The sequence below is a fragment of the Musa acuminata genome, chromosome BXJ1-11 (assembly GCF_036884655.1).
Source record: "Musa acuminata AAA Group cultivar baxijiao chromosome BXJ1-11, Cavendish_Baxijiao_AAA, whole genome shotgun sequence".
In the NCBI taxonomy this organism is placed as follows: Eukaryota; Viridiplantae; Streptophyta; class Magnoliopsida; order Zingiberales; family Musaceae; genus Musa; species Musa acuminata.
The window spans coordinates 4,076,062-4,215,735 of record NC_088337.1 but is presented as its reverse complement, the minus strand read 5'-3'; the positions used below and the strand labels follow the sequence as shown (position 1 = coordinate 4,215,735).

The 139,674-nt window shown below is 40.3% G+C and overlaps 18 protein-coding genes and 1 long non-coding RNA gene across 35 annotated transcripts in view; 10 read left to right on the top strand and 9 right to left on the bottom strand.

Moving 5' to 3' along the window:
- LOC135596947 (uncharacterized) overlaps positions 1 to 6,720 on the top strand; it is a 6,928-nt gene extending 208 nt beyond the window's left edge. The window contains exons 2-5 of one of the 3 annotated variants that reach the window (XM_065089255.1): positions 280 to 1,604; positions 2,985 to 3,774; positions 5,821 to 5,895; positions 6,030 to 6,720. In XM_065089255.1, the coding sequence (XP_064945327.1) occupies positions 285 to 1,604; positions 2,985 to 3,774; positions 5,821 to 5,894 (2,184 nt within the window). In that variant the 5' untranslated portion in view covers positions 280 to 284 and the 3' untranslated portion in view covers position 5,895; positions 6,030 to 6,720. Of the gene's footprint in view, positions 1 to 279; positions 1,605 to 2,984; positions 3,775 to 4,787; positions 5,530 to 5,820; positions 5,896 to 6,012 lie in introns of those variants that run through there. The other 2 variants (XM_065089254.1, XM_065089253.1) reach the window with 2 other exon arrangements.
- Positions 6,721 to 8,570: 1,850 nt separating this feature from the next.
- On the top strand, positions 8,571 to 13,014 carry LOC135596946 (uncharacterized). 3 transcript variants are annotated; one of them, XM_065089249.1, is made up of 2 exons: positions 8,571 to 9,222; positions 12,892 to 13,014. In XM_065089249.1, exon 1 carries the CDS (start codon positions 8,731 to 8,733, stop codon positions 9,169 to 9,171), a length of 441 nt encoding a protein of 146 aa, XP_064945321.1. In that variant the 5' UTR covers positions 8,571 to 8,730; the 3' UTR covers positions 9,172 to 9,222; positions 12,892 to 13,014. The 3 variants fall into 3 exon arrangements, with proteins under 3 accessions (XP_064945321.1, XP_064945322.1, XP_064945324.1); XM_065089250.1 differs by lacking the exon at positions 12,892 to 13,014 and adding an exon at positions 12,303 to 12,706; XM_065089252.1 differs by lacking the exon at positions 12,892 to 13,014 and adding an exon at positions 12,285 to 12,706.
- A 5,340-nt stretch (positions 13,015 to 18,354) lies between these two features.
- Positions 18,355 to 19,599, top strand: LOC135596561 (uncharacterized). Its single transcript, XM_065088611.1, has one exon. The coding sequence runs from the start codon at positions 18,471 to 18,473 to the stop codon at positions 19,572 to 19,574; it is 1,104 nt and encodes a 367-aa protein (XP_064944683.1). The 5' UTR covers positions 18,355 to 18,470; the 3' UTR covers positions 19,575 to 19,599.
- Positions 19,600 to 22,165: 2,566 nt separating this feature from the next.
- Positions 22,166 to 28,945, top strand: LOC103970453 (phospholipase A1 PLIP2, chloroplastic). Of its 6 annotated transcripts, none has more exons than XR_001976108.2 (6): positions 22,166 to 23,979; positions 24,594 to 25,067; positions 25,188 to 25,247; positions 25,746 to 26,162; positions 26,257 to 27,331; positions 28,216 to 28,945. XR_001976108.2 is itself a non-coding variant. In XM_065089247.1 (6 exons), the coding sequence occupies exons 2-6, from the start codon at positions 23,341 to 23,343 to the stop codon at positions 26,827 to 26,829; spliced, it is 2,163 nt and encodes a 720-aa protein (XP_064945319.1). In that variant the 5' UTR covers positions 22,166 to 22,541; positions 22,796 to 23,340; the 3' UTR covers positions 26,830 to 28,945. The 6 variants fall into 6 exon arrangements, 3 of the variants coding, with proteins under 3 accessions (XP_064945319.1, XP_064945320.1, XP_009382508.2); XR_010481072.1 differs by having other exon boundaries at positions 26,257 to 28,421; positions 28,546 to 28,945; XR_010481073.1 differs by having other exon boundaries at positions 26,257 to 28,454; positions 28,546 to 28,945.
- A 1,997-nt stretch (positions 28,946 to 30,942) lies between these two features.
- On the bottom strand, positions 30,943 to 33,977 carry LOC103970452 (uncharacterized). Its single transcript, XM_009384232.3, has 3 exons — positions 33,663 to 33,977; positions 32,899 to 33,335; positions 30,943 to 32,380 (listed from the first exon to the last, which is right to left on the bottom strand). Exons 1-3 carry the CDS (start codon positions 33,723 to 33,725, stop codon positions 31,201 to 31,203), a joined length of 1,680 nt encoding a protein of 559 aa, XP_009382507.2. The 5' UTR covers positions 33,726 to 33,977; the 3' UTR covers positions 30,943 to 31,200.
- A 2,400-nt stretch (positions 33,978 to 36,377) lies between these two features.
- Positions 36,378 to 38,248, top strand: LOC135596943 (putative pentatricopeptide repeat-containing protein At1g12700, mitochondrial). The gene has a single exon (XM_065089245.1). It carries the CDS (start codon positions 36,431 to 36,433, stop codon positions 38,132 to 38,134), a length of 1,704 nt encoding a protein of 567 aa, XP_064945317.1. The 5' UTR covers positions 36,378 to 36,430; the 3' UTR covers positions 38,135 to 38,248.
- Positions 38,249 to 46,786: 8,538 nt separating this feature from the next.
- On the bottom strand, positions 46,787 to 47,760 carry LOC135596944 (uncharacterized). The gene has a single exon (XM_065089246.1). The coding sequence runs from the start codon at positions 47,583 to 47,585 to the stop codon at positions 47,094 to 47,096; it is 492 nt and encodes a 163-aa protein (XP_064945318.1). The 5' UTR covers positions 47,586 to 47,760; the 3' UTR covers positions 46,787 to 47,093.
- Positions 47,761 to 57,087: 9,327 nt separating this feature from the next.
- On the bottom strand, positions 57,088 to 58,910 carry LOC135596560 (flavonoid 3',5'-hydroxylase 1-like). The gene is made up of 2 exons (XM_065088610.1): positions 57,863 to 58,910; positions 57,088 to 57,788 (listed from the first exon to the last, which is right to left on the bottom strand). The coding sequence occupies exons 1-2, from the start codon at positions 58,754 to 58,756 to the stop codon at positions 57,162 to 57,164; spliced, it is 1,521 nt and encodes a 506-aa protein (XP_064944682.1). The 5' UTR covers positions 58,757 to 58,910; the 3' UTR covers positions 57,088 to 57,161.
- Positions 58,911 to 63,098: 4,188 nt separating this feature from the next.
- LOC135596942 (uncharacterized) lies at positions 63,099 to 66,792 on the top strand. The gene is made up of 2 exons (XR_010481071.1): positions 63,099 to 64,558; positions 66,511 to 66,792. It is a non-coding gene; the product is annotated as an uncharacterized LOC135596942 (long non-coding RNA).
- Positions 66,793 to 69,058: 2,266 nt separating this feature from the next.
- Positions 69,059 to 72,564, bottom strand: LOC103970449 (GTP-binding protein SAR1A). The gene is made up of 3 exons (XM_009384229.3): positions 72,206 to 72,564; positions 71,919 to 72,050; positions 69,059 to 69,595 (listed from the first exon to the last, which is right to left on the bottom strand). The coding sequence occupies exons 1-3, from the start codon at positions 72,332 to 72,334 to the stop codon at positions 69,275 to 69,277; spliced, it is 582 nt and encodes a 193-aa protein (XP_009382504.1). The 5' UTR covers positions 72,335 to 72,564; the 3' UTR covers positions 69,059 to 69,274.
- A 3,678-nt stretch (positions 72,565 to 76,242) lies between these two features.
- Positions 76,243 to 86,645, top strand: LOC135596940 (argininosuccinate lyase, chloroplastic-like). Its single transcript, XM_065089238.1, has 7 exons — positions 76,243 to 76,906; positions 77,917 to 78,180; positions 79,138 to 79,254; positions 81,418 to 81,566; positions 84,984 to 85,275; positions 85,383 to 85,547; positions 86,071 to 86,645. Exons 1-7 carry the CDS (start codon positions 76,475 to 76,477, stop codon positions 86,341 to 86,343), a joined length of 1,692 nt encoding a protein of 563 aa, XP_064945310.1. The 5' UTR covers positions 76,243 to 76,474; the 3' UTR covers positions 86,344 to 86,645.
- Positions 86,646 to 86,891: 246 nt separating this feature from the next.
- On the bottom strand, positions 86,892 to 91,402 carry LOC135596941 (uncharacterized). 6 transcript variants are annotated; one of them, XM_065089241.1, is made up of 8 exons: positions 91,171 to 91,402; positions 90,098 to 90,163; positions 89,754 to 89,984; positions 89,487 to 89,660; positions 89,199 to 89,305; positions 87,516 to 87,973; positions 87,345 to 87,413; positions 86,892 to 87,225 (listed from the first exon to the last, which is right to left on the bottom strand). In XM_065089241.1, exons 2-8 carry the CDS (start codon positions 90,110 to 90,112, stop codon positions 87,197 to 87,199), a joined length of 1,083 nt encoding a protein of 360 aa, XP_064945313.1. In that variant the 5' UTR covers positions 90,113 to 90,163; positions 91,171 to 91,402; the 3' UTR covers positions 86,892 to 87,196. The 6 variants fall into 6 exon arrangements, with proteins under 6 accessions (XP_064945313.1, XP_064945311.1, XP_064945315.1 ...); XM_065089239.1 differs by having other exon boundaries at positions 87,345 to 87,431; positions 91,171 to 91,401; XM_065089243.1 differs by having other exon boundaries at positions 87,292 to 87,413; positions 91,171 to 91,401.
- A 514-nt stretch (positions 91,403 to 91,916) lies between these two features.
- On the top strand, positions 91,917 to 92,669 carry LOC103970447 (calvin cycle protein CP12-1, chloroplastic). The gene has a single exon (XM_009384227.3). It carries the CDS (start codon positions 92,045 to 92,047, stop codon positions 92,444 to 92,446), a length of 402 nt encoding a protein of 133 aa, XP_009382502.2. The 5' UTR covers positions 91,917 to 92,044; the 3' UTR covers positions 92,447 to 92,669.
- Positions 92,670 to 95,766: 3,097 nt separating this feature from the next.
- LOC135596388 (bZIP transcription factor 53-like) lies at positions 95,767 to 96,201 on the bottom strand. Its single transcript, XM_065088446.1, has one exon. The coding sequence runs from the start codon at positions 96,199 to 96,201 to the stop codon at positions 95,767 to 95,769; it is 435 nt and encodes a 144-aa protein (XP_064944518.1).
- A 3,442-nt stretch (positions 96,202 to 99,643) lies between these two features.
- On the bottom strand, positions 99,644 to 102,984 carry LOC135596939 (probable bifunctional TENA-E protein). The gene is made up of 3 exons (XM_065089237.1): positions 102,819 to 102,984; positions 100,654 to 100,871; positions 99,644 to 100,186 (listed from the first exon to the last, which is right to left on the bottom strand). Exons 1-3 carry the CDS (start codon positions 102,966 to 102,968, stop codon positions 99,874 to 99,876), a joined length of 681 nt encoding a protein of 226 aa, XP_064945309.1. The 5' UTR covers positions 102,969 to 102,984; the 3' UTR covers positions 99,644 to 99,873.
- An 854-nt stretch (positions 102,985 to 103,838) lies between these two features.
- Positions 103,839 to 110,535, top strand: LOC135581856 (uncharacterized). 3 transcript variants are annotated; one of them, XR_010481070.1, is made up of 4 exons: positions 103,839 to 104,067; positions 109,280 to 109,952; positions 110,191 to 110,321; positions 110,425 to 110,535. XR_010481070.1 is itself a non-coding variant. In XM_065089236.1 (3 exons), exons 1-2 carry the CDS (start codon positions 103,995 to 103,997, stop codon positions 109,942 to 109,944), a joined length of 738 nt encoding a protein of 245 aa, XP_064945308.1. In that variant the 5' UTR covers positions 103,839 to 103,994; the 3' UTR covers positions 109,945 to 109,952; positions 110,191 to 110,535. The 3 variants fall into 3 exon arrangements, 2 of the variants coding, with proteins under 2 accessions (XP_064945308.1, XP_064945307.1); XM_065089236.1 differs by having other exon boundaries at positions 110,191 to 110,535; XM_065089235.1 differs by lacking the exons at positions 110,191 to 110,321; positions 110,425 to 110,535 and having other exon boundaries at positions 103,840 to 104,067; positions 109,280 to 110,180.
- Positions 110,536 to 111,307: 772 nt separating this feature from the next.
- Positions 111,308 to 117,280, bottom strand: LOC103970443 (homeobox protein knotted-1-like 1). The gene is made up of 5 exons (XM_009384221.3): positions 117,065 to 117,280; positions 116,848 to 116,958; positions 116,558 to 116,741; positions 111,946 to 112,190; positions 111,308 to 111,814 (listed from the first exon to the last, which is right to left on the bottom strand). Exons 1-5 carry the CDS (start codon positions 117,278 to 117,280, stop codon positions 111,626 to 111,628), a joined length of 945 nt encoding a protein of 314 aa, XP_009382496.2. The 3' UTR covers positions 111,308 to 111,625.
- Positions 117,281 to 127,459: 10,179 nt separating this feature from the next.
- Positions 127,460 to 132,515, bottom strand: LOC103970441 (probable cytochrome c oxidase subunit 5C-1). The gene is made up of 2 exons (XM_009384219.3): positions 132,371 to 132,515; positions 127,460 to 127,879 (listed from the first exon to the last, which is right to left on the bottom strand). Exon 2 carries the CDS (start codon positions 127,835 to 127,837, stop codon positions 127,643 to 127,645), a length of 195 nt encoding a protein of 64 aa, XP_009382494.2. The 5' UTR covers positions 127,838 to 127,879; positions 132,371 to 132,515; the 3' UTR covers positions 127,460 to 127,642.
- A 188-nt stretch (positions 132,516 to 132,703) lies between these two features.
- Positions 132,704 to 135,786, top strand: LOC135596938 (ubiquitin-conjugating enzyme E2 32-like). The gene is made up of 5 exons (XM_065089234.1): positions 132,704 to 132,931; positions 133,502 to 133,633; positions 133,748 to 133,832; positions 134,951 to 135,114; positions 135,200 to 135,786. Exons 1-5 carry the CDS (start codon positions 132,821 to 132,823, stop codon positions 135,614 to 135,616), a joined length of 909 nt encoding a protein of 302 aa, XP_064945306.1. The 5' UTR covers positions 132,704 to 132,820; the 3' UTR covers positions 135,617 to 135,786.
- Positions 135,787 to 139,674: the final 3,888 nt, after the last annotated feature.

The following is a 139,674-nucleotide window of genomic DNA, read 5'->3' as shown; positions in this document are numbered from 1 at the left end:
TCCCTCTCTCCCGCTTTTTCTTTTTCTTTTTTGTCTTCTTCATCTTCTACAAATGAGGGAAATTCTTCGTCATGGTTTTCTATTTCGAATCTTTATTTATTTCAAGAACAACGAGAAAAGAAAGAAAAGATCAACAGTAATGTTTCGAATTCTTTTCCCGTTGCAGGGAAAAACATTGGTTTTGATGGTTTTTAACGATTAATCCCTACTTTTTGTTTTTTCTCTCTTCTGGTTGTTGGGGGGCGGGGGGGGGGGGGGCGGCGGTGATACTCTTAATAGGTGATATGGGAAGAGGAGGGAGGGTCGTCTACAAGCGGGCGACCGCCGGACGGAGGCGTAGGCGCCGATCCAAGGCCTCCGACGACGACGACGACGATGACGAGGAGTACGTTTTGGGAGAGGAGGAGGAGGAGGAGAGCTCTGACGAACCCCTCGCTTCCGACGGCGAGGAAGACGAATACGAGTTCGGCGAGTCCACCGGTGGCTCCGATGATGATGATGAGCTGGAGTTCTTGGCGCCGAGATCGAAGCCCCGAAAGGCCCCTTCCAAACCCAAGAGGAGGGTGAAGAAATCTAGGGTTTGGGATGACGATGACGACGATGATTACGAGGAGGAGGAGGAGGAGGAGGAGGAAGAAGACGACGAGGAGGAGGATCGAGTGGATTTTTCGATTCGGAAGAAGGGGGAGAGGAGGAAGAAGGCTGGGGTTAGATCTCGCCGTCAGAAGCCTAGGGCTTGGGATTCTGAGGAAGAGGTAAGGGAGGAAGAAGACGATGATGGGGATGAGGATTTCTCGCCCGATGAGCAAGATTTTGAGGATGAAGAGGCATCTGTGATTTCGGAATTTAAAAGGAAAGGAGGAAATCCGAAGCAAGGTGGGAAGAAGCGGAAGCCGAGGGCTTTGAAACGAAAGAAAGGGAAAAGGAGCAGGCCACACAGATCTGGCGAAGATGATGATTTCATAGTGAAAGATCGTGTTGCGGTTGATAGAAAGTCGAAAAAACCTAAGGAAACAGGGAGGAGGAAAGTCTCAACATCGTGGGCTATCAAGAATAAGTCGCCAGTGGAATCAGATACATCCGATTTTGATTTTGTAACTTCAGATGATGATTTCATGGAGGACACGGTTTTGTTAAATAGACCGGAGATTAACAACAAACATTTCAGGAAGACAAACACAAAAAGAAAACGGGGAAAGGTTATGGTCTCGTCTGATAAATCAGAGTCTTCTTTAGATGGTGATTATATGATTTCTGAGGAAGAATTAAGGGATCTGGGAGTTGGTGGGGTTTTGGATCAGCCTCAGCTGAAGAGGATATCTGCTGGAATGAAGGGCGACAAGAAGGGCAAGGAGAAAGAAAACGATGAGCTGGGGAAGCCGCTCTGCGGGATCTGTTTATCAGAGGAGCAGAGGATGACAGTTCGAGGAGTGTTGAATTGCTGCACACATTATTTCTGCTTTGCATGCATAATGGAATGGTCAAAGGTTGAGTCACGATGTCCTGTTTGCAAGCGGAGGTTTGGGACCATTACCAAGTCATCAAGGTCAGATCCAGGGTTTGGGTTGCGGAAAGCAGTTATAAAAGTTGAAAAGCGTGATCAGGTATTCACTTTATTTTTGCACTCTTCGGTCATTCATTTTTTAAGCTCAAGGAATTTTACCCTCTCATAGCACTAGTTAAATGCATGATGTGTACATGCAAATATATAACCTTAATATGTTACATTTGTCACTAGTCCAATAAAATTTGGCAACAAAAAGGATGTCAAACGTTTGGAACTTGGGATCTCATTTATCCTGGTATTATGCTTGCAATTATAGTGCACAAATATCTATCCTAGTTTCTTATGCTATTCTTCAGGCATGCGAAGTAGGTATAGTAGGTGTGATAAACTGACTTCCATGTACATAGTTGATTACGGATCTTACTTTTAGTTGCATAATAAATTTGATAGGACAAGCAAAAACAATAACAACCAACCTACAGAGTGTGGTTGAGTAAGATTATTGCAATTGTACTTCTTGCTTCACCATTTTGGTTTCCACCTGGGGTCTAAACTTTATGTTTGAATAAGGTTTAAATTATCAAGTGATTCATCATAAGGTTTCCCACTAAATGTTTTGCAATCACGGATATGGCTTGAAGAAATATCAAGATTTTCTCTACTGCATGTTGATGCAAGAGCATGTCCGTAATTTTGAATAGAGATCATAACATTTATTCACATTTTATGTGTCAGAAGTGCATGACTGGATTTTGTTTATTGAAGCTCTTTTTTTTGTAGAAGCGCCGACAAAAGTAGTTCCTGTTTGTTAGCTGGATTTCTAGATGAAAACCACTTGTTAAGTAGGCCTGGGACATGTTTTCTATAATAACCTTGTATACCATTTTTGGCACTTGTTTTTTTATACTATCATTTGTTGATTCTTCTGTCTCAGCAAATGGAATTGTGAAGGAAATTGAGCTTAACTGTTCATGACTTGCATGTTACTTGAGTAAAATTTCAATTTCCACAAAGAGTACTGATTGCCATTTTTGGATATCCATGCTTGTTTACAAAATTGTCATTGTGGATTTTCTCATTCGAGAAGGTTAATAATTTTCAAGAAAGAGTATATTAATGTGCTTTACAAAAATCTCTTAGAAATCAAGTGGGAACTGCCGATTCTTAATTCAGAAAGTTTACAAGATAAACGATGTTTTGAAGAATATATGTTTCACAAGGAAATTAATACAGACAGTATGGTAACTGTAAGAAAATCTTTTAGGTGCTTCTTTATTTTAGTTTACTGGATTTTTTTGTTTTTCCTGATGTACTGCGATGCACCGATGATTGCAGTATAATAACTTGCAGTTTCTGGCTGAAGCTAGCTATTCATGAAATATAATATATTCCTTTAGATCATTAACTTATCATTCATATTTGTTTATTTCTTGTATCATGTAATTGTGCCTATAAGCCTTGCCCTTTGTTTGTAAAGGTCTATCAACCTTCTGAAGAAGAAATAAGACGAATGATGGATCCTTATGAGAATGTAGTATGTATAGAGTGTCATCAAGGTGGAGATGATAGTCTCATGTTACTCTGTGATATCTGCGATTCACCTGCACACACATATTGTGTTGGTCTTGGAAGGGAAGTACCAGAAGGCAATTGGTACTGTGAATGCTGTAGGTCTGCTGGTGATGGTTCATCATATTTGCAAAATGAGCGTATTGTGACTGATCAAGCAGCAAACGGTAGTGATTTTTTGGTCACTCCTGTTAGAATGGAGGATGTTGCAGTTCGTGATAATACGAATTTGCAGAGATCAAGTCAACCTTCCTTGCAAGAAATTGATCTGAATGTCTCTCCTAGGTCGGTGGAAGATTATGGATCTACATCTCAGTTTTTTGGAGCTGGGGCAGCGACTCTTTCTGGAAGACGTGCAATACATCAACGTATACGCATTTTGTTGTCCAACAGTAGACCAAGGCAGATCTCTGCAGAAACTGATGTGCTTCGTGAGAACATGGCAAGTGGTGTTATGACATCAGAAGTAAGAGAAAGTGGGGAAAGCCTACATAGTTCTCAGGGGTTCAGTTCTTGGAACAGGGGGTCAGCTGCTGAACAGTGCCATCACAACAATAGGCCTTCTGTTCAGTCTAATGCTAATTTGGTTCAATGTGCAACTGAAAGCAGTAGTTTCCAACATGTGAATGGTGCCAAGGAACAAGTCCACTCCATGGTAAAAAGCCATTTAAAAGAACTATCCAGCGGTTCTCCACTTGGTATGTCAAACATATATAATTGTTATCTACCTATATTGTTGAAAAGCAAAAAGAAAAATGCAGAATGAAATTAGAAGAGAATTTAGGTGTATCCTTCTTATTTAGATGCAGAATTCTTTTTATAGAAAAAACATAAGAAGCCAAGGCCCTGTTTGATGCAAATGATGGCATGAGTTATTTTACTATTAAGTTCCTTGACAATCACGCTTTTCCTCATATATAGTATATCTTGTTAGGTCAACAACAAGATCAAGTGAATTGCCTGTTCAGTTGAAAGGGCAGTATAAGTAAATTCTTTAAGGAAAAATTACATATATATATATATTATATATATATCACATCAAAGTTAGTTATTCTTCTTTATCCCTGTAAATTTAAGTTCAGCATATATATTCAGAAGAATTTAAAAGATCATATGTATGCCATTTTAGTTAATTTTCATTAGTTGACTGTTAGCATAATGAATTTTTGAAACCTGTCAGCTCTATAGTCAGCTGTTTCTTCCAATATTTTTAAAATATTTTATTTCTCCTCTGTGGTCGAGTTGAGATATGAAAGGGGAAAAAAAGGAACAGAATTTATTTGCCACCTTTTATTCCTTTTGAAGTGATTAATCCAAACATGGTGCAAGTCTTATTTGCTTTTATCTTTGGAAATGACATTACATATGTTAAGTTAAGCTGCATGTTTCCTGAAGCTAATTTGCTTAGGAAAAGTAAGATTGATTATTGCAGTTTTTCTTGCATATATTCATATAAGAGATTTTTAGAACATCTTTTGACCTGACAGTGTCTTCCTTGCTTATGTTATTCCCCTATTTTTTCTTGTGTTTAATTGTTTCAAGCCTCTTTCTGTTTTGTATCGTAGAGTTGATATGAATGATAGGTTGAGCTAAGTCTAGTAGATAATATATTCTTTTCATCATTTGTTTAACTTGCGCCTCTAAATTGATCATAACTAGTAGATATTATAGTTCTTTCTAGGAACTAATTTTTAAATGTTTCATTCACAAGATCGTATCACTTTCAAGGAGTTTGCTAGGCGTTCTACCCACACTGTTTTAGCTGCATGTGGAATTAAACATCATAGGAGAATGGTTTCTGTCCCTGTCCATCCTCCTGGCTGTTGTTCACATGTTTCAGATCAAGAACAAGTAGTTGTGACTCAAGGTTGCTGCTTGTCTTGCTTTAGCTCTTATGTCAAGGATGTGGTTCAGAAGATTTTGCATGCTACTTGAATCTAGGCTGGCAAATGATCCTTGGGTAAGACTGCACCGACTGTCTTGATCATGTCCTGCAGCTATGTTCATATTGGCAACTCCTATTCTTGCCTGAAGAAATCAGGATGGCTTCATAAGGTCATTATTTTTTTGCAGTACTCTTATAGGACTGCAAATTTGTACTCCAAAAAATTAGTATCTCTTGAAGATTGAGATTGAATCTTATTGGTAAGTAGAGAAGAACTTGTGGTTTCGCCTGGTTAGTTCAATTGAATTATTTTTTAAGCTGATGGAACGCTCGCCCTCTGCATTTGTCCTCGGCGCAGATCAGAAGTCTTTTTATGGTCCCGCTGACTTGAAAAACTATGAACATTTCACTCTTTTTTTACATGTCAAGCATCATCATAGCCTAAACGATTATGTAAAGCAGAACGCAAAACACGTGTACTCATATTTCTTCAATTTTGATTCCAGTGTATTTAGTTTCAACTGATTAAAGAGTTCAATGAAAATGTAGAGGACTTGAAATTTGATCATGTGGTTGTTTCTTTTATAGGCAATCTTTGGTTGTTTGGGAGTTTGGGGAAGTGTTTGCCTTGCGGATTGGTGTGTTGTTCTTTGATGTTTCTTCAATCCATCCCTCCAATCCCCTCCCCTCTTAATAACAACCTCTACCTGCATATTTATGCCTGTTTTTTGCTGTGTGTGTGGATGTACAATTGGGCAATTTTTGTTTGTAGAATGGCTACTTGGATTCTCTACTTCCAAATTTGTCGTGGATCATTGCACAGTACATTGATTGCTTCTCTCCTCTTTTCTCACGCAAGTGGCTATGCTGATGTGCTTTTGGGAATCTTACCAAGTTTTGCGTGCAGCAGCACATAACTTGGCATGCACGTGAGGTAATCTCCTCGTCTTTTCTGATACGGTAATCTTATTATGTCTGCTTTTACCTAAAGAAGTCTCTACTATTAGACTTTTACCTAATGTTGACCTCCTAATTGGATTTTTTCTGGAAGCGATTCTTTTTCATCAGGCTGAATGGCGCTGTCGTCACCTTTGCCCACTGTGGTTGCCTCCTCCGCGACCTTCGGCTGCCCCCTTCGCCTCCCAGCGTTGCCACCGCTTCTCACCGACAGCAGGGAGCTCTTCCTCCTCGCCATCGTTGTCCTCCAGGTTGCTAGTGGCACCCTCGGGCCTCGCTCATGGGGCCACCCCATTTCAACCCCAATCGTAGCCTTGCCTTTCGTCGCTCCCCCTTCCTTATCCCTTTTCGGTGTCGCTCTCCTCCGCTCCCTCTTTCTTTCTCGCGATCCAAGAGCTCCATCCGCAAGGATTGCACCGTTAACACCATCACCATGAGGAGGAAGAGCTCCCTACCGCTAGCAAGAAGGAGCAGGGCGGGGTGACGACAGTGCTGGAAGGCGAAAGGGGGCCAACTGGTGTAGGACGGGGCGGTGGCCGTGGCGTTGGAACGCGGAGGGTGGAGCCGAAGGTCGTAGAGGAGGAGGTGGCGGCGTCGAGGAGGGGCGGGGCGAAGTCGGAGGGGGCGACGCCACTCGCTGTGGTAACAAGGGTCGAGGCGACAGGCGACGCCGCTTGTGATGGGCGAAGGCGACAACCATAACGATCATGGTTGCCGACTGACGGTCTCCCTTCGTTTTCTTTCTCTTATTATTATATTTCTTTTGTTCTTGTCTTATGTGAATAATATAAGAATATATAAATATGTCTTACTTAGCTTTTTAAACTTATAGATTTAATAATAATATTAATGAAAAAATAAAGATAATAACAGAAGATTTTGGCATTTATACAAACAATAATCCTTTAACTAATTTCATATGTCTTGAGTTATTATGCAGTGATTTCTACCCATTTCTTTTCTTCTTTTTTTTTCTGAAATGAAGTGGCAGAGTAGATTTATTTCATGATTTTGAATCGAGGAATACAAACCTCTTGCAAAATCGATGCACAATTTGGATTCAACTCTATTAGCAAAATGGATGAGTTATAGATTTCATTGAGAGCATAAACTTCCTTATGAAATTTAAAATTAAACAAATAAACTATGAAATTAAAATTGCAGCCTTTTTTCTTTTAAGTGAGTCATGATATTTTGGAGAGACTTTGTGATACCAACACTCTTTAGGAAGTGATGCCAACATTTGCGACTTTGTGATCCCACTTGATGAAGTTGCTTGGGAACTTTCCTCTTGTCCATAAGTCTTAATCCATCACTTTGATGAAGCATAATGAATTTGCCTTTCACATGAATTGTTGTGGTACTCAAATTTGGATTCCAATCATCTCTTATCCATGTACATGTACTTAAGAACATCAAGAACTTACCATTTAAGATTTTGTGCAATGCATCCAACGAGTATAGGATTCGGCAATCGCATATAATTGGCCTTCCAATATTAACAATTTTATGGCAACAAAACTCTAAAAAAGTTGGGTCCTCAATCATCACATATCAAGCTAAATAAATTTTGAATTGTCGTTATATTTTAGTTCACTCATTAGCTAATTAAATATAAAATATTGGTAAACAAATGTGTTATGACTGATGAGTCAGCACGATCTGGTCCACGGGTCGATGTCCGGAGTCTTCTATCGGTTGAGTTGGATGCCGAGGTCGATCGAGCCCTCATGACGGGGTGTTGATCAGCGTTTCTCGATCCGGGTGTTGGTTGATGGCTCGTTGTGAGGATGTCGATCGGCGACTTCCAAGGTTGGGATGCTTGCGGGTCGAGGGTGGTCGTTTTCCTCCAAAAATGACATTCGTCAGGTGATTCCCGACTTTGGCCCCTTCGACGAGCAAGTCAGTGGTGGGTTGAATTGTTTTTTTTTCCCCTGAGCCGGATGCCGGTCATAGGTTTTTATACTACTATACCGGGGTCGATGGTACGCGGGTTGACGTGATGGATGTACCAAACAGTGTCAGACACTGACTTGGTGTGTGGAGATACTCCCCTTGTTGATTCTCGGGTTGGCGTGTCGGGATGCTCCTCCTGCTGATTCTTGGGTTAGTATGGTGGACATATCGAACAACGTTTTGATATGGATTCTGTCTTGACGTGTATCCAAAAATATACCTTATCAGTAAACATACTGTTCTGTACATAACTCGATCTCGAAGTGTTAGGATTCCAGAGGGATGCTGGAGACATTGTTCGAATAAAACACAGGTTATGAACTGTCACGATCTTGGATTAACACAATAAATTCATCACCATCATCATCATCCATTTCATTGTTTTCTTATGTGTAATGAGGCTTGGAAGGCACTCCATGTATGTGGAACAAAGACGACTGAGTTGGCTGCGTGCTGTACACTCACTCCACCGTCAATTCTTGCTGGAAGGGGATAAATAATGAATAATTATAAATAAAGGATTAATTACAAACAAAATTGTCATTTTTTTCTTTGAAAAGTATCATAAAGTGTGTATATATATATATATATATATATATCATGAACTAACAAACATTATGGAGAATCCAATATTAGGGAGTTTACCAACAAAAAGAAAGTACAATAAATTAAAATAAAAGGCAAGCCAACTCCTTCCTTCACCGTTCGAAAAATGCAGTTATAATTAGTCGTCCTCACCCTAAATTTGAAGTCTCTCATCGCCCAAAACTATTTGCAATGTTAAGCCAAATCTCCGCCGATCTCTTTCTCTCTCTCTAAAGCCTTTCTTCCCTCTTTGCCTTCTCTCCCACTGGAGATGGATGACTTCGAACGGAGGAACCGGGACGAGCACCGGTACTCGGCCGCCGACCACGATCGTGGCCATCGACCGTACGACGGCGGCTACCGCAACGAGTTCCGAGCCTACGGCGCAGGCGCCGGAGACCGTAGGCTGGAGATCGTGAAGGGGAACGTCTTCAGCGCCAACCAGACCTCCTACCACGCCGCCGACCGGGACCGGCATCACTCGCCGCCGCCGCGGCGCCGGTCTCGGGATCCGCCGTTCCCGCCGCCCCAACGCAGCGGCTTGTCGTCTGCGGGGTCTAGCGCCTGGTGCTTCACCGACCCGGAGGCGAAGCGGCGGCGGCGGGTAGCCAGCTACAAGGCGTACGCGGTGGAGGGCAAGGTGAAGGCGTCGTTCCGGAAGGGGTTCCGGTGGATCAAGGTCAAGTGCTCCAAGCTCGTCCACGGTTGGTGAGCGAGGCGGAAGGGAAGGGGATGGCGCCGCTTTGTGGTGACTTTTATGGAGGTATTATTGGTTGGCATATTTCTTTGGATGCAAACAATATGTTTGTGTTTATTACATATGATTCTCTTTGTTTTCTCCTTGGAAACTCTTTATCTAATGTGAGACTGTAGGAGTGAACTTTTAGATTAAATGTCTTTATATTGAGTAATTGAAGATCAATGTAAAGGAGCTTTTTATATTCTTAGAAGATGCTGCTTAAAATTTCAGTTTTGTTGGGGTAATTGAAGATCATTGCGAATCGATAATTGCATCTCATATGATTGCCATTTGCCTCTTAGTTTCTGATCTTGAATGGAGAGAGATATGATCATGTACAAATGTTGTACTTGTTGCCTCCTCATCTTTGAACTTTAGGGAGATGATGACCAAGTTATGGTGGATTAAGTAGGGTTCTCCAAGCATTGTGTTTAGTTAGTTGAATCTGTAGGCAAAAACTGGCACATTGGATGTTATTAGATTGGTTCATAAATTTGGATTTATAAGCTACAAGAGTATTATAACTTTAAGCTAATTAAGACAAAATTGCCATATTTCCTTGGAGAATATTATGCATTCTATGTTGCTTCTTGAAGGATATATATATATTGACATGTACAAGTAGGAAACATATTTTTTTGATGAATATACATTGAGTAACTTTCTGATTTCCTTGCTGAGAGTGAGAATTGCATTATATAAGCTGAAACACTTTTGAGATGTCTCAGGCAAGTGATCCAAATCTGATATTGACCATTTTGAGACAATTCACTAATTCTGAGCAAACCTGTTTCTTCCTTGGGGATGAGGTTGAGGTTGTTTTGCTTGTAAGTAGTTCTCCTTCTCTCTTATTTCTCTTGTAGATATAAATGCTCTCTGTAACCTTCATCATGTGTTTGAGTTAGGTTGCTTTTGAACTGATCAAAATGGCAAATCAATCTTCCAATCTACTTTGTGCCATTTATGACATTGTATGTAAGCATTGTAGTAAACCTTTATATATATCATCGGGCAAAAAAGATTTAGTAGATAAATCTCAAGATTTTTAGAAGAAAATAAATTTTAAGAGAGTAGGACTGGTGTTTCCAGGAAACTATCTTAAGATAATGGTTATCCCACACACATTGCAGATGACGAGAAATTCTACCCAGCATAGTTACCTATTGTGTCACTGACCTAAACCAACTCCTAGATTGTCTGAGAAAAGCCAAAAAGGACGACTAAAGATTGTCAGGAGAAGATTTCTTTTTTAACACCTGATAATTGATCGTGAATTGAATGTCTGTTTATATAATAATCGATGATTTATTCTTAACATAAATTAATTATTATAAATAATATATTATTTTATTTAAATTATTAATTTTCTTGTTTGTGTACTATGGTTAAGAAAATGATTAAAATTGATTTTCTTAATCACATGCACAAGTTAGAAATTTTACTAATCAATTAAATTATAAATTGATTTATTTCCTAATAAGTAACGTGATTTTTAGGAAGTAAATAGTTTATGTTCTTTTTTTGTGTGTAAATCATAAGAAATAAATATTATATTTTTATCTTTATATGTGAAAGAAAAATAAAAATTAAATTATTACTTACCTTTCGAGGAGATATCATATTCTTTTATGTAAAGGTAAATTACTACTTACCTTTTAGGGATATATCATATTCTCTTATATAAAGAGGCTCCTCATTCCTTATTCTCCATCGAGCCTTACAATGGGAGGTTTGAGTAAAAGATTTTCTAAGAAGATGATCCTAAAGAGACGATAATCGAAAAGAAGTAGGATCGTCTATTCTTTTTTAATCAATTATTATATCTTTATGATGTATAATAATATTTTAATTTTAAAATTTTATGATGATAATGCTAGAATGATCATTTGACTTATAATGAATTTCAAGATTGATTTACTTCTTTAAATTTTTTTAGATTAATATAATAATCTAAAATTTCTTTAAATTTCTTTAAATTTCTATTATTTAATTAGTCTTAAATTTAAGATTACGAATTTAAAAATTTTAATATATGGATTTGAGTTATTATTTAATAATTTAAAAATATTAAAATATAATATGATAAGAAGAGTCTAATTGGTTTTTGACTTGACTAAGGTTGATTTGCTAGGCTAGGTCGACCCAACCCATATGGCTAGGTACAACTCAACCTATGTGATCAAGTACGATCTAACTCATGTGGTATGACCTAACTCATGTGGTAAGGTACGACCAAACCCATGTGGCTAGGCATGACCTAACCCATGTAGTCACGAATAATTCAGCTCATGTGACTAGGTATAACCCAACTCATGTAGCCAGACATGATTCAGCCCTTGTGGCTAGGTACAATTCAACTTATGTGACCTGACATATCTTAGCCCATGTGGTCAAGTAGGAGCTAACCCATGTGGCAAGGTACGACTCAGTCCATATAGTCAAACATGACCCCAACTCACGTGTCGAGGCACGACCCAACTCACGAGCCAAGTGTGACCTAGTTTAGTGGTAAGGCTCAACTCAACTTGTGAGTAAGGTTTAACTTGGTCCACAAAGTTAGGTTCACCAAACTATGCGATTGATACTAGACACATGATCACTCCTCTATCTAGCCCATTGTATCTCAGCCCAACCTATTACTTGGGACAAGCATGTCCGACTCAGATGTGTTAGTTTACTTTAGGCTAACATTATATTATATAGTCCAATTTTCTCTTCCTTTATTAGTTTGAGCTCGTTAATTGTCTAAATCAAATATGTTTGATTGCTTAAAGTTGCTTTAGGATGATTCCAAACCTACTTGATTTAATTGAAATCAATTAAATCTAAATTAGACGTGATTCCATATAAGTTCTATAAGGATTTAAGGTTAGCTTCATTAGGTCCTAATCAAATTGAGTTTGGTTCAAGTTAATTAGGTTATTCTAATTAGGGTTTTGGTTGATCGATGACTATTGAGAGATTGATGTCTCACGTCTTTATGATTTCATGAACTTAAAGTTCTATCTGAATGTGTCATTTGAAAATAATTATTGGTTTTATACTTTTTTTAAGTTTATGATATTGATATGATTGTTGTCATATAGTATTTGTGACTATGCTAGTGATCCACGTTGGAAGTACAACCTACGAAAGGAACTACAAGCCCATCACAGTGTGGAGCCACCAATGGACATAGTCTAACAAATCATACATCAAATCATGTTATTTCTTGGATGCATGTATGAATGAATGGATGAATGTAACTGAATGATCATGGATATTTATGTATCCCTATCGAGGGTAGGTAGGGTGATTCCATTCAGGGATTAGTTGGCTATTAGACGTGATGGTTAGTGGTTTCCTTCATTCGTTGTTAGGAGAAATGTATCCTCATTTGGGCTGGTGAGGGATATCACTCCATCTGCTATTGATAGTGCGATATGGGTTCTCTCCATTCGCTGTTGGAACAATGCATCATCGCGGGTGATGTATGTCTTTATTATCTAACTATTAAATTTGTGTTGCATGTGATTGATATATGATTTTGTTTATTACATAAGAATTATCATTTTTTTTATAATGAATCAATATGTTATTGACATTTGTATATGTTTTATAAATATTGAAGATTATTTTTTTATAATTTTTCAGAGGTTCCTACCTGTCTGTCTATGTGTTTACTGATTTTTTTTATCTTATATTTATTTTCAGAATAATCAACTACTTTGCAATAGATCCGAGACTTGGGTGAAGGAGATTTTTTTTTTGTTACTTGTGGCCTTATCAAGAAGATGTGATTATTTGACTAGTTAATAAAATATTTATTATCGTAAAGATAGGTATTTGAATTTAAGGATAAAAAAAGTGTCTTATGTAAATTATAAATAATAAAATAATAATTTTTTTTATATAAATATGGATTGTGATAATGTATCTTAAATTTAAATGGATTGAGGCTTGTGAAATAAATTTTAAGAACTAAAAAAAGATTCATTTCAGTTCTAATTTTTTAAGTATCATGTGGTTTATAGTGATGTATTCAAAAATGATTTAAGATGTATTTTGATGTAGAATAATAAAATTATAACTTATGTTTTACGACAATTAAAATATTACGAGAAGAACTATTCAATCCATGATTTAAAATTAATATAAGTAGTGTTTACTTTAAAATTTTGATGATATTATTTTTATGGAAAGAAAATATAAAATATATATTAATAAAAAAAGTTTGAATCAGAATAACCGAATATGAGACAGAGCAAATGATTGAAATAATTTGAGACATACGAAGAAAAGGATACTTTCTTACTCCACTGTGGAGTCCTTTCACAAGCGTCCTATAAGAATTTTTTATAAATATCAATAAGAAATAAGTTTACAAAAACAATAGAAAGAATTATTATTAGATATAATACTTTATATTTACACATAAATATGCAGCAGTTATTGGCTTCAGTCTATATCATCTTTCCAATTTTGTAGTAGATGTAAGTTGTCTTTCTCAGGAAGCACAATGAAGGCCTCTGGTTGCTTTACTGATGATATGAAATGCACAAAATGAATTCCATGTCGATGTTTGCCTGTAGCCATGCATGATGAAGAGAGTTGAGGATTGCAATTGAAATCCTTAGATTTAATGCAAATCTTTCTTAGAAAATTTCATCAAATAAATACAGAGTGGTGTTTGATATGGTCCAAAGAGAGTTCGGAAGCTGCACGATAGGAGACGGACCAACCGATTACAAGCACGATAGTTATATATTTACCTTATTACCCCATGCCAATGTACTATGGTTTCAATATGTATCGGAAATATACATCCATTATATTTATATTATAGATATACGGGGATCCGACACTAAACGATGTGGTCCGCTACCAGCCATCCGATCCAGATCCAACGCTCCACACGCACTAAGTGGAAGTTGAATCCCTAGCCATTACCCACGACAGCGATTTGAAATTTCAAACGCCAGCGAGCGAGAGAAAGGAGAGGTTTTGGGCGGCAAGGAGCACCAGAATGGCTTCCTTCAGCTTCTCGTGGGCCGATGAAGTGGAGCGAGAGGAGCAGGAAGAACTGGAGAAGGCGAAGGGGAAGGACGCGGGAGAGGAAGACGAGAAGCAGCAGCCTGAGAGAAAGGCTGATGACCCTTTCGGGTCCGCGAGGCCCAGGGAGGTGGTCCTTGAGGAGAAAGGAGTGGCTGGCGCAAGCTAGATCAGGAATTGGACGCCCATTCCAATCTCAGGTGATCCCTTCTCTGTTTGATCTCCGATCTGGTGTTGGGTGCTTCTTTAAGGTTTTATCGGATTCTTCATTTTAGGATTGGATTTTGTGGATGGATCTCCTCATTTGGAGATTGATCTCTTTAATTTGGCACGACAAGATCTTGACGACATGGGATAGAGATTTGAGAAATAGGAATAAACTTTGTTAGCATCTCAGTATAGACCATGTATTATATGCAAATGACAGAAAAATGTCACCTCAAACAAGGTGTTCGACTCAATCATCCTTCTGCCTTATGAATGGTGATCTAAATACCAAAACTTCACTTGGTTTGTAGGTAGTGCTTCTTTGAAGTTTTGGTTATGAGCAGATATTGTTGTATTGCAAAGGGAGTGCTGGTTAGTTGGACAAAATGCCATCACTTTCCAGCATCTCACAGCTCGATTTTCTATATTTTTGTAGCTGTGTGATTTCCTAGAGCAATTGGGCCTGCAGGTATCAACCATTTACCATGTACTTCCTAGTAGCTCCTGATGTCTGATGATCACCTCCAAATAGGCCGATCAGTCCAATGTGGCTCTGACTCGGCTCCCTCTCGGGGTCTATGATACCATTGTAGATCCTCCATGACTCCCGAAGTGGCCCGACTCCTGATCCGTCAAGTCCTACAAAATGACCTATGTCAAGAGGTAATCACTTCCCATCTGTATCCTTCCCTGTAAAGGTCATCAGGGAAGTCAAATCCTTGCACTAAATCTAGTAGACCATAAAATTTGAAGCATTCAGTAAAAAGTTGGGTGTCTAATATGCAATCTCAACCTTTTTCCAAGCACATACATTCCAATATCAATGTAAGCAACTTTCTCTCAAGATATAGAATTTTTCATGTGCATCAGATGTAAGAAACAGTTTCATCATGATAGAATCATAGGAGGCATGTTGACATGAAACCAAATTGCAGTCAAGAGTGAGCCTAGTAATTACTCCACATTTCCTGAATATTGTCATTTTAATTTTTCAGCATAAAATTTACTTTACCTTTGACTGTGAAACTTAAATACTCAATCATAGGTAAGATCAGTCATTACTCCATCATAAAGCCTATATTATGTATTTTTGCAGTTTCTGGCTTTTCCATAAGTTTCTTCTAATTATCAGATAACTAGTTGTCTGAACACTCTTTTAATGGAAGTTTGCTATTTCCAAATCTCTTATTAATTACTTGACTTATAGCCACTTGTGCAGAGTGTTGATCTTTTTGTTATGTTTTGTAACCATTGTTCCATGATAATATTTGTGTTTGTGGATGATTTTACTCTTACAGTTCATGCTGAATTCTATTTATTTTACAATATTACTTATAAATCAAGACAGACCACCCAGATGTTGGCATATACTATGATCCATAGTAAGACTCTGGAACTTCAAATTATTGTTGTGATTACCATCTAATACCATAACAAAATATTCTACTTCAAATTTCTGTACCTAAGTTGATTGTTTGATTCAAAAAAACCTCAGTTCTTGTTTTTGTAACCTTAGATCCTGGTGATGCTTTTGGTTCTCAATGTTCTTGGAGTGCCAAATCTCTAAGCCTGAATTTAGGGAAAACTACTGACCATTATGAAAGAGGACAGCTTTGATAAAACTATTTTTGAAGGGGATAACATATTGTAAAACAATAACAAATTATTGCCTAGAACTGGTACCAACTATATTTGTGGAGATGGCATAATCTTCTTTACTCATTGTCCTTTTTATTTATGCTTGGGTCATGATATAGGTACAAAGTCATGAAAACCATATTTTGTACTATTTTTATACCAAATTTCTTGACTGATTATGTTTGTCTTTCCCTTGAATGATTGCTCTTCATCCTATATGCTAATTGTAATCCAAGACTACCTATCAATAGCTGAATCTTCACATTACAGGCAAAAAAAGTCACTTTATAGTTTACCAAGAAAATGATGAGCCTATTTGATGCAGTTATGTTTCTATTCTATGTTTTGCATTCCTTTTTGTACTATTTCCTACTTGCAAATCATTGGCGTGTACAGGAACGACAAGAAGCTAACAGGAAACGTTTCTCTGGCATCATCTTCCATTAGCAAAAAGGAACATCCTCTTGTTGGACTTGGTAATCACACAGATCAAACGAAGCCAGGACATGATCCAAGGAGCATTCCCCCATTAAGGCTCCTTCCAAAAAATATAGCCCCTTCGCTGGGACACACTCATAGGGGACAATCTTACCCACAAAATGCTGCTTTGGACAGTGGTCTTCTGAGTCGACATCCATGCAACTCAAACACAAACACTGTGCACCATTTTGCAGTCGATCCTGCTCTTGGTTTGTTAAGAGTACCACAATACAGTTTGAGCATGGTGGGGAGAAGCCAGTTGAGGATGCAACCAAACACTGGAACCTTAAAAAACAGCCAACAAATGGGATCTAACTGCAAAATGGGTGTTGCTAGAAACAAAGAGATGAATTTGAGGAACAACCACGAGGATGATGGAATTAGAAGATGTGACCATGGAAAAGAGACTTATTTCCTTGTTGCCGGAGAAGAGCTACAAGGTGACGGTAGGAGAATTCTGACTGATCTGAACATGGGAAGAACCAATATGAAGAAGACTCACAGAGTTGGTGAATCACAAGCTGCAAAGAGGAAGTCTTGCATTCAAGAGTTGACAGATAAAGCTATGGAACCGCGAATGTGGATTATGAAGACAAACCAGAACAATGATTGCCTGAGATCAGATTCTCCAGGAACTGAAAACAAAGTGGATGATGAAGGTGTAGAATTGGTTGGTCCTTCAACAAGTAAAAATGCATCTTCTGGCAAGAACAATCACAACAGAAAGAGAGGACTGCACTCAGCACCTCAGTCTGGTCGTCATAGAAGGAAGCAAAGGAATCAAGCTGGATTGTGCAAGTAACAAAAGAAAATTAGTTGTATCATTAGCACCAGTTAAGATTAAGAGACCCAATTGAACTTGTTTTCCATACATTACATCGACATGTAGCATCTTATACTGCTATAGCCATTAATCTGGCAAATATTTCATTCTCTGTTTTAAGGTTTACTTACCCTTCGTAGTAGGAAAGCAAACTACATTAAAAGAACAACTCCAGACAATAAAAATATCCCATCCATTACTTAGAATCCATGGTTGTTTATATATACATATACATATATATTTGCATTTGCATTTGCATTTGCATGCTTCTATTATGTGCACGAAGGATGAGAAGCATACACGTGTAAGTATTTTATATACTGAGATCGCAGGGCATAGTTCAGATTCTGAACGTAAATAGGGAAGGAGAGCACGTTGATACTGACAGCAAGCAGACGTGCATGCCACCCTCGTCTTCTCCATCTCTCAAGATCCGAGGAGACTCTGCACGTGAGAGGTGGGGCCTTGCGGACCTACGAGGTGGACCCACCCATATTTCATGAATCATGCACCTCACGTCGAGCAAAGATTGACTTTTTCTTACAGGTTTTTATAGTACCCAAGTTTGACTTTTTTTTCTTTTTCTATACGTTTAGAGATTACAACCCAAAAGGTCTTCGGGTGTGGCATCCTCCTAACGTCACACTTCAAACTCTCGAAAGCAGTCATCATAATCGTATTAATTTCTCTATATTCAAGTTTAGTATTATTATGTGTCCCTTTAAAATCTAAAAGCTTATACGTACATATAATAATCTGTCAAAATCTTTATCAGCATATAATATACTTTTTTTATTACCTATTAAATATTTAACTGATACTTTTGTGGCATTTTAGTCAAACTACTAATGGGTGGCAATCTCGATATTACAGTTAAAATCAGGGCTACCACTATTCGTAAACAGTAACAACCTTCTGCGTGTCTCCTATTTATCTGACAGTATCCCGCGCGCGCTGCCATCGCCGCCGCCCTTTCTACCTTCGTCTCTCATTCTCTCCCCTCCGCCTTCTTTATCTCTCTGTCTTCGTTGGTTCTCTCTACGAGCGACGTCGGAAGAAGGAAGAGAAGGGGGAATAAAGCACGAGAGAGTAAATGGAGCTCGAAAACCCTGGCCATGGCGAAACGCTAAAGAGCCGCCCGCAATACCCTCCCTTCCCCGTCGGCACCATCGATGATGGCTCCTCATTCACCTCCAACCCCTTCGTCAGCGCCCCCTCCAGCCCTGGCCGTGAGGGTGGTGCCGCCACGGCCGCAGCCGGAAGCTACTTCTTCAGCTGTCCCGCCAGCCCCGTCCACTACGTCCTCTCCTCCCCTCCTTACTCCTTTTCCCCAGCCGCTGCCTCCGTGGCGATCGACGAAGCGTCCGGCTCTGGTTCGTTTGAGTTCGACGGCGCGGCTCGCGAGGGAACGATGATCTCCGCGGACGAGCTCTTTCTCAACGGCCAGATCCGCCCGATGAAGCCCTCCTCCCACCACCTGCGACCGCAGTCCCTCGCGCCGCTGAGGGATCTCGACGACGACGACTGTGACGATGTTGAGGAAGCGAAGGAAATGGCGGCGCTCGGAGCCCCGGAGGAGGGCGGAAGGGGGCGGCGCCTCAGGATCCGGGGCAGATTCATCCATCGGAGGACCAGATCCATGTCGCCCCTTCGAAGCCCTCGATTCCGATGTCAAAGGAACGAGGAGGAGGAGCAGGAAGAAGCGAAGGAGCTCGAGTTCAACCCAGATCCCAAGGAGGCTGCGATGGCGCCGGACTCGGCCTCCTCCTCGGGCAACAGGAACTCCAAACCATGGATCTTCCTCAAAGATCTCCTCCTCTACCGAAGCAAAAGCGAAGGCAGCGGGCGAGGGAACGGCAGGGAGAAGGAAAAGTTCTGGCACTCCATCTCCTTCTCCCCCTCCTCCAAATCGAAGCCCCCATTGCCGCCTCCGGCCGCATCATCGTCGGTTCTGCCCCCGGCACCGGAGCAGAACAAAACAAAGCAGTCGAAACGGCCGGCAAACGGGTCGGGAAGGCGGCGCCCCACGGCGCACGAGCGCCACTACACGGCGAACCGCGCGCAAGCGGAGGAGATGAGGCGGCGGACCTTCCTGCCGTACCGTCAGGGTCTCCTAGGCTGCTTGGGCTTCTCCTCCCGAAGCTACGGCGTCTTCAATGGTCTCGCCAAAGCCCTCAATCCCGTCACCTCCAGGTAAAACATGATCCCATCACCCAAAAGAAGATAAGAACGATCTCATACGCTCCCTTTACGTTCTGTATACTCGTTTTCTTGTTTTCCTTCACCAAAATAACTTCCTATCTTTATGTTCTGTTCCTCATAACTCTGCCTCGCATAGATATAATAGTTCGTTCTATGGGTAGCCGATATAGTAGTGATGTGATGCATGCCATGTTTGCTTAGTATAGGCATAGTTGCGTTTACTCTATACTGAGGTGCAATAATGACGCCTGTACTATTGTTGCATACATTACAAGTAAGGCTGTGAGAGCGGCCTCCCAGGCACGTGATGTGCCGGGACCCCACCAGTCACTTGAACCTGGCATTTGGAGACGAGGGACGGGAATCAGGCATTGTGGGCCGTACAACTGGGCATGTTGTCATCATCTCTCATGCACCGTCTCGTCTTGGTATAACCGTGGGACCTTCCACACCTGTGTACTGTGGGCACTCAGTGCCGCTTCGTAGGTTCCACCATTCTTCTGTATGCCATTGTCGTGAAGTGGGCACTTAACGAGGAGGCTTTGGATCCTCTCTCTTGTCCCCCATTCGACACGGATCAGTGACTTGGTTTCTACTGTCAATGTTCTTAGAAATTGATCGAAGTTATATTTGAAATCGAAATAAATTTTAATCATCTTAAAATTATGTTCTAAAAAGTTTGAGTTAGGCTTAGTAGAAGTTGATATTAGTTACATTCGATCACTTCAAAAAAAAAAATCATAAAATTTAATAATTAATTATCATATTTTTTTTAAAAAAGTAAAAAAATAGTAATCATCTAAAAATTATGTTCTAATTAATTATTATGTGAAAGTTTGGATTGGTTTCGTAGAAGGAGACCTAATTATACTCTAATATATGGAGCATTCTTCGGTAAAAAGCGATAGTATTTCGAGATAAAATACCCAAGAAACATCATCTTATGATATTATAATGATAAATTAAATTATATATTTAGATAAATATTTTGTTTTAAGAGTTTTTATGCAATTAGATAGACATGGTACATATATGGTCTCAGACTAAACACATGCTAAATTAAATTATGTGCGTGTGAAAATAGAAGGTATGAGGTAAAGGACAAGATGAGGATGGACATCACTAGACCTTTTTCCATGTGCGGCATGGTGGTTGATGATGATCACCTTCTCTTCCTTTGTGATGTTACGTCTCTTTATGTCAGATCTGAGGTAGTTCATCCACCTGAGTCTGCAGCCCTTCCGATCCCTACAGAGACAAGAAAAAGGAAAAGAAAGAACAGCTTCGGCAGATCAGAGGTAAAGCTGAGAGTGTCACAGCAGTGGAGCTTGCTTTTACCTGCAATCTTAGGCAATGACCTCCGATTTCCAATGCCATTAGCGGCGATGCACTTAACAACCAGGATCTCATCCTCTTCCGCCGGCCACTTCCCCTTCTCTAACCCCGCCATCTCCCTAACCGTGTCTCCCTAACCAGTTGTGAAGAAGCAAAGAGTCTGACCTTTATATGTCGCTATTGCGAAGGTGGTCACAATATCAAACCAAGTTCTCAGTCTTGCATGCCAACTCCTCGTGGTGCAGGTACAATTTAATTGATCCTTTATTTAAATTAAATATGATTAATTTAGGAATTAAGTTACCATATACATAATATTTAGAGGAGAAAAAGTAAATAAATGCTAGAAAATAGAGAAAATAATAAATCTTGACTGAAGATCTCAGAGATTCGAGAATGAAAATCTATTAATCAAGAATATTCAAATTAAAGATATTTTTCTAATTTTTTATATTATATTATTTTTTATTTTTTGTACTTGGGCCTGCCTATAAAAGGAGGGTTCATTCCCACCTTTAGTGTAAGTGTTATGAGATCACATTTATTATTTGTTTTCTCACGGAATAATTTCATACGATAAATTCTTTTTCCTCTCTCTATGATCTCTCCCCATTTCTCTATTTTCGATAAAAGATTCAACCTACATGACCTGAGTTGCCTAATTAAAGATATTGGTTGTGTCCATGGGAGAAACATGTGGAGTCGATGATCGCTATCCTTCCCCAAGGACGAATTGATGATGGGAGAATGACCAGTGTTTCTTACCACTGATATAGAATGCTTGTAGTCGTCGTAGGATATTATGATGAATGATTGATTCGGTGCTGAGATGGATGGTGATAGGCATATTCTGGTATTACCCTCACGTCAATGGTTAGTAGCCACATCAACGCCAACATGAAGCTTCAAGATTGACATGTCACATCACGTCAACATGATATCTTGGACTTAGATGAGACAGACGCTCGTTTTTGCATTGTTCGAGACTTATAATCGTTTCGGAAAGCTCAGAACGGCTTTGCGTAACGCGGATTCTTGCTAATCAGTAGGAGCCCATACGGAGGGTTTGAGTCACTCCGGAAAACTCAGGACGGTGCCCCATGAAGTCAATAGCCATTAACAGCCCGTCTACGGCCAACCTTCGTTCATCAGTATAAAAGTCGACCTCTTGATCAACGTCGAAGGTTGAACTTCGAACACGAAAACTCTTCTTAGCACCCATCATCCAACTCTAACTTAAGCTTTCGAGGGGTCAAATCGGGAAATCTCCATCCATATTTGGATCTGTGCGAAGTAATTCAACGAGGAAGGATTATCCGACGAATGCTCCCCGTTTCTCCTTGGAATCTTTGTATGCACCCAACAGTGCTGAAATAGATAGACTAAAGACACTTGGATTACATACACCCAACACACGATCAAATAGTCTTTGGAGCTAAAGTTCGCTTCAATAAGTTTGGCACCGAAGTGGGGTTTCTTTCTTTCCCGTAGGAGAGTGGCGTTGTCAGATCAATCCTCATCTCCTTGAAGTTGTTCTGCAATCAAACATTGCTGCGCTCGTTAACAATCTCAAGCAATTCGATCTGCCAAGCAGCATGGAGGGTGTTCTCCAGCAATGATCTCAAAGGTAGCAGCGTGATCATAGATTTTATGCTTACATCGGATTCCTCGATCCAATAATTGGATTTAGTTTGAAGGCACCTGTTTAGATCTTTCATGTTCATAGCTGAGTGAGGATTCTGCAGACTTTGTTTTTTTTACGTATTTGTTTACTTGGGGAGGAAGAAAGAAGAAAAAGAAATGAGTTTCTGAAGAAGAAAACTCCATGAGAAAAACGAACACTTTCAATTTGATACAAAGCTCTATTTCTTTTGATAATAGAGATATTAGAAGAAGAAAAAGAAGGAAGAAGGAAGACGGAAGAAGGAAGAAGACGCGTACACAAGAATTAATCTTGATCTTGATCTCTGCTGTCTTTGGCTCTGCCCTGCTGAGTCACAAGCCTCCATCTCGTGACGTGTTCGCCTATCCATCCGTTTGCGGGACTAATTTGGAAGCCATTCTCTCTCGCGCTCTCCTCGGAGTAGTTTTGAGAACACGATCAGACAATAGCAAATAGTAGAATAAGATCGAACAAGATTTTTTATTTCCATAATCTAAATCATCCGCGTTCATCAAGCGCTTCGTTTGCGGTGCCACCTGGCTGCTTCTTCCTGCGGCCGACACAGCGTGAAGGACGTGTTTCCGCCTGTTTCGGAGATCTTTTGTCGTTTGAGGCTTCGAGCTTTCCTTCTCTCTCATTTTCTTCGGTTCTCGACCTCCGACAAAGGCTCAAGACGCGGGAGGGGAGCCAAAGGCGCTTCTTTTGCGCAAAAGCTGGCGGCTTGCTGCGGTTTCAGGGGGTGCAGCGATTGGACGAGGGAGAAATGGACGGTGTGATGCTTATGAAGGGGGCCCCGTCTCCAGGGCTCGCCGTAGGCCGCGATGTCGGTGCCCGACAACACCACCCGGCGACGAAAGTTAGCACCTTGGGGCCGCGTGCCGCCGCGGGAGCCGGCGGTGGGAGCGCGGCGGAGGCGTCGGGGCCCGCGGCGGCTGCTAGGCATTCCTACATGTTCCCATTGCGGCTGGATCGGCTGTGGCCCGGCCGGAGAGGGGCGGTGGCGGGGAAGCGGAAGGGGAGCGAGGAGGCTGCAGTCGCGGAAAGGGCAGAAGACTCACAGGTGCTTAAGGAGCTGCCGGCGGAGCAGCGGAGCGACAACTGGGTGTTGAAGATACTGAGAGTGAGGTCGGTGTGGGCGGAGAGGGAGGCGTCTGCGGCGGGCGGCGGCGATCGAGAGGCGGCAGCTGTTGAGGACGGCGACCGGTGCGTTGGTTGCGGCAGCGGCGGCCACGAAGATGGCTCGGAAGGGTGCGTCATCGACGGCGTGGGGAAGGAGGAGAAGTTGGTGTTCGATCGTGAGTCCTTCTCGCGGTTGCTCCGAAGGGTGTCTTTGGTGGAGACGGAGCTCTACGCCAAGATGGCCTACCTCGGTAGCCTGGCATACATCGTTTCCAAGATCAAGGTACGGAATTCCCACGCATTTCTTGAATTCGGTCGTTCTTTTTGCTTTAAATCGATGGAAAAAGAATTCGATTATGGCATATTCTGATTGAAATATTTGGTATTTCAGTAGTTTCTTTTAGGATCAATTTAGGAGGACAATTTTCTGAAGTTGAGATGTTTACTGATTGGTTAAACTTTGTGATTCAAGAAAGACTGGAAATTTTGTAGTTTGGAAGGAGATCATATGTTCAGAGTTTCAAGAAAGCATCACATGGATATGTTTGGTCTGATGTATTGGTTGAATGTTTAGTTCTTATTCCTCATAGAGAATGCCTTGTTCAACATGGTTCTGAGTTTTTCGAAGTGAAGCAGAGGTTGGTAGACATGAGAAAAATTGGGTTTTCATGATTTCCCTTTCCAATTTGGAGGTTGAAAGTTTTGGTTGTTTTCGTCCATTCCGGTAGTTGGGCAATCCAATCCGATGAGACCTTTACTTTTATGGAGTGTTAAAAGTCTCCTCCAATTCAATGTGTTGCCACCTAACTTCACCAGACATCTTAGATTCTATTAGTTGAATGTTCTATTTTTCTAGGAGGAAAATATTTGAGACATGTTTTATTTTTGTTCCTTCAGCCAAAAAACCTCCTGAAATGCTATGGACTACGATTTGTTGCTTCGTCATTGGAGAATAACGGAATGTCCCTAAATTCTGATGAGGCTAAGAAACAATCCCAAGATCAAGAACTGAAAGAGGAAAACAGCGATTCAGAAGAGATTGACACAACGAAGGGAAATAGTACCAGTGTAAGTACATCTGCTGCTTCAAATCTGCAGTATCAGACTACTGGTGTTCTGCCCTATGGTGCTGCTCAGACAAAGGACGGCGAGAAACTGGTGGAAGGTAGCAGCGGTGACAAACAAGACAGAAGTGTGAGTCCAGAAGAGGTGTCTCGCATGGCCACTACAAAATTAGTCACTCAAGCAGTAGCCGGTAAGGAGGAAATGAAACAAGCCATTGCTGAGGACTTGAATTCAAGCCAGTCCTTACCATGTGAATGGTACATATGTGATGATGATAAAAGTGCTACAAGATATTTTGTCATTCAGGTGAAATTTCCTTCTTCAAAACTCTTGTTGAGTATTTCTATTCTTTTCTTCTTCTTTTTTTTCTTTTCTTGTAGTCAAGTAAGTTATAGTTCTGGTTTTGATTCATTTTATGATTTGCAGGGTTCTGAGACACTGGCTTCTTGGCAAACAAATCTTCTTTTTGAACCTATTCAATTTGAGGTAATATTTGTCTTTAAAATTTATCTATAAACCTTTTTTTCGTGCTATTTTTAGTTTTTTTGGCTGGACTTGCTCGTTCCGTCTACATGGATTGTTAATTGTTAAATGAAAATGTGGGGCCTGTTTTGGCAAAGTCTTCGGCTTTTGCATGTTTTGGGGGAAGCTCGAGTCAAATATGTTCTGTTCTGTTCTGTTCTTTGGATATACCCAGGCGCATGAGGACAAAACTCTTATCTTTTATTTTCATTTTTCATATTCTAAAACTAATCTAAACTATCTTAGATTGGATGTGCAAGATCAGTTTGTATCAATGTCTATGGACATAATATCTTAATCCTTTTCTGGACATCACTTCTGCATGTTGATTGGCCAATACAATTCATATTCTGGCGCTTCCTAGACTGTTCTCATTTTATTTGGTGCGCTAATCAATTTGTTTTAAACAAAATAATATTGCATCTCACCTTGTGCTCATCAAGATCTCGGCTCATGCTCTAGGGACTAGATGTACCTGTCCACAGGGGTATATATGAGGCTGCTAAGGGAATGTACCAACAGATGCTACCAGAAGTCAGAACTCACTTGAAGTCTCATGGTAAATCTGCAACTTTTCGCTTCACTGGTCATTCTCTTGGGGGAAGTCTTGCACTTCTTGTGAATCTCATGTTACTGATACGAGGAGAAGTGCCTGCTACATCCTTGCTTCCTGTTATAACATTTGGTGCGCCATCCATAATGTGTGGTGGTGATTACTTGCTTCGCAAATTGGGATTGCCAAAATATCATGTCCAAGCCATAACTATGCATAGGGACATTGTTCCTCGAGCCTTCTCCTGCAACTATCCAGATCATGTAGCTAAGATTCTCAATGTAGTTAATGGCAACTTTCGTAATCATCCATGTCTCAAGAACCAGGTAAAGTTTGCTCCATTCTGAAGCTTCTTGGAATGTCATAATACATATTGAATGTTTAACGAATGCTCTTTGCTTTTGTGCCACTGCTTGACAGAAACTGTTGTATGCTCCTATGGGGAAGCTTTTGATACTACAACCTGAAGAGAAGTTCTCTCCGCATCACCACCTTCTTCCCCCGGGCAGTGGCCTCTACATCTTGGACAATTCATCAGTGGATTCAGATGATTCAGAAAGACTACTGCAGGCTGCAAGTTTAGCTTTCCTAAACTCTCCCCACCCTCTTCAGATACTTAGTGACCCATCCGCATATGGTTCTGAAGGAACAGTATATAGGGATCATGATACAAATTCCTACCTGAGATCAATCCGTGGTGTGGTCCGTCAAGAGCTTAAACTCATTAGAAAAGCCAGGAGGGAGCACCGTCGCAGAATGTGGTGGCCTCTTGTGGCCACACAGGACGTGCATCCCACTGTTGTCACCACCAGATCTGTTGGATCAACCAACTCCAACCAAAACCATTTCAGCTTTGTCAGTGTTCTCCATGGAGGAAGTAGAACACTCGAGCGGTTTGCAAGGCTGGTCGCATCTCAGCGTGTGCATATGTTTGTCGTGCTCTTTTTTCCAGCACGTTTATTGCTCTTGGGAGCATTATCTGTTGTCAGTTAGTTGCTGTAGTTTGATGCAGTTGCATTCTTTATTCATCATACAGATTCTTCCAAAGGATATTGGAATTGAAAGGAAAAAATTGTCATTTTTCACAATAAATAGAAATTAATGCATTTTTTTTAATAAAAAATTTAACTCATTTTTCACTTATTAACTTCTGTTTTTGCTATAACATATCTTTGCCTGTTCAAACTTAATATCAAATTTAAGAATATACATCATGAGCATATAGATTGTATTTAAGAATGAACCTCTTTCATCCCGAAGCCTTTTTATAATTTTCAGTTCTCTAATTTAAGGTACAATTTGACTCATTATAGTAATTTGTCTCACATGCATCGAGTGTCATATTTACATTGTATATATTCTAGTATCCTCGTTGAAGGAATTTGCAGACCAATTTGTGGAAGAAATAGGAGATACAGTATGACGAGATGTGATCAACACTCTTAAGCGCTGAGATCAATTTACCATCACAAGTCATCTGGCTTTTTTCTTTCTGGTAAGCTTAATCCTGAACTTGCTTTTTGGTCCTTTTTTACTGCTATGACTGATATGTCATGATTGGTTCTATCAGTTGGCCAATCAGACCATATAGCTCTTCTGAATTATGAGGTTTATTTTGTTATTTTTTGTTTACTTAATTGGATCAGTTAATGCTTGCTTTACTTGCCATTTACTGGAAAATTCTATTAATACTTGTCGGTTTAGATAGTATTGGGACAAATATGGCCATCTCTTCTTTGCTAAAAGTTTTGCTGTCTGCCAACTCATGAGATATATGCATTGCAGATATTTTTTGGCAAGAAGAGTTGCATGACAATAATTATCATTATACAAATGCGAGCTCTACATCCAAAACGTGATCAATGTACATTTCTCTTATGCTTCGTTAAGGAATAGTTTCAGGCTTCTCATTACAAACCATGACAGTAAAACTCAAAATTTAGCTTCTTTAATGAATAGTTTCAAGTGATTGAAGAGAAGCCACATATTTGCATTTGTGATCTGTCATTTTCACCACAATAGTATCGCATTCTTTTAAACCTAACTTGCCCAAATATCTGCATCTTGCTCTTCGGCAAGCATCCTTCTGTTTTCCTTCCAACATATATTATGCCGTGCTATTTGTTAGAACTTAGATTTGTGTCGGAATTCCAAAAAACTAGTAAGATATGTCAAAATCATGTTTCCGTTCACTTCCTGTCCGGGCCTTCAATATCCTGTCACCCAAAAGGGTAGGGCGTATTGGCGGCATGCTTCGAGAGGCAGGCTGAAAACTTCTTGTCACTTGGATAAAATTTTCCCAGGACTGGATGTTCCCTTTTTAGTTCTATAACTTGACTGATTCCAATGGTTCTAAAGCATCACTTTATTTTTCTCCAGCATTTCTGCAGATTATATTGGAGACTAAAGGCTCAATTATTTTTCTTTCTTGTGCCATGGAAATATACACATCCAAGTGCTGACAGGTAGTCATCAGCTCAACCTTTGTCTTGTTCAAACAAACCTTTCTGTGAAGGAGAACAGCAACAAAACTGAGGTCCCAGCTTTTGCCTGGTTGATGTTTTGAAGCTTATCTCTTCAGTCAGGTAAGTATGCGTGGGACTATGACGGCTACTCAAGTAAGGATTACACGTCGGACGCTGATCGTTCCACTCGCAACATGTTGAAATGTTAGCAGATAATAATGCAGAGTATTGTATGTATTGACAGGTTGCAGTCATCTCATGACAATCTACAGTCAATTGGCCTTTTCTGGATCTGTATTGGACAAAGTCATGCAAGTGTTAGAGAGGCCTACTTCTTCACGTTTTCTGCCCGGTTTTTCTTCGGAATTATCTAGTGAAGAATCCATTGATGTGTCCAACTTGACAAGGTTACAAATTTCTCATTCCTTGCTCGAGTTTCCTGAGGAAATCGTGTCTTCAGCATGGCCAAGGTTACAAATAATCTTTGCTGTTCCATGAACTTTGATGCTGAACACATTAACTTTGCAGCTTATATCATGTTCTTAAGATATTATCATGCCCTGTGACTAACAAAAAAAGAAAGGTACTGTTTTACCTACAGATTGATGCAATCAATTAGCATATCAAAAGATTGTGTTTGTTCATCTTTACAATCCACTTGTTTGGTTTCAATTTAATCTTGGGCTTCATATGCTATATCAAAACAAAGAAACATAGAAATCAACCATAGATAAGACTTCAAGAGAGAAATGACTACAAGTAGCAATGATGAGTGTTGAGATGCAATAGTTTAAGCTGACACCTAAAAAAAGACCAATCAATATTTATATATGACGAAAAAATAATATTAAATGGATTCTACAACCACATTCATCCCCATCATCACTCCTCACGTCACTCCTCTTAGCTGTTCTTGTCCCCTCTCATTCCAACACCATGAGCATTAGATCTCAAGCCATCTCAACCCAACTCGATTGGCTCCTTCGACACCTTCTTCCTTATCCACTACTCAAACACATCTGAAAAGATAACTCCAACTCACGTTTTAAGTGAAGACAAGGCTTCATCACTGACCTGTGGAAGCTTAATTTAGAGGTTATGAGTGCTACTTTTTCTTTGGCCAAAAGAACAAGCCAACCCCCACAACTGTTCACAGTAATCTATTCATGACAGTCGAATAAAAAGAGAGAGTGGGGTACTCATGAGGAGATGCACCTCGTTCTCATCATTACATCTCGGTCAGAGAGCTTTGTATAAGAATGTCATGCTGTAAAACAAATCATCCTCTCTTATTTTGAGGTGTATCACTTTGTTGTTTATTCCACAAGCCAAAGATTCCCAACAACTGTTACCTGTAAAGCAGTATTCGAAGCTTGACCATGATGCTTGTATATTGAATCGATAGAATGAGTAGCCTAATCCTACGATCCGTCTCGCTGCGGTTGTGTGTGATGATCGTAAACTTTGAGGAAACCAGTGTTTGATGTTGTTTCTTAGCATGCATAGACATTAACAGATCATGTAGTTGCATTGGATTCCTTCTTCCTGGAGCAACATTGAAGACTTGTCACGGGAGTAATTGCAGAACTATTGCTGTCGTAAACTTCATGCATGTAGTCTTTTCAATTGAAAGCTATCCACTGCTGCCTGTGTACCATGAATGCCAGTTATCTGTCACTGCAATAGAGATGCAGTGTTCTCTTAAACCAAACTCCAAGAACATGATCTAAAGTTAGCTGGCTGATCTATGCATCGACTGTTTAAGACCACCAAATACTCTTTATTATTTTAGTGTTTGATTGACCTTGAATCTCTTTTTTTCCCAGCTTCTTACTGTCAGGATAAGAGAGTATTTTATGTGTCTTTGGTTACCTTACTGTGATGAGACGCATGTGGACATCAGCTTTGTGCTGTCCAAGTTATCATCATCACGTCCTCTCGCAAGTGTCTTTAAATTAGCACCATTATTGCCTGCCTCACTGACTCGCGCTCAGGTTTGCGGACAACAAAGGAGCTCCTCCCAAGACCTCTCATGTACGAGAGCTCCAGGAGGGGGTGTGGAACACCTGGACAACAGTGAACACCATGACAGGGACGCATGTGGAGAGCACGTCTCCCGTCTAGGGTTGTGTGCCCGAAACACGATGGGGAGCACGTCACGGACACAGCTTTACGCGAAACGAGGACGATCCATCACATCTGCTGCATGCGTTTGGAACCCTAACAGCCATGAAGGCTTGCATCTCCACCTAAATTAACCTGCAGATTAGTGGTGCCTCAGCGCTGCAGCGAGTTCTCCTTACGGTTTGCTTGGGCTTGCAAGAATCAGGTTCTCCTCCAATCATGTGCTGTGTTTGCCGAGGGGAGGGGAGGGGACGGGGGTGAGAGAATGGATGGGGACTTGTGTTGTCACGTTGGTGGTGACTACTTATGGATGAATGCACGAAGCCACTGTGGTGCAGAAAAATAAGGATGGGATGGGGTTGGCAGTGCAGTGTTCTGGGGAATGGCGCTTCCTGCTGATGCAAGATGAGTACGTCAAGCAGGCATTAGCAAAAGCTCTGCTGCTGCTGCTGTGGATACGTCTGCATCAGTAGTCTTTTTAGCTGGTTTGAAATCAGGCAAGAGTTTAACAAGCAGCTACAGTCAGAAGGGAGTAGACATTGATGGAAGCCCAATATTAAGCTGTACAAACATCTGATATAACATACTGACCATTACTAAGATGAAGACGACGATCGAAAGACGAAAGACAGGTAAACAAGAAGAGTATAAGAACAATAGAGTAGAACAAAATTTCCCTTCCATAAGATATTTTTCCCCCAGCTGTACAGTGATGCTACCAGACAACGAATTCATATCCGCATGCCCTCGGATCCCTTCCCGCCATCCTCTTTCTTCAGCAGCTCAATGCCTCGTACTTCACCGGCATTGCCCTGTGCGACAGCATGCTCCCCACCACCGCCATGTCGCGGCAAAATACACTCTGTAACATTGCGGCCGCTGCTGCGGATGCTGCCACTGCTGCCTTATCTGATCCTAAAACAGATTCCTTCCTCGCTGCATTCACCTTCTCAGCCGTCTTCACTGTTGAGGCTTGAATCGCTGCATTGGCGGCTGCCACTTTTGCCCTCTGTTTCTCTGTCGCCTCCGCCTCCATGACCGCCGCCATGATACTGGCATATCCCTTCTGCATCATCCTGTAAAGGATTGAGGCAGACATCCTCGCCTGATCCCGGATCGCGTCCAAATCTCGGTGGTCGTCCGCGAACTCCAACCGGTCCACGAACCCCACTGCCTTCTCCGGCTTATGCTTCAGCGTCAACAACAAGTGCGCCCGCTCCAACTCCGGCCGCCTGCACCCTTTAGGAACGCCGATCAGCGAGTAATAATCCACGTTGTTCCCCTCGCCGGCCGCGATGCGGCCCCGGAGCTTCTGAATCCGCGCAGCGAGCGTGTGAAGGTTGGCGGGAATGTCGCCGTACCGGATGTCGCGGTGGGGACGCCACGGTGGCCCTGGAAGCTTGCGGTCGCGGAGGATGGCGTCGTAGAGGAGCTTCAAGTGCTCGAGGTCGTGGAGGCAATCCGGGAGGGCGCCGACGGCCTCGAGGAGGTCGGCGCGGGCCCGGAGGGCGGGGATGGAGGGGTCGACGGCGAGGGCGCGGTTGCAGTCGGCGATGGCGTCCGCAAGGCGGCCCGTCGCGCGATAAGCGGCGGCGCGGCCCACGAGGCAGCCGGCCGCGAAGCTGCCAGGGAGTCCGCGCCGGGTGTCGAGGACCTTGGTGAAGTGGCGAACGGCCTCAGCAGGGAGGCTGGCATCCAGCGCCGCCACCGCGGCGGCGCGCCGCCGTAGGATGAGCTTCACGTGAGCAAGAAGCTGGGAGGCCGACTCCGAGTCGGAAAACGGCGGGGCAGCAGAGCAGCCGTCCTCCCCCGCGGAGGGACCGAAGCTGTCGTCGGACCAGCAGACGGACTCGCGGCGGGAGGCGGCGGAGGCGAGGCGGCGGCTGGTCTGGAGCAGGACCATGGCGTCCTCCATCATGCCGAGGTGGCAGCAAGCGTGGCCGAGCACCAAATACCTGCGACACAGGTGGCAGAGTGCACAGGCGGTGAGCTTACCGAGATGCGACATCTCCCCGAATTGAAAACGAAGGAAAAAAAGATGACTACAAACCAAAACGGTCCGGTTTAACTAGACCGGACCGTTCATTATGTAATAAAAAGTCCAGCTGATGTTTGTGGGAGAAAAGACAAGACATGTGAAAAGTACTGATTAGCACTCACAGCAATGTTTTGGAGGATTTAGAAGATTGGTTTAGCTGCTGGTTTTGTTTGTATTGGAGAAGAGAAAGGGGGGCAGCAAATCCAGGGTGGGACTTGAAAGTTGGATCCTCCACCCAATGGCTGACCTATGCAACTACAAGTTCTTCGAGTTTGCTCAGAGTTCCAAAGATTTTGCAGGGTAAAAACAAAGTTCATTACTTGGTTATGGAAAGCTTCATCAAATTATTAAGGCCAAAATGGGACTCCTAAAGCACTGTGTTAGTTATCTCAAAGGACTTGAGAATGGGGAATGTGGTGACCGCTATGAACGTACCTCCACTCGCCCTCCCTGTAGGAGCTCCTGGAGAGGCCGGCCAAGAGCCGGCGCTTGAGGTCGGAGACGGAGAAGCAGCGGAAGGAGTGGTCGCCGTCGGACCTCTCGCGGCCGGGGGAGAGGAGGTTGGCGCGCTCCCGGGGGAGCGGCGCGGAGGAGGCCGTCAAGGAGTGGTCGCCGGCGCCGAGGGAGGAAGTGGAGCCGTCGTCGCCCCCGCCGCCGCCTCCCTTGTAGCTCGGGATATAGTCCTGGAGCATGTCGGCGACCTCGCGGAAGCGGCGGAGGAAGAGGAGGGAGCGGGCTTTGAGCTCGAGGGCGGCCTCCAGGCGCGGGGAGAGAGCGAGGGCGGCGTCGAGGAGGCCCACCGCCGTCGACACATTGGTCTGCTCTTGCGTCGTTATGAGAGCTCGGGCTTCTCGGAGGTTCTTGTCGACTACCTGAGGATTCGCACAAAGAAGGTGACAAAGATCAGGTTTTGATGCAGTAATGGCCATCAACAAAGAGGAAAACACGAACTTCAGGGCATCTTTAATGCATCAAAAACAGAGGATGTCTTGAACAGTGAAAAGAATGGCTGCTTCTTTCATGATGATGGCCTGAACAAAAAAGCATGTCTAAAAAGTTTGCTCTTCCGAGCATCAAACAAACAACCAAAACCAAAAGCTCACTGAAACAGAACACCAGCGACCAAAGAAGCGAAAAGGCACGAAAGAAACAGAACGCCAAGACCAGGAGATGCACCACGGCGGTGCTGCAACACCCACCTTCCTGTTGATCAGCCACCAGTGCTTCCTCTCCGTGGCCAGGCAAGGTGAGCTCGCCGCCATTGTCCCCAAAGCATCACCTTTCCCCACTCTCCCACCCGAAGGACCCGAAAGATCTCAGCTTTCTCCGGTGTGAGCCGAGAGGACTTATTAAGGGCGAGCTCAGAGGGATCAGATGCCCATTTAAACCCGAGCAAGGGCGTGGAAGAGAGAAAATTGCCAGCTTTGACTGCCTCTCGCCCTCTCCCACTCCCTTCCCTTTCGGAGAAAGCCTCGATCCATCAACATCCTCGCTGGCATCGCTGGCAAAGATGCCTCCCCTCTCTCGCGCACCCGGCCTTATACTATACATTAAGAGAGATATGGAGAGAGGGAGACGAGTTATTCTCACCGGCCGTAAACACAACCGTCACGGGCTTCATTCAACCCTCGAGAAAAAGAAAGCGAAGCACGAAGCGGTAACCAGATCGCGTTCGGATCCAGAACCACCACGGCGATCGCTGATCTTGGCCGTTCGTTTCCTCTGATGATTCTACCGAGACGGGTCGCCCGTCATACCTTAAGGTGGGACCCACCATCCACTCGACAAGTGGGGTCAATGAACCCTCCAATCTCAGGGCAGGTAGTCTCTTTTTCCTCGATACATTTAATGCCGTCGGAGGATCGTATTTATGGGGGTGATGGCTTACCCCACAAGAATCCTGCCACCTCTTTTTCCTCTTTTACTTTGTTCTCCCTTTTCTTTTTTCGCCCACTCCAAAGTTCCCACTTTATAGCGGGGCCCGCTGCCTTTCGCTATGATCAAGGGCTGTGATTGGACGGAGGAAGGGTCCTTGCTGTTGGTAAGCGAACAGGGAGGAATTCCAAGCGCCGCATTTATTGAACTTGTGTCCAACACCCAACCCCTAAAGGAGGAGGACCCACACCACCGACGTGTCCTGTCACGTGGATGACAGCTGTCAAGTCCGGTTCTGGGAAGAGAGTTGACACACTCGTTTCAGCGTCAGTCTTTTACTGAGGCTTCAGAGGCATATACTTGAATTGGACGACTCCTTTGGTGTGAGCATTTGAGAGCCTTAAATGCACTTTCTATTGTGCCAAAAACTTTGTAGGTTCTATCGGAAAAGCGGTCTAATGAATGGAAACCTTTCTAAACCTGTACAAATAATGAGCTACAGCGGCCTTGGAGCAGCCAGAGATGGTCATCGTCACTGTAGGTTGTCCACAAACATGCAAGAACAGCTGTTGCTGAACATTGAAGTGTGATCACAGGTATAAACTGCCCTCCCACATTCTATCATTAAACTACTACTGCTATCCTTAGATTCAAACTGGAGTTGGTGGGAGGGCGAGGGAAAGCAATGGCTGGTAGAAGAATATACAAACTACACAAACTGCAGCAGTAGTAGAAGTCTTCATTCATATGTTGAGTTATTGTTCTACTCCACCTGCTTCATGGAGCAGGAAGACAACCTTGGTTGCATCCCTTCATTTGAGTAGGTAGTAAGAAGAACCTGCACCTCATCAAGGTGCATGGTCATGGCATGATATATCGCAATGGCCAGGCTCGTTCAACTCCTTAGATATGTATGGACTGAAAGATGATATATATACATAGAAAGTGTAGATTGCAATAACATCAAAGAGTGAGCTCGGGCTCATCAAACAATGCCCTCGAGTTGGTACTTGTATCATCTGCAATAATGTTGGATGCAAGAAGGAGATGATGGTGGTGAAAGCAAAGCCCAGTTGTCCGAAGTGACTTGTGCAGAAGCTATGGGTAGAGCCAAAAGTGAAATACCAGGATCCACATCATTTGTATAACCATAGAATAAGACTCGTCTTTCCATCTCAATTCACATCCCCACCGAAGTGGTGGGTCTCTCTCACTCTCTCACATATTTATGCTTCATATGATGCATGGCAAGTGCTGGATGATGCTGAAGGATGATGACAAGGGGAAAGCATCAAAAAAGAAACACACAAGTGAAGGGATGCGAGGGATGGCTTTACTAGCAGCAAGGACGCCACCATTATTGATGCCCTTCGGTGGAGTGTACCTCGCAAACAGTGAGGAGAGCCCAGCTGAAGGAGAAAGGTGCCTTAATACGAGGGCCCCCCTCCCCCTTTCTCTCTCTGCCATGAGACCACCCCACATGACACATTGAGGTCCTCTCCATTGATATGTGATATGGCAGCTCAGCTTGTCTGCTAGCTGAGAAGAAGAAGGGAGTGTGATGAGTGTGGATACGTCAATCACAATCACATTACAAGCTGGGTCTGCTAAGTCCATGCCCCATTCTTTCTCTTTCTTAGGCAAATGGATTGAGTGGCATTTATGTCAGATGCCAGGCAGGAAGAATCTCTTGTTACAGTTAAATAAGCAAGTTGCAAGTCTTAAGATTGATTTGAATGCAATTGGACTTAAAAGACCCATGCGAATGACACTAACTGTGAGTTTATTTCAGTTATTTGGTTGTTCTTTCGACTTCATCCCCTTTTCTCTCTCTAATACAAATTTCGAGTCGTCCCACTTGCCCAAGATTGTGTCCGTAGCTCATGTTCCCTCAGCCCGACCCGTTAACAAAACGGAGTAGCCCAATTCAAGATTGTCTCTGCATCTCATATTACATCGGCCCGACCCGTTAAGGAAACGGAGTGGCCCCCTACATAATAGTATGCAATAAGCAATCAAATACGACCTTCAATTTTGCAGTTTGTATTCATCTCGACTCTTCAGCCGTCTCCGTGCCGCCCCCGTCCCTGTAATGCTCAGGAGGCCAAAACCACTCTCTCGTCTCGCTCTTCATCTCCTCCGATCCACCCTTCGCTTCTCCTGCATCCCCACATCACTCCAAGCCCTAGCCATCCCTTCCCCCGCCGACCGCCCCGCCCCCCTTCCTGTTGCCGTTCCCCGGATCGGCCCCGACTCCTTACCCCTCGTCTCGACCCCCGACGCGGAATCCATCTGCTCCTTGCTGTCGGATCCGCCCTCTGACCGCCCCCGTGTCGTCGATGGCCTCCTTGTTCGGTTCGAACACAAGCTCACCTCCGACCTCGTGCTGGAAGTTCTCAAGTGCCACCGCCGGCTGGGGAGATCCGCCACCCTCGGATTCTTCTCCTGGGCAGGGTTCCGGCTGGGGTTCCGGTTTGATGACCCCGTGGTGGAGTACATGGCCGACTTCCTCGGCCGGAGGAAGCTATTTGATGACCTCAAGTGGTTGCTGAGGACGGTCGCGCGCAGCAATGGTCGCGTGTCGACTCGGTCCGTGGCCATTTGCATCCGGTTCCTCGGAAGGCAGGGGAGGGTCGGGGAGGCGCTTTCCCTGTTTGAGGTGATGGAATTGGAGCTCAATTGCCCTCCGGACAACCTGGTGATCAACAATGTGCTATATGTGCTTTGCAAAAAGGATCTTTCCGGTGGCTTGATCGATGTGGCTGTTAGAATCTTTCATAGGATTGTGCAGCCGGACATGTATTCGTACAGTAATATTATTATCGGACTTTGTAGGTTTGGACGATTGGAGAATGCATTTGAAGTGTTCCGGGAGATGACCCGGGCTACTTTGGTTCCAACAAGGACAGCATTGAATATTCTTGTCAGAGAGCTTTGTGAGTTTGGTGGCAAGGACGAGACGGTAGGGAGAGTTAGCATTAGGAAACACAGCAGGCCATTTGATATTTTGGTTCCCAATCTCATGGCTGATGGAGTCTTACGACCTGCAGTTGAGGTCTTCCACATGATTGCAAGGTTGGGTATGTTGCCAAGCACTTATATTGTGGATGCACTTGTTTTGAGGCTTTGTCAAGCAGGAAAGATTGAGGAAGCAATGGGGATTCTGGGAGTGGTGGAAGGTAGGAAGCCTAATTGTGTTGCTGAGAGTTATACTGTCATAATAAAGGCACTGTGCGAGGCTTGTAGAATGGATGAAGCTTGTAGGGTGTTAGGAAGAATGATGAACCTAGGGCTGAAGCCAAAGCTCGTTGTTTATAATTCAATCATTCGGGCCTTTTGTATGTTAGGAAATGTTGTTGAAGCACAAAAATATTTTGATATTATGAACAAGAGGAGGTGTGAGCCAGATTGTGCAACATACACTATGTTAGTCCATGCAAACTGCATGATTCAGAATTGGCAGATAGCATACAAATTGTTAATGGAGATGATAGGATTGGGTATGCGCCCTCATTTCAACACTTATAGCTTAGTTGAAGGTTTTCTAAAGAAAAATGGAGAGCTTGATATGTCAAAGAAGTTGAAAAGAAAAATGGAGGTCCAGGACCTATATGCTCATTGCAAAGCTGGTAGGTTGGAGGCTGCTTATGACAAATTAAGCTCGATGCTAGCTACGGGGTTTCATCCTCCAATTTACGCAAGAGATGCATTTGAATGTGCATTTCAAAGGTCTGCCAAGTGGGAGATGGCACAGGAGTTGTTAAAAAAAATGGAAGTGGATCATTCTCCTGTATAATGCTCAAGCTAGAATACAAGTGTATGTCCTTGATAAACAATTACTAACATTTCTTAATGTAACTTCCTTCATAAATTCACTCTAATTTCACTGAAAGTTTTTTTCTTTGGAGAATATGCAAATGCAGTTATCTATAACCAACACACATATAGGTTGCAATTTAGAATTTAGAAAAACTAGTCCAATAGTGTCTCGGTTTCGTTCGATCATGTTGCCCCATTTGGCATGTGCAAAAGCATAGAGGCACATCATCAAATCTGCAGAATATTACGTTACAAATACCAGGCTATACCTTAATTCCTGGTTCACAAGGGTTATTTGCTTCAACTCTTGCATGACTTTTGGGTTAAACTTGATTTTTTGTTGATGGTATTGCAAGTTTTTTTGTGGCTCTTCATTTTTGCTTCGTTTTGGTAATTCCTTATCAAAAATGCTTGACGTTCTTTTATGATAGCTATAATAGAGATGTTGAGCTTCATGTGTGCTTGCATTCTGCAGTTAATTGGAGTCCTTGTTGGTTTACAATGTGAAGATGAATGCTTGAGGCAAATGCCATGTTGTAGTTGCAACACAAAGTGTCATCCTCTAGATTTACATGGAACTATAGGAAAATTTGCTGTTCTTTTCATCCATATAATTTTCTGGTATACTGCTTGTACAGATAAATTGGATAATTTAGTTCATCACATAGTTCTTATGGTTGTTACTGTAGAAGTCCATGCTTAGTATTTATAATGTTAATGCTTTTGACCTTTTGTTTTGATTTAATTTCCAACAGGACAATTTTTATCAAAGTTACTTTGATTTTCTAGTTTAGTGAAAAAATCTGATATTAATGTATTTGTCTTTGTATTTCAGAAATGGTAACAACACTAAGGATAGAAAAAGATCTCTTACCCTTTCTTGCCAGAGAGTGGACCCGTAAAAGATGGTTATGTCGACATTGGCATTTAGCAATTGGGGTGAATATATGATTACCCACTTTAGAAATGATTTAGAAACTTACTGAAAGAAAAGAATTAAGAAAGCAAAGAAGTCCACCTTTTTTTTCTTGACCAGAATCATTTTCTTAGGTTTTTTTTTCTGATTTCTTTTGCCTACTACTTATGAATCAGAGATCAGGTGTATTTATACTCTACATATTCATACAATTTTGTTGTATTAAATTTTACGGACAGTAAGGATTTGCAGAGCTTGCTGATGATATTTAATGAATTCGTTAGGTGATTGGCAGCATTCCTTCCCAATCTTCCTGACTGCTTGTCTCCCATATTGTCACTATTAACTGTTGCCATTACTGGTCCTACAAACAACAAAGGATCTTCTCACTGCCAGTAACAGATAAATCACACCAAACTCTTGTACAAAGAATTGCTTGTTTTACATCTGCCCATCTCAGTACTGATCCTTTGGTCATATTGAAATTTACCACCACCCACCACCTCCATGCATCAACAAAGAATTTATCCTCTTTAAAGATTGGAACATTCCATCAATCACATGCAAGCCATTGCTCACTGCATTCACTCTGTATTGGTTCCAACCTCACCTGGAGGTTATGATCTCCTCAATACCTATCCAAAGGCAACCAATGCTGGCAACACTCATGGGTCTTAGACTCCTATGTATGGATAGTGGTTGACTACAAGGTATGCAATACCATACTATACCGGTGTTTCGAGGTTGGCTCGGTATAGTACGGTACCATGTACCGAGCGGGCGTATCGAGCGGTACACCTAATTTAGGTGTAAAACCCTCCGAAAATACCTGAAAAAAAAAAATTAGGATAGGGTTTTTAAGTTAGAAATAAATATAGTAACAGCATAAGTTTAGCAAAATCAATGTAAATTAGGTAAGAATAGTATCACATATCTTTTTCGGGCTTTGAAGAATATCTTGTGCAAGGTTTGTATTTCAGTCTATTACGGATTGTCCTTATGTAAATATTGAAATATCTATAGAAAAATCATTTGAATTGTTAGACTATTTTGTTACACACTAATTATAATATTAAAGATCTTAATTACTCTCTAATTAAAGAAAGAGAATACATAGATCTTGATTAGAAAGTTCTTCCTCTTAATCTTCTCAAATTTGCCTCAATTGAATTCACAAATCGTTGTTTTGTAGAGTTTAAGAGAGCACAAATGTGAGAAAAAAAGAGTTTGAGATAGTTTAAGAAAGTATAAGAATGTAATGGAATGAAATAGGGGAGAAGAAGGGTTTAAATACTATGAGAAAGGGTTCCAACGGTCAATTTGATCGTTGGAGCACTGTAGCACTGTTACAGTGCGGTAACAGTCGAAATTCGATTTCGACCGTTACCGCCCGATATTACCCCGTATCGTCCGATACGGGGCGTCTTTAAACGTTCCGCCCGGTAACGGGCAGTCCGCGTATCGGTATGCCGTCGGACCGGTACATATCGCCCGTATTGGGCGGTACCATTCAAAATTGCATACCTTGGTTAACTACACCATCGAACATTGACATGTCTCACTGTAATGCGATCTTCTATTTGCAAATTAGTAGAAGCATGACTGTGTTTTATTTCAATATTCAGAAGGTCAGTTTAATCAGCTAACTGGTGCAACAGGATTTCTATGTACAACATATAGAAACTGATCAAATCATTAAAAAAATAAGTTATGTTTGCTACTCGAGTCTATGATGATGCTATGATTTGGGGAGAATTGAATTATTTAGATTGGGTCTGAGCGTCAAGCCATCACTCTTCAAAAGAATGGCCGTGTCAAATAAATAACTTAATTTACGAGATTCTGTTTTCTTAGTTATGGCTGCTGTATCACCTAATATGCTAAGAGTGACAACTATAGCTATTTCAAGGGGAGCCACATATGTACCCAAAGCAGGCTTGATTTGGAGTAATACCACTGTTTGTGTGGTTTATGGTGGGGTGCTCGACATAGGAGATGACGATGTTGGACCATATGTTGAGAAAAAACAACTCCCCAATGTTTTGTCATGGAAAGTGCCCAACGAATTTTTCATTATTAGAAAAACTGAGATTTTCTGTAAGTAGTCTTCTAGTGATATGCTAACTAGAATTTCCTTTATAATTGTTCAGGATAGTAAGTAGGATGGAACGTGCTACAGTGCTACAGTGTTATACTGTAATAGTGCTACAGTAAGAAAGAAAAATATATAAAACCACTCGGTACGCCCTGGCGTACCGCTCGGTACACCGGTACCATACTGTACTGAGCCAACCTCGAAACACCGGTACGGTACGGTATTGCATACATTGGTTTTATCTTCATTGTACAAATCATGGTTTGGTGATTTTCTAATGAATCATATATGAACATCAGCCTGGGAGGTTAATTAACCTGGGATGATTCTGAATTCTGTTATTGCAGCTGTATTTATTTATTGCTTCAACTGATGATCAGATAGACTGGCAATTTATATCCTAATCACTGAACTAGATGGACTTATAGTTTTTCTTGTTTTAATCATCTAAAAGGAAAGACTTAGTATAAAGCTACTCTTTTTGATAAGTTAGGACAGATCCAGTCAGTTATTGCTGATTCATGTTCTTTTGTTATTCTTTTGAGATCAGCCTAGATAAACATTCAAGAACCTGCTGTGTGATTGTGGTGAATCCTAATGTTTTTAGTCATTTACTCATCATCAACCTGTGGTCGATCAAATTTGCAACGCATCATTTATACCCAATAATTTGTTGAGCTAAACTACAGACAGAAGGATGCTCAAATGAAGAGTTCTTAAGGAATCCAAAGCTTGAAACTACACCAAACATGACATTATGTTTCCATGTTCTAGAAAACTTTCTTTGTGTAATGCTTATTCACAATTTCTGATAATAAAAAGTGTTTGCTAGATTAGTTCTTACACATTTGTGAGCTAAGTTTTTTACTGTTAATCACTTGTAAGAGGCATTTAGGTTCTTCAAATTATCATATTTTTTTTGGAACAACAGAAGGACATGTTAGACTTTGTAAAGTTGAGAACATTACAGAATTAACTTATTCTATGACCCTAGTATGTTCTTGTGTTCTATAAACATCTCTAAAGAAAATAGAAGGCAGTTTTCTATCATACATTTAATCCTTTTGCAACTTATCTTCCAAGCGTTATCTGAAAACTATCTGAAAAAGCATAGGGAACTATGAGTACAGTAGATATTTATTTTATGAAACCTTACTGGGAGACAAGACAACCAAGAAACAAAACCTTAATGTTGGTTGATTCCTTTTTTAATCTCGACAAACTTGATCATTGTGTCTTTTTATTATCAACAACAGAGCTTTAATGACTGTTAAAGACATGTAAACGACACGCAGACCAGAAAACATGAAAAAGACATTTAGCATCATCTCCGTTCCTCCTCACATAGACCACATCATGCACACCCAATTTGTTCTTTAGCTGTTAATCCTGTATGATTACATCAAGTTAGTAAATGCTTCAGAATCCAATTATCAGATTAAGATTGCTTGAGCAAAGCAAAACAATGTAATCAAATGGAAGATTGTCGTACTCTCGTTCTGATGTGCATGTCGGCTTCCTTGGTGGAAGCTGGTGATGAGGTGTTGGCTGCAGCAATTGGCCATCAAATTGAAACCATATTAAGAAAGATCATAGTACAACAACAATAATAAGAACTTGTGATGTTCCAACCATGTGTAGTTGGTTATATGGATCTGTTCTCATCACCGAGTATGTCTCAAGTTCAATCAATAGTGTTTACATATATTTTTGTTGTTTTAGGTAAAGATAGCATCAAGTATTTTGACTGATTTTGAGTGAAATTTGTTGTCCATAGCTTGGGCAAAAAACTTTTAAGATGGTTTTAATTGTATGCTTGTTTCAGAAAACAAGTGCTTTATGAGGCTTTTTTGCTTGTGATACTGCAGCTATCTAAATCACCTACTGGAGAATGCATGCCATGATCTATTGTCCATATGATTGACGTTTGATGAACTTGGTAGCAATGCATATAATCAACATACCTTCAGCTTGGGTTTTAAATTTTCAGTTGCAGTTTTTGTATTTGAACTTGTTCCTCCTACCTGTAGAATAAAGGAAATGATCAAAAACTGGGTTAGAATCTAACATTAGAATATCAGATATTTTCTTTAAATTATGGCATATCAAACCTTCTTAGAGAAGCACAATGGGCATACCTTGCTGAGGACCCAGTCTGCAGAATCAAAGTAGGCTCTTTCATGGTCCTGCAACCAGCAAAAGAGAATGATGGACATAAATTTTCTGACCCAACATGTTTATGCGAAAAAGCCTCTTCAACAAATAGAGGTTTGCTGATTTTGAAGATCAGTCTCTTCAGCAAACAAATTTTCTGCTTCAATGACATCCAACCTCATAAGCGATGGCCTGATAGCTGATAAAGTTATGTCATTGCAGTTGCTTTGTTTGCATCAGTGAGAATTTTCGAGTTGTATGGTTATTATATTGCACCATCATGAATGTGGGACCATTTCAACTGGATAGGTAAGCTAGAAGGTATGAATAAATGGTGATATACTGATTAAAATTCATCATGTGATCACAAAGGAAGTTGATATTGGGTTTGAACTTTTAATGGCCAGGTGTTGAAGATTGCAGAACCCTGCAGTGGTGGAACCTTAGTGGCTAATTGTACTCAGAAGTTGGCTTGCTTACTTTACCAAGGTATCAACTAACCTTTGATATTAATTGTTTCTTAGGCACAATGCCTCCATACTTCTCCAATTTTACCTGGAATTGAGCAAGTAACTTAATTCTTTGGAGAATGTTGTGTACAATCTGAAAATAAAGACATATCTATTCTATAACCGAAAGATTTTCTTGAAATACAAAAGTTTCACCTAAGAGTTACAGTAAGAAGATTATGAGCATAAAAATAAGAAGCCCTGAAGAAAACATTATATGATTTTTCGACATTCTGACAAAAAATGTAAAGTATTTGAATTGAATGGTCATCACTATATGATAAAGGTAGAAAAATCTTGGTGGCCCTTGAGTTCCTTTTAACCCAATAATTTGTCCTTGATTTGATCAGGATGTATCACCTACCAAAGGAAACAGGGAAATCTGAACATTGCTCAATGTGTTGCTTTTATTTCTCAGAAGCTTAAAGAATCACTTAGAAATCTGTAAATTATTCTAACATTGTTTAATCTTAAAGTGTCTTTCAAACCTTAATAATTTTACAACGAAGTGTAGTCTGCATGTGTTTTTCAGAGTCTCGGTCCTTCATGGGCAGTAAGAATGTAAACGAAAGATTTTTTAATGCATTTTATTACTAGAGTTCATTTATGCAAAGCTTTTGCCCCTTCTTAGTTCGTTCTTCTTAAAGCATCCTTTTATCTCATTACCTCTTCATTTTCTCTTTTCATTGTGTTTTAAATAAATTGGCCTCCTAATTTATGTATGTGTTCGAAGACTGACATTATAAACCATGTCTAATACCCTTGGTTTTAGAGCTAATATTTCCTTCCCAATCTGCTTAAAACTTTGACCATGTTCTTAATGAATGAACTCAAAAACCTACAAATAAGTCACGAAGTAAATGGAAATGCTTCTTAAGAATCAGTTAAAAGATATCTTTCCTATTCTTTCCAGAGTTGAATCTACCTAATTGTACTTCTTCATGCATGGACATTGTTTGTTTGAATTGTTAAGTCCAACCAGTGCAAACTATTTGTTTATGTAATTAATTTTCTGCAAATTATTAGTGAAAAACTTCTCAGTCCAATTCATGCAACTCACTGGACAAACCTTCGTAGCAAATGCGATGATAGTGCCTAAATTTTCACAAAGCAGAAAATTTAGATTCTCTTAGTGAGATAAATTTACCTGCCTATCCAAGCAGAGTGACTATGATTACAAATTGAATAAGTTGTTAATACAGCTGTTCTTTTTAAGTGCTCTTTTTTATAATTAAGTTGAACAAGGCTTACCTCTTCACCTTGGGATGCCACATTCTCATTACAGCCAGCCATGTCCTGTGTTTGTCTCTATGCACAAAAGAAAAAAGAGAAACAGTTTAATGCATTTAGTCTTGAGAGAATGAGACAAATGGTAATTGTTTGAAGTCTTGACTAGATGGAAGGAAGGGTCATGTGGAAGAACCTTGAGACTCGAGAAAGACTTAGAAAGAGGAGAAGAGCGGTGAAAGAATGAAACCTTACTAAGAAGGTGGATGTAAAAGAAGAGGTATTTGTTAGCTGAAGTTTCTGGTGTTAGAGTTGGCTCGTGCCACTTCTGCTCACATCATCCAAGTAATATGGGATAATGGGCAACAGACACACTGTTCCATTCTCCCAATCTTTTGGATATATTGCCTTTGGATTTGCCTACTTTTGTTTGATCCCTTTCTCTTTCTATGTACCTATGTTGCATTATCATCACATATTTCTTTCTCTATAGGAGCTTCCTCGGTATCAATTCATGCATGTACTACTTTTATCCTAGCCTTTCCTCTATTTGTGGCCATGCTTGTTGGTTCGAATTTCTGATCTGGTGCTGTCTGAATAAAATAGAAGAATTACACTTTAAATAGAGCCAGTTCAAGATGAATGGTTGCGAGTTCAACAATAAAAGAAAACACTGTTGAACCAACCTTGGCTTGCCTTTGGTTAGTAGTTGAGGGTTAAGGTAACATAAGAAGATCATGGGGTATACAACATAAAGTACATGCTCCTTTGTTAAAGCATACAGTTATTTTGGATATGGAGATGGCACATCTCAAGTAAATGACTTCCATGCTTTGTAGTTATAATATATCATTTCCATTTCCATCCAACTGTAGTGGTAATGATACAACAGATCTTGTGGTTTGTAGAATCAAGTTCTTCCATATGTCATATTAGGTTAGGTCAGGTTATATATCTTGTGTGAGACCATGGAGAAGCTGTGCCAACCAAAACCAATAATGAATCTTCTATATGGAGCTGAAATGTCAGGCTAACTTCTGGTGTCAAAGACTGCCTAAAACAAATATTCATCATTACAAAAGCCATCCAAACAATAGAACTACCATTAGAATAAAGAGTTTGTTTGCAAAAGATTGATGGTTGACTTGAATTAGCCAGACAAAGAATTTAAAGAGCAATGGCCCCAACAGCTTACAATCTGCTTTGCTCTTCCTCACAGGACCCATGTCCTTGCGTCTGTCAGCTTATACTCCAGAGACTTTGACAAAGGCACAGCTTTTGTACCCAAAAATGAAGATGGCACAATGAACAGGCAAAGGTAATTTTCCCACAAAAGCATATGCCTTGGCTGCTTCAATACACATGAAATATAGCTAAAACACATGAGGATGCCAGTACTGATGCCATATTTTCTGGGTGTTACTTTCTTGCCTAACTTAGCTGATGTTCGAACAAACTGATGTGTGCCTAACTCCAGATGTACCAAACCGCAGGCCTCTTATTCCATGGTCTCAACATGGCCTGAGCCAGACATGTCAATCAGCAGGGTGTCTGACATCTCAAACAGTTGGTGTATTGAGCGTACTGTAGGTTGAGAATTAGACTTTAATGTGCGAGACTTTATAATCCAGTGTTAGCATAACACCCATGCTCTTCTGCATTACCAAGTGGCTAAAATGTTAAGCATTCTTAAAATTGTTTTTACTCTGTGTAGGTTGAGAGGGAATATGAATTGAATTGCATGAAGCTTGATAGTCCAATGTCAACACAACGTCCGAACAGATGTGGTTCGAGAGCCAACTATCTCGTCGAAACCAGCATGACATTTTTGCACCGAGACATGGGTCATTATGGGTTTTCAAGGGTCCTCATTGAAGAGAGAAGGCGTTGACTCCCGCCGCTTCGTCTCGTCCTAGTTTGGTCTGATTCGAGTCTAATCTGGAAGGTGTTTCTTTCTACACTCCTCTGCAACTTAATTCTCGTACAGCCATAGGCACATAACCATAATAACTACTGTTACATGCAATTGCAGCTCTTAAAACAACCAATGAGGCACCTTCCTCTCCAAACTCTCCTCTTCTATCGTACCAAGGCTCGGCTTCCACCGTTTGCTCGAATGCTGCCGCCTGAAGAACTCCGTTCCCTCCTCAAACTCCTCTGCCGGCCATTCCGCTCGCTCGCTCTCCGTCACCCCCACCGCGCGCGTGCACGGCGGTTGCTGCATCTTCGTCATCGATCGGGTTGCCGCCGCCAGGACCCGACGGGCCTCGCCCGCCGACAAGCCGGTGGCTCTCCCATGGGCCATCGGAAGCATCACGTAGGCCTTACCGGCCTCCAGCATGTGATCCGCGGGGAGCGGTGCAGCGTTGGAGTTGCCGGCGGACAGGGACCGTAGGTCGAGCACGTACTGGCGCGGGTGCTCGAGCATGAGCTCCGCCACGGACGTCGGGCGGTCGAGCTCAAGGACAGTGCCGTCGGGGAGCACGACCTTGCCGTCGGGCGCTTGGCCCGAGAGCAGATTCCCCATAGGCGAGAGAATAGAAGATACGAAGAAGAAGCTGAAGCTGAGGCCGAGGCAATGGAGAGGAGAACGGTGGGTATATTATAGATAGGAGCGGTTCGGAGGTGGGAACGTGAATGCGGCGTTCAAATGGCGCGTGTTCAAGAGTGTTGAAGGAGTCAGCGGACACCAACACTGTCGATCACGAACCATCCGTTACTCCTCAGGAGGCTCTGATTGGTAGACATCGCGTCTCCTGTTTCGTTGGATGCAGCTGCTGCTCCTCCTCTCCCATTAACAATTCCAATAGTTTGACGCCGTGGACTCGAATCGGGCGACCAACCTCGCGACTCCACCAGTCACCATACACCGCGTTGCGGTGGGGCCCAAATTGCGCAAGTAAGTTGTCCCAATGGGTTCGTCGAAGTTCCTCCGCTCCTGTGTCGTATATTTCGCCACAAAAGCCAAATTGGGCGTGACGTGTGAAACGTGATTTCGTCGAGTCATCGGCCCATTTGTTGTTTCACGTGGTTTTTAGGGTGGAGAGAGAGGGACATGATTGGCTTAAGACTACTGTGAGTGACACTCGGTCCAAATCAATATCGGAAAATTTGAAATGACCAGTTAGCCTCAAGTTTAGATTAATCTTTTGTTTGGAGGGAAACATAATCTTGCAATTGTTGACTAATCAAATTGGAATTGGTTCAAATCGACGACTTCCTCCACATTCATCCAATCAAATCAATAAGCATTGAAAGCAATAAGGATTGTAATAATCTGGCGACCTTATTATTGACCACATACAACGCAAAACAGAGAGAAAGGTCTTGATCTGTTTACTAGTAACTTCTCCACGGCTGTAACTGCTATGAAGTCATGCAAAAGAATTTCACGTGCTTTTCACGTGTCAATAAAAGGCGAATATGACAGTTTTAATCGGATTCGGATTCGTGAACGGTGTCGAGAACTGGTCTCCACTGCCCACATCCGCCAACCCGTTTACCACGATACCCGGTCACGTACCCCTCCAACCCCGCAACCTTCCCCTCCCCCCCGACGGCTACTTCCGGGAACACCTGCGTTCCGCCACCACAATCCGCCTCCTCCCTCCCCCTCTGCGGTCGGTGGCCAGCGTCGAGCAAGACCTCCATCTGCCGGTCGGAAAGCCGGGACCCGACTCGGCCCACGGGCAGCAGCAGGTAGACCGCCCCAGGCCGCAGCTCCTCGTCCGCCCTCATTGCGTCGGCGCGCCGGGTCCGTTCCACCACGTCTGCGCTCGCCACCACGCGGCCGAGAAACTCCATCATGACCTCGGCGGCGGTGGCCGGTGCCTCCACGAGTCGGACGACGCCGTCGATGCCCACGAGCTTGGCCGTCGCCCCCGCCTTCGGCCTCAGCTGCACGCACGATGCCCAATTACCCATAGCTTTATGTATTCCTATGCTGTTGGGCTTACTCTTCTCTCTCTGCATACATATAAATATAATATATAGCCGTCAGTAGCAGCAGGAATTCTTCTTTAGCCTGTGCGAGGTTTCATGTTCTGTGAAGTTGATATATAGGGAGAGGGGAGAGAGAGAACGCGTGGCGAGATCGTTCGGTAAAGGCAAAGGACGCGAGATGGCAAAGAAAAGCATGCTTTTCTCTCCACATACTGAGATTTCACACGAGCAAGACGACGAGTCAAGGGAAAAGCATGCTTCACGCTCACCCAGCGTCGACATCAGACTCGCCAACCCTCTCGTTGAAGCGTGCATGAATTAACAGTCTAATCCGCGTGACATATTTGTGCCAACAAGTCATGCAAAATTATTGTTATTAAGGTTATGGGTCATTTTATTTTAACCTATATTAATTTGATCATGGATCTCTTAAACACTTATGATTTACTCATATCTAAATTAATTTTTATATTTTTAAAAACATAATATATAAGCTTATTCCATCATATCTTACATGATATACTGTCTCATAATGAATTATTAATATAGTGATATGCGTAATTATGTTTTAAAAACAATTGAGACCTCCAGCGAAAGGAGACGTCGTCGTAGAAGTGACCACTAGCAACAGTCCCGAGCCACTATTACATAGCATAGCATCATACGCACGCAACCTCTCCCGTGCCTGATAACGTGCTTAGGAGTTTTTGGTTTTGCCTCAGGTGGATGTGTGTCGACGCTAGGCATGTAGTGGCCTTCTAATCCTTTTTCTGATTTCAGTTTTTTATTCTTTAAACATGAAACCGTTATTATTAAATTAAATATTTAATATCATTAAAGTTCTTCATTATGGTCCAAACGTTACAAATCTGAATTAATTCTTGAACGTTATGATTTGGTGATAATAAATGTTCTTGATGGGAGAACATCTATATTTATATGAGGATTTTGGTCCCTGGGCTCAATCATCTCTTTGAAGCGAAAGTGTTTCCTACACCATCTAAAGCGAGAGTTTTGAGCTGAGAAGTGCCAAAGTTCAAGAAGAAATCTCTGCAGAAATTCTTGGCGACAATGGCTGGAGATACGCTATTTTGTTTCCGCATCAGTTTTTATTGTGTTTCTATTATAACGATTTGGAAACACAAGTTGGTTTAAGTCATTTTTAACATTTGGTATCAGAGCTTTTGACCTCTACCTCGATACGAAAGAGTTTTCATTTTTTTATGCCATGAAAATGATTTGATTTTGGTTTCTTCTTGGAAACTTCTTGATATATTTTATTGAAAATCATAAGGAAATATCATTTTCAACATTTTAGTTGATAAAATGCTCATATTATGTATGCATATTTAGTTATATTAAATTATGCTTATGAGCAAATTTTTTATGTTTAAAATGTCTAGTGATCCATATAATATTAATTAATTAAGAATTAGCCACAACATCCTTAATTAATTAAAATTATATATAAAGTTAAAATAAGGATCACATAAGTAATTAGACATCATATTGCGATTGATTATATTTCGTATAATAATTGTTATCCCATAGGATCTTTTATTATATTTAATATAATTAATCAGGATAAAATATCAGATTATTTTCATAATTTACCCACAGGGATTATGAATTGGAATATAATTTGATAGTTTTATCATAAACACCATATGAATCTATTTGAATTAAGAATTTAGCCCACAGGCAATTTTTATGTCATGAGATTCATATTTTTGGCATGTTTCATATTGGTAAAACATGTAATTTAGTCTATTAAGCTTCAAATTTTGACATAAGTATGTTTGATTTTATGCAGTTTCTCAAACTGTTAATTTCTCTGATATTCGATGTGATATTCCTGAACTTAATGGTGATAACTATAAGATATGGAAGGAGAGGGTTCTCCTCCATTTAGGGTGGATGGATATCGATTATGCTATCAGGAAAGACGAACCATCTATAGTCACTAATACCAGCACTCCAACTGAGATCACGTTATATGAGCGATGGGAGCGATCCAATCAGCTCAGCGTGATGTTTATCAAAACTAAGATGACTGCTGGTATACGTGGTTCTGTTGACCAGCATGAAAATATCCGAGACTTGCTAAAAGCTATTGATGAACAATTCGTCACTTCGGATAAGGCACTAGCAAGTACCCTTATTATGAAATTTTCATCTCTTAGACTCACCAACATAAAGGGTGTGCGTGAGCACATAATACAAATGCGAGATATTACGGCTAAACTTAAGAAACTTGAGGTTAATATGTCAGAATCCTTCCTAGTGCACTATATTCTGAACACCCTTCCACCTCAATATAGCCCTTTTAAAATTTCATACAATACACATAAGGACAAATGGTCAATCAATGAATTTATGACCATGTGTGTTCAAGAAGAAGAGAGGCTAGTGATGGAATTGGGTGAGAGTGCATTGGTAGTAACCACTCGAGGGAAAAACAAAACTGACAAACATCAAGCCAATCAGAAAGCTCATCAGAAGGGAAAAGGTAAAATACCACCCCAAGCTAATATCAAGAAAGAAGCAAGGTGTTTCTTTTGTAAAAGAAAGGGACACATGAAGAAGGAATGCACGAAATTCCAACAATGGCTTGAAAAGAAAGGTAAACCAACCTCATATGTATGTTATGAATCTAATATGGTCAATGTTAATATTAACACCTGGTGGATTGACTCTGAATCAACAATCCATATTGCAAACTCTTTGCAGGGTACACAAAACCTAAGGAAGCCAGTGGGAAGTGAGCAAAGCATCTTATCAGGAAATAAGATGGGCTCACTTGTGGAAGCAATTGGAACATGCAATTTAACTTTAAGTAGTGGTTTTGTTTTAAAATTGGAAAGAACCTTTTATGTACCAAGTTTCTCACGAAACTTAATTTCTGTTTCCAGACTCGTACCATTTGGGTATTCCTTTAATTTTAAAGACACATCATTTCGTTTATTACATAAATCTGATTGTGTTGGGAATAGTATTTTGTCTGATGGTCTTTACCGTATTTTATTACAAAATGATAATACTCAAAGTTCAATGCATGTTCACGCTGGCATTAAGAGGTGTAATATTAATGAGGACTCCTCTATATTATGGCATCGGAGATTATGACATATCTCCATAGAGAGAATTAAAAGATTAATTAAAGATGGGGTACTTAGTACTCTTGATTTTACTAATTTTAAGACTTATGTGGACTGTATTAATGGAAAGCAGACAAATAAGTCCAAAAAGGGTGCTAATAGGAGTTCAGACTTATTAGAGATAATTCATAGTGATATATGTTGTCCAAACATGGACATACATGGTCAGAAATATTTCATCTCCTTTATAGATGATTACTCACGATATATGTATATATATTTACTTCATAACAAAAATGAAGCATTGGATGCCTTCAAAGTCTTTAAGATTGAAGTTGAGAACCAATGTGGTAAGCAAATTAAAATTGTGAGAGTGGAGAATATTATGGTAGATATACTGAAAATGGACAAGCACCTAGTCCTTTTGCTAAGTTTCTTCAAGAACATGGGATTATTGCTCAATACACTATGCCTGGTTCTCCAGACCAGAATGGTGTTGCAGAAAGAAGAAACCGAACATTATTAGACATGGTGCGGAGTATGCTTAGCAACTTTAGTTTTCCTAAGTTCTTGTGGACCGAAGCACTAAAGGCGGTTGTGTATATATTAAACCGAGTTCCAACCAAGGCTGTCCAAAAGACACCATTTGAATTATGGAAAGGTTGGAAACCGAGTTTGCGACATATGCGCATTTGGGGATGTCCGTCCGAAGTCGGGATATATAATCCACAAGAGAATAAACTGGACCCGAGGACTATTAGTGGGTATTTCATTGGATATGCCGAAAAGTCCAAAGGTTACAGGTTCTATTGTCCATCTCACACAACTAGGATTGTGGAATCAAGAAACGCTAAATTTCTTGAGGATGATGTGATTAGTGGGAGCGATCATTTCAGGAACATAGTTTCCGCACATGATCATATAAAATCTCAACCTTCCACATCAAATGATAGATTGGTTATAGTTCATAGCACCCCTCAAGTACAAACTAGTGCTGAATAACCAATCATTGAAATTCCACAAGTTATTGATAGTATTCTAATAGATCAAGCAGTTCAGGAATTACAACAAGCTCCTGAACAACTAGTTGAATCACAAGTTCCTCAAGGAACCATTGGTACAACATTAAGAAGATCTACTAGAAATAAAAGATCAGCAATTCCTAGTGATTATGTTGTATATCTACAAGAATCTGATTATAATATTGGAGCAAAAAATGATCCTGAAACATTTTCACAAGCCATGAGTTGCAAAGAATCAAATTTATGGTATGATGCCATGAAAGAAGAGATGAATTCCATGATGAGCAATGAAGTCTGGGATCTTGTAGAGTTGCATAATGAAGCAAAGGCCATTGGTTGCAAATGAGTCTTTAAAACTAAGAAAGATTCGTTAGGCAACATTGAGAGATACAAGGCAAGACTTGTTGCGAAGGGATTTACTCAAAAAGAGGGAATCGATTATACGGAGACGTTTTCTCCTATATCTAAGAAAGATTCTCTACGTATAATTTTGGCATTAGTTGCTCATTTTGACCTTGAATTGCAACAAATGGATGTGAAAACGGTATTTCTAAATGGAGATCTAGAGGAAGAGGTTTATATGAAATAACCTGAAGGTTTCTCCTCTAGTGTTGGTGAGCACTTGGTTTGCAAGCTTAGGAAGTCTATATACGGCTTAAAACAAGCCTCCCGCTAATAGTATTTTAAATTTTATGAAGTGATTTCTTCATTCAGATTTGTTGAAAATCTCATGGATCAATGCATATACCAGAAGGTTAGTGGGAGTAAAATATGTTTCCTTGTTTTATACGTAGATGATATTTTGCTTGCAACCAACGATAAGGGTTTGCCGCATGAGGTGAAACAATTTCTTTCTAAAAATTTTGACATGAAGGATATGAGTGAAGCATCTTATGTCATTGGCATTAAGATCCATAAAGATAGACCTCGAGACATTTTAGATCTATCACAAGAAACCTATATCGATAAACTTTTAGAAAGATTTCGGATGAAGGATTGTTCACCAAGTGTTGCTCCCATTGTGAAAGGTGATAGGTTCAATTTGAACCAATGCCCAAAGAACAACTTTGAAAGGGAATCAATGAAAAACATCCCATATGCTTCTATCGTAGGAAACCTTATTTATGCTCAGGTCTGTACTAGACCTGATATTGCATTTATTGTGGGGATGCTAGGTCGATATCAGAGTAATCCAGGTATGGACCACTGGAGAGCTGCAAAGAAAGTATTGAAGTATCTACAAGGAACCAAAGATTACATGCTTATGTATAGACATACAGACAATCTGGATGTGATTGGTTACTTAGATTCAGACTTCGCCGGTTGTGTTGATTCTCGTAAATCAACATAAGGATATATTTTTATGATGGCCGGTGGAGCTATTTCTTGGAGAAGCGCTAAGCAGACCTTGACTGCTACTTCTACCATGGAAGCTGAGTTTGTCTCCTGTTTTGAGGCTGCTTCACATGGTGTATGGATTAAGAGTTTCATTTCTGGGCTTAGAATCATATATTCTATTTCTAAGCCATTAAGAATTTTCTGTGACAATTCAGCTGCTGTCTTTATGGCTAAAAACAATAAAAGTGGAAGTCAAAGTAAACACATCGACATTAAGTATTTAGCCATAAGAGAACGTGTAAAGGAAAAGAAAGTGGTCATTGAGCATATTAGCACTGAATTGATGATTGCTGATCCTTTGACTAAAGGCATGCCACCTCTGAAATTCAAGGATCATGTAGAGAAAATGGGACTTGGTTCCACTTTGTAATGATATTGAAACTCTTATATATTGTAAAATTTTCTCATTCATGTGCACATTATTTTGAGAAAATATATTGTTACTGGACCAAGAATAAACATAAGGTTTATTCATTAAGTAATATTGTCATATTAAGATTAAGAAACTAAATACATCGTGATACATGGATGATAATACTCGCTTTTAGAGGACTTATCGCTATGATTCGTGTATTTATTTCTTAAGAAAGTTGTTCAAGAAAAATTAATTCAAATTATTAAGATAAACGTATGGACCAAGTGGGAGAATGTAACTGTTATTATTAAATATCTAATTTAATAATAATATAACTGTTATCATTAAGATTCATAATTCATTATCATGAATTTCTTCATTAATTATGGTTTAAATGATTTCAGTTTTTTATTCTTTAAACATGAAACCGTTATTATTAAATTAAATATTTAATATCATTAAAGTTCTTCATTATGGTCCAAATGTTACAAATCTGAATTAATTCTTGAACGTTATGATTTGGTGATAATAAATGTTCTTGATGGGAGAACATCTATATTTATATGAGGATTTTGGTCCCTGGGCTCAATCATCTCTTTGAAGCGAAAGGGTTTCCTACACCATCTAAAGTGAGAGTTTTGAGCCGAGAAGTGCCAAAGTTCAAGAAGAAATCTCTGTAGAAATTCTTGGCGACAATGGCTGGAGGTACGCTATTTTGTTTCCGCATCAGTTTTTATTGTGTTTCTATTATAACGATTTGGAAACACAAGTTGGTTTAAGTCATTTCTAACATTTTCTTCCTCTTGGGCGTCTTCGTCCCCATTACCTCCTACTTCGTCCTCTCTTGCGCCCCCACTCGTCGCGCCTAAGACTTGGTGATCCAACTTTTCCTCACCTCTGCCTCCAGCCTCTTCTACCTCTACCTCTCCGCCTTTGTTTGCCGCTACAACCTCCGTCGCTTTCTCTTCCTTTACAAGTTAGTCAAGGAGAACATTTGACATCCAATAGATCCATCTTGTCACTTGCTCTCCTCGACCAACTTGTCGAGGAAGAGGAAGTGGCAAACAAAGATGGAGAGGCAAAGATAGGAGAGGCCAGAGGTGAAAGTGAGGGAGAGTTGGACCACCACATCGTATACGCGATAGGTGGGGGCGTAGGAGAGGACAAATTAAGAGGCGATGGGGACGAAGACTCCCAAGAGAAGGAAAAGAGACCAAGAGACCACTATGTACCTAGCTATCACAAATTTAGCTAGTTTTGTCTAAGTCGTACAACACCCTTACATGTATGTTCACAAAGATCAGCCTCCCCGAAACTTCCTATAGTCCCTTAGGATCTACAAAAGAGAAAATGGGTTAGAGAAAGTGTTTCACTCGGGATCCACAAATAATTATTTTATCAAATACTTGATGGCCAATGTAAGTTACAAACATAGACTTCACAAGCTTTAAACGATCGCACAACAAATGATCCAAATGGTCTATAGATCAAAATCCCTACAATTATTCATATGACACAAAATTTATTTATAAGCCTAAAATAGCCATTAAACTCAACTAAAATGGGGTTGCCAAGCCTATGGCCAACCCTCTTCATGTTGTGTAAAGTATGAATAAAATCGAAAGATACGAATATACATGAACATTACATTAAACATCTCGTTTATAACTTTGTCCATGACATAGCGTCAGACTGGTCAACGCATATCCACCTAAGGCAAGACCGAAAGCTCTTGAGCTCATCATTTGCACGAGAGAGATTGCATGCGTACGATACCTTGCTAGGCAATAGTGGCTCGACACTGTTATTGTTGGTCATTTTCATGACAATACCTCCTCCGACCATTGATAGATGTCTTAATTTTTTAATCTTAAATTATATGTTATTATATTAATGATTTAGTATGAGTTAACATGCTAAATAAGCGGACTCTAACGTATGTTAACTCAGGTTTGATGGGAAGAGCTTATATTTTACGTTTTTAAAAATGTAAGAATTATTTTAGATATTAGTAAATCATAAGGGTTTAAGATGCATGACTAAAATCACAAGCTAAAATAGATATTAATCCTAAATTATATATATCGTTATATTAATAATTGTTTTGAGTCAGCATTAATAGTGAGACGTAGCATTCCGTGGCATTAATAGTGAGACGAGCAAGTCAAAATAGAAAAACCCTTGTTATCATGGCATTAATAGTGAGACGTAGCATTCCGTGGAGATGTCTCGTACCAGACTGACTCACTACCGTCTTCCAAGTTGAGGCAACATGCATGGGGTTTCAACTAGTCGTAGACGCTGGGAGCACATCGAGGGCTCACCATGGCCGCCACCGGCACAGTCTTTTGCAGTGCGATCCCAAACGTCTCGCCCATGTCGGGCTTTGACCCTTCGGGTAGACTCCAGTCGAACGAGTGGATCAGCGAACCCAACATGTACTGCACGAGCACAACCCCCGCGCGCACACCGGCGCAGATCCTCCGCCCGGCGCCGAACGGTATGAGCTCGAAGTCATTGCCACGAGGGTCTATCTTGGCGCCCTTCGCCGTCATGAAGCGGTCGGGGTCGAACTCTAGTGGGTGCTCCCACACGTCCGGGTCCCTCCCGATGGCCCATACGTTGACGAAGAGCTTCGTGTTCTTCGGGATGTAATAGCCGTTGACCTCGCACGCCTGGGTTGAGATCCGTGGGAGGTTGAGAGGCGTGGATGGGTGCTTCCGGAATGATTCCTTGCATATGGCTTGAAGGTACGGGAGGTTTGGTATGTCGGATTCCTCCAGACGCCGGTTTCGGCCGATGACTCCGTCCATCTCGGCCTGGGCTCGCCTGAGGATGCTTGGGTTCAGTTGCATTTCGGCCATTGCCCATTCTATGGTGCCCTTCGAGGTGTCGGTGCCTGCGGTGAACAGATTCTGACATGGCCAGAAGCCAGAAATTAGACTGTGCATGCGTCGTGGTTTGCATGAGCGGGAAAGGTGGTCTTTACCAAAAGAAGAGCCTTGACGTTATCGTTGGTCAGCTTCTCCTCCTCTGGCCCGTCCCGGATCGCCATCACTGCGTCTAGCAAGTCCGGTCTCCCCTCACGTTCACCCTTTGACGCCTCGTGCTCCGCCACCATCCTGCTGAGAACCCGATCGAACTTCTTGTGCAGCTTCTTCATCCGCGCCTCCAGCCCCTGGAGGTCCATCCAAGCCACCGCCGGCAAGAAGTCACTGATGTTGACTTGCGCCGCTAATGTCATGAGTTCCACCACCATGTCCTTGAACTCGTTCGCCTCCGAGCCCTTCGTCTCGAACACCCGCCGGCTCAGTATCACCCGCCCGATCATGTTGGCTATGGTATAGATTAGCATCCCCCCTAGCATGACCGGCTCTCCCTTCCGCCCCGATGCATGCATGGATCGCAACATGCGGCCGACCTCGTCGCGCCGCACCGCCGCCCATGACTCGAGCGCCTTGTTGCCGAGCATCTCCAATTTGCAGAGTCTGCGCAGCAACTTCCACTTGGGGCCGTACTCGGCGAAAACAAGGTCCTGACCACCGTAGGCGAGGCGGACGGAGGCGGCGTCGACGGGGCGGTTCGAGAAGTAAGGATCGAGAGTCTTGAGGAAGACTCGGGCGGCGTCCGGAGTAGACGCCACCACCATCCCGAACTGCCCCATTTTGAGGTGCATGACGGGGCCGTAGCGCTTGGCCATGCCGGCCAGTGTGACGTGCGGCGCGCTTCCCAGCAGCGGGAGGGCACCCACCACCGGGAAGCCTCGCGGTCCCGGAGGGAGAGGAGAAAAACACGACAGTAGGCGGGAGACGACGTGGCGAAGGATGTAGTAGAGCGCAACGCATAGGAAAAGCTCACGTAGGAAGGTTGTTGCCATATCCATGGCGGTAATGGTGGACTTATGGAGCGACCTCCATGAATGTGAGTGACGGAACAAAGGGTGGTGGGTTGCAGGTTTATATATAGCCTCGGAGAAGTGTGACAGGTGTAGAATAGTAGATGTGGGCCGGCGGCGGTGAGAGACTATCACGCGGAAGGAGTGGTGGGTGGACGAAGTTTAGTATTCACAGACGCGTGCATGCTGAAACAGCTGCTCAAATATTGAACCCGTCAGTCCGGCTTGATGTTGACTTATTGATGTTTATATGATGCGGCCTTCTGTTTTGACCTCTCGATGGCACCGCAAAAAGGTAATCATAAAAAGTCAATACTTCATAAACAGACGAAGCGTCTATTCACAAATAAGCAAAAAGGTGACCATAAAAGTGAATAGTTCATAAACAACTATCAACGGATAAATTCAAGGCAAAAAGGATAACTATTATTAGGATAATATTTATTAAGATCAATAAAATTGATTTTCCATTGGCCTTCTTCACCGTTAGGACATCAACCAACCAACTCGAATAAGTAATTATGATAAGATTCGATTGACATCAGCCAACGCCTCACGCCTCGATCGACGTGATAATACCCGTCAAACGGACCGGAACACAGCCCGAGGGGTATTAACGCTCACTCAGACTCGGCTCTTCATACCATGCCAAAACAATGTCAGACGCCACCACCTGCCCCTGCAAGCGGGCACATCAAACAATAGCAAACTTTCCTATAAATACCCTCGCACTCTGAACGAGCAAAGGGGGACAGAAGAGAAAAAAAATACACCAAGGAGACACCTCAAACTCTTCTTCTTTCTACCCTCTCCACCATCTTGACACGGCCTTAGCTGGTTTTGCCTAAGTCGTGCGGCACCCTTGCGCGTCCGTCCGCAAAGGTCAGCCTCCCCGAAGCCTCCCATTGTCACTTAGGACCAACAAAAGAGAGAACGGGTTAAAGAGAACGCCTCAATCGGGATCCACAAGCAAACATGTCCGAAAAACACTTCATAGACAATGCAAATTACAAACAGACTTTACAAGCTCTGAACAGTGGCACAACAAAGGGTAAAATGGTCCATTACAGACCGAAAAGCTCTCGCACGTGTCCACATGACACAACCTTTATTTACAAGCCTAAAGAGGCCACCAACCCAACTAAAATGGGACTATTAAGCCTTCGGCCGCCCCTTTACATTCTGTACAAGGCATGAACATGCCAAAAGACACGGACATACATAAGCATTACATCAAACACCCTGTTTCAAAGTTTGTCCGTGACATTCTCCCCCACTTATCCCTTCGACGTCCTTGTCGAAGCCTTTGTGAACACTGCAACTCTTCGCCTTTGCTGAGTCTTCAATCTTCTGCTCCAGCTGCAATGCGCCTCCTGGCTCCCAGCTGCTCTCCGCTGCTGTTTCTGAGTAGTCGAACCTTTGATCCGCCATGCTGCTTCAACTCGCCAATGACTCTGACTCTGGTGTGGGGTTGGCTGAGTTGTATTGATCCTCGTTGATTCCTGCGGATCCACCAAATGAAGGAAAAGACCATTCTTACTGCGCCAGTTTCTCAAAATTTCCACATGCTACTTGAACTGAGTGGATGCTTGTTGGAGCTTTAACGAGCATCGCCTCGCAAACTTCTGAAGTTTTGGGTCCTTCCTCCACAAAATCTGCTCATTGACTCTTCTTTCAGTTAGTTGTCACATCCAAGTAGGTTCGCATCACTTCCGCTTTCGATTGGCATTTCGTTGGGAAATGAAGCGAACAATCTACTCTTAGTAGCACTGATCACCGTTGGTGAGGATTTGACAACTGTTGTCTTCCATTCTCTTCGAAGGGTCTTTGAACTTGTGCAGAGCTCCTCTACTGGATAGATAAGAGAATTGGGGTACTCGATTTCGCCCATTCTCTTAAGGATTGAGAAGGCAAAGGTTACTTGACTTCACCCGCCTCCTCGAGGTTGTACTTCACGCATCGAGCTGGTTACTGGCCTTCGCCTGCTCTTTGCTCACACTTCTGAAGCACTTGAAGTGTTTGCACTCCTTGCGTTGAGTTAGCTACTGTGATTCACCTTCTCAATGCCATTGAACTTCTGGAATGCAGGAAGTTTTCACCCCAACTTGGAGTAATTCTCTGATAGATGAGGTCGCCTCTGGGATTGTACCGTCTTCTCCATCAACCTTGCCGCCTACTCCACTGAGTAGCAAAGGTACAGCACCGCGTATTGCTTGCTTCGTTCCTTGGTCGTGCACTCTTGCATGACCCGAAGTCCTTCACTTACGGCTATCTTGATGAGAAACTTGTTGACACCGATCTTACGAAGTTCCTCGGCCTCTGCCCTTCAGCCTTGTCTCGGTACTTGGAGATTGCCTCTGCATGCTCCACCTCCTCGGCCCCTTTCACGACCAAGTGCTCTCCCTCCATGAGAGCAAGGGATCAATGACTTTCACGGAAGTCCCGCCTCTGCGGTACCATGGCGCTGCCATGCCCATGGCCCTACTATCCGTTGCCTCGCATCTGCATCCCTTTTCTTCACGATCAGTAGATATGTCTCCGTGGCACTCCTCTGAGTCCACCTCCATTCTAACTGATCCTTGATTTTGGGTAGCTAAGTCCCTCTGGACTCGTCGTCGCTTCCTCGCCCCTTTCGACCCCCTGCTTCAACACCTCTGTGTTCTCCAAGCAGTCCATTTGGTCGATGGAAAGACAGACTGCAACTCCCATGCATGGCCTCTGCCATCACATTGTAGGGTTTGCACCGATTCTGTTCTCCTTAGCTTCCTTGGTAGCAACATTCGCTTACTCGGCCTTGTCCTCTGACTTGCCGGGCTCCCTTAAGCGAATATGAGCTCTGGAGCAGTCCAACTCTCCAGCTACTTCGATCATACCTCTGCATGATCAAGTTCCTCCCATGGAACTCACTGGTACTTGCATTCGAACTTTTCCCTTGGTGGAACCCAGCCCCCATATGCTGATGACCAAGGCTTTCATCCGAAGCAAAATTCGATGCACGCACGGAAGACCCGCCTCTGCGGTACCATGGCCTTCACTCCTTGAATCCATAGCCCTTCTTGCCGTCGTGTTGTTCACCGAAGTGGAGCTCCCAGTAGCTCCCGATCATACCTCCATATGATCTAGTCCCTCCCGGGACTATGTCGTGTGTGTCGCATTGCCACGAACTGTTCCACCACGATCCGCTGCACCATGTCGCCTCCTGGTGACATCTCCATTGCATTCTGATCCTTGTGGAATAAACTCGAATTGTGAACCCTCCATGTGTGGCCTCTGCCAATACATCGCAGGGTCTCCTCCACCTTCGATTTTGTTCGCTCCTTTGGCAATCGACCTTCATCCACCCACTCTTGGGTCACACCTAGATGAAGCACCGCTCTAGGACAGTCCGTCGCCTAGTAGCTCCCGAAGTCCACCGACTTCACTATAATTTGTGCACCATTGTCTGGATCCTGGGCCTCTGCCCCTACCAGCACAATCTCCGCTGCGCACCGCTTCCTTCATGGCAACTTTGAATGGCAACACTGTGGCATATTCTTCAAGAGTACTCGCCTCTGCGTCCTCTTGCCCCGTGCTAAGGCCTTCTGAACCCAACTTCGCCTCTGCAAATTGAGTCGCCTTAGTTCCTCCATCAAATGCTTCTCTGAGATAAGGTGCATGTGCCCCGAAGCTCCCTTCGTCTTTGGCACCATGCAAGATGAGTCCGCTCCGTCAGAATGAAGGACCCATGGAACAACATGATCCTACTATTGCCTCTGCAAGAGTTCATGTCCTTGACCTCTGTCTAAGGAAAGCACTGTGCCTCTGCTCCACGTTCCAACTTATATGCTGGCTCCCTTCATGCGGCTTGGGTACTTCGCCAAGTTACACCCAAATTGCTCCGCTCCTCGTTTTTGCATTGAGTCGATGGTGGCCCTCGTGCCTACCATTCCACGGGTCAGCCCTCCCTTGAGTCCGATCTTCATAACGACTCTAAGTGTGCCTTCATTTAAGTTGCTTTAAGTCGCTCCCCCACTTGATCTCGCAATGCATCCACCAATGCATTCTCTCGAGCGAGATCATGCGACAACTCCTCGCTGCTTGCTCGGTCCATTGAGCTTCGTGGAGTTGTTGTTTGTGAGGTACTCCTCCTCAACATGTGAAGTCCGTCTCACATGATTCTTGTAATATCCCTCGCTTTTCAAAATTATTAATAAAGATTTATTTATAAATCGGGGGACCTATATGTAAATATGAAAATTTCAAGGACTAAACTGTTAAGTTGTAAAAAGAAGAAAATAAAGAAAACCGAAAATTTCGGTTTTATCCCACCGCCTCCCACGCTCTCTTTGTTTCTTCGAGAAACAGAGAGAAGCGGTGGGGCGTGGGGAGAAGAAGAAGAGAAGTAGAGGGAGAAGAGAAGAAGAGGGAAAAGAAGAGAGGAAGAAGAGGAAGAAGAGGGAGAAGAGAAGAAAAGAAGAAGTAGAAGAGAGGGAAGATGGAGAGGAGAAAGAGAGGCAGCTGCAGCAGCTAGGGCTGCAGCACCTCTGTTTCCCGCAGGTGGAAACAGAGGAGAGGATGTGTGGGGCGTTGAGGATGAAAAGGGAAGAAGAAGAAGAAGAAGAAGAAGAAGAAGATAGCTGCGGCAAGGCTGCAGCGAGGAGGTGTGTGGCGTTGGGGAGGAAAAGGGAAGAGGAGAAGAAGAGAAGGAGAAGAAGAGGGAAAAGAGAGGGACGGGGGAGAGGAGCGAGAGGTGGCAGCAGCTAGGGCTGCAGCACCTCTATTTCCTGCAGGTGGAAACAGAGGAGAGGTGTGGGGCGTTCGAAGAGGAGAAGAAGAAGAAGAGGAAGCAGGAGAAGAGGTTGTGATACCTCTGTTTCCTGCAGAGGAAACAGAGGAGAGGGTGTGTGTGACGCCGGGGAAGAAGGGGCTGCAGCTGCGGCGATGGCAGCTGCAGTTGGAAGAGAAGAAGAAGAGGAAGATGAGCAGGGGAGGAGGGAGAGGTTACGGCCGTGGCTGCGGCCGCGACTGCAGCAGTTGCAGCGGGGAGAGAAGAAGAAGAAAGGAAGGAGAAGGAAGAGGAGAAGGGAAAGAAGTAGCTGCGGCTGCAGTTGTGGCAGCTGCAGCTATGGCAGGGAAAGAGGAAGAGAAAAAGGAAGGAAGAAGAAGAGAAAGGAAAGGAGAGGAAGAAGAGAGGAAGAGGAGAAGGGGCTGCGGCTGCGGCGATGGCAGCTGCAGCTGTGGCTGGGAAAGAAGAGAAGGAAAGGAAGAAGAAGAGAAAGGGAAGGAGAGGAAGAAGAGAGGAAGAGGAGAAGGGGTGGCAGCTGCGGTAGTGGCAGCTGCAGTTGGAAGAGAAGTAGGAGAGGAAATAGAGTAGCGGAGGAAGAAGAGGCTGCGGTTATGGTGGCTGCGGCCATGGCTGCGACTGTGACTGCGGCAGTTGCAGCTGGGAAAGAAAGGAAAGGAAAGGGGGAAAAAGGGGCTGCGGACGGGATTGCGGCCGCAGCGGCAGCGACTGCGTATGCAGCAGTTATGTCTGCGAGAGAAGGGAGGAAGGAAGGTAGTGCGGTGGAAGGGGCTGCGATTGTGGCAGCGGCAGCGGCGGCGGCTGTGGCAGCTGCGTTTGGGAAAGAAAAAGAATGAATGAGAGTAAGAGAGAGCAGGTGACTGTGCCTCGATGTTCGACACATGGTGTAGTTGCGAAGAAAGGAAGAAAACGGGAGCACAAAACGAAACAGAGAGAGGACACGGAGGAAAAGTAGAAGGATTTGGGCTAGCACCTTCTTTGGATCTTCGGATCGAAATCCTTGAAAGGCAAGTTCCCTGATCGTTTCTCCTATAATTGCTCTGATATGTCTTATTGCAAGTTCCCTGATCGTTCCTCCTATAATTGCTCTAATCTTTCCTATTGCAAGTATCTTGATCGTTCCTCACTGCCATTTTATCTCTACATTTGCTTTGAATATGAGGAACTTTGAATTGTTCTAGCCTTGCATTTGATATATCTCCTGTTTAGACGTAACGATTCGAATCTGTGCAACTTCTGATATTCTGACCTTTTGATACCGAGCTGCCTATAAGTCTTTGTTGGAAACTCTGATTTGTTCAAAACTGATTTCATTGGAAACTAGACTCGTAGACCTTTCTTTGATATATGGATTGAAAGATTTGGAATCCAAACACCTGTCCAGTTGTCTGTTGAATCTGACATTATGAATTCTGCCAACAGAGATTTTGTTCTACGACACTTGCTTACCAAATTATTTGTAACTCTCTCTGTTGGACAGTTCAATTCATATGAAGCCTGTCTTATCTGGAAGTATTATCCAATGATTATTTCTGAGTAAATTGGAGCACGATTGATAGTTTGAATCATTTGTTCAATGTGCCTCTTGTATTCTGCCAGAAATCGAGCTTTGGTCGATTTCTCATATTCTGGTTTCATTCCTTTGGAGATTGATATCCTTTAGCTTTCTTATTCAATTGAGCTTTATATTACTGCTTTGAATTCTTGTATGCTCTTGTCCTTAAAATTATTGCATTCTTGAAAACTGTTGTGTAACGTTTATGCTATATCGTATTGACTCATATAGGCACATGTATATCCTATTGTTCCGCATTTGCTTTCGATATGTGCCTATTCCAGTTTCATTCCTTTAGACATTGAATTCATCAAATCTTCTTATTGAATTGAGGTATAAGTGATTGCTTGGATTCCATATGTGCCCTTGCTTTCAATTCCTTTCAAGTCTGAATATACTTGTGAAAGATTATTGCTTACTTCGGATTGACTCGTAAAGGCACATGTACGTTTGTTGTTTCGCGTGTGCTTCCGATATATGCTACTTATTGTTGAAACTGTCCTTTTGTACTCTGGTGTGTGGGATTGTCTGGACCTTTGCCAGAAATGGTAAAGGGTATGCGCTATTTGCCCGCTATGTGGGGTCCCGCTATGAGGGATATTCTGTATGCGCTTGTTGCCCGCTACGTGGGTATGTGATTAGAGCCTGCGATGCTCTGCCGGCCCCCTTTGACTTCACCTAGACGTGGGAGACTTTTGTCAGGTGGTCATTCAGAAATGGATGAATCACATTCTGACTGAGATCCCACTACACCTTTTGTATGTTTGATATGATATCCAGAGCTTTGGTTATGTGTTTCTGTACATGCTTTGGATAAGATTGATATGTTTGCAACGTCAAAGACGACGTTTGAGCTTCTGTACGGTATTTGTTATTGATATGCTCTGAAATGTTTCATCCACTGTTGATATGTTTCGAAATGTTCCATATGTCATTGATATGCTCCGGAACATTTCATACGCCATTGATATGCTCCAATTACTTTGTGCTCCATTTGCTATGAACTGATATGTTCTGAAATGTCCTATCTACCATTGATATGCTCCAAATTACTCTGTGCTCCATTTGCTATGAACTGATATGTTCTGAAATGTCCTATCTACCATTGATATGCTCCAAATTACTCTGTGCTCCATTTGCTATGAGCTGATTTGTTCTGAAATGTCCTATCTGCCATTGATATGTTCCAATTACTCTATGCTCCATTCGTTATGGATCAAATATGTTATGAATGACATGATACGTATGATTTGGTATCTATTGAGATGGTATCCTTGAGAATTCTGGTATTCTGCCTTGCATTATGATACCTTACTTGTTTCAAACTGTTCCTTTTGTTCTGAATATGCTTTGTCACTTGCTGAGCCGTTTTTGGCTCACTCCGTTGTTATATAAACCTTTCAGGTCAGCTTGTCACTCTTCGAGATGTTTGATTTGGGCTGAGGCAGTGGATAGCTATTCAGAATTATGGGCAAGTCCTGTTGGTTGTTATGCTATTGTTGTATAAGCATATTTTGTATGTAATGAATTGTTCTGATGATCGAAATGGATATACTGTGTAAAAGTGTTAGAAGATCTCTCTTATTTGGAATTTCGGAATGTTATGTCTAATTTATGACGATATGAACTTGTGGTGAATAGTTGGAGTTCTGATTGTATAATTTATTTAGCTTGTGGATTTATAAATGTTGTTCATGTTTGTCAAGTTGGCTTGGGTTGCCATAAATGTGAATTATCGAGTGATGTGATATATGATTATAAACTGCACAGGTTTTATAGATGTGAATATGAATAGAATGTTTTCAGTGTCCTCAAACGTTAGTTTGGATCCTGGATTGGTTTGTGACGAAAATTTTAAAAATCATGGATATTTTGAGGGGCGTGACAATTCTCCCTCTGGAGAGCCGAGACTTATCCCTCCTGGATAACTGTCCCGTTGGAGCAGCATCTCTCTTCGTTTCGGAGACCACCATCCCCTTTGGACTACTCCGATTTGCTGAACAAACTGTGCATTGTTCTGCCTCTTGCAAACGCACTTGCTAGATTGCGCCTCCACGTCAATACAGCCACCGCTGCACCCCTCAAGGCCTAGCAACATGCTGAACTCGTTGCACACTTCAGCCTCCTCCGGACGTATCCTTCGCATGCCGAAGAGAAAGTTTCAATGCTCCATGGCGCCGAGTCTCGACCGCCTTGGGATGGCCACGAACAATCCATCGTCCGCATACAAGCCCATGCATGAGTACCGAATTCTTCGAGTTAGCAATTCCCCTCACCTCTGTGAGCTTTGCACAACTCTTTCGGTCGCTGAGCAACTCATTCCACTTTGCATGGTCTCGTCCTTTGCCAAGCGCCTCGCTTGCCTTGAGCACCATCAAGTAAAGTTGTCAACGTTGAGCCGTAGCTCAAACTCAGCCATCCCAACCTTTGTGCGCTCCGCATTCTTCCAAGCTTGCCTGTTCTTGTGGTGCCTCTTGCGCGAAGAGTTGGCCATTCCTCTGAATGCCAATGTTAGATGCCCACTCCTCTAAGCGACTCTTTTCCCTACATCTCCATGCCCGTTTTCCATCAAACGGTCGCGCGTTGCTGACTGCCCTCAACGCAGCCCCGCTAGGTCCCCCACATTTGCATGTCAAGTGTTTCTATGAGTGCTTGTCCCGCTCTGATACCATATGACACGGCCTTAGCTGGTTTTGCCTAAGTCGTGCGGCACCCTTGCGCGTCCGTCCGCAAAGGTCAGCCTCCCCGAAGCCTCCCATTGTCACTTAGGACCAACAAAAGAGAGAACGGGTTAAAGAGAACGCCTCAATCGGGATCCACAAGCAAACATGTCCGAAAAACACTTCATAGACAATGCAAATTATAAACAGACTTTACAAGCTCTGAACAGTGGCACAACAAAGGGTAAAATGGTCCATTACAGACCGAAAAGCTCTCGCACGTGTCCACATGACACAACCTTTATTTACAAGCCTAAATAGGCCACCAACCCAACTAAAATGGGACTATTAAGCCTTCGGCCGCCCCTTTACATTCTGTACAAGGCATGAACATGCCAAAAGACACGGACATACATAAGCATTACATCAAACACCCTGTTTCAAAGTTTGTCCGTGACAATCTGCTGATTTGATCGTCGGAGGGGTCGGGTCGAGCCTCCCAACCCGATCTGTGTGCAGGACCGCAGACGAGGCGCGTGCCCAGCTAAGGAGCCCCCTCCGGCGGAGTCGGCCGACCCCGTCCTGATCGAACCGCCGCAGCCGACCACCTCGGCGAACCCAAGGGCCGCACCGGGAAGATCCTGCCTTCCGAACCCGAACCGAGCCGCATCAGCCCCGAGGTCACGGCTCAAAGTTGTTTACCGCAACAAATACAATCTCCGTCCACGAACTGAGTTGGCAAAACGATTGAGATCACCGGGCTGAGAGCAATGTTGTTTATTCTCGACTCTCTAATGCTGTGTGGTATTCGGTCGGACTCGGACGTCGACTCGGCCAAGCTGAGTCGGCCTATTTGTGTGGAGATCGCACTCCCGAACCCACGTGTTGACGCGTGTGCGAAGAGGATACGTACTTAAATGAGGCAAGTGAACAAGAGAGAGAGGGGCTTCTACGAACATTTCATTTAAATCCCGCATTGACAGACGTCACATGTCTAATATATTAAATGAATCTAATTAGCATAACCACCGAGTAGTGTTGCTATACGGAAATAAAGGAAGACAAAACTCTTTTAGGAGTCACCAACAATTAGTCAGATAACAGCGATCTAAAAGCTAAACGTCTATTGCCCTTAAAAAAGCTTTCAATTCCTACCTTCGATCAAATCCGTAATTAAAAGAGCAACAAAAATACAGCACGCTGGTGATTCTAGATATGTATTAATCAGAAACACTTACCCAACTCTAACAAAAGTATGTTTGCCATCAAACTTGAGACATCTTTCAACAAGATTACGGAAAAACAAATTGTATTAACTTAGGACAAATATATTTACAAGCAACTAAGAAAGTCACTGATGGAACGTTCTCGCAAACGACAAACTATATCGCTAAGATATGTTTGTTCCTTCTTCAACATCACAATGAAATGATTAAAAACCCAACAAGAACTTGAGGACCAGGGTAGAAAATACCATGAGCTGTTTCGTCGCGGCACAGGGAGCATGTCTACTTGATGTATTGTGACATCCATCGAAAGCCCTCTCCATAGCCCATCTTGCGAACGATGCTACACATGAAGACCTCCAAGGGGCGAACGTTGGTGTCCGCCAGGTTTACCTTGCCCTTGCCGGTGGTGAAATTGCTCAAGCCCAGGTGGTAGCGTAGCTCATCCTCAGATGCTGCATATGGTATGTCAATCTTATTACCCAATATAAGGAACGGCACGTTAGCCAGCGCATCATCTGAAAGGAGTGCATCAAGCTCCTTCTTCGACTCTGCAAACCTCTCCTTGTCAGCTGCATCTACCAAGTAAACCACTGCATCTACCTGCCAAAGAAATTAAAACATCTAACCATAGAATATTTAACTACCATCTTCATGAATGAGATTCAAGTTGTCAATCCTCTTCACCAAAGGCAATATTCAAGATAATAGAATTGCACCTAACTGAACAAACAATTCATCAAGGCTTTGGCCAATTAGAAACTCAAACTTAACCAATGCAGGAACGTACATGACACACAATAGACTTATATATTAGATAGAGGAAGAAACTATGTTCAGTCAAATTTGAATTAATGAATTTGAGTTTCATAATTTCAAATTTTTCATCTGCTTCTCCTGCATGTGATGCTAGAGTCAGTGGTGCATTTTTCATCCTTAAAGCTCAGCCTTAACTTTTCCATCCTCGCTTTATATCTACACCATCCACCTCCATACCATCCACTTCTATTTACCATGAATTATATACAAAGTTTCTTACCTGCATCATATCCACAGCCATCGGTGTTTTTCTGACATATATACTTGCTGGTTTTTGAAGTTCCACCTGCCTATAGTTTTGAAACTCACCTACAACCTGATATACTTGGAATCTCAATAACCTAATGACATTCTTGTTCCACTTAAACAACCATGCAAAGGTTGTCACAATCCCAATTGACAAACTCCAATAACTCATAATTGGAACCTACAAGAATCCTAAACTCTTAAAAGGCCACTTCTGCTCTAATCTGAAGCTCTTGAAAGCTCAATTTTGAATAAGAGAGAACATTCCATTTTACAAGGTTCTCTTCGGTTTTAAGCTAACTAGATATTTAAGATCAAGCAAACCTATAATTGGAATCGATGAAAAAGGTAAAGGGGCACCCAAAAGCCAAGTTTTCAAAACAATGAATCTACCATCCAATGGAAGGCAGCAACGAAAGTAAATATTATTCATATGGTAGACCCTGACAGTCAAAGCAGAGAAGGGTGTTTGGCATAATGTACGATATTTGTGCGCCCTCTTAAATTAAAGGGAAAGTAAAAGCTTCAAGATAGATGTAATACTTGCCACACTCCATGGATCAGAATGTCAAGTGCTTAAGAAATAGAATTATCCAAAAAGCTAGTATCCTTCAAATTAGAATATTGAGAATGACGCTTACGGCTAGTAGAAAAGAAAATTATAAGAAATGTTTCCATTAAAAAGATATTAGTCAATGCATGAGGCTCTCACCATTGAATGATTTAACAACTATGCAGTTTTACTATTACAAGTAAGAAGGCTATTTCGATGACTCAAACTGTTGATAAGTTCACAAAAAGAACAATATAACTTACCCTAATTAGCTGGAGTTTACATTTTTTGTTGCCGTTGTAGACACTAGATTTGTTCTACATATGTCTACATATATCTAGATGGACTTATTAAAAGCATGAGTAGATTAAAATGATTAACATATCATCTAAAGCCATAAGACATGAAACAGAAAAGAAACCAACATATAATGACAGTAAATTTGTCAAAGGAATAAAAGAGTATAATAACACACATACAGACACAAGAAACAAATGGGAACTCTAGAAAGATTGACATAACAAAGCCAATTCTTCTAACAAAACTTAACCTGGAATAACCAACTTGGGGGGGGTCATGGTTGAGTGATCCGAGCAGCACACGAAAAGTTTAAAATAAATGATCAATTAATTGCTAAGGGACATTTATATGATCAAAATGGAGCATGTCCTCATATTAGTTAAGATTGAAGAGTTATATGCATTTGTGATGATCTCCATTCTCTCATATTACTCCACCGAAGAAGGGAACCATAAGATTGAATTATTTTAAGGGAAAAATAATGAAAAGGGCCTTGGATGGAAAATCTCCTCAGGGAAATCAATCATAAATAAAAAATCAAACTCAGTAGTACCAAATCTATGCATATGATAGATGAAGTAAGTTCAAAACTTTCCTTTTAAGAATTGTAATCAAACTGGATATTCATAACTCAAAATTGCAATGTTTCGTTTGATTATTTAAAATAAGCTAATTGTAACTACTCTCTGCGATAACTTAAGTGAATTAATTACTTGTTATGAGATAACATTCAGTGCAACAATTTTCTTAAGAAAGACATTTTGGAAAATAAGCATAGAATTCTTAACAACTCTTGTTATTTTTCTTTATTCTACTTCACATAGCTCACAACAGATCGATTCCTACTATGCTATTTCCATCAATGAGATGCGTCGATTAAGAAACAACGGCGATCAAGAAGAACGAATTAAGAGAGTTCCTGATCATAATTATCAGAAAATTCAAACCATTTAATATCTGGAGAAACAATTAAGATGTATCGATGAGATTCTTGGTTGGAAATAAGACCTTCGCATAGTAGTCCTTCCAGACACGGCGAGCGATCTGATGCCCACCCAGATCGAAAGCCTTGAACTTGATCTTCCCGATGCTCAACTCTTCCGACGTCGGATACTGTGTTGGCTGGTGCTGGACCAACCTCTGCCATACCACGAACACCAAAAAATTCACCGAAAAATCAGAAAAAGGTATTCGCAGGCTTCCAACAAGCATAAAAATCAAAGCTTCCAACACAAATCCAAGCTTAATGATTAAAAAATAGACAAAGCGGAAAAGATTAGGAATCCCGAGATTACCTCATCCTTAAGCATGTGAAGCAGCGTCGTTTTCCCCGCATTATCGAGTCCAAGAAATAAGATCTTAGCCTCCTTTTGCCACAGCCCCAACGAGGCGAGGATTCCGTAAAACCAATCTATAAGAAACATGGTCGCCGGCAAGAATCTACCCCCAGATACGACCGAGAAGCCGAAACCTCACACAGTTCTAGCGGATCCCTGACGGAAGAGATCGGATCCAATGATCGAAAGTGGTTGATTGCGATCTGGTGGCCGGAAATCCTACAGCACCAGCGAGGGGGCGGGGGCGAACCCTAGGAGAGACGGGGGAGTACCGAGAGGACAAAGTAAAGGGTCACGCGTTCGCCACGGAGACACTCCATAGCGAAGTATTTATATGGGGACGAGCTGGCCTCAGTTTACCGGACCGGCCGGTTCTGATGTTTCGTATCGGCATGGTACCGGTGTTTGAAGACCACGACGATGATTACGATTTAAGGGACGAAATCTTGGCTTGGCCCAATAAATTTCGTCGACGGGAAGGACATATCCGTCATTCTACTATAATTAACAACATTCGAAGGAGAGGCCTTATAAAATGGGTTACATCGACTTCGTGTTCCAAACCCTACTCGGCACCGAAGGAGCATCGAAGAGACCGTTCCGCCTTCTTCCGCAGCTTTGGTAGGTAATACTCTTTCTCGGAATCGACCTGTTCCACCTTCGCTTGCCATATTCCTTTGACGTTTAGCCTTCAAAATCGCCTTTTGGCTTTGGATTCCGTACCATTTTGGCTAATTGTTCGACACCGTCTTCTCGGGATCTAGAAATGGCTAAGTCGAAGAACCACACGGCTCACAACCAGTCTTACAAAGCTCACAAGAACGGGATCAAAAAGCCCCGAAAGCATCGCCACACCTCCACCAAAGGGGTATTGGTCTTTCTCGATCTTTTCCCTTCTTCTAATCTTATTTTCGCCATTTTGTCTTTTTCTTTCCTTTTTAGTAGATTTTACTAGGCAGTGTATATGGTTCTTCTTGTATGCTTACGTAGTGTTCCCAGATGATGTTTTTCCTCCTTTTTATTGTATCCTTATGAGAAGTATTAATCGGGTTTGCTTTGGTAGCATCTCTGGAATGTTATTTTGCCTGTGGATTTGCTAATTTGCATCAAATATTTGTTTTTTATATTGTTTGGGTTCTTATTTATGGGTTTTGCAGATGGATCCAAAGTTTCTGAGGAACCAAAGGTATGCAAGAAAGCATAACAAGAAGAATGGTGCCTCAGGTTCGGAGATGGAGGAGTAGACAATGGAAAATGGATCTAGCTGTTTTTTCCCCTTAGGAATTAACTAAGCTTTTGTTCTCGCATTGTTGAACAATATCAATTCGACTTCTGATGAGCAAAAATGGGCACTGTTGGATTGCTTTAGCCAGTATGTCAGACAACTTCTAGGCCAAACTAGTTTTTGTGTCATTATTTATCTTCTATGCAGCAATTTAAATGACTTGTTGATCTTGTGGTTCCAGTTTGTGTTCTCATGCTTGTAATAGGCTTTTTTAGGGCATCCCAAATAGCAATTTCATTTATCTACTTCCCTCTCCATATAAATAAGTCATAAAAATCTCATGCAATAATTGCCTTCTTAACATGTGTGCTTCTTAATTGAAGTTATTGTTTAGGCATATCTGGATATATATACTTCATTGATCGGAATCACGTGATAAAGACTGTATCACCTTCTAATGTTTCATTAAATATGTAATATCAAGATGTGCTGTTGTATCACTGTGTTTATAGATTGACATTTCTTGTGAACATAATCCAGATATATTTTATTGTTGTTTTATTCACTGGCTGCGTAAAACTGAATCAGGCAGAAAAAACCCTTGACTTGTGATTCTGCAAAGTGCTAAGGCCGACAAGTCACATGCTTCTTTAGAGGACATAACTTTGGCAAACCACTTATTGATTTTCTCTTTGTGCTCTGAGTTTTCTTTTTTTTTTTCCTTTTACGTGAGCTTTGTTGCAGTTCATACTTGTTTCGTGCTCAGTGCATCTGTGTTCTTGATGCTGATGAAGGATTTAACATCCTAAGAATATTGCTGTCAATGAGTAATCAAATAGCAGACTTATGAAATTGACCTATAAAATGAATGTTTGTTCTTGTGATTGGTCTTGAATCTGAGTATGTCCACTGTCTGGAAGAAATAATTTAATATACTTTTAAACAATCTTAAGGTCTATAAGACTTTATATTAACATATTCAATAGCTTTTGAGAAAAATATTTCTGGTCATGTTCTGTTTAGATTAGCCTTTTAGTTCTTCTGCACTAGGTTATGACCTTGTTTTTGGGGACTACAAATTTGTGATCATTGGATGGAGTTATGAGATTTTTTAGGCTTTTTTTTTATATATATATAAAGCTTTGTGGTGTGCTTTCATCTACTCAATGTGGCCAGTTGTTGGATTAGCTCTTTCTCATATTCATGCACCTATTACTTTTGTTGGATGAAATTTTCTGAGTTTTCTTGCACATTATGATGTATTTTCTATTCATTTAAGGAGTGTCAAATGTTAAATGGTGAAGGTCTGAAAGGATAGTGAAATAGAATTGTTGGATTATCCATTTTGAGATTGTTCACTGGACTTTGGACTGCTGGGGGTTGGCCATAGTAAACGTGTTTTAATGGCTATTGGAATTCATGTGCTTCATGTCATTCCAATAGTCTACAAACCTGTAGATATAATGTTGTGAGATACCTGATACAAGCTTTGCAAATTATTTATCATTGTCAAAATTTAGCTATGGACAGGCTAACTAGGAACCTTCGAAGTCCATTTTGAGAATAATAATGCAACTAACAGGTTTTTAGGGTTGATTTGTGACTATGTGAGCAAAAAAGAAGTCCAAATTATTTTTGTCAAAGAGCAAATAAAACATAAATGTGGCAAACAAAAAAGTTAAACATGATCAAATAGACTAGAAGGAAAGAAGTGTCCTATTAGATTCCAAAGAGAAGAGGAACATGAAAAGAAAAAAGCAAAAAGAAGTTCATCAAATTATAGTGGTTAACTTGACAGCAAGCAAATGTGGCATCTCAATGTTCATTGACTATTTTTGTGTTTTATCTCCCTCAATCTTATCATGTAAGCCTGAAAAGATGACAAACGATCCTTGGATTGATTCAATCATAAAAGAAAATATTTATAGGATTGATTCAGTGTACACTTAGAAACTGTATATTTGTAATTATTCTTTTAATGTTTTTTTATCTATACTTAATAAAATACAACTCAATTGCACTCTTCTTAATTCTTCATACTGCACTTGCTTCTGGCATGTGGGTAGCATCTTCTGATCTTTCTTATGACTTACTACCAAATTCTTTTTTTTTTTTGTCAGTTCCTTGGAGAAAGTGATCTTTTTATTGATTTGTTTAGGGGGGAGGGGAGATCTGTGGAACAGTCCTTCCATTCTCATGAATGTATTCCAAAACCACAAAATGGTTTCAGTGTCAGAGGTCATTGTTATCACATTGCAGAATGTCATTTAGCTATACCTAAATTTGTAGCATACAGGAGAATGGAAGATTTTTTTAAATCTTTCAAGAACTAAATTAAGGGACTTGTGAATAAATCAAAATTTTCAAGAACTAAGTAGGAATATTTTCTAGTGATATGCCTGAAATTTTATCAGCTAAATTTAATACATAAAGCATTGAACTGAGAGTGATATATCTGACTCAATCAGATGATGATGTATGAGAATCTAAAATTTTATCCAATGAAATGTACTTATTAAGGATCTAAAATTTTATCCCATAATTTACATATGAAACAAAGTGTTGAAGACCTCATTCCTTTTTCCTTTTTGTTGGAAGAAAGAAGTTTTTGTACATCTGAAAAGACTCTCTATTTATTGTTAAATTCTGAAATAATAAAACATTCGATTTTGTTGTCATAATAAAAAATAATAAGACTTTTTTCATCGCACGTGCCATGCACGTTCTCCTCCACCAAGACATCCTGATGAGGTGGCACGCCACCATTACCGAAGCCGAGGGGGCCGTTCGCAACACGTGCACTGGGCACGCGATTCACGTTGCCAACCCTCGTCACGTGGGGATGGGGATGGACCCATCCTTCTGATGACGCGGCAGGTGACAAACCATTGGCTGAAAGATGTGGGGCCGCTGCGGGCCTTTTCCACGTGTACGGCAGGCACACGCTACACTCACGAACCCTCGTCACGAGCATTACTTACCGTTCTCGGTGGGATGGTGGGATGGAGTGTGGACTCTCCATCGCCTCCGCTCCCCCTTCCCACTTCCCCGCTCGATCCAATTATTTATCGGACTGCCTGCTTCGAATGAACGCGATGAGGGCTCTCTACCACCCCGTGCTCCCTTCCTTCTCCTCCTCCACACGCAGCCCAACCCCCTGCCGCCGCCGCCGCCTCCCGACGTTTTCGGCCGCACCCCGCCGACGCGCCGATCGCTGGATCCTCGCCGCCGCCCCGGAGGCCATGGCATCCACCCAGCCCTGGACGGCGCAGGAGCAGGAGAAGGCCAAGGAGGCCAAGCTGTGGGGCGGGCGGTTCGAGGACAGTGTCACCGACGCCGTCGAGCGCTTCAGCGAGTCCGTCTCCTTCGACAAGGCGCTCTACAAGCAGGACATCATGGGTAGCCGCGCCCACGCCCGGATGCTCGCCCACCAGGTGAGTCGTCATGCGTTTGCCATTGTCGGCAGTCCTTGAGCACGAGTTGCTCGACGAAATCACGCTTGCGGGTGTTAGTTCTTTTCACTTCTGGTGATGCTTTTCAAGGATTATGGTTATGCTTTTTCTTCTTTTTCAGGATTCTGGATGAGTTGGGGTGGGAATTGTGGTCATTACTTTTCTTAGTTTTCGGGATTCTGGAAGAGTTTGTGAGAGAGGGGTTGGAATTGGCTCTCAATTTGTTAAGTTGGTGTTTTGGGTTTTAGCTCTACTCTGGAGGGTTCTGTAGAAGGATATCTAACTTTGTTTCATTACTATTTGATGTGTCGCGTCTACAAACAAATGGGTGGTCCATTCCACAAGGTTTTTGCAAGTAGATCAATATATGCAGTCTTATCCATCGTTTTGACTCGAAATTTGATCAACTGGACCACAGATGAGCAACCTTGATACCAAAGCTCACCAATCATTTAAAGTTCTTTTAATGTTCAATAGTAGTGTGTTTAAACATTCAGATAAGAACTTTTTCTATGAAATAATCATGTTTATCATCCTGTGGAACGGATAATTTAGTTATGTTTTGGTTGGTGATTTTTAGAAATCTACAGCATGGAGAGAGTTCCAAGAGAATAGAGTTGAAGTCTACTTTAGGTTTTGTGCTACACTACTTGAGCCATTTTATGCAAATCTCATCTCTTGAGAACATCTAACAATGCTGAAAACCATCTATTTTCTGTCAGGGACATGACTAGACTATGCAATGATGCTAGTTTTGGTGAACAAATGGGATATTTTGTTCACTTTAAACACAAAATGCTTTATTAATTAAATTTCATATATTATGTGAGTTACAAGTTCAGAGTAGACTTTAGAAAAGAAATTATGTTTACATAAGTATAATGGGCGTTTCTATAATGCATTATATTTACGAAGCGACTCTTGAATCAACTTCTGTCACTTTATTTCTTCTGAAGAAGGCATTTCATTTACTAGTCATTACTGTGGTGCAGGGTTTAATGACTGTCAGCGATAGAGATAGCATACTGCATGGTCTTGATGAGATAGAGAGAAGAATTGAGGCAGGGGAGTTTGTTTGGAGAATGGATAGGGAGGATGTGCACATGAATATTGAAGCTGCACTCACAGACATTATTGGGGAACCTGCGAAAAAACTCCACACCGCAAGAAGCCGAAATGATCAAGTTGTAACAGATCTCCGCTTGTGGTGTAGGGAAGCCATTGATAAAATTGTGGCATCCATCAAACAACTTCAGGTTCATACATTTCATTTAGTATGTTGCATTTTTTCCCTGAAAATCTCATTGTTTTTGTCTGAATGCTGCTTATCTTGTAATTGAATGTACAAAAACCATTAATTGTTATTCTCCACATAGACAATTGTGCCTTTTTCATTATCCCTGAATTCCTTACCCACATACTCCCACATATGCACCATAATTATGAAAATATACCCTTCTGTTTTGACATATGCTATTGTAAATGTAATATTATATCTAACTTTACAAAGTAAAATTCTCATGGCTTGATACAAGTTTTTGTTGGTTCTTTTTGCTCTTCTTTCCTTAATTTGGCATGAAATGCATAATATTTGATAAGTTTGATCAGGTGAGAGTCATGTTTAAAACTTCATATCAATAAATCTATTTAGGCTCATGTTAACCTATTTCTTATAATTACATTATGCGAAATTGGCTAGAGAGAGAAGAAAACATTCATTGTCAAGCCACCAACTGTGTATGTTGGAATTAATTTTGACCTCAAATAAATATTTACACTTTTGAATTATATTTCTTGATTGAAGCATTAATTGTCTCTTGCAGATTATTTTCATTAATTGTGCATCCGGTACAATATATTGTTATGTAGAGACATGCCATTTTCGGTTGTCTCGACCTCTGGATACTCTCCAGAAACATCTATGCTATTAGAAACAGCTTGAGGTCATGTTAATTAAAGGCATGCATATAACTATTTTGATGTTCCTATATGCTGAGTCTCAGAGTATGCTATGATCTTTATGCATGTTGAGCTTGACAAAAACATTGTTATCTTAATATAATGTATGGATCTGTGAGGTTGAAAAGTTTCTTGAACATATGGTTACAGGATTTCTTGCTTTAATGGTCTGATGGACTTGATCTATTCTTTTTCCTGTTCAAAATGGTCATACAACATTCTATGAAATATTATTCAATTCTTATATTTTTCAGGTGGCCTTAATCAAATTAGGTTTGAGCAATGAAGGACTGATAGTTCCTGGTTACACTCATCTACAGAGGGCACAACCTGTCTTGCTGCAACATCTCTTGTTATCATATGTTGAACAGGTAATAATCCTGCATACATTTATTTCTAATTGGAGAATAGTAGGCAAATAAAAGTTAGAAATAGAAGATGGAAATATAATTACCAAGAATGTCAGGAAACATGTATGAATTTCTCAATCAATAATAACCTTTAATAAAGGAGGCAAGATATAGAAACTCATTTTAAAAGCATGTTTGAGGGAATAAGTTCGTGCAATAACGTAGACTTTTCCGATGGTTGAAGTATTTGGTCTAAGAAGATTTCATTTTGGTAGAGAAGGTGAAGCACACTCCATCGGAGTTGATGTGGGCTGGTTTACCAATGTAGATCATGACAGTAATAAGCAGATTCCTTGGTCATACTTACACAAGTGTATATAACTTTTGATCCTTGATATTGCTGAAAGTGGCTCTGTCAAGTACTTTGTGAAGTCAAGACTGGTTAGTGAGCTCTTTCTCTATGGTTGAAGCATTTGGTATAAGAAAATTGCTGATTCATTAGAGAAGATGAAGTGCACTACAATGTAGTTGATGTAGGCTAGTTTACTGTTGTGGATCATGAAAGCAGTAAGCTGGTCCTATGTATATGCCTACAAGTGGATGAAATGTTGGTTTGTTGATAGATTGTTTGCTGTACCACCCAAAACAGTATGGTACGGGCAGTTTATACCGGTCTAAGCATGGGCCGATATGTCGACTATCCTGTTTTTTGCGGTCCAGTTAAATTAATAGAAAATTCAAAAAATGGTGGAGCCCTGTCCAAATCAGTATTAAAAACGAAAATAATAATTCTCTTCTCACGTAAGATGCCACCGCCTTGTTGTTGCCACTTCGCCATTGTTGCTTCAACGCTTTCTCGTCGTTGCCGTTGATGCTTTGACAATGCCGTTGCCTCGCCATTGCCGCTTCTCTTTTCCTCTTCTTTTTTCTTCTTCCTTCTTCCTCCTCCATATCTTCCTCTTCTTCCTTCTTCCTTCTTCCTTCCTCCTTCCTTCTTCCTCCTTTGTTCCTCCACCGCCCTTTCCACTTCTCTCTTTTTCTTCATTGCCAAACAACCAGTATACATTGGCATATCATGGGCTGGTATACTGGTACATATCGGTACATATCGTTCTGACAAATTACTGGAACGGGTCTGATACCCGAAAAGGCAATCCTTGCTTGTTAGTGCTTACAATGGCTGTATCAAGTACCGTATGAAGTCAAGAATGGCTAGTGAGCATACATATTAAACACTACTTATTCAGCTATCAGGTTAGGATACCTTGATCCAGAAACAACTAACTGATTGGCTTAAGTTTAATTTCCTAATGATAAATCTGGAAACTTTAGACTCAAAATATGTTGTCCGTCCAAGCCTTAGATCTTGTATTGGTTGTAGATTTTACACTTTATTCTTTCTCCCATAGATTTAACTATACAAATATTTGGCACTAACCCTAAGGTAAGGGGTGGCGGATTTAATGCATGAGACTTTATGTCAATTCAAGGTCTAGGGTGGGTCAATACGCATAGCCTTGTGCTTGTAGAAGATCTACTAGGCATGTTTTACCTTGAGATAAAATGTGGAATTGAGATAGGTTTTGGCTTTACAGAACAATGAGTTCATCATTATTAGTCACATATAGACCTGTAAAATAGACATTAAGCTGTTATGAAAGGTGGTCTTAAGTTCAGGAATTTAAGGTATAATAATAGACATAAAATGGCTTGATAATGATCATAGACCTCACATGACAACTTGCAGAAATGGTCCTTTGCTGGTTCTTAAACCTATCATAATATGTCCATAGAATAACACTGCTTGACCATCATTCATGTCTTAGACTTGAGAATTCCATTTGGATAACACCTTTGGCTCCCACTTGGCATTCTAGGCTTGCCTTCTATGGTCTTGTTTAATAAAGCATCAACTGAAGAAGACATAAGATTTATCTAGAGAAACTAAGAGGATACATTTCTGTATGATGATTTTTCCATCTTAAGATGCATCATAGACAGTGTGTCATTTCTTTCAGTTAAGATGTGAGTTATTTGACTATTTTGTTTGCTCTAACTTATTTGAAAATTTAAACTATGGTCAGATATGTATGTTTCAAGGAGCATTTTTTTTTTTATAATGATGACTGTTAATTCTTCGAGTTAAACTTTGCATAACTATTTAAGTGATGTGATATGTTGTAGCTTGAACGTGATGTCGGTCGGCTGGTTGATTGCAAGGATCGGATGAACTTCTGCCCCTTAGGTGCTTGTGCGTTGGCTGGTACTGGCCTTCCTATTGACAGATTTCTTACTTCAGATGCTCTGGGATTTACTGCTCCTATGAGAAACAGGTATATTTATTTTGATATATACCTTTAAATAAAGTTAATCTGTTGTTCATCGTACCTGTATTTCATCAACCCAGCTGTTTCCAGCCTGAACTGCCTGCCATTTGATTTTATGTGATTGTTAAGTATTATCATCATGTGATGACAATTATCTCATTGATTTATCACAATAAATAAATCAGTTATTTAGAAATCTGTAGCAATTACAAATTATTTTGTTTCTACAAACACCATTTTTTTATCATTTTAGTCACTTATGTTCTAAAGTTGATGTCTCCTGTGCACCATTGTACAAATAGTTGACTTTCCACAGGACCCACATTGCTGCCATCATGGATTTTATACATGGAAGGTCATCTCCATAATTTATCCAGCCCAGACTTCATCTATTTACTAGGCTTATCTCTATTCATCATTTTACATAACAGGATGCTTTTTGTTAGTTCAAATGAGAATCTGCAAATTATACCCATATCTGAATGTTCATGTAGACTTGAGGAGGGGAAACACATAGACGTTTTGATAAATAATTAAAAAGACAACTTTATCTGAAAGAAGAGGGGGGTGAGGGAAGAGGCTTCATATCTTAGTGAAAGTGAAAAAGATGACTGCATGTCGTTTGCTTTTATAATGGTTAATTTAAATGTTCCAGCGACTTGTTAATTACATTTCCTCTGGTGAGATCTAATAACATCAGTGAATTAAAAAGCGCTAGGCGCCAAGGTCCAAAACCGCCCGAGGCGCTAGCAGTGATTGAAAGAGGCGCTCGGGCGCTCGCCTAGGCGCTCGGGCGAGGCGAGGCGAGGCCCGAGCGCCTCGCTAATGTCCCAGGCGGCGCGCTTCAAACAGGCGCCGCCTGGGCGCTCGCCCGAGCCCAGGCGCTGGGCGCTTCGGGCGAGCGCCTGGGTAAACCAAGTGACCGAACCAGGATTTTAGGTCTGGTTCGGTCCTGGTTCGATTGTTAGTTGGTTCAATCGAACCAACTAAACCGATATAACCCTTACCTAACCGTAAAACGTTGCCGCTCCCGATCTCGTTGCTCGTCGCTCCTGCTCCCGCTGCCGCTGTTCGTCGCTGTCGCTGCTCGCGCTTCCCGCGAGCCCTCCAGCTGCTCGCGCCTCCCGCGAGCCCTCTCGTTGCTCGCGACTCCCGCGAGCCCTCCCGCTACTCGCGCCTCCCGCGAGCCTTCCCTCTGCTCGCGACTCCCGCTGCTCGCGCCTCCCACGAGCCCTCCCGCTGCTCGCGACTCCTGCTGCTCGCGCCTCCCGCGAGCCTTCCCTCTGCTCGCGACTCCCGCGAGCCCTCTTGCTGCTCGCGCCTCTCGCTCCCTTTCCCTTTCCCACTGCCGCCGCTTGCCACTGCTTCCCGCCGCTCTTAGATTTTCTTAATTTAATAGCATATTTTTATTTAAAATTTTAAATAATTATATTTATTAATTATATTATATATTTTTATATTTTAGCGCCTCGCTTCGCTCGGGCGAGCGCCTAGCGCCTCGGACATTTTTGGACATTGGCGCCTTTTGACGCATAATGCTTTTTAAATCACTGGGCGCTAGGCGCTCGTCCGAGCGAAGCGAGGCGTTAAAATATAAAAATATATAATATAATTAATAAATATAATTATTTAAAATTTTAAATAAAAATATGCTATTAAATTAAGAAAATCTAAGATACAAAATCACAATGTCACATTAATAAAAAGTTTCAAATAAATAAAAATTAATAATATTAAAATTAAAATAATATATTATTAATCTATTAACAGTGTTGAAAATTAATCATTTCAAATAAACTTAATAATATTAACAGTATACAATATACGTATACTGTTAAAGGAAGTGTAAAGGGGTGCTAAGCCTGCTGACTGAGAAAAGAGGAAGCGGCGGCAGCGAGCGGCGGCAACGGCAAGCGGCGGCAGCGAGCGGCGGCAACGGCAAGCGGCGAGCAGCGGGAGGCGCGAGCGGCGACGGCGGGAGGCGCGAGCGGCGACGGCGGGAGCGGCGAGCAGCGGGAGGCACGAGCGGCGACAACGGCAGCGTTTGCGAGCAGTGACAACGGCGAGCGACAACAGCGGCAGCGTTTGCGAGCAACGGCGAGCAGCGAGATCGGGATTGGCAGCGGCGAGGGTTAGGGTTTGGTTGTCACTTATATCAGTTTTAGTTGGTTTGATTGAACCAACTAACCATCATAGACCGAACCAGGACCGAATCAGACCTAAAATCCTGGTTCGATCGCTTTGGTTAACCTAAGCGCTCACCCGAAGCGCCGAGCGCCTGGGCTCGGGCGAGCGCCCAGGCGGCGCCTATTTGAAGCGCGTCGCCTGGGAGATTAGCGAGGCGCTCGGGCCTCGCCTCGCCTTGCCCGAGCGCCTAGGCGAGTGCCCGAGCACCTTTTTAAATCACTGAATAACATAAAGGTTCTCATTCACCTTTTTGTCTTGTTGTGTAAGGTTCTCACAAACAAGTTAATGTAGTTAAAAGTGGTCTTCTGATATCTACATTGTTTGGGTATCTTTTTTAGTTCTGATCTCTTCAAGCTACATGCTAGCTGTTTACACTCTTGTTTGGTGGACCATCAAAACATTCAAGACCTTTACCCATGACACTGCAAAGTTGTAATATTGGACCTGCAAACCAACATATACCTACAGAATTTCTTCCACAATATGGATTTAGAAGAAGTAAGAAAAAAGAAAATAGCTGATCTGCATTAAATAAGTGTAAGCATGGATGGATTAGTTCAAAGATTTAGACACTCCCTATGTTGCAAGTCATAAATAAGGGCATTATTTGGGGTGCTTCTAAAACAGAATTTCCCTGGATGTCCTTTTGGTCCTCAGTTTTTTTTCCATTATGTGGAAACGGTAGGACATCTTTTTTTATTTATTGGATAAATCAACTAAAATCTCCCAATCCCTTGTTTTGTAACTATTCGTATTATAGTTAATTTTTAACTTTAGTTTGATGTGAAATATTTGTCATGATGAATGAAAATCAAACGGTGATTTATGTAAATATGGCTGTTGCAATTTGTTAATTTAGAATTACATCTTTTTTTCAGTAGATAGTTCGATATTACATTATCGGGTATTTTAAGGCTTCTGCTAATATCCATTAATCAGTTGGTGACTCTTTATCACTCCCGGGTTGCAACATGCATTAATTGACACTTTCTAGCAGTTAATCTTTATTCATTGCGGCTATGCTACTACTTAAGGATTCTCAAGATGAAACTTCGGAAAGGATTTTCCTGGTCAACTGCAATGTTCTGTTAGTTTCATGACTATAAATAAAGACAAAAGAAACTAATGATAAAAAAGTTATGTTGAATATAATTTTTTTTTCACAATTTCTTCTTTCGATTATCATTTTTCATCCAGGTGCTGTTTCATTTGTCCCTAAATATCTCTTTTGTGTAGCATTGATGCAGTGTCAGATCGTGATTTTGTCCTGGAGTTTCTGTCAGCTAATTCAATAGCAGCTGTTCATCTTTCACGGCTTGGTGAGGAGTGGGTTTTGTGGGCATCAGAGGAGTTTGGTTTCTTGACCCCAAGCGACTCAGTATCTACTGGAAGCAGCATTATGCCACAGAAGAAAAATCCAGATCCTATGGAACTTGTCCGTGGAAAATCTGCTAGAGTTGTAGGAGATCTTATGACCCTTCTTGTTCTATGCAAAGGGCTTCCGCAAGCATACAATCGTGATCTACAAGTATATATTTGCCACTGAAAATGCTTTTTCCATTTTCCTTTGAGATATAGAATTTCATAATTTTTGTTGCTTCTATATGACGGTGAGGACAATTTCTCTCGAAACAGGAAGACAAAGAACCTCTATTTGACAGTGTTAAGACTGTACTGGGGATGCTTGAAGTAACAACTGAATTCGCGCAGAACATCACATTCAATCATGCAAGAATACGAAAAGTTTTGCCAGCTGGACATCTTGATGCTACTACCCTTGCTGATTATCTTGTGAACAAGGTAAATCTATTGTTGCTTTTGATAATCGGTACAGAATAGTTTTTTTTTTTTTTTACAAAGTTTGTAATGACCTTAATATTCTTATCCAACCCCCAAAAAATTCCGAACTGTTCTACAAGTTGCTTCAGTTATTAAAACCAATGATCTTTTTAGTTATGAAGTTCAAGAAATGAAGGCAACATGGTAGCTTTAAGGGATTCATCTTCTTTTCTGTTTTTTTTTTCTCAATTGAACACTTTGGAGACTTCCATGGAAGTTTGTCATCATTGTAAAATATTTTTACTTTTCTATCTTGTTAATAGATAAAGCTCTAAAAGGAATAGGCCTGCTAAGAATGTTCCATACGGTTCAAAATGATGCATAAAAGGCCCATGGGCTTGCTTCTTATTATTCATGAGCAGCTCACTCATTACATTTATCTCTTTACCAATTTCTTGTCTTTTATTTCTGTTGTTTGTTTGCACTTGTCAATTTTCCACTTGGCTCTGAAAATTCCTCTCATGTTTGCATTTTCGTTGAACAGGGGCTGCCCTTCAGGACTTCTCATGAGATAGTTGGAAGGTGTGTGGCTTTATGTGTCGCAAGAAACTGTCAGCTTTCGGAGCTTCCTCTTGACCAGCTACAGGGAATTAGTTCCATCTTCAAGGAGGATGTTTATGATTTTCTAGGAGTTGAAAATTCAGTTAACAAGTTCTCCTCCTATGGGTCGACAGGTTCAGAATGTGTTGCAGAACAACTCAGCTTCTGGATTTCGAAGCTTCAGATTGGTCAAACCGAAAATGAGAAGACGGAGTAATTACTACAACCTCCTTGTTTATGACTACCATTAGCTGGTTGTTTTTCTGATGTACCGAGTTATGAATGGTTGTTGGATGTAACAAAAGCTACTATGCTACAGTGGATGGTTAACACCCAGTCTCATATCTGAGGAAGGTTTATGGAGTCCAAACTCATTGGGTTTTTAGTGAAACTTCTGCTAAGGGATATCTGATTTCAAGATGCTAATAGTTAACCTATACTGTGTCAAGAATTTTCTACAAATTGTGTTCTTGGATTCTAATTATCATGAATTGAAATGTGATTTTCTTCTTTTTCTTAGAGAACAGTTCTGTCTTGTCCAGTTAAAACTGATGTTTGGGGGACAGGAACTCAACAACTCAAATGAAATATTTCTTTTCTATTTTTCTCTCCTTAAAATTACACCTGCACAATGTGTTACATGACAATGATCAAGCTGAATTTTTTTTGGAGGTGGTCTTCTTACTTTTAAACACGGGATGCTATATATCCTCGAATCTGGGTTTTTGATAGTTGCAAAAGCGTATAAAGATTAAGATTCTGGTGTCGGTGTTGGAATTCCTGCCAAAGATGTAATAAATCCATAAATCTGTGGCAATAATGAACTAAAACCACATTGTCCTTGGAAAGACCGAAAACAACGTTAAACCAATCTACTACCAATGCACAAGTTATGATGTTGGTCTACATCATTATCTAAATAAATCCTTACTCTTCTGGTTCATGGTTTATGGTTTCAGGTTGTGAGCCTGGTTGAATCATGTCCATTAATGACTCGAGCACATTCTTAACAATACTTTGCTAGTCATCTTCCAGTAAGAATCGCGCAACCATTGCGATTGCAGATTGAGTCATGTGCCAGGATTAATCACTAGATTGGCTGCATAAGATAAAGGGAGGTTAGTGCAGATTCTAAAATTAAGTAAAAGAAGGGTTAGAACTGCACCTGAACTTGAGGCTCTGTTATCCATATTTGGTATATGATTCAGAGAACTGCACCTGAACTTGAGGCTCTGTTATCCATATTTGGTATATGATTCAGAACTCCGGAATGCTCCGCAGCAGCTGCTGCCAGAAATGCAATATCTTACAAATTGAGGAAAAAAAAACAAATTTAGTTAAATAACATGATCATCGATGTAGATATGTAAGTCGATGAGCAAGATAAACCTGAGCTTGGCCACTTATCATCAGCAAGTCCAGTTGGTGGCAGAAAACCAGTTGGCAAATAAGCATCAACAGATTCACTGATACATCCCAAATTGTTTGGCTTGTTCTCATCAACGAGTCTAAATGGTGGCACAGGTTGTCCAGTCGGCAAATTAGCACCAAAAGACTGAGCCATGTATCCAGAATTGCCAACACACCAAGTAGAAAGATCTGTAGTTCCCTGATTACCAAAATGGTCTGTGAATGAGTGATACAAGTTATTAGTTTGTTGGTTGAACATGTGTAGCAACTGCGGGATGGTGCTAGAATATTGGATCCCACTGTGGACCACCCGAAAAAGTGGAGACATATCGTTTTCGAACAAATTGTGACTCAACTTAAACAAGTGTTTGTTTTCAAGCAATAATTTGTCATAAGGCTTCCGGAAACTCCCTTCTCTGAACTCAAGATGGTGTCTCCTGAAAGAAATATAGACAAGTGCATAAACTTTGTAAAGAAGAAGGATCTTATTGCACTCTATAATTACAATTTAAGAAAAACCAGTTTATTTTGGTATCATTTCAGATCGATTGCAAACTTTAAAAACATAGAAATATAGCTGAAATGGAGGCCAACCAACAGTCCGCTTATTCAGTGCGATTATAGAAAGGGAATGTACATATTAATCATAAGATTTGATAAACTGAATTGAGGCAAAACAATTGCAGTAAGGCATTCTTCTGGTGTGATTGTGCTGGTTGATCCAAGGAGGTGGGAAAGAAAGAAACGATGGCAGATGTTATTCTTAGCAGGAAATGGAATTTTCCTCTTGGAAAAGCAGGAAACTGAAATAATTTAATATAAAATCATAAGAAATCAAGAGATTTAATATAAAAGAATGCTACTATCAGTTGACCTAACTTGATTTCATTTAAGCAAAGAATTCTAGACTTTCTTTTGTAGTTTCACTGCTTGCTCTGGGTAAACTACTGCTCAGGATAATTTGACCAAATGGAGATTTTTGCAGGCTTCTGCATGTATCTTTGCCAGGTTAATATGGTAACTTCGAACGACACTTATAATTCTGAATGCTTCATCACAAAGAGAATGTGGAGGAACTCGGCTTATATGAGTGGCATCTCAACATTGGCTTTATGCTTTAAACGAGGGCTAAAATGACTGAGGATGATTGTAAAAGAGAGTTTCTTTTGGTAGTTCATGGAGGAATCTATTTCGCTGAAGCACTTTGCCATAACTGGACTCTAAATCCTGTAAAATTTCATGAAGCATAACATGTCTATAAAATGCAACCAAAGCTAAATATTCTGGGGCTATTCAAGCTCAAACAGATAAGGCAGTAAAATTACGATGGAGATTCTTGATCTATTGAATGAATTTTGGAATCATGCAAGATCTATAGGTTTGCTTAGACTGAAGTTTATGGAGTTTACCTCTGTAGTGTTTGCTATCCTTACTCACTTGATGTTTCTTTCTATTTCTTGTCAGCTAAATAGATATTTCAAAGATGCTCAATTCCACATCATAGTTGGTAGCTTGTAGAATTTAGTTTAAAATTTTCTGTTTAATGAGGTGTTTTGGCTTATTATGTACCTGTACAGTTCTTGTAAATATAAGCAATTTTTTTCTCACCAAAAATAATAATAATAAAAGAAAGCATTACAAGCAAAGTTTAAGTTTACATACCTATATAAGTGAGATTGATCTTCAGTAAAATCAGGAATTGGTTGCCACATGGGGTGCCTTCTTGGATCAGAAGAAACTTGTTCAAAGAGTTGCGGTGGTTTTTTTAGCTGCCCAAAAATTATCCATAAGTCACATGAAAACAACAATATGCGAACATTTTTAGCTGAAATTTTTTTGGTATAATTTTGAACAGAATATTCGTACAAAAACATAATTTGTTTGCTCATATAGGAGAAGTGGAAATGTACAACTGAATAATGCTTTTTCATAGAGGGAATCAAGTCTAACCTCAACTTCTAGGATGTCAGGTTGCTTGTCAGCGAAGTGGGCTCTAATTGCCGAGATGTCAGACCATTGGATCTCGAATTTTTTCTTAGATCCACATCTTAACATCTCCCACACAAATTTCTTTTTACCATAGAAACACTTGGCTGCTATATCACCTTCACCCACCGATACACACTACAATGGCAATAGAGGTAATTACTGAATTACAAACATTGAACACTAAGCTTAAGTTTAATATTTGCTTCAGCTCATAGAAAGTGAACCTACCTGCCATGAACCAATCTTCAGCATCAGTACTGGAACATTTATAATTCTTAATTTATCAGCTCGAGGTTCAGCATTGTGCTTATCATTTCCTGCATTTTGTTCTTCCAAGCTATTATTTTGAGTTAATTCACTTGAAAGATTAATCTTCCTTTGCAGCTTCATATGGATGGAGTTCACAAATGATTCAGTTTTGTTCAACCACAGGCCCAGAGGACCTGATTCTTGATCTATCTGTAAATAAAAAACAGCATAAGTACAGTTAGTGTTCAACAGAGTAAATCCAAATCTACTTAAATTGCGGGCAAACTAAGAAATATCAGATAATTTTGTTAGAATTAGTGTACCTTTGCTTCACTCATCCTGATCACTGATATTGCAAGGAATAGTAATCCAAGATAACTACAGCAAATCTGAAAACAGAAAAGAAATATCAGAGAGCTATAAATATATACAACCTAAAATATACCAAAATATACAATGAGATTCCAACAATGATATGAAGACCTACAGACTAGTAATAGAAAATCCATTAAATCGACTGTAAATGATATATAAAGGATACAAAATCTATATCGTATAATAAAATCAATTTTTCTTTCAAACTGAGTCCTTTTCAAGTCAAACATGATCCAACCTAGTCATGCATCAAGCTTGACTTGTCAAGAATAACAAACACTAAATTCTAGTTTGAACTTGATGTAATTCAAATAAGACGAGCTCGGGTCGAACACAAGCTTTTTCCGTCTCTGTTTGTGGGCCGGACTGCCCTAAACCCTAAAACCCAACCTGATAACCAGTGGATGCTTTCATATCCCAACACCCTTCCCTGAGGCAAATGCTGTGCCTCGATTTCCCTAACCAACCTACCTGTTGAAGGCACTGAAAAGACCACAGATCATAATCCAGGTGGCGGAGGTGCACGTCCAGGCAACCGCTGATCTCCAGCCGTCAGCCTACAATGAGGCAGGAGGCCGCCTTCGGTTCCCTCCCAAGCTAGCAGAGGGAGTGGATGGGAGGAGAAAGAATCAATCACCATCCCCCAAAGAAAAAGGCTCGTGGCAGCAGAGTTAAGAAACGTATCAACTAGAACATGGTGACCATAACATGCCTCCATTGCCCTCATCGATCAACCAGAACAGAGAAAATTCTTTCTGTTAGGACTTGCCCAATTCCCAATCTATCAAATCATGGAAGAAGGCACAAAAAGTCACCACAGATTACTCCCTATTCAAGAAGCATAAGCATTAACCCTAAACACCTATCCGAGAGGATCCGTGTAATTCTTGTTCAAAGATCGAACCGCAGCGATGCTCATCAATAGTTTACCTACTTCTTGATGCGCACCTCCCGGTTCAAGTGAGGTCGATCGACGACATCGAGGAGGAGGAAGGTTTAGATCGGATTGAAGCGCGCTTACCTCGAATGAGTCAGGGGTTCACAGGGCGCGGCGCTCACTGGTTCGAGGATCGACAATCGGAGGAGCGAGCGGACCTCCACCGATACAACCAACGCCGGAGTCTCTATAATTACACAGAGAGAAGCGCGCGAAGTGGAGAGGAATCCCATCTTATAATCACTTCCTCCGTAACCGAACTCACCCGCCAAATTGAAGTGGTTATGCCCTTTTTTTCCGCACCATACTAAAACTACGTTTGAAATATATATATATATATAAACACATTTTTAAATTTTTTACTGATTATTATATTACTTTTTTCTCCTTTTTTACCTGGAAAAAAATTCTTTTGCTTTTTATATTGATTGCATAAGAGATTAAGAGTAAGAATCATTAACGCTTTAGGCTTAAGCAATAATACTCATTGATCTTAGAAATTAGACCATCAGTCAGAGAGTTCTTTGTACCATCACTCAGATTTTGACTTTGGGTTAAGTCAACTACTGCTCCTCGAGATCCATTTGAAGTCAACATGTCATTACTTCTCTACTTTTCCATCTAATTTTTCCTTTCTCGATAATGTTATATACAGAATGAGATGGTTGCCACCACCACTGGTTCTTCCCTTCCTCGTTCCTTTCGGAAGCGAAGCACACGCTACACTGGAGCCTAAGGTTACTATAAGAACTTTGTGTGGTCATACTAATGGCACAGTAGTCTTTCACTCGTTCACGTTGTACCACTCCAAGGTGCAGTAAATATCTACGAGCCTGTGGATGTCGTGCCCTCCACTTGGCTCGAAGGAGATAAGAAATGTGTGTCCTCCAATGCACCATGAAACCAATCAAATACCTCAGGATTGCAGCCTCCCACTCACAGTACCAACCGCAAGAAGATGCAGGCAGTAACCATGGCGACGACAGTATGTGGCGTGAGCCTCTCCACCCGAAGGGCTGTGCTCGTGAAGGCGGAGCCGCTTAGGCCGCGACAGACCCACGCAAGGCTCCTCCCTTTGCTCGACCGCGGTGTCCGCCGCCGCCGCACGGTGCTCGTGGCGAGCGCGCCGTCGACGCCGCCCGACATCTCCGAGAAGGTCTCGGAGAGCATCAAGAAGGCGGAGGAGGCGTGCGCGGGGGACGCGGTGGCCGGGGAGTGCGCGGCGGCGTGGGACGAGGTGGAGGAGCTCAGCGCCGCGGCGAGCCACGCCAGGGACAAGCTCAAGACTGACTCCGACCCCCTGGAGAACTACTGCAAGGACAACCCCGAGACCGACGAGTGCCGCACCTACGACAACTGAAGTAGTAATCGAGGAGAGGCAGTGGAGAAGGTGATACAGACACACTGCGTCACTGCATGATGCTTGCAGAAACTTGTGGTGGCTTCTCTTTGCCTAAACTTCTACTTGCATCTGAACTCTATTGTATTACAGCTGCTATTTGACTCTGCATGGCAATACAGTTTATGTACTCACTATTTAATGAAGGCAATGGGAAATTGGTGTTAATATCTTGTTGGAGACACACACAGCAATAGGCTATTTTTGTATGTTTATTTTATTTTGTGCAAGATTCATGCATAAAATCATCTCTGCAAGATCATAAAGTCATTTCAATCTTTTCAATAGCATTATTATCTAAAATAACTATTACCTATTTACATCTCTGCTGCAGAACTCTACAAATATATAGTAAATACTTTTCATTTGCAATTGCCCACAAAGAGTGTAGTTTGTTCATTATGAAACCCTTCTTCATAAATGTAAAGTTTTTATCATCAAGCAGTGAAGAAAATACTTGTATCCCCACTAATTTTTCAGACAGTAATGCTCAGATGTTGATAGGTCCAAAATAAATTGCTAAGGGGCAATATTTTGGCTAATGGTGAAGAAGAGTTGAGTGTTTTAGTTACATCAGATTGGTACCAAACTCTGTTCAAAGAGATAATATGAAAGAAAAATATGGCAGATCTGCCAAGCTTTCAAGGGTATAAGTGCAAATATCAAATTCAGAAAGGTAGAGAGAGAGATATGCATAAATATGTCTCAAAGTTGAATATATATATATATATATATATACACACACACAAAAGGCAAAGGCCTAACTCTATATTTATAAATGAACATGGCCTTGGTGTGAGGTGTTGGTGGAGGCTGATCACTACATTTTAAATTGAAGGATCAAAATCAACAGTGACAGCAACTTTTAACATTTTCCTGTGAAGTGCACAAGAATGATCAATATGGTCTCCATGTCATTGTTTGTGGTTGGTGGCAGCCCTAATTTGAGCTACTAAATGCCAAAACTTCAATACCATTTCTCAGTTGAACAACCCTTGGATGACAGATTTAGCCATGCCTTGATTTCCAAAATACCAAGTTAATTAGGTAGTGGTACAACCTGAAACAGAACAGAAATACAAGAATTTTGATGATACACTTGTTCACTTCATTAATCCATAGCATGACTATGCACATAAAGATTCAGCATGATGTATCAACATTATGAAATATCATACTGAAATTTGAAATATTTTTCACTAAATTCCAAGCAACAACAAGGTCCATAAGGTCAAGACTAGAATATATGTACCACAAAATTGGGTGAAAAAACTCAAGCACAGGTGATGAATTGTAAATCTTGCACAAAGTCTTGCTCAAGTTGGAGAGAAGATGCAGCAATTGAGTGGCAGAAACAAGCTAAATAGCAGCCTGGAATGTACATGTAAAAAGAGTATCAAGCAAGAATGAAGCATGTTAGTAGCTTCATTAGAGGCTGCAACTTTTGACATTGTTAATAAAGTTGCTTCCAAGGAAGATTCCACCTAACATGGCTCACTGTATACATTACAACTGGCATCATATTATGTTGGGTTTAGGTAAAGGAGTGGTTTTCCATCAATATAATATGTATTTATGCATCAAAAATCAAAGGTGACAGTGACTCAAAGAGAATATATATAGTGCACAAGCATGATCAATATGGCACCTGTCTTGATTCTAGTCTACCTAATAAGTTGAAATAGCCTTTCAACTACAGATTTGGCCATGCCTGTAGCATGCAAAGAACATAATTAATTGAAGAATCACATAACCTGGGCTAGGAAACAATTTACAAAGTCATGCAATCACCATCACCGACCCTCAATAATGATTGCTCATGGAGACTTAACAAAGCATATATTAACATTCAGAAACACCATGAGGCATCAAAAATATGTTTCAGAGTTTTCAAGCTACATCTGTGTGGATGGAGATTAAGACCAGATATAGTAGAGCACAAATTGTTTGTTACGGAACTCAAGATGGAAAACCAGAGGCAGAAACAAGCACAAGTAGCATCCTTCCTGCACAGAGCAAGCATCAACCAAGAATGGAGAACGTTGGTTTCAAATAAAGCAAACATCTTCCAGGTAAAGCTTCTGCAGTAGCAACAAGTAGAGAACAGAGGCCTTTTGATTACCATCAATATACATGTATTTTAGTAGGCCATTGAAGTCACATTGTCTCAAAGTAGCCTCTGTGAGTTTTTCCCAAGTATAGTTAGATCATTAGCTGATTCAGCTTTGAGTATGGGTTTCAGATACAGCAAAATTTAAATAATGACAAGGATGATTGTGTTATGTCAGCCATTAGTTGATAGAGAATAGTTTAGGTCAGGTTGGCAAAGAGAATATCCATTAGTATTTCAGAAACAACAGCAATGTACAAATTTTGACAGTATAAGAGAGTGCATTATCGCCTCGGTTTTCAGACAACCAAGATTCACAAGTTCCTACTTATCCTAGAGAGATTATTAGTAAACATATGAAAAAGCATCCTACTGTGCTCACTAATAAAGAGTACTTCAAAACCAAAGGAAAGTTTGATAATTGCAAAGAGCCAACAAGGAAAGCATCCTGAAACAGTGAGCTTGATTAACTTCAACTAAAAGATATGAAAACATGTGCATGCATCTGCGAACAGAGCATTTAGAGTTTACCGATGACTTAGAATAATTGTTCTGACAATCTGTCTCATAGAGCTAATTAGGAAGAAGTTTCTCACTTCTACAGTTCCAAATGTAATAATAAACGATCTGCCGTTTTTTTTAAGAACCAAATTCATGACCACTTTGTTCAGTTAACACAGTGACATCCATATATAAGATTTAGAATTGAAAGCACAGATTATTTGCTCTGAACTGAATTCAAGCAGTGCCGACGCGGTCATTATCCGATAGGTGTTCCTAAAAATCATGGACATCCAATGAATGTTTGCAAATGACATAGTAAAAACCTTGAAGAGATGACAACAACTATAACAAAAAACTAAAGCCAGAGATACTAAAGACCATTGAAAGAATCATTTTGTTCTCATTTCAAGATCTACGCCAATCAACAATAACAAAAATCACATGCAAATGTTATAATCAGAGAAAATCTTATAAGCAGCCAAAGCAACATTTGCTGAAAGGTAAAATTACAATAAGCACACAACCATACATCACTTACTGACTCGAACCAAAGAAAAAGCTAATTTACTGCGACTCAACAAGATGAAAGCATAAGCAGCAAAACAAGGAACTAATAGCCCAATCAATGGAGACACATGCTAGATAGACCTTACACAACAATGACATTTCAGAATTGCAACATGTCAGCATTGGCCATGATTGGTTGTGCCGCACGGGGAAGCTGCAATGGCTTCAGGAGAGGATCTGGTATCTCCGGTATGTCCATGGCCATTCCACTGACCTCCTCAATGAAACGGAGAACAGAGTTGATCGAGTGCAGTCTCTCTGTCAATTCACTCAGCTGAGCCCTTAGAATAGCGTTCTCAGATTCCACCTTGACGTACTGCTGTGTCGCCAGATTGATCTGCACGTCGATCTGGCTGTTTTGGTTCTTGAGCTGCTCGGCTTGGTTTATCAGATCATCGAGATGCTGCTGCTTCCTCATCCTAGACCTTCTTGCGGACTCCCTGTTCGAAATCATCCTCTTTCTCTTCCTCTCATCGGACGTCGGCTGCGAGTCTCCTTCAGAACTCGAAGCGCGGCGGACCGGAATGGAAGACATACTCTTTAGCAGGGGTGGTTCTCTGATTCTAAGCTAATAGAAATTGGTTTGAACGGAAAAAAATGAAATGAAATGACTGGATCACGCAAAGAGACTTAGTTCATGAGATCACATAGAACCAGTAGAGGAGGACCACGGAGAAGGAGTGGAGGAAGCAGACGCTGAGAGTAGCAAGATTCATAAAGGGTAGAAACTGGTTTTCAACAGAATTAGAGACGAAAACATCAAGATCATCAGCCCCCTCTAATTACTTGCAAGAACAAAGACCAACACCGAAATAACAGATCTTTCAAGAAAAGATTGGCCTCCAAATAACAGATTTTGAGAAGCGCAAGCTCTCTAAACGGAAGGGTCGATTCCAAAGATCGGATTCTGAGGATCGGGGCTAAAAGACAACAACCCAAAAGCCAAAATCAACCCCGAAAGATAAGATTTTAAACCCGGATGTGTATCCTAAGAAGGATCCCAGCCAAGGATAAACCAGAAGCCACAGAAACCAAAGAAAGGAACTAACCCTTAAGAAAAGGAAAGGAAACAGAGAAAAGAAAGGAGACAAAGAACACTTATCTGGAACGGAAGCCAAAACCTAATCCACCCACACAGCAACCAAACGAATGAAAGAAGGGAAAAGAAGCCATCGGCTTGTCTATTTATAGAGGAAGCCGGGCCATTTTGGGACGACGTCATCGTCTACTTCGGTGCCCTCAAACGTGGGCGATGACTTCAGCTGGCCCGGCTCGATGCGGTGGTTTCGTGCGCTGGAACGCCATGGTTGGACGAACAGAGCTGTCAAGGAAGCGTGTTCAACTTGCCAACTATGTATCGCCCGGAAGGGAAGCTTCCCTACAGGTTCCTAAAAAGTATCGGTAAAATTACATAAACATCCTCACACAAACTCAGAACTTATATATATATATATATATATTTATATTTATTTATTTATTTATTTATTTATTTATTTATTTGATTTTGTTGAGTATAATATAGTAGATCCTAATATTACGGAAGGTCAAAAAAAAATCAAATGAATGAGAATATATAAAAAAATGTAAGAGCCCTCGTGCTATAACAAGTAATAAATGAGTTCATATTTTCTTAAATTCAACGTCAATACAAGTCTAAAAGATATAATAGTTTTAATATTCCAACTAAATAATTTTCATTGTTAAATCCATCATTTCTAAGTGTTATTATAGATAAAAAAATTTGACTGAGAATTTCACTTGAGGATAAAAAATTTATTTATATATAACTCATATTTTCTCTTTAGTTCAAGAATATAAAATAAATATTTCTCATTTCTCATTTCTTATTTTCTTCTTTACGAGCTCTTGAATGACAAGTCATTAAAAAAAATCAGAAATTTAGTATAAGTTCAATAAATTAGATATGTATAGAGACCAAACAATATCGTACCGTATCGGTGTTTCAAAGTTAACTCAGTACAATACGGTACCGACGTACCGAGCGATATATTAAGGTCTACTGAACGGTACACCAGCCTGTAGCATCGTTACAGTATACACTGTAGCATAGTCCGTCCGGTAACGAACGGTCTATGTATCGATAGCCTGTTGGACCGGTACGTACCGTCGGTACCGGACAGTATGATTCGATATGACAGACTTTGATAAAGACTATTTTGTATAGTCTCTAAATACTTATTTGATAAAATAATATTTAGTGTATATTCGATAAGCTATTTCGATCTTTAAAAATTAAGATAATACATCCATAAGTGCTAATTGGACTCATATGTCTGAGTCTTCCAAAGATAATAATCATATTACACACTCATATAAATATTAAAATTAAAAAAAATAAAATAATCGATGAAAATGATTTGGGTTTATTAGGACACCAAACGAAGTAACATTTAAATATATTTATTGAATAATATATTAAAGGATGAAAGATGCCATTTCCAAACTCGAAAGGAGAGACATGTAAAAGAACTCGGAAAGTGAAAATCAGAAACATTAGTTGGCTTTGACTGTAACCTTTCGTTAGATCCAATGTGTAGGTGGGAATATTCCTTTAGGATAATATTTCTTTTGTTAGTAATGGAGGGTTAGTAAATAAATCCCAAGTTGGAATGATCAAAACAAGATTCTTTCCTTAGTCTCTAAGGAAAGAAATGGAATAATTTTATTTACATCACCAACCTACTCATCTGCCTTCTTAATGCTTACTATCTCATCAATTATAATATATAATATTATTATCTAGTTTTTAATTATGTGCAAACAAATTTGGGAACCACTATTCAAAAATCGTATGTGCCTTCGGTGAGTTGATTCCTACATTTGCTTTCCTCCGTGTGAGTTGACCCCATTGGGCAGCTCCTCGTGCAAGTTAGTCTTGCTGGCTACCCTTCTCCTCTTCCTTGATCTATACCTCTGTGGGTAGGTTAGTCATGTCGACCACCTCTCTCTACATACGAGCTAGCCCACAATGTTTCTAGGTCCAAAGAGGACACATGAGCGATAGTAAAAGTAACACAAAGAATAGTCAATAGTATATTACAGGAGACGACATTGGCCCGAAGAGATATGGATAAATGATCTTTTCATTCAATCAAAAGTGTTTTATGAAAATTTTAATAATTAAGATGTTTTATTAAAAAAAATTTATATTTATTTAAAGAGGAAAGTGAAAGCATGCTTGTACATGTTTAACTCTCCTTTTCAATTGTTTCATTGTATAATATTTTAATATTAAAAAATAGATTGCAATTTCAGAAACTTTATTGTTGAGAAATCAATTTTTTGTCAACAATTGCCTGTATGCAAAGAGGGAAATAGCTTAAGCATAACTTTTCTCTGTATTTTATGATGAATCATTTTAATATTAGTAGAATTTAAAGCCCTTCTTCTATCCTGCATAGGAAAAAACTCCAAACATTATCTATGGTATTTAAAATTATATTCTTGGATGATTCATCTTTTTTTCTAATAACATATTATTTCCTCACCCATTGCATGCATAGTTTTTATAGACACTCTTTTTTTTTATATATAACTTTGAAACAACTCCTTAGTGAGTAACATCTAAAACATGATATCATAAAACAAGTTGGCATCTTTCATCATTTGATAATTAATGATCACAATAAATTTGGGATTCAATGTAAATAAATAACAAAGTGTATATTTGGTATTAATCTTTTATGCAAATTGTTTTTTTGGTGGCATCTTTCATTTGGTTGATGAATCCCACACCATACAGAGTGGTGGCATTGCTGTACCAGGTTACAAATATAGCATCGTATCTCTTCTTAAGGATGCAATGCTGGATTGGCTGAAAGAAAATTCTTTTACCTGTTCTTGGGGAATTCTTTCTCCCACCTGGATACTCCAACCTTGTGTAAAGAATTTAATTTGATAGTGGGCTTCTTCAAGACTTGCGAGAGGACAATCAACTCTAGACAACTTTGCAGCTCTTGCCAAAATCAATCAGTGATAAGGCATATGTAAGAACAAATACATCATAGTTTAGTTCACCTTGTTACATTGGCTGAAACTTCTGATAGGACACATAACTGAACTGTCTTGGTTTACTGGCAGACATGTCTCACCAATTTGACCATTGTCACATAAAATCATCTAAAAATCTACTTGAAGATTTGTGTTCCATATATCAAAGTATTACACAATCCTAATAACATTGCCCTCATTCACCACAACTCATGTTCCAAAAGTTGAATTCATGCTCAAGAACACAAACAAAAGCTTCTTCAGCCTTTCGTATAATATCACTAGAAGCCTTCTCCAAGCACCTGTCTGCAATCTTTTGTAGCGAGCGGCAATAGTGCCCAAAATTAGCACTGCCCCATCTCTGGCAGGTCTCCATAAGTTCTTCTGGAGTCTTTGAACTGCTATCAAGGCAGAGAGAGAAGCTCTCCTGGTAGACAGTTTCAATGGCCCAAAAAGCAGTGATGGCTACAGCATAATCGACCTCTGGAAGCATCAAACTTTGTAGAAACCTGTCATTGACATTAAAAGTATTTAGCTTTATCTGCTATGCTTGCAAGTTGCAACTATCTGGGATTCCCACTTTAATCTCAAGAAGAAGAGTTTTGTCTGATATCTCAAAGAACACAGATTGAAAAATGTTCCTAGTTCTTCGACGAATAATTATTTGCAATTATGTTCTCCGGATCTTGACGATGATTCTATGGGAGAAAAGGCAATATGTTTGAAAATATGCTCCTAAGGTAGACCTATGGTTTCATATACCCATATGCACCTGACCAATTTTCACCAGTCCAATCGAGGACCAACAGTGGACCACATAGCTCTAAATCAATTGGTCTTCATTATTTTATTATTATTATTGGTGATATTAGATGGTATAGGACAGTGATCGCCTGGTATCATATCGGCCCAACAAGGAATCAAAATCAATATTAAACTGAGATTTTAAACTTTGGTTAGAGCCAGGAAAAGTTACCTGCAATACTCCAGATTAGCCTTTTGCGGAACAATACCAACTAGTTTAACGTCCCACTTGGAAGCTTCTTTTCGAAACCAAGCTAGCTCATCACTTAAAGATGCCATACCACCTAAGAGTATTTCCATGTCTGATTCATCATCCGAGTGCTTCCAAGCCTTTAGCAGAACACTTGCTAGAAAGGGGACAAATTCTTTCACAAATATATAATCCTGTGCCTGCTCATTTTTATAAAAGGATTGATAACATGATTATATAGAAAACGTTAACTAATCAGAAATTTGAAGAAAAAAGAATTGCACCATGAACATATAAAGAGCTGAGGAAGGTTACAGTCCTCTATGTGAATGATCAGCTGCTCACTAGAGAATTAAATATATTGGGTATCCTTGTAACTAATTGCTGATATGCGAATATAGAAATCCTGAGCAAGTATGATATTTGGATATCCTGAGCTTTTACTGCTGATACAGGGGTATAATCAACTGATCAACCCTTTGTACCTTTTAGAATGACTACTGATTTCTACATGTATGATTCAGTGTCACAGTGTTCTTGTGCCAAGAAGCAAGTCAAAAATAACACAAATCAGCAGTATGGTTAATACATAATACACAGGACAATTAAAAATAAGTATCTGTATTATTGAGGCATAATGGCTGATGATAAGTGGTAATTGCAGTATGTTCTTTGGTATTTCTTCCACATTTCTAGGAGAGTGAAGAGATAGTTCTGGAAGCCCATTAAACATGTCTAACTCAGATGTCTTTTATCCTCTTAAAGCATGATAATAAATGAGTTGAAAACACCCAAAGACCACACTTGCTTCCTGCAGAAAGGAAGATAACAACATTTAAGAAGATTCTGTATCCAACACAACCCTTCAACTTACTCGCTATGAAACAACAGAACTTGCCATGGAATTCACTCTGCCACTGCACAATGACATCATAGGCATTAAGCAATGGGAATATAGAACAAGAATGAAGTGAGCAACCAAGCAAAAGAAGAGGAGAAGATGCGGATGATTTGAGGAAAAAGATGTAGTATAACAAATCAAAGTGCTATACTGTATAACAAATCAAGTGCTATAATGTATTAATATGTGGATGTTGGTGACTTATTAGAGCAGAAATAACAAAAAATGCACTAACTCTAACATTTTTGGCACAACAGTTGACATGGTTATTGCTGCGTGATCCAGTACATAAAGGTTGCCACAGATAAACATTGTCATAATTCTCTTTAAAGCAGCGACGAAAAGAAAATGTCAAGCTGATTTTTTACTTTCTTAATTCTCATACAAACACTAAATCACTTTTTTTTTCCTTTTGACAGAGGTCATCTAACGTCAGATGCTAGAAGGATAGTTTCGATGGACTTGTGTGCTAAAAAATTCAGCTTGTTTAGCACAACATTTAAACCATAGAGTGTTGCCAAGTTATCCCTTCAAAAGCCATGGAGCCTGTTGCTGTTCAAATATTTTACAGAAGAAAAAAAGATGACTCTGTGATGAAGAAAAAAGATGACTCTTTGCAAAGAAAATCTCCGTAATTCAACCAAAGACATTTGTACAACGAACCATCATTTCAAGAATAGCCAGCATGCCATAAAGCTAGTTATCTTATATGTTATCTAGATGGAGGAAGAAGCAAATATATTTAAACCCAAATCCACTATTATCGTGTCGATGCAGATAACTACTATATGCCACTGCTCTGATTCATGAATGTGCAAATTTCGAGAAATCAAAAGCTTCCTCTGAAAAGAGAGCAATCAAAAGAATGAACAAACCATATGATGAACACTAATAAATAATATAGTGGTGAAACTAATAGTTGTATTTGGCAAGACTGGACTGAAGAATTGATGAAAAATGGTACCTTTCTCTCATCAAACGTACGTATCGGTAGTAAATAAAAAAACTTGAGTTTGGACATCAAAACTGGAGTTGCACTTCATGCTGATAACCAAAAAATCTAGACATTGTCACAGTCAAATATTCACCCTCCTAGCTAGCAAGAAAAATTTAGCTAAAAGCTTTTAAATAAGACAATTACCCGCAAAAGTGTGCGAGAACATCGAAATATCCCTTTTTGTCTGATAAAAAAGATTTAAGATGATACCTAACACAACAAAAGGAAGAGTTTGGATCGATTTCTTACGAGCCATCGCTTGAAGGCGGAGAGGTCGACGGAGCCATCGGAGATGCCGACGACGAAGGGGTGCTGGGTCGCGCGATCGTACATCGGACGGTGGCTCTTCACCCACGAGGCTATTCTCCCCATGTCGCCGCTGCTTCTTCTGCTCTCCATCGTCCTCACGGACGCCGCCTTGTCCCATTACTGTGTAGAGATATAAGATGAAGTGACTTTTGCACATCAACCCCTATCAGTTAATTATTTTACATTTTTATTATTTATAAATGTTTTCTTCAACAACTTTATTTATATATACAAAAGTATTTATTAGTAAATAAATATAGTTTTTTAATTTCAACATTTTTTTGGAGCTATTATGTGCTGATGATGATATTGACGATTTGAGATAATCATTAGAATATATGGAGCATGTTCTTCACTACTAAATTAAAATTGAAGCATCAAAGTAAGACTTTAATTTCTCACTTTAGAAAAATCCTACTAATGGATGATGAAGTTAAATCTCACTAAAATATATTCTATTCAAGATTATTATACAACTTTTTAAAGGGGGATAAATATTGTTTATTTTTTAATTAAAAATAGGATAATTTAATTTGAGTTGTAATTTCCATTATATAAAATTGATGACCAAACAAAAATTACCCATTATGTATATATATATATACACACACACATATATATATATATATATATATATATATATATATATATATATATATATATATATATATATATATATATATATATATGTATATATATAACGATCAGGAGAGACGTGCATGTGGGTTCACGCATCCTCCAATCACAACCAGGTAAGTAGACGGGTAACTATTAAGTGAGCACGAAAAGAAAGCATGGGGCTTTTTGTTGCTGACACGTGTCGTATGTGATCCTACGACATCATGGGCCTCGGCGTTGAAAGGTGGCCCAATGGGAGGGGCGCATTTGATGTTTGGTCGCTCGTCTATGGTACCGGAGCAGACCGACGTGTTCCTCCTTGGCTCTGTTACCCTCGACGCGGTCGTCGACGCTTTTGGTTGCGTTTGGAATCTGGACGCCCAAAATTAGACGGAGACACTCGGGAAGTCGTCTTCTCCCACTCACAGTCACCGCCTCGAGCTCCGAATCGCTGAGAAGTCTGAGAGGTGAGGGTGGTGGTTAGGGTTTCAGGTGCGGATGATGGACTTCCAGAAGCGCCGGGTTCAACTCCTGCTCTTCATCGCCGGTCTGATAACCCTCAGCATGACAGGTTCGCCTTGGTTCGACCTCTCTACTTCGCGTTTCTCCTCTGGAATCGTCCCTTAATTTATGCCTCTTTTGTGTGATGAGCGTCTTTCATTTGGTCGGAGTTGGGCTTCGACATGGTTGCGGCTGTGATGCTGATCTCTTTCTATGGGGTTTAGAAATGCGTGGGTTTGGGGAATCGACGTCTTTGACTCTGATTATGGCATGGTGGACAAGTGAATGGAGGATATGGGCTTAGTAACTAATGATTGTTATGTTTTAGGGCTCGGAAACATCGATGCACTCAGTACTCGGATAAATGAGGTGCATTATAGCGGAGCAAAGAGTTCATAACCGTATAGGGTTAACATAAAGCTTTTCTATTGTTCATGCAATGATTTGGTCGTGGAGAGTGTCTAATAGAATCAATGATCAGTTGGATGGGATGATATGCAGTGTAAAATGCAGCGTATGTTCTTCTTTCATTAATGAATTCAGCAGTACAATAAGATGTGCCATATTGTCATATGTAATTGTTTGTTTACTAGAAGCTAATCTATCTGGTTGACTACGGAGATATTGCCTACAAAAAGATGTTTTTGCTGAATGTTGTGCTCCGTTTAATAGGAGTAACATTGATCCAGATCAGGGGTTGGCTTGATCATACTTGATCTTGCCCATCCCCTTAATCTCCAGTTTATAGGTAATCTCCAGTTTATACCTATCCTCACCCTCACACTGTATTGGTACGGGGATCCCCATCCCCATCTTTCAGTGCACCATCAAAGACAGAAGGAGGTCAGAAAAGGAGCGAGCGTGAGAGAGAGAGAGAGAGAAAGAGGGAGAGAGTAGGGTCAATCAGAGGGTTGGCACTATTGGAGGTATGAAATCACCACTAAGAGAAATATATATGTAGAGAGAGAGAGAGAGACGCTGAACCTCCAAGGTCAAGGACTTTTAACATGAACACCACCAACAAGATATCAGAGTTACGTTTAATGGGGTCCCTTCTGATATTTGAGTTAGACAGGTAAGTAGGCTAAGCTTAAGGTAGCAATTAGATGAGACTACAACCTTGGACCCTAGGCAAAATTTATAGGTATGAGAGTTTGTTTGATAGTGATAGCAACTTCTTGCCGTTTCTACCTCAAGCCAAATAAGGATTCGCTGATGTAGCAGAGCAGACTGTAACTGCTCACAGGATGAGGGCAATCCTTCTGTATTACTCTATATTGGCAGTTTCTCTGTGTAGATCTTGCAATTTATTTTTTTATATTGCTTTTTTTTTTTTAAAGTTTCATTTTCTTTTGTCATTCATTCATCTAACTATTTGGATTACATAAACTAAATTACTACTGTGTGATATTGGCTTCTTGTAAAAAAACACAAATTTTGTATAAAATTGTTCCTAATTACTTCAGCATTAGAATCCACTAAGATTTGTGCCTCCCTCTCCACTTGAATATAAATCCATTCCTCCCCTATATGAAAGGAAAATGTGTGTCGTTGAAGTGTATTAGGATTAGGGATTGAGTCTTGAAAGAGGATACACAAAGGAAAGGTTGGGTTAGTGTATTTTAAGACTCATGTCAACCTTCGGGATTTCATCAAAACACAAGTCAGACTCCAAATAACCAAGGAGTACCAGCCCCAGTTTTGCTGAGATTTAGTAGATTTTATCTGAGTGTGCACTTGGGTTTTCATGTCACATTGATCACTGCAGTGAAATTTTCCTTTTACTACACTTAAATATGGTGTGATGGCCTTTGGCAGGGATATACTTCATCATGATTCATCTAAATGAGTGAATAAGTGTCTGCATAATTATTGTGTTGGACTTTCTAATTATCCATCATCATTAAATAGGATGTGCTATGATTTGGGAACTATATATATTAGGCCACCAGTAAAATAACGTAGTTTGAGTGAGTTTGTAATGATCTTGCCTCTGATTGATGGGAATGACTTATAGAAGCCTGTCTCGATCATTTTCAGCTGACATTACTAGTTTCAGCTAAAAGTACTAGTATTAATTAACCAAAACCACCATAATTGATCCAATCACATTCTCCCTCCGCTTTCTCTTCTGATGATTTTTTTAGAAATATATCATGTGTTATTAACCTAGACCATTACAGGGTATAGGTGAGGTTCATTCCAGTTTTGGTTAATTAAGTGTCCTTTGAAACTGCATTCATATGACTTCTCATGTGAACCATTATGATTCATAGTTGACTATTGTACCTAACCTTAATACAGTAAATGCTACTTCCTGTTCAATCTTCAGTATCTTCCTTGTTTATGGTTTAGGAGGTAGTCATAAGACAGAACAGTGGTATATTTCTTCTCTATTCTCTACTCCAACCTTCCTCAGCTTCTTCTCACACCCTGGCTAGGCAACTTATTTTGCCTATTAATTCAGCACTCCTTGCATGAATAAGTAATCAGTCTATTCAGGACTATGAGGAAAAAGAATTAAATCTAATGCTTGAACTTCAATTCTTGCTTTTAATTTTATGCTCAAAAGCCGCTATTAGTAGTTCCTTATGCTCTCATTGTTTGAAGTAACATGATAAGAGTTTTAGTATTGCTTCTAGTTTGATATGTCAAATTTAAGGAGACTCTAGAAATGAAAGGCTGTGGGTTTGGTAAGACGCATGGATTAGCATTTGATCAATTTAGGTACAATGATAAAGATGTTGATGATACTTGGGAATGGTTTATTCTTCGTTTTGAAAGAATTTATGTTGAGTAGTTATGTTGTAGAGCTTAATCATGTGATTAGTCCTTGTGTCATTGACTGTTGCATCAATTAGTTGACTCGCCTCTTGAACCAGAAGCATGTTGAGGAGAAATTTTCGTGGTCTTCTTTATATCAGATTGTGAGAATATGGCACACCTTGTGGGTACTGGTGTTTTTCCCACCACATTTGTGATATAGCCTTAAGTCTGGGTTGTGGAAAGGAGGTGTGTTATTCTGGAGTTCGATACTACCTGAAGAAACACTTCAAAGAGTGAGTATAGTCCTCCAAAGAAAATGGATTTTATTCTCTTTTAACACACTGCACTACTTTCACACCATGCTCTACTCAGTAGATCACTAAGGATCAAGGTTCTGTGTGACCAATCACTAAGGTTTAAGGATTTGTGCAATCTCTGTTTGACAGATTTGTGTGAATACAGATGTAGAGGGTCAAAACGAAATTTTGTGGAACTGGAATCCCTGATGAATATAATCCCAATCCGATATGTTCTTCACTACCTTCATCAGAAACTTTTAAGAGAGTGATATTGATTTGATCAACTTTGCTATGTCATCTTTTACTAGTCTCATTCTCTTCTATTTGATTAGCACTTTACTTGCTTGTTTCAACCTTGAGAGAAATTTGTCAATGTGAAAGTTTAGTTCTGTAATGGTGACCATACAAAGATCAACATAAGAAAATGGAATGCCTACTCTTTTAGTGACTTGCATCAGTCCGCAATAATAGTTCTACTGAGCTTCTTATTGAAAAATCCCACTCTTTTAAGATGGGAAAGAATCAAACTAACCAAGCAAATTAGGGACACTTTATGAAGTAGTATTAAATGGTAACTGTACTTATGGGTGTAGTATTTACACGAAATCAAGTATTTACGAGAATAAAGTGATATAACGTGAGCCTTATCAGCAGTGGAGCTAGAGTTGCACTTACCTGAGAAAAAGTAAAGAGCGCATACAGGAGGCTCGATCAAATACTTTGCTTGGTCATGCACAATGTTGCCTGCATTTTACGATTCAATGATCAGGATCAAAGTGGTGCTTAAAAATCTGGATCTTCTCTCCAAATCAGGATTCCGTAGGATCATAACAAGCAGCCTTGTTAAAATTTTCCATGTTTTTTGAGTCAGTAATTATAACAAATTTTTAGTTCAGTTATAACATTTCCGAATAAAGATCATTAATGTTTGGTTATTTAATAATTTTGAAGTTAATTTAGACTTCAAATTTTAGGTGTTTCTTTTTTTTTGGAAAAATAAATATCGTATTGACTCATTTAGGAAACCATTGGATAAAGTAACTCTGATATTCATTTCTTGAGCATGTTGCAGTGCACTAAAGGGAGGTGCATAGTGGGTTTCCTGGTAGAAGTAAACATGCTTTTAATTTATTTTCTTTCTATTTTTTAGAATGGTGTTTATTCTTCATTCATCCAATTTAGAACTAACTTTATTTCCCATTGAATTCATGATTTCTTAAATGAATCACTTCTAAAAAAAAATAGAGAAGTATATTGATTCACAATTATTCACAAACTGATCCTGCCTGAGATCTTCTACAATTTGTGGTGCAATCCTGATCATTAAAAGCTTACATGATGGTGTAATCACCTTTATACTCCATTTATCTTCTAATAAGAAGAAATGTGGTGAGGAACACATTTCAGTTATGTTCAAGAAACATTGAACACAAACCAGCTGATGACACAACGATATGTTTTTTTTTTACATGGGTACCTAAGAGTTACTACGCCAGCAAAAGAACCACTAGCTATATGGAAAAGGTTCTGAAGAGTGATGCTAGATTCTTTACTGGGTTTCGATTTGCCTACTGCTGATAACTCCTGCTTAAGAATTTTTGGGCATGTTATTTGAGGTCCATGTAGCTCAAGTTATTCCAGTTGGTTACTTGGTTGTGACAAATGGCATCAAAACATTTGTGAATGCCAAGTGGATCACATAATCCATGTGAGATCTTTTGCATGGACCACAACAAAATGACAATTATCATGTGCATCGAGATGGGAATTTATTCGGGTCAATCCTGATGTTGGAATATGGAAGATTCTGGGCTAGCCTTGATAAGTGATGGATACCTAGATAAGAATTTTGTACTGTCCTTGACAAGATTAGGAACTTGAGTAGGGAACTTGGACATCCAAATCCTCAGAAGATGAGAAATGATTGGATTTTATATCTGAGTAGATTAGCCTGCTATTAATAATTTGGGTTTTAGTAATCATGGGACACATTAGATAATGCTTGTTATTTACATGTTGTGCCAGTTGACCACCTTGTCATGACAGTAAAACGATCTTACTAAATTTAATCTTCAACATATATTTCTTATCCCTATTTATTTACATCCATTTCTTCGGAACCAACCAAATCATTTTTAATGCAACATCTATTTCTTGTTTCATTTGTGGGCACATGATTTACAGACATTACTCTCTATCACTCTGTTTCTCTTGCAGCTGAAAAATTCAGGGAATTTGTTGGAGAGGAAGCTTCATCCAAAAGTGGGAAGTTTACATTTTTAAATTGCTTTGACATGGGATCTGGAAGTCTTGCCTGTGTGGTCAAAGAGGGGGTGAAGCTCTATGTATACAATATCAGAAATGCACATGTGGAAAGAGCAAGGCAACTAGCAACCGAGATTGCTCTAACTGAGGCATTGACAGAAGGTCTCAGCGCCAGTGTGGCCGCAAAGCAGGCCCAGAAAACTGGAGCAAAAGCTGCAAAGGAGGCTTCTAGGAAGGCCAAGCGCATTTTAGGTCCAATCTTATCGTCGGGGTGGGATTTTTTTGAAGCCTTGTACTTTGGGGGAACTATGACAGAGGGCTTCCTCAGAGGGGCTGGCACCTTATTTGGGACCTATGCAGGAGGCTACCATGGAGAGCAGAGACTGGGAAGATTTGGTTATCTTATGGGCAGCCATCTTGGTAGCTGGGTGGGAGGAAGGATGGGCCTGATGGTGTATGATATTGTAAATGGAATTGACTACTTGCTCCATTTTGTTCAACCAGAAGAAGAAACTAGCTCTGGTTCCGAAGATGCATATAACTCAAGAGAAAATGTCGACTATGAAAACCCTAGTGAGCAAAACCCTGAAGCTTCTGAGGACTGGCGACTCTTCTGAAACAATCAGTTAAGTTAGATTCTAGTTATTGGAGTCGTGTATAATAACTTTTCCTCATATTCCATCTATCATTACTATTTGCCTCCCTCCTGTTTGAGCAGGCAATGAAGTAAATGTCTGACATTATTAGTCATGGGATCCATGGTGCATAGAGTTTCTTATTGCTATTGAACTTAAATTGTTGTAGCTGGTGACAGCAATTATATGGTGGCTGAAGCCTATCTTTTCCTTGTTTCCTTTCTGCAGAAACATGGCTGAAGTGCATCAGTTTGTGATCTGTTCCCACCATGCTTGATCTGTTCCTTCTGTTTGAACAGGCAATCAGTTTGCATGATGAATGAAGTAAATGTCTGACATTATTAGTCATGGGATCCATGGTGCATAGAGTTTCTTATTGCTATTGAACTTAAATTGTTAAAGCTGGTGACAGCAAAGATATGGTGGCTGAAGCCTTTCTTTTTCCCTGTTTCCTTTCTACAGAAACATGGCTGAAGTGCATCAGTTTGTGATCTGTTCCCACCATGCTTGATCTGTTTGAACAGGCAATCAGTTTGCATGATGAATGAAGTAAATGCCTGACATTATTAGTCATGGGATCCATGGTGCATAGAGTTTCTTATTGCTATTGAACTTAAATTGTTAAAGCTGGTGACAGCAAAGATATGGTGGCTGAAGCCTTTCTTTTCCCTGTTTCCTTTCTACAGAAACATGGCTGAAGTGCATCAGTTTGTGATCTGTTCCCACCATGCTTGATCTGTTTGAACAGGCAATCAGTTTGCATGATGAATGAAGTAAATGCCTGACATTATTAGTCATGGGATCCATGGTGCATAGAATTTCTTATTGCTATTGAACTTGAATTGTTAAAGCTGGTGACAGCAAAGATATGGTGGCTGAAGCCTTTTTTTTCCCTGTTTCCTTTCTACAGAAACATGGCTGAAGTGCATCAGTTTGTGATCTGTTCCCACCATGCTTGATCTGTTTGAACAGGCAATCAGTTTGCATGATGAATGAAGTAAATGTCTGACATTATTAGTGATGGTATCCATGGTGCCAGCTGGCTGAAGCCTTTCTTTTCCTTGTTTCCTTTCTCCAGAAACATGGCTGAAGTGCATCAGTTTGTGAACTGTTCCCACCATGCTTAATCTGATGACAACTATGTCTTTTTTTTTTCTAGGTCTAGAGAATTTAATCATCAGATCAAAATATAATATTCACAGAGGCAGTAGAAAGGAATTTGGATTTATTTTCACAAAACTCAACTTCCTTTTAAGGTCTTAATGTCCCCCACAATGTTGTTTGATGCCACATGAACAATGCAACTCTTTGCTGAGTTTAAAGTCCACCTGATAGCCACATGATATATATACAGTGATACAGGAAACCCTGTCTACAAGCTCTTCATAATTTCTAGATTTGAACATTCAAGTAGTCCAAACTTAGCAGGCCTCAACAACACTATTTGAGGCCAATAAACAGATGAGTACATTAATTAGCAGGGATAACCAGAACACACATCACAATACAACCAAAAAGAAGGCAGATATAGCCTTTTACCAGTTAAGCCATTATCCACTCTATGATAAATGCATAGCTAGCAATTCTATGCAACATCCTTCACATAGGAATCATGAGCAGCAGCAAGTGGCCCAAAACAAGCTTGTGAACTGGATCCAATTGCTCAAGGACCAATTGCACCCCTGTCAAAGTACAACATGGTCCCACTGGATCCACCACTCACCCCCTCCATCAGCGCGTATCGCATGTCATCGGACGGCTTCCAGTGTCTTTTTCTTTGGTTGATGAACCAGTTGTTGATTTGCTTCTGGTCAAGGCCTGTCTTCTCTGCTAGCTTTGCCTTCTCCTCTTCCTGCACATACCATTCCCAATAAGTTAAGCCTCATTACATGATAATCTACCATAAAATGACTGTCACCCCGAGCTAGTAACGAAGAAGCTGAACAAGAACTTTATGGGACGAAGAACTCAGTTAGAGATTACAGTTGGATACGGCCATCTGTAGTGAGTGTTCCACCAGTCTAATAACATCAAACGTGCATCCTTCGGTAGCTTTCCCTTCTTCCTCTTCTTCAAGAATTCCTTGCGCAGATTGCTCAGATAGCCACTATACTTCTTCAGCAGCATCTCCTTCAATTCTTGGTCGGCCAGGCGTGAACCGCATTCCTGGCCTTCGGATGTTTCCAGATCTCCACAACATAGTTCTTCAGAGGATCCAATCATTTCCTCTGAGAAATATACCCATGAGTGTCAAATCATGTTATAAATATGACCATAGTGAACACATAACAAAATATCAAACTACAATGACACATCTCACAACTGGTCAGATACATGTATTTGACACATACATACAACACAAGTCCAATATAGATGCTGGTCACAGTTGAATAAATAAATGACCAGTAAATGCATGATCACCAGTGAGAAAATTCTAATATATTAAACGACTTAAGGAAATAAAATGCTCAAATAGAAAAGCCAATAATCGGTTAAGATCTGACATTAATTAATTCATGCAATAGCTCTAAGCCAAGAATGCACACCAGAGAATTTCTAATTGGCACTAGCCATCAAACAACAAGAAAAAAATTAAAGAGAACCAAAGTTATCACAAGAACCATTGAGAACTCAACCATATCATGGTGTGCGCATCACAAGAAGAAAGAAATCATATGTGGTCCGCATGAGCTAGAGGAATTGTTTGGACACAACCAATTCCTAACAATCTCCAATTCTAGTTCCTATTTCACTCGACCACATTTTCTAAACGAACCTGATGTTTGATCCTCAAGAGCAGCACATTCAGACAAAAATTAGCAAGAAACAATGAAGCAAATGCATGCGTCAAAGTTTTAGACAGTTTGATATCCATCACATCACTAATAGGCGAATAGGATAAGATCCTTCTTGTTTATCCATTGAACAATTCCAAAATGTAAGCCAATACTCGTAAGGCTAAATATTCCACAAACACTAACGAAAGCATGTCTAACACAAAAATCGCAAGTATTAAAACATGCTATAACAGTACTAAGACATGAGCACCCTTAACCAAGGCCATGATTGGATCATAATTTCCCCTAATTTAAACTGTTTTAAGATTGCAGTGAGAGCATATCAGATCACCATGATTGACAAAATGCAGAACAAAATATTTAAATAACTAATAAATTTAGAACAGCAAGAAAAAGTATGTTATGTTAATATGATAAATGCTTGGGTTAAATAAGATGATGAATTTTAAAGATGTAGATTTAATGGTTGATACATATTACGCATCTATGCTCCATAAAATGTGTATCCATCATGGAGAAGTTCACCCGATACTAGATATTAGACTGAGTAAACACAGAAAAGGTTCATGAAACCACAACAAAAGTGACTGTTTATAATTGCTTTCTGCAGCCTTTTGTACTAACAAAAGAGAAGAGCAATCAATTATTATAATCCTCAACAACTATTAAGTCATAGACAATTTATCAGTCATGGTAAGATGTACTCTCAATGCAAGCTTAGGACAAGGTGGATATGTCAACATTAGCATCACTATAAACACAATTGCTCAATGGGATCTATTTTTCTTCCCACGAGGGAAGCTATAGATCGTAGGATTATTCTGAAAAGGAAATAAAACTCAATAATAGAAAATAATTCTAAAGCATGAACCTCAAGAGCAGCATGCTTGACAATAATAAACAAGAATAACAGATGCTAATTGAGCAAAGGAATGCATCAAAGGTGCAGGAAAGTTTGACATACACCATATCACAAAAAAGACTCTTTTCTAGGAAATCACACGAATGTTTCTTTGATTTATATGATCCAGTTAATTACAAAGTGGCATTGATATTTCGCTTAAACTAGCTTGGACAGTTTAAATAATTGCTTGTCAAATAACTAAAAATATGTGTCGGCTCCTCAATTCCACAAAGAGGCATAACCCTGAAATCTGAGAGGTCTCCTAAGTTCAGCATGATATGATTCAGAGGTCATTGCACTTCCTAACCATGCACTCTGGCCTCTGCCCCTCCACATGGTGAAATGAGAAAAGCTTATAAACTATTGAGACAGACACATGAAAGATTAAAGGAAAACCAAATTTTAGAATCTTCAAATGTATTTTAAAGTTTTACCATGTAGATATAAATAAACAATTTTATCACAAAATGTAGGCATTTGGGATTCTAATTAGGATATGTTCTTAAAAAGAAAATATGGAAGCCTCAACACTCAATATGGCTTAAGAAGAAGGTAATCATGATTGCAAGAACATATAAGCACATTGTTCTTTGTTTTTGGGGAAAAACCAAGAGATATCATGAAAAAGAGATCCAGGAAAGATGGTATACAGGACCTGTCAACTAGGAACAGATTAAGCAAGTATGCAACATAAGAACAGATGGCTATTTTCATCTCAAGATTAAACAGAAAAACTGGGAATTCTTGACAGACAAAGACATCCATACATCAAGAGACACAAAATTAGAAAAAGGTTAGTGTGCTCATGCATGAAAGAGATATATTCATCAGTTAAATCGGATTTTAGAAATGCCATAGTGAAAAGAGACTTTCAGATGTTGTCTCAATAAAAATTCTAATTCTGTCAAATTAAGCAAACTTGCAAGTGTATTTTCGGCTCCGGATCCACATTGAATCATATATTCTTTCCATAGGCATTTTGATTTAATTGGACTTCATTTTCTGCATTATAGATGTAGATCAAGTGTCATTTCCATTTCAACAGTGAGCTTTGTTTTCATCTAGTTCTGTACAATACAGCAAAAGACACCTTATAAATCGTAGTGATTAAATAAGTTATTACATTCTTGTGTACTTTATCATGTTCGACAAGTTTGAGGGATTACGAGTCCATTGAACTCTGATGCACGAGAGGCATGGGGAAGTGAGCAAGGGTGTCACTTTCCCAATGATAAGAAGGATCGGTGATGCCTGGCACAAGGCAACAGCACGGAAAAAATATTATTTCATGGGCAAAATTAGATGTCATTATGTGGAGGTAAAAGAAAGTACAAGTATTAGGAAAACAGTTCCACATCATTTACGTGAAAACTCGTCGAATCTAACATTTGCCTGCACATCATTACAGAGTCATTCAGTTTAAAGTGGATGCAGACATACTAAATTAAACACTTGGACTACAAAAAATATGCACTCCAAATTTCCACTTTTTCTGGTTAGATCAACATAGAATAATAACAAGTTTGTTCGACTATCAAATATGGATGACCTTTTGCTATTAAAGATCCCAACTAATGATTTGTAGGTTTGAACGGTAAGATTGCCAATACAATCGCAAGGGGAAAAGGGTTTTCTTATTTTGTTTCTTGTGACTGCGGAGAGAGAGATGTAATCACTCATAACTTTCACAGAACAAAACAAAATAAATAGTTCCCAACTTACTTTCTATAGCATATGATAAGTGATAGATAATGTGATATCTACCCAACATATTAGGAAATTCTTAAGAATCTTTACATGATGACCATAAGATTGCGGCCACTCTTCCCAAGAAAAATGCAGTAAAAAATTTTCAACAAATAGTGATTTGCTGTAGTTTTCGCACACTAAATTTATGAAAACAAGACTTTTGATGGAAATCAAAAGTCTAGTTTGTCTGATAAAGATGCATTACGACCGGTAATCATCATGATAATCCAACCAATGTTGTTCTAAAACTTACATCCAACTACAGTATGGTAATCCGCAAGACCTCCCAGTAAATTCTTCATGATTGTTCTTAATATCGTCAACCTTCGAGAGACTTTAATTTATTGTTTATCCCTTCGGCAAACATCAAAGATGCCACTTAGTCTAATAAAAACAGGTGGTTTACATCGCATGCCGGTACAGATAATAATAAGATCAAATCAAGAGACCCAACTCTTATTACAGATTAGGCAACCACAAAATGTAACTAAGAAAAACCCTAGTAAGTGATTCCACAGAAGATTCAATAACATGCCATGTTGAACAACTCTAACGAGGTCAACTGTTCTTGGATGGGCAAGCATCAAGCTTTTGGCACACCCAGTGACAACATAAAATACAGAAAAGAATGCTGCAGACACATTGAGCAAAATGAAATGAGTCCTACAACAGTGATAGTAAGCAGTATCTTTGATGAACACTGTTACACATTGATATATTGAGCTAATGAAGAATGATAAAGAGATAAAAAAGAAGCATTAGAGCAGCCATGGAAGCTGCAAAATCTTTGGTCAACTATCTTAAGATGAACTCTCATCTTTTTTTCTTGGCTTGGAGAGAAGGGAATCCAAAGCCGTACCATGATCTCAATTCTTCTTTTCGCAATAGGAGATTGATCGGACAACTCGTTCACGACTCTGGAAGATAAAGAAGCCAAGGCAGGGAGAAAGAAGACCTACAACGTTGGACCGATCCCTACGCCATTGCCTATTCTGACACTGCTGCGCCCCAGTTGCATGGACACGATTTGACTGCTCACTACCCCAACCCTACCACTCCACCTGCTCTCTCTCTCTCTCTCTCTAATTCAACGCACCGGCCCCTTCATCTTCACACCAAGGCTTAAATAATGATTAGCATTTACCGGAAGGAGAATTGCCGGTGGCCGCAGCGGCGACAGCGGCAGCGGCAGCGGCAGCAGCAGCAGAAGAGGATCCTTTGCATAGTTTGGTGAGCTGCATCTCGATATCGTTGAGGAACGAAGCAGCCTCGTCGAAGGGCTTCAGGAGCTCCTCCTTGTACCGGACCAATACATGACAGTATGATTCCTGCAACCAAAGCCTAAATCACCCGTGGAGAGAGAGAGAGAGAGAGAGAGAGAGAGAGAGCAGTAGTTGAAATGATGTAGCAGCTTGTTGGAGTCCTCCATGTTACCATGAACTCATCCAGCTCCGGATCAGCTCCGATCTCGCCACCGCCCATGCTGGAGTACCTCTCCCTCCCGATCTCTTCCAAAAGCGTCGCCACCTCCGGCGGCGCCCCCACCTTCGCGTGAAGGACCGACACATCACATGTGATAATCCATCAACAGCTCTTAGATTCTTCCCAATCTTTACGCTACTGTTATATATGTGCATACGAGTACTAATACCTTCTGACACTCGATGTAGGCGGATAGAAGAGAGGGGTAGCGAGGGTGGTTCGCGATCTGAGCTTTGATCAGATCCGTCAGATCCGACCCACCGCCGCCGCTGCTTCCTGTCACCTCCGACGCCTCGCTTGTCCCCTGGCAGCTGGACGCCAACCCTACTGCCGGCGTCTCCCCTCCCCCCAGTATTCCCGGATGTATGCTGAACAGATCTTCCATCCCACCTCTGAGATGTTGCTTCTAATAGTAGACGAATCAGCACGATTAGGACAAGAAGAACAAGGTAAGTGCACGGAGGAACAGATGGCGCACAGACTTACCAAAAGGAAAGATAAGGATAAAGCCGGAGATGGAGGAGTCAGGAAGAATCAGGAAGCCCAGAGGTGCTAAATATAGCAGAAGGTTGCTAAAGCTGGGAAGAGAAGAGATGAGATAACGAGCGAGCCCTCCACTTCTGGCGACGGCGAAGCGCAGCTTCCATATGCCACTACTACCGCCGCTGGGGAGCAGGAAGAACAAAGCAGGAACAGCAGCAGCACAGAAGAGCAAGTCATCTCCCACCTTTTCCTGTCTCCTTTGGCTTCAAATAAATAAAAATCAATGGTCTTTCTAACCAAAACAATTGGTAGAAAACACGAGAGAGAGAGAGAGAGAGAGAACGGGGAGGGTGCGCACGTGGAAGCACGGTCCTTGATGCAACCCAACAGTGGTAGGAACAGTGGGCGAGAGGAAGAGGCCGAGGAGATGGGGAACGGGAGCGACCGCCCGTATTTACAGCCGTCCCATCATCATTGACGGAGACGTCACGTCCGGCCACGCGTCCGGTGGGCAGCTGGCGTCGGCCTGATCGGACGGCACCGGTGCCCCCCCCATGGGGAACTGCGTTGGTCGTCATGTGAGCCTCTTGTACCAACCTTTCTCCTTCTCCCCTTCCCTGCCCTCGCGCGCCATCAACAGCGCGTCGACCTGCTGCTGCCCCGTCCGATCGGTTTTCCCAGCCTTCTAACGCATGGATACATGCCCGCTTCCTCCCAGCATTCATACAAATTCCTTCTGTTCAGAAAACTACCGATGATTTCTCCCTTGGCAACTACGAATAATAATAACACACGATCCAACTTCTACATACTTATAATCGTGCGTATGAGCGAGAAAGAGACAGAGACAGAGAGAGAGAGAGAGAGAGAGAACAGTAAACACTGTTGGCCGAGGAACAAATCAGCAGGGGTGGAAAGCAAGAGTCCAAGCCTTGCCTCGCGTCATAATTTGTGCGGCGGGTGCAGCAGAACTCGAGCGAGGACGCGGTTTTTTAGGGGGAAGCCTGGTTTACCTCCCTGGACTTATTCTAATCTCAGGCTCACCTGGAAGCGGAGTTCGCTTTTTCCCACCGCAGTACTTCTTGTGATCCATTCGAGGTAAAATCCTTGCCAGCAGAAGGAAAGAGAAAGCCCAATTATAATGATTTCTTTGGCTGCTCGATAGGTTTTACGAACTCTGCACTCTTCGTAGCCGATAGCTCCACCTGAGACTCGCCGGTGTTTCCCTCAGTATTGGGGCCTTCCCTCTCTCTCTCTCTCTCTCTCTCTCTCTCTCTCTCTCCGAAAGAGAAAGCGCAGTTATAATTATTTCTTTGGCTACTCGATAGCCATACGAACTCTGCACTCTTCGTAGCCGATAGCTCTACCGGAGACTCGCCGGTGTTTCCCTCGATATTGGGGTCATCTCTCTCTCTCTCTCTCTCTCTCTCTCTCTCTGAGCACCTGTAAAGAAGGATGATTATGTTAGGCCACTAATAATCAAATTCGAGTCTCAAAAATTTTTGGAGTTTGATTAATGTTATCGCAATAAAATCATGCTGATGCATTAATATTTATGTATATGGTTTATAATTTTATAAACTATAAAATGGTGATGAATAGAAATATCATATCTATATCTCTTCTTTTTTTATTTCATTATACCTTTTTTAAAGAGCTAATTAGATGTTACTTTTTATACTCGGACCTTATTAGTATTGTGATATTTGTACTTTAAAAAATTTATATTCTAATCCTTATAATTTTAAACGTAAAACAAATAATCTCATTTGTTGTAGTGACAAAAAAAAACGTAACACGTGACATCATATACAGTTGGATCGATACAAAATTTATGAGCAAAAAGATAATTTCAATATCCTTTACGTTTGCAACATATGTTAAAATTATCATTTACCAATAAAATTATAAAAAATAGAAAAGATATTAAAATTATCTTTTTTTTCACTTTCGCCAAATTAAGTACGTGTAAGATCACATGTTATGTTTTCCATCAATATAGCTTATGATGTTAAGATAAATAAGATTATTTATTTATTTTTTTAAACTTTGAGGATCCAGTATAAGTACTACGATACTAATGATAACAGTCAAGTTCTCTCCAACTACGTGATGAGATATCGTAAAATTCGAGTAGTCGTCAAATCCACAAATCACCCAACCCAATGTTTACTCTTCGATCGCAGTTCCAACTAATATATTACATTGTCGTCTTGATCATCCCTCAACTTTTATTCAACTAATAGGGTCTAAATACAATGTATAATATATAATTAGCCACCTTTTAACGTAAGATGCATTCATTTAATTTTCATCCAAGAATTACTAAGCCACAATACTTTTCTAAAAGCCAACACATACACTGAACTGATCCGATCCGATGGATCAGAACGCCAGCCACAGACCTTCAACGATTACAATCCAAAAATAATCATTTATATCGTTCAAAAGAAATTAAATCAATAAGGTAAACACAGTTCATATGAAATAATACCGATTGAATCTAATTTTTCTTTACTTCTAATATCTGCTCGTACTCATTCCAGCGAGACTAATGATCACTTGTGAGACAAAGCTGGTGCCTACAGAAACTCATGTTACTCCTATCCGAGCTGTTGCCTAAGGGAAAACATTCCCGTGCTATTAAATATAGTCCCTAATTTAATATTTAGTTCATTTGTTTGCCTGTGGATTTTGCACCCAAAATGGGTCTATTTTATGGCATACTTCCCATTGTGGCTGACTAAGATAAAAAGGATCTTAACTTCATTGTAAAAAGTCGAGACTGGAATTTTATTTTGTGTATTTATTTTTTACAATATCGTATTTTGTGAAGGTAAAAAAAATAATTTCCTTTAAAGTGATAGCAGATATGATTTCCTCAACTATACGAGGAAATGTTACTCTCTATTTTATCGAGGAAAATCCTCTATTCTATTGAGGAAAATTATTTCTCATAATCTGTATAAATAAGAAATGGACATATTAATGTATTCAAGCTTCAAAGCTTCTTCGATAAAAAATTTTCAATAAAGTTTTTTCGATTAAGCTTCTTCGATAACTCTTCTGTTCTTTCTAATATAAAGTAGTCTTTGCTATCAATAATGTCTGGAGAGAAGTATTAAGAGAAAGGAAGCTGAACATTGTTGCTGAAAGTGATGTTGCAAAGTTGTGAGCTACTTAAAAACGAGACTTGGGGTCTCTAAAGCTGTCGAACATATCTGGGAGAGCTATAAAGTTGCACACTGATCTCATGTTTTGCTTAAGCAAAAGGTTAAGGAAATATTTTGGGATCATAATGAATTAAAGCATGGGTACGGAAGAAGGTGTTTAAAGTTTGTATTGGCCTTTGAAAATTCCCTCATTTCACTCCAAAAAGATAATAATAATAGATTTTTTTTTAGGTAACAGGAGAACTATTATTCAAATGAACTACTCGTAAAATTAATTTTACGTGATAATATTTAATTAGATAATATATATTATATATTTGATTGAATTTTGATTATCATTATTGATTAGTAAAGAAATCTAATTATAATAAGATTTCATATAGGATTATCTTGATGGTAAGAACTCTCTAATTATTATTATTATATAGTCTTTGCTTATGTTTATAAAGAAAAAACACATCTTAGGGATGAGATTACAAATCTATTCTCAATCTCTCTCTTACTTCATAATTTATCACTTATAGTAATTAATTATGTAAAGGATACGTTGGGAAAAGAAGACGAGTCTAGTTATTCTTGTAGATTGACGTCGTTGCAACTTTCGGATCTAATGACGATATACATATAGATCAAATAAAGACTTTTTGAATGACATAAAAGGTATATATCTGATATATCATTATTTAATTGTAACTTTTGATATTAATTTTTTTATATATAATAATAATAATATAATCACTAACTTTATGCTTATACATCAAACTAGCATTTTCTTCCCAACCTAATTCCAAGTCTCATTTTAGTGAAATTAAACATGTGATCTCAAAAAGTAAATCTTACCATAATTATATTTTTACTTACTTTTATCATTATATATATTTTTGGGCTGAAATAAAAAGGAAATGGAGATAGTGTTCATGCTTTACACTCTCTTTTATCTTTTGATGTTCTCTATCGAACTAAAAGAAGCACACCCACAGCACGATTATCAAAGCCCAACACCTCCAAATTCGTACGTCATACCACGTACATGGATGGAACCGGACTTGCACACCAAATCTCCCCCCGTCTCTCTCTCTCTCTCTCTCTCTCTCAGGTCTCGTCTCTGCGTGTACTCCTTTGATCGAGCGAGGACGCAGCCTGAGAGCGAGCCTAAGAGGAACGGATCCCCAGCACTCGTCGCCACACTGTTCACGGCGGTCAACGTTTCGACGCATGCGGTCAGGGACCATGAGAACCTACGACCACAGAGGCAACCGAGGAGGTGGACGCTCGGGTGAGAGGAGGTGGTGGCGATGGTGGACGCCGCTCGGGTCCCCGTCAGCGACGGACGATGGCGACCACACGAGCCCCATCTTTTCTCCCTCCCCCTTCTTTTTGTTCTTATCCTCCCGCATTTATTCTCACCCTACCACTGCTCTCCATCACAGAGCTTACTGTTCTTTCAGAAGCTTTTGGATTCACCCCTCCTTCACTTGAATTTAATGCAGGTTACTGAATTCTACTCACTTCATTTAGAGATTCTGTCTCCTCATTGTTGGCAGTCTCAAAAGTAATAGGATATAAAATACTGTCACAATGCAAAGGGTTAATTATATTAATTAATAATCTTTAATATTTTAATATTTATATTTTTAAAAATTATAAAAATAAAATATTTAATCTCATTTCGTCTCACGTTTCTATTAATAAAAATATCGTACATACACGATAATAAATTAATATGAGATAGAATCAATACGTATTTCCGAATCCACGGATGAGAAGAAACATGATTAACTCTTTATATGTGATAATATATAATTAACTATTTTTTCGATCAAAATCTTCTTTTGCCATTCAAAATATTTATTATTGGATCATCAATCTTAACTAATTTATATAATCTAATTACAGCCTTAAAAGGTTGGTTGTGCTCACATTTATGCCACCTTTGACAACATCCAATGCTAACAATAACCTTTGATATTAAGAAACAATAAATTACTTATCCTTAGTGTGTCACTTTAAATCATAATAAAATATATTAATCCGAGAATATTGTCTCAACCATAAGTGGCCATAAATAATGATCATTGTGTTAATCATCCACTAAAGATAATATGATAGTCGTACAAAACTTTCCCATTTTAAATCATATGATATATAATATAAAATTTATTTTTAAATATATAATCAGTCCTATCTATATGTCTAATAAATACATCCATTATTATGAAAAGACAGCGTTATATATATATATATACTCCCTGTGGTCTTTTTTTTTTATTAAACTTTAAAAATATTATCATAAAGCTTTTTATTTAATAAAAATCTTATACGATTTTTCTCTCTACAAATAGTACATGTGATCGATCTTTTAGGCATAAAACTTAATCGATTATTGGGAACATTCATTTCATATCTTTCTCTTCCATGAATCAGTATTTTTTTCATGGTGTTTTACGATGAGCTATCAACTTAATAATTCAATAATTTGAGTAACTTTACAGAACGAAACAATCATTTCATCAAATTATATCATTGATTTCTCTCTTATCTATATGATACATTTATTCTAAAAATTGCTCATTTCACTTATATAATTCATAAATTTTAATTCCTTTATGTAAAAAAAAAATTGTATCTTTTTATTCTTATAAATGAGTAAATTAATACTAAAATAAAATTCATTCATCACCCATCTTTCTTATCCTCCCCCCCCATCCACTATCATATCCTTTCATCAGATTATATTGTTGATTTGTCCTAATAATGCACACTGTACTTCATTCAATGACATATATATATATATATACACACACTATTAAATAAGATGAATGATGCAGAGTGGAGAAACCCTTTGAGTAGAACTCTACAAATCAATCATCAACACAGTTTCACCCACACTCATGTCTGATATTAGGAATCTCTAAAAGGGACCCTTCTCTCAGTGCTCATGTTGACTGGGTTCTGTCTTAGTGCTTTACAACTCCTATTGTTTTTAATTCTTCATATAAACAAACAATATATTACTTTTCAAGATGAATGCATCATTTGTCCACAGCATTATATTATATTATATTATAAACAAAATATAGAGTGTGTAGGTTCCCTTTCCAAACTCTTCCATTGAAAATTCTAACTTAATTTGCCAGTCAATTTATAGTCTGATTTCCCTCCCTGTGTACATAAAAAATAGAATGTTTCCTTCAGTTTTTAAGCAAAACAAATATGTTTCATAATTACATTTAAAATAGGATTATTCTTCCATTTAGAATATCCATCAAAATCTTAGAATCAGATTCCACCTATTAAATCCCTCTAAAATAATTTATTGATCATATAACATATGATGATCATCTTGGTTTCTAATGACCAATCCCAAACTCTCATCCTAAGAATCATTTCAGAACCCATTACTGTTAATTAATCTTGTACCATTCATACCAAGGCTTTTGATATATATCTCAGGTTGATCTTCAGAAAATAATCCTTCACAAGATATTAATAGAAAATAAAATCTTATAGAACGCTAGACCAGAGTTAGCATTCATTTCTTGAGCATATATGTCTAAGATAGATAGCAATCATTGCCCTAAGGCCATTGCAGGCATCCATCATCTTCATCTCACAGCCACTGGTGGGCAACTTTTTCATGAGGAAGGTTGTTCCATGTTCTGATTCTGAAAACAAGCTGCCTTTGAGTTTGACATGTGTTTTGCCTTCTTTTATCATCCAACAAAACATGAGATAGACCACCAGCCTTAAATTATGCGAGATAGGTGGCCCATAGCACTGTCTTGGAGACAGGGAATATTTACTGGCTTTCTGAAATTTTGCAGGCTTGCATGTACTACATGACTCAGAACTTTGGAGTGAACTCACCATGCATGCAGCTTTCAGCTCCATGTCTTGTAGGCCACTGTACTGCATGCAGAAAGTCTCTTTTGGATGCACCGCAATTGCTCAAGATGGATCCCTCCCATCTAATATGTTTGCACTTGGCAACAAGAGAATGGGCAAGATATGCAGGAGTGGCATGCATCAATAAAGCAGGCTTTAGATTTGGTGCTGAGACACCACTCGCATGGTTGGATCTACCCAAATGCTCTAAGAGTTTGTATACAGCAAAGCAGACAGAAAAAACAATGGATATTTATTTTTGAGCTGATCGTAAATGGATATCACCATTCACTGCTCTCAACACTATTTCTAACGAGCAGAAATTTTCTGCAAGTTTTCTGAAACTTTAAGATATGAGCACCAATATTTGAATATTATTTTGATTGTTATAAAAGATCGATTTTGCTACGTGTTGTCGTACGAAGAAAATGATATTAAAATAAAATTAAAAAGATAATTTCATAATACTATTCATATTAATATTAACTTTTTCTTTTTATAACTTGTATGAAAGTAAACGATCGAGAAATCAATAGTTCTATGATAATCAATAAATAAAGAAAAAATAGGATGATAAGAGAGATTCTTCCGATTAAGTGTTTTATTTTTAATAAAATCTCCAAAGATAAAAAGGAAAAGGTGAAGATAAAAAGAATGATTTTCCAACAAAATCATTCTTTCTTCCATTTTTTTTAACTAAGAGAATAATATTATAAAATTATATTTTTTTTAATTATATTTTAATATTATTTTTTGTACCTATAATATTTTCGTCAACAGAATCGATCATTGATAAGAAAAAAAAACATGATTAAATATTTTAATTTTATAAATATAAAAATCTTAATATAATCCTTTGAATTAAAAAAATATTAAAGATAACTAATTAAATATATATAATTAGCACAAAATGATGATAGTAAAACCTTAACTTTTTAGGTGATCATAAATTTTAAAAGGACCAATAAATATATTTACATATGATAAAAATTCGATAACCAAATTACTTGACACGGACTAATTTAATCTGTTCAAATAGTGGAAGGTAGTTTTGGGAACTTGATACGACAATAGTAAACATCGCTTTCATGCTTTCCCTTCACCGTGTTGTTTTCTTTAATGGCGCTTAAAGTTCCAACACCCAATGAGATGTGGCGGCCAAGGCGGAGCGCGGCTTCCCGCTCTCCCTACCTGCGGCCAAAGCAGCGAGCTCGGCAGGGCCGCATGCAGCGGAAGAGGCGTTCACGTGGGAACAGCAGTCTGTGGCGAGGACGAGGGGGGTCTTTTCGGCTGCTCCTTCTTCTGCTTCCTTTGCTACCGCGGAGAGCTCGCAGACAAGTTGGATCTCTGCAGGTTCCATTGCCCCCATGCATGGAGTAAGTACTCTCTCTCTCTCTCTCTCACATGCACTCCCTCACGAGACCTCCACCCACTCAAACTCCGTTCTGGGCAGCAGCGCAGCCACCGAGGCACGTCCGGCCTCACCCAATGATCGGCCGCACCAAATCCAACATCTATATTTAATGTTCTAAACAAAAAATCCTACTTGTTCCAACTCAAACTCAAGAACACCACATCACCCTTCGCTTCTGCTTGCTTCGTGGCTCAGACATCATCATCTTTCTGATTAAGATGCCATTTAATGTATCTTATTATTATGACAAACGATGGTTTCGTGATAATCGGGAATTTCTCTATTAATTCTATTAAATCCAAATTAATGATAGTAGAATGATTAAATTAGATAATTATAATCTTTTTCAAGAATATGAAACTCTAATCAATAAACAATATGCTCAAAAGCAGATTAAGTATTTTAGCTTGTGGATATAGCTATAGGTAAGCTTACAATCAGTATCTTGAGGTAACACTCCACAATGACATCAAGATCCAAGAAGTCATGATGTTTTTAGAGGACAAGACTGAGTGAACCAGAGAATTAGAATCGATGAAAGGGCTTATTACATGATGATATAATGATAGAGGTCAACAGCCCCACCCTGCTCAAATTATAAGAGAACCAACAAGTAACACAATTATCCTAATATAGAGATCAATGACTGCTTAAGGTAACATATATATTTATATATGCTCCTTTGCTTGTGTACTATGTAAAAAATATGGTGGCTGCAGGCAAGTGGTCTGGAAATACTGTGGTGGATCTCCACAAACTCTATTCAAATACCATTTTAGGGCCCATGAGGTAACTCATCCTCCACATATTGGGCATCATCCATGGATGGGGTCAAGTGGTCCAGTAATCACAAGGAAACTCCATGGTTGATACTTGACTGAGCCTCAAACATGAACCTAGTGTGCAGAAGATTAAGCTGAATGGATGAAGAGACTTCTGCCATTCCAGAATCTAAGAAGAATTAATGGACACAATTTCTATATTAACACAATCCCTGGTCACTCAACCTGCAGAAGACTGAAAAAGATTAAGCTGAGCACATAAGTTAGTTTAAGAGTGGTAAAACTAGAAAAACTCTATGACCTGATGCTAAAACTTTGCTCCCTTGGACACATAATTACTACCTGATTCATGATCTTCCATAACCTTAAGATGAGTGTTTACAATAACTCATGCAAGTCACCTCTCCCTTGTGACACTTCTAAGTTTCTTTGTACACACTTTTCCTGCTACTAAACCATGCAAAACTACATTAGTTTCACAGGAACCCTTGAGGATGATTCAGGAACAGACATGCTGCACACTATCAGATATGAAGGAAAAAAGATTGTGTTGCATAAAGCATATTGAAAGAGGTTCTTACCCTTCCTTTTGTTTTTTTTTTTTGTCTGGTAAGGGAGAATTAGATCAGGGCAGAAGACTCCTCAAAGTGCATATGACTGAACATTAAGTGGCTGAAGAGAGATTTCCAGTAGCCAGGAGCTCAACAAGTGTTAATGTAACAGTGGCAAACACAGCTGGTCATATAAACATTGACATTAGCTACAAAGAAAAATAAAATCCAATTTTTAGCTGAAACAAAGAGCAATCTGAATGACGACGATAAATCTAGAAAAAGAATGGATCTAGTTCATGCAACCGCTGAACTTAAAATGTTTAGCAAATCTCAACCATTACCCAAAACTTATTTGTATGCAAAGTAAAAACTACACGTTACAACTGAAAATGCACTCAGAGATTTCAAGATCAGAATACAGGTCTTTCTTTCATACCAAAAGCGTGGCACAGATGGCTATTCTTCAGCAGCAATAACACTGATCTCACCCTTCTCCAGCATGTCATAAAAAGCTCTGGTTTTCCGTTGCTCATTCCAGTGGTGCATCTTCCACAGACCACCAGCAAACAGACCCAGCGTAAGGCCAATGCATATCTCCTTGACAACACTAGGACCTTTTAGAGTTGCATGTGCAATTTTATGAGCAGCCATCTGTACTGGCAAACTTCAAGCCTCACGAGCAACAAACTGGAACTGTTGGACCAAAGAACAAGTAGGGTTAGTTCCAACAAATTTATGACAACAATTCTGCTTCAACCTAAAATCATATGACCATAGAGATTATAGAACTTTATGATATCCACTGGTTAACATAACCCTTGAACTAGTTCAGTTATGTCACACTATTTTTCATAAATTATGACATCTGGATTATAACCTTAACCATGAATTAAAATCTTGGTTGGTCTTACTGCCGGTTGGCAGCCATACCAGCATGAGGCTGTACTGATAGTTGATATGGATCAACACTGGTTGGTACTGCTAGGACCAGAGAGAGAAGAGGGGGAAAGGAGGAGAAGACAACAGCAATAACAATGCAGCAGGGAGCAAGTGGCAGTGATAGGGTAGGGAGGATGTGGCAGTGATGCAGCAGGGAGGACGCGGCAGCGATGCAGCAGGGAGGAGGATATAGCGATGACATGATAGAAAGAAAAACGTAAAAGCGCAACTAGCTGGAGGCAGTGGCATGACTGGGAGGAGGAGGCAGCAGCGAGGTTATGAGGGAGGAAGAAGCAGCAGCAGTGCCATAGAGGAGGAGGTGGAGGGGAAGAGAGAGAAAGAGAGAGAGAGAGAGAGAGAGAGAGAGAGCACTGATAGAAAGCGAAAAAGAGAAGAAGGAAAAAAGGAGAGAGAGAAAAGACGATGACTGGGCAGAGAGAGTTGATAGAAAGAGAGAGAGAAGAAAAAAGACCCAAAAAAAGGAACAGTTGTCAGAATTTTTTAAAAGATTATCCAGTACTGGTACCAGCTAGCATGTTTAAAGCTTAATATAGATAGATACAAATTTACTTATCCCCCAGTCCATGCACCGGACCAATAACCTTTGCACAATAATTAGATTCATGCACTCAACTTTAGTAAAGTCTGGTTGAAGAGAGTGAAATCTCAAAACCAAGCACTTGGAATTTAGCTCACAAAATAAGATAAACTATCTATTAAAGTTTGTCCAATTATGTAAACAAAATAAAACTGACACCAATATGAGTCGTAAGAAGGATGCAGATACCCATCAAAAGATCATGTGAAAGCATTATTAATTGAGTACATGAAGGCAAGCTCAAATTGTGAAGTTACACCGCTACAATAGTCCATGTTATGAGAATTAAAGAAATATAGAACTAGAGGAAATACAAGCTATTTATTTCTACCTCCCATTCCTGCTTATCCACTATCATATGACTGATTCAATTTATGCTAATCAACAAAACTTATCACATAGCTACGGTAAACTCTATTTTCATTGGATGTACAAGACATGTAAACATGAATATCATTGTTCCAAACTTGCAGACTCCATGATGATCCCTTTTTTAATGCCCAAACCTCTTACTGATGTGACATCTTACAAAAGAGGAAGTTTATCATGTGCAGAAGGCTTAAATCGCTAATTATTACTGTAAGACCAGATTATGCTCCCAAAGCAATGGGAACAAACAAATTAGAGGCCACCCCTCAAATATCTCCACACACATTTTTTCTCAACCTCTGTCACTATGATTGCGATATAAAAAGCATCACATCTCATTAGTGGAGATCTCAAGACTCTCTAAAACAATTAATTTTTGAAGCTTTATCATACCCATACTATGCTTAGATCATCTTTGTATGCCATGTCATTTGTTTTCCTCCACATTTCAATTAACTAAAAGCTCATTTCTTGATAATGAAAATTTGACTGAAAACAACTTAAAAGATTTCATGATCTTCTTTTCTCCTGAAACAACTTGAAGAAACAGTCAGAAATATGATCAAATCTGCTGAATCATCAATCCATCACACTGTTAATAAGAGGAATAGAAGAGGATAAATGAAACAGGAGTCAGGGTGGGGGTCGGGCATGTGTGTATGTATGTGTGTCGGTGTATGAATAGAAGAAGATAAAAGCTGAAAGAATTCCTATATCACAATGTTTGATGAAGGCTTTCATTCACACCAAGTTTGGCACAAAGCATAAGTTATTATCTACAATAGCATGTAAATGACAGGCATCATGTCAATAATGAGAGAATTCTTTGACTTTCCAAAATGACCAAAGCATAAATGATTCAATTTCAATCATTTGAAAATATTCAAAATAGAGAAAGTAGCTTGAGTACCTGCATCACACTCCACATAACTTGCACTAATTTGTAGTTGCTATTGAATCTCGGATTTTGATGATGAAACTGATTGATAAGTGTTTATGATTTAATCTATGTTTTGAGTGACGCAGGATGCTTCGATCAGGGAGAGACAATTAAAACAGGAAGAATCATGTTGGGTCGGACGAAAACGTGTCAGAAGATTGGACGTCGGGCCGAAGGATCGGTCGACATATCGACAGAAGGCTTCGAGCCATGGATTCGGGCATTGGGCTAAGAAGAGCGGATATTGCGCCAAGGATATCGGAGTTGCGGAGGTCAACTGGCCGATTGGGCAATAGGCTGCAAGAGAGGACGATGCGCCAAAGAATCGGACGAAGCGTCGATGGACCAATGACATGCCGGACAACATGATTCATGCTTAGTAATAATTGTCTAGATCGAAGTGTATTTTTGTGTGTGCAGGATTAACTACGATATCAAGACATAAAGCAAAATGAAGTCCCGGAGTCAAGAACGCGATTTCGTTGGGAGTTCGAAAGTTCGTCGGAAGTCCGGACGTTCGTCGGAAGTTCTGCCGGAACCAACCGAGAAGTCCAGGAGCTTGCAAAAGAAGCTCGTCGGAACTCGCCAAGAAGATCATCGTGAAGTCCAAGAGCTTGTCGGAAGTCCGCCGGAACATTGCCGAGAGATCGTCGGAAGTTCGCCGGAAGCCCGCCGGAAGAAATCGGACTTATCTTGCTTAGAATATGTCTTAGAAATCGTAATTAGCATATAATTAGAGTTGGGATTGGGAGGTAATCCCATCAACTCTGTTAGGGGTCAACTGGGCCCAAAGTTGGACTAGTTTGGGCCGGATTCAAGACCCAACCAGGGTGCTGAAACCCTGGCCGGCGATGGCACCGCCTGGGGAATAACACCTCAGGATTCTTGGGCGATGGTACCGCCCCTGTTTGGCGGTGGTACCGCCCAGTACCAGATCCTACGGCGGTAGTACCGCCCAGGAACAACGGTACCACCGCCAGTACCCAGGAAACCTGGGATAAGACCTTTTTAGGCTCCAAGTTTGAATCAACTTGAAGCCTATAAATACCCCTCTCATCCCTGGTTAACACACACAAGCACAGAGAATTTTAAAAGGAAAAAACGCTATTGTAATCTCTTGAGAATCCTCCTCTTCTAGTCTAAGTGTTATAATAGTTTGAGAGAGGAGTGAGTGCTTGTAAGGGTTGTATCATAAACCCGGTAAAAGGAGAAGAGGGGTGAAAGAAGGAGGTTGATCTTCGCCTATTAAAGGAAGATCGATAGTGGATGCCGGTGGCCTCGACGGAAGAGGAATCGACGAAGTGGATGTAGGTCACGACGACTGAACCACTCTAAAATCTGGTTTGCATTTTACTTTGAGCAATTTATCTTTACTGCAAACCACTTTACCTCCTTACTTGCTTTACATTCGATACGCTCTTACTTTGCTTTCAAAGTTAAGTATTTCCGAAATCGGTTTTATCGTACGAAGAGATTTTTCGGAACCGATTTGAAGACTATTTTACCGCTGCACTAATTCACCCCCCCTCCCCTCTTAGTGCCGATTTGTTCCTAACAGTTGCACCACCATTGCGTAGAGTTCATTTTTACTTTTAACGAACTATACAATGCTTTATTTCTAGACTTTCCTATATCTTTTCTGAACCAAAACGCCAAATTTATAAAACCACTCAAGCGAAAAACAATCGTTCCAATGAAGGAAAATTGTCAACATCCCTTTGAAGTCTAGCGTACACCCGACATCATACAAAGCCACAAAAAATTACCCCTCAAAATTTCTGTTACCTTTTAATCATCATCTTACATTCCAATACACAAACCTCGATAAGATCTTATCATGAAGAGCTTTTCCATGTTCATCTCTAACCGTCTTTTTGTTTCCCCTTTTTTCGATACGACACAGCTAACATATCTGACATCCACATATTTGACAATTAATTCATCTGGGTTGGCGATAGCAAGATGTTGACCCTGCCGACTTTCACTCATGAATTCAATGCAAAACTAGCAACAACGACATCATTCATTAACCAACCCCCAATCATCCAACAACCAACATCCTGTAGCCCTAACATCTCAGCCGCTTTGAGATATCACAACTAGAAGCTTTCATTGATAGGCTGAATGTACAATCTCATCATCCCTGTTAATCAAGAAAAACAAAATCGAGAACAAAAAGAATCCCTTTACTCATCTGCTGCGGCAAATCCATCTCGGATCTTCAGACGATAGAGCCCAGAACACAGTCAAACGGTGCGGCGCGCAACCGATAGAGATCCTAACTACACAATACGTGATTGCAGAACGGAAACAAGGGGTAAAGGGGAAAAAGAAAAACCTTGTGAGAGCTCGATGTCAGCTTCGTCGAACCAACGATTGGTTTCGCAGACAGCAAGGACCGAGGCGGCAGCGGCGGCGGCGACTTGCGTGTATTATGTGGCCGTCGCTATATGGAAATAACGGAAATGGAAATAACGATACGTTACGAAACCCTGCACACGTTTTTAACACTCTTGTCGGTTGTTTCATCGCCACATCTCAACAGCCAATCAGAGCACCGATATGACACGCGTATCCAATGAATGATTTCCACGTGATTCTCCGGTCAAAGTAAACACGTCATTCCGCGTCGACTTCTTTCCTCTCCGTATTATAATGATCCGAAGAGACCGACGACATCTAAACGATCTGTTTGGTCGTTCTCTTCTCCCCTCCATTTCGTCCTCGAATCCGATTCCTGTTACCCGATTGGGCATATTCCGGCGTGGGACACCGACGGCCGGCGGACATGGCGGAAGAGCGGTACAACCGGAGGAACCCGGCGGTGAAGCGGATCCTCCAGGAGGTGAAGGAGATGCAGTCCAACCCGTCCGACGATTTCATGAGCCTTCCCCTCGAGGTAACCCATCCATCCGTTTCCAAAAACCTAGATCCGACGCCCGAATCTTGTGTGCGATCATTCCTTCCTCGCTCTTGTTGGGTTGTGATTCGAGTTCCGGGGCGTCCAAATCGTTTGACTTTAATCGAGAGAATGGTTCTTGTTCGGAGAGGGTGAGATTGAGATTCCGAATTTGACGTTGATCATTTGGATTTGGTTGATGAACAACTGGATTGCTTTTTCCTACAATGCACAGATGAAATTAGGGCATGTTTGATTAAGCATTGTTGATATTTTTTGTAAAAGGGAAGCCTTTGAGAATTTCCTATAGTTTGTATGGGTTTGTGTTTTAAGTCTGTTCTCTACATTGGAAAAAAAAAAAAAACAGTCTGTTCTTTACTTGTACGTTTTGATTGATAGATTATTTTGTCTATTATTCACCTTTTATTAGAATATTGAATTTGGATATTTTCTTTTGAGAATTATCTGCAGTTAAAATTGATGAAGTAGATTTCATGAGCCAAATTTTTGTTGCGATTGTTGAATGTATGTAACACAACTTTTCATATTGACATATGTCATGGCATCCAGGAAAACATTTTCGAGTGGCAGTTCGCCATTCGAGGGCCTCGGGATACTGAGTTCGAAGGAGGAATCTATCACGGACGGATCCAATTGCCTGCTGAATACCCGTTTAAGCCACCTTCTTTCATGTTTTTAACTGTAATCACATATTTCCCTTTCGACTTCTTTAGAAGGTATCTGATTGTTTCTTTAGCTTGAGTTTTCTTGACATCTTGCTAACGTTATTTCCTTTAACTTTGAATTTTTATTCAGCCGAATGGTCGTTTTGAAACACAGACCAAGATCTGCTTAAGCATCTCAAATTATCATCCCGAACATTGGCAACCATCGTGGAGCGGTATGTGGTCATTGTTTCTTTATTCATTCTGGTCATTTTCTCTTTCTTCCAATTGTCCTTGACTCCATCTTTACATTTAATAAGTGAAATATTAGCTTGAACTAGTTAAGATGATGTTCATTAGCTGAACAGCTAAAATCCAACAGTTTCTAATGTTCTTTTAGTTTTCCGGTTACATATCCTAGGGTGCAGATATAATTATTGCATAGTGAGTACTTATGGTGAAATTTGACATTTCCAACAACAAATATTTAACATTTGCAATTTATGAAATAAATGTAGGAATTTCCTTGCTAGACAATATACAATCAAATAGCTTGCCAACCAAAATGTTAGAAGGTGCAAAAGCAATAGATGGCATGTTTGCATTTTGGTTTGGAAACATCTTAAGCTCCTTGATTTATTCTTTGGCATGAAATCCATGCTAGAAAGTTTTTAGTTTGATGGAAAATGAGAGAATAAGGCACAGCGAAGCTTACATGGCATCTGATTTCTCACATAGGGATCTTTTCTTTTGGAAGTAGATAACCATATTTAAAACAACAATTGTAACTTCATATTTTGCTCTTTTTTATTTTATAGATAGAACTCCTAAATCTGAAATCAAGTTGTACTTACAAAAATCACTGTCTCGGTTTAATGATGCCTTTGTCTTTTTTTTTAAGTTTAGATGATGTGCCTCTTTCTCTCTCTCAATTACACACACATGATGACCTTTCTTGGAGCATAATTGGTTTGAACATTATTATAGTTATACCTCATGTGATTTCTATTGTAGCATTGTCCACTACCCAAAGTTATGCAGATCTGCTTTTTGAGTTTCATGTAGTATTGTAGTTCAACTTGATTTAGTATCTGCCCATAGATTATGGAAGTATATTTGGCAAGCCCTTTTTTCCTAGCATAAAGAATTATATCAAGATTGATTTCTTGCACAATGGGTTAGCATCATTTGTGTGAACAATACAGCCAAAATAGGAAGTTCTGTGAGATTTGTGTAAAGGCCAATATGCTTCCTTGTACATCTCTATTATTTTGTCAATGTATAATGAATGCCATTACTGGAATGTCTTTGGAATTATTGATAAGGCTAAGTCATTTCTTCATCTTGTTTACAGTGAGAACAGCATTAGTTGCCCTAATTGCATTTATGTCAACCAATCCCAATGGGGCTTTGGGTTCACTGGACTATAAGAAAGATGTGAGGCGTGAACTTGCCATCAAGTCCCGTGAAGCTGCTCCCAGATATGGCAACCCAGAAAGACAAAAATTAATAGATGAGGTTCATTGTTACCTTCATTTCCAGATTCTATCATGATGTAGCTATTAGATATAGGTGCCTGATGTTCAAAGTGTTGTTGAACCAGATTCATCAATACATGCTGAGCAAAGCTCCTTCTGTGCCTCAACTTCCACCAACCCCAACCACCGAGCCTACAGATATCATTGTAAATGAAGAACAAGTCAATGCTGATTCTGATGCTATCGCAGCAACCGAGGATCTTCCAAACCAGGAAGTAGAACAGGGAGCCATGGAAGATGGGCATGTGGATCGTGGCAACGCAGCCACAGGCCCCCCAAGTGCTGGAGTGAGTTTGTCAAGGACGCCAGCAGCCGAGGTGGTTGAGCAGCCCCAGAGGCCCACTGCCAGAGCTCCGAACTCCCTGGATGATCGTGTGCTCACTTGGGCCGCCATCTGGTTGGTCGTCGCAATTTTGCTCCTCTTAGCAAAGAAGATTCTGAAATCTAATGCATATGCTGGATATATGAGTGGCTTTAAATAGAAGATGGAATGAAGTTCGTGTTAAAGATGAGCTTGTGCTGCAACTACTCCCAAATAAGTTTGCTCATTGATTACCAAGAAGGAAAATGTAGATTCTTGTTCCCAGCCTCTGCTCCGTATGATCCTGGACTGGTGTTTTTGCAAAGTAAAATGCTTTTATGCTGTGGAGCATCTCAGGGGTTGATTTCACTGTTGCACTTTTGGATTTAAGTGGCTTTTTCAAAAATCATGGTCTTGGTCAACACTTTGAACCTGTATACGTGTAACTACTAGTTCAAGTTCTTTACCTGGCAATAAGATGTGAGCAACTTTTGTTCGAATCAAAAGAAGTCCAACCAAGAATTTCCACAACTATGGTTTTAGAAGATACTCATCAATGAAATCATAATATAAATGAAGATTTTACAAGGTAATTTTATTAATCAGTTTACACGATATCAAAGCATATATGGTTTATGTTCAATTAATTAAGTATCCTGAATATCCTGAAATAGAAAGATAACAATTATTTAAAGAAACTTTTTTTTTAGAATTGTAAACGAAATCATATATGAAATTATATAACTGAATGAATTATTTAAAATGTAGTTCTAAATGAAAGTTTCAGAAGGTAAATTTACTGGATGAAAAGTTTATATACCCTCTCTCATGGCTAAATATCTCTCACCACTCTAATTGGCTTAAATACTCTTTTATCTCATTTTCAAACTCTCTATTCTTTCTATTTTCTTTAAACTTTTTTTTTTGCTTTCAAGTTTTATTTTTTATTTTCATGATCCTAGAACCTCACGAAGATCCTTGTACTAAGTAGTATCTTCAAAATTATATCGAAAGATAACATAAGCTTTTAACTTTTGCTAAATAGATCTATACATATGGACCGTGCTATACGGTTTTCTAATTCCAAGTCAAGTAAGCAAAGAAGTAAACATTGTACAAGAAATATATTTTTCGTTATTGAGATTACTATTTACAACGCCCCCTCTTCACTATTTATATCCTCAAATTTAATTTTTTTTTTTAAATATTTTAAAATTATTTTTTAATAAATAAATATAAATATATTTTCTTCTCTTTTTCCTTTCCCATTCTTCTTTTTCATCCTCTATCTTTTCTTCTTATTCATTCTCCTTGGAGGTCAGACAATGTCAAGGGAGCAATAAGTAAGGTTGAGTGTCACTTAGGAGGCAATGATTAACAGTAGAAAGCACGACCAACGAGGCGATGATTGGTGGGGAGTGTGAACTGAGGGCACAATGATTGACGATAAGCATAAGTTAAGGGCAATGATCGATGGCAAGTGTAAGCTAGAGAGCGATGATTTATCATGGATGATCACTGTATACTTGTAACACCTTCATCAATAGATCGTTTGTCGTTTTTGTTTGCTTGTATATATTTTTGACAAGATGTTTTATCATGTTTTTATGTATCTTTACTTCAAAATTATGTGTAGGAGTAGTTTATAGGGTCGCAGAGTATTCACTTACAAGAATTGGCAAAACTATATCAGAATAACCCAGTTTTCGAGTGTTATGACATGGTTTCTATAGATTAGGATGTGATGTAAAACGTTAGTCATCTCGGTACCCTAGAATCACCCAAGTGGCACAATGAGGGTTCAAGGTAGTGTTAGGCATTGATTGGATTCATAAGTTCACACGTAAAACCTATGTGAACTTGCCAACATGCCCGACACCTGGTGAGTAATTATTTGTGGACTTGCAACTATTCATTTATCTTCTAAAGTCTTTATTTTTTACTTCTCTCATTTTCAAACTAGGTGTCTGTTGAATTGCTTGTAAAGCTATCCTCTTGCAAGATGTAGGATTTGTCCATCGCTCAATTTTAGAACTAATCAATTGCTCTTTTATAGGTCTTTTCAGACTTAAGCGAGGTTACAACTAAGTTGACCATTTGCAGGTGGATAATGCAAGGGTCTAATGACTTAGGCAACTCCAATTAAGTCCATAACAGATTGATGATTGAAAAGTATTAGGGAGCATCAACGATAGTAAAGTACACAAGTGATAATAGTAGGGGATGCGAGGATGAGAAAAAATAGATAAAATTAGAATTACATAGGCTATTAATAGTAAAATATTATTTTATTAAATATTTAATGGGTTGTGAATAGTAAAAAAAGACTATAAATAGTAGGTTAAAAAATAAATTTTTAGAAAAAAATCTCTAGTTTTAAGAAATTATGTTAGAGTATCCCTTTTTTGTAAAAATTATTTTGCCCCTTTATCTTTGCCTTTGATTATCTATACCTCCGCGTGTGACTCCTCACTCCCCGTTGATCTTCTTCATTGGCCTTGTTATCATCCTTGGTAGAGGGGGCCACGAGCAAGGATAGCGAGGGCAAGATGCACGTGGGGGATGACAATGACGGTAGAGGAAAAGAGGAGGAGAGGCTAGAGCAATAGTGTGAGGCGAAGGCATCCACGCGATAGTCCTCCTTCGTCCTCTTCAATCATCACAAACATAATGATTGGAGGGTGGAGGAAATGCACGTGAACGTAACCATGGGCTTGCTCATGGAAGCACAGGTTGTCACATCCTTAGCTGGAATTGCCTAATGTGCGAGGCACCCTTGCGGCCAAGACGCGAACTTAGCTTACGTTGCCTAAGTCGCACTTCGCTCTTGCGATATTTCTCCATAAAGATCAGCCCACTTGCAACCTCTCGCAGGTCCTGAAAGACCTGTAAAAGAGAAAGTTGATTAGTTCGAAAGAACGAGCGATGGACAAGTCCCAACATCCCGCGAAAAGGGGAAGCTTTACAAGCAATTCAACGAGCACCTTGTGTGCACAAGAGAAAAGAGGGAGAGAGGGAAAACAAGGACTTTAGAGGGTTGAACAAATAGCTATAAGTTTACAAACAACCGCTCACCGGGTGCCGGGCGCAACAACAAGTTCCCGTCAAGGTAACGTGCGAACGTGCGAAAGGTTGTTCAACGCCCGACACTATACCGAAGCCCCATCCAGTCCTGTGTCACATAAGGGATTCAAAGGGGCTGAGATGGCTGATGTTTTGGTGAGCGGAGGCGGGCTGCAGAAAACAGCCCGTGGCACACGAAAACAGAGCTGTTTTGGGGTTGTTTTGCTCGGTTCGGTAAGCAGTCGCTGTTGAATCTCGGATTTTAATGATGAAGTCAATTGTCATTTGTTGTCTAACCTATATATTGAGATAAGTGTGCAGGATTAACTACGATGAAAGTAAGACATGCAGCAGGAGTTGCGCTAGAGTCATGACAATGATCACGTTGGGAGTTCGAGAACTCGACGGAAGTTCGGACTGTCGTCGGAGGTTCTGCGGGAACAAATCCGAGAAGTCCATAAGCTTGCCAAAGAAGCTCATCGGAACTCGCCAAGTGTATCGTCGTAAGTCCAGGAGTTTGCCGGAAGTCCGCAGGAGAATCACCGAGGGTTCATCGGATGATCGACGGAAGTTCGCCGGAAACTCGCCGGAAGAAGCGATTGACGCACCGGAGCAAGCTGCAGAAATTGTCTTAGGATTTATCGTAGTTAGCACAATGATTAAGTTGGAAATGGGAGGTGATCCCATTAGCTTAATCTTGGGGCAATTGGGCCCCTAAAAAACCCAATTTGGGCCGAATGGATCTACCCATTCGGACCCTGATTGTTGTGGGAGGTGCAACCGCCTGGGCTAAGTCTCCCAGGGAGACTAGGCGGTGCAACCGCCCCAGCCAAGAGGTGCAACCGCCTGGGCTCAGTCTCCAAGCGAGACTGGGCGGTGCAACCTCTCCTGATATGAGGTAGCACCGCCTGAGCTCGGTCTTCGAGCTCTGGCAGGCGGTGCAACCGCCCCAGTCAGGAGGTGCAACCGCTTGAGCTCAGTCTTCGAGCTCTGGCAGAGAGGTGCAACTGCCCCTGACAGAGGTGGCACCGCCCAGAGGCTCAGTCTTCGAGCTCTGCCAGGCGGTGCAACCGCCCCAGTCAGGAGGTGCAACCGCCTGATCCCGGAATTCCGGGAATTGACAGTTTTGAGCTTTAAATTTGAACTAGGTTGGGGCCTATAAATACCCCACCCATT

Coding starts and splice junctions, on each gene's coding strand:
- LOC135596946 (XM_065089249.1), top strand. CDS start 8,731: ATGGATGACTTCGAACGGAGGAACCGGGACGAGCACCGGTACTCGGCC.
- LOC135596561 (XM_065088611.1), top strand. CDS start 18,471: ATGGAGCTCGAAAACCCTGGCCATGGCGAAACGCTAAAGAGCCGCCCG.
- LOC103970453 (XM_065089247.1), top strand. CDS start 23,341: ATGGACGGTGTGATGCTTATGAAGGGGGCCCCGTCTCCAGGGCTCGCC. Junction 23,980..24,593: donor ACATCGTTTCCAAGATCAAG/GTACGGAATTCC, acceptor TTGTTCCTTCAG/CCAAAAAACCTCCTGAAATG. Junction 26,163..26,256: donor ATCCATGTCTCAAGAACCAG/GTAAAGTTTGCT, acceptor ACTGCTTGACAG/AAACTGTTGTATGCTCCTAT.
- LOC103970452 (XM_009384232.3), bottom strand. CDS start 33,725: ATGGCGGCGAGCTCACCTTGCCTGGCCACGGAGAGGAAGCACTGGTGG. Junction 33,336..33,662: donor GGTGGCTGATCAACAGGAAG/GTGGGTGTTGCA, acceptor GCGAATCCTCAG/GTAGTCGACAAGAACCTCCG. Junction 32,381..32,898: donor TACAGGGAGGGCGAGTGGAG/GTACGTTCATAG, acceptor CCTGTGTCGCAG/GTATTTGGTGCTCGGCCACG.
- LOC135596943 (XM_065089245.1), top strand. CDS start 36,431: ATGCTCAGGAGGCCAAAACCACTCTCTCGTCTCGCTCTTCATCTCCTC.
- LOC135596944 (XM_065089246.1), bottom strand. CDS start 47,585: ATGGGGAATCTGCTCTCGGGCCAAGCGCCCGACGGCAAGGTCGTGCTC.
- LOC135596560 (XM_065088610.1), bottom strand. CDS start 58,756: ATGGATATGGCAACAACCTTCCTACGTGAGCTTTTCCTATGCGTTGCG. Junction 57,789..57,862: donor ACGTCAAGGCTCTTCTTTTG/GTAAAGACCACC, acceptor TGGCCATGTCAG/AATCTGTTCACCGCAGGCAC.
- LOC103970449 (XM_009384229.3), bottom strand. CDS start 72,334: ATGTTTCTTATAGATTGGTTTTACGGAATCCTCGCCTCGTTGGGGCTG. Junction 72,051..72,205: donor TTCACATGCTTAAGGATGAG/GTAATCTCGGGA, acceptor GTGGTATGGCAG/AGGTTGGTCCAGCACCAGCC. Junction 69,596..71,918: donor GGAAGGACTACTATGCGAAG/GTCTTATTTCCA, acceptor TTTCTTTGGCAG/GTAGATGCAGTGGTTTACTT.
- LOC135596940 (XM_065089238.1), top strand. CDS start 76,475: ATGGAGTGTGGACTCTCCATCGCCTCCGCTCCCCCTTCCCACTTCCCC. Junction 78,181..79,137: donor CATCCATCAAACAACTTCAG/GTTCATACATTT, acceptor TATATTTTTCAG/GTGGCCTTAATCAAATTAGG. Junction 85,548..86,070: donor CTGATTATCTTGTGAACAAG/GTAAATCTATTG, acceptor TTCGTTGAACAG/GGGCTGCCCTTCAGGACTTC.
- LOC135596941 (XM_065089239.1), bottom strand. Junction 89,661..89,753: donor TGAAGATTGGTTCATGGCAG/GTAGGTTCACTT, acceptor TTGCCATTGTAG/TGTGTATCGGTGGGTGAAGG. Junction 87,974..89,198: donor GATCAATCTCACTTATATAG/GTATGTAAACTT, acceptor TATTTCTTTCAG/GAGACACCATCTTGAGTTCA.
- LOC103970447 (XM_009384227.3), top strand. CDS start 92,045: ATGCAGGCAGTAACCATGGCGACGACAGTATGTGGCGTGAGCCTCTCC.
- LOC135596388 (XM_065088446.1), bottom strand. CDS start 96,201: ATGTCTTCCATTCCGGTCCGCCGCGCTTCGAGTTCTGAAGGAGACTCG.
- LOC135596939 (XM_065089237.1), bottom strand. CDS start 102,968: ATGGAGAGCAGAAGAAGCAGCGGCGACATGGGGAGAATAGCCTCGTGG. Junction 100,872..102,818: donor CCGCCTTCAAGCGATGGCTC/GTAAGAAATCGA, acceptor AAAAATGAGCAG/GCACAGGATTATATATTTGT. Junction 100,187..100,653: donor GCTAATCTGGAGTATTGCAG/GTAACTTTTCCT, acceptor TGTCAATGACAG/GTTTCTACAAAGTTTGATGC.
- LOC135581856 (XM_065089236.1), top strand. CDS start 103,995: ATGATGGACTTCCAGAAGCGCCGGGTTCAACTCCTGCTCTTCATCGCC. Junction 104,068..109,279: donor GATAACCCTCAGCATGACAG/GTTCGCCTTGGT, acceptor TTTCTCTTGCAG/CTGAAAAATTCAGGGAATTT.
- LOC103970443 (XM_009384221.3), bottom strand. CDS start 117,280: ATGGAAGATCTGTTCAGCATACATCCGGGAATACTGGGGGGAGGGGAG. Junction 116,742..116,847: donor CGGAGCTGGATGAGTTCATG/GTAACATGGAGG, acceptor CTTTGGTTGCAG/GAATCATACTGTCATGTATT. Junction 111,815..111,945: donor ACAGATGGCCGTATCCAACT/GTAATCTCTAAC, acceptor TGGTATGTGCAG/GAAGAGGAGAAGGCAAAGCT.
- LOC103970441 (XM_009384219.3), bottom strand. CDS start 127,837: ATGGCTGCTCATAAAATTGCACATGCAACTCTAAAAGGTCCTAGTGTT.
- LOC135596938 (XM_065089234.1), top strand. CDS start 132,821: ATGGCGGAAGAGCGGTACAACCGGAGGAACCCGGCGGTGAAGCGGATC. Junction 132,932..133,501: donor TCATGAGCCTTCCCCTCGAG/GTAACCCATCCA, acceptor CATGGCATCCAG/GAAAACATTTTCGAGTGGCA. Junction 133,634..133,747: donor CTTCTTTCATGTTTTTAACT/GTAATCACATAT, acceptor ATTTTTATTCAG/CCGAATGGTCGTTTTGAAAC.